The sequence below is a fragment of the Eleutherodactylus coqui genome, chromosome 4 (genome assembly GCF_035609145.1).
Source record: "Eleutherodactylus coqui strain aEleCoq1 chromosome 4, aEleCoq1.hap1, whole genome shotgun sequence".
Lineage (NCBI taxonomy): Eukaryota > Metazoa > Chordata > Amphibia > Anura > Eleutherodactylidae > Eleutherodactylus > Eleutherodactylus coqui.
In genome coordinates, this window is record NC_089840.1 from 300,578,536 (window position 1) to 300,722,714 (window position 144,179).

The following is a 144,179-nucleotide window of genomic DNA, read 5'->3' on the forward strand; positions in this document are numbered from 1 at the left end:
GTAATTTCACCACGTATGACATTCGTGATGCTCGTACGTATAAAACGCGATGAATGGAGTCAGTTTAAGTACATTGATTTTCATTGATCCATTCACATTATATTGCGCATAATCTGCATGTGAAAAAGAACGCAGCATGTTCCATTTCACTGTGCATTATACATGCACTGGCCTAATGCATCTGAGCCTTCTGTGGTGCAGAGTGTAAGCTCTTGCCTATGACCTGAAGGTTGCAAGTTCAATCCCCACATGGTTCAGGTAACCGGCTCAAGGTTGACTCAGTTTTCCATTCTTCTGAGGTCGGTAAAATGAGATCCCAGCTTGGTGGGGGGTAATAAATAATATTCTGAAAGCGCTGTGGAATAAGTTGGGGCTGTGCATTATACATGCACTGGCCTATTGTTTACTGTGGCATTGAATACTCACCATTGCTATGAGACAAAGAAATTAGATGCTGTCATTCGCGGTGCACCATATGCAGAGATAGCCGGCTCACACGGCAGTAAGTTGCTGCGGGATTCATGCAGCGTTTTACGCATACGGCCGTGGGAATGAGCCGCCACATATATGAATAATCCTTGGATTATTGGATGTCTTTATGTAACAATTGCAGCTTCTCTTGTGAATTGATACAATGTAATCTGTATTGAGTCTTCAGTGCTTTATTGGGCAGTTTGTTGCTTTCCAGGTTCTAATGTAGCTGTTGCTAGGCTACCGTTACGTCACAATAGGCTACATTGTAATGTGATGGGCAATGCTGTCATTACATCCGGAGGACATACGTCACAGCTTTGGGTTCCGCTGCTGGAGGGGCACCAGTGTTATGTTCTAGTCAGTCCTGACCCCCTTCTTTCCCCAGAATGTATGCAGTTCACACTCCAATGTGTGCTTCATGCAAAGTCTATGGGGCCGACGGAAACAACTGGTCATAATAAGCAAGAATGGAGAATACAAGTCCTCTGTTTGACAGATTGGTGAGAGTGACAGTAGTAAGACCCCCATGGATAGCATGATTAACACCAATAGGAAAGCTCCTTTAAAACCTCCTGATTGGAGAGTCCTTATGTCTGCAAACACCCCATAGCAGGGACTCTGAAAAAAAGAGAACAGTACCCCCTAACCTTTACTTCCAACAGCCCCCTTTTCAACATCTGGATGCAGAATAGAATGGGCGGCAGACATTGGTGAGTGACGATGCCACCTGTGCCCACCGACTCCATTGCTGTAGACGATGTTGATGTCTGTTACTGGTATCCACAGTTTTAGACTGCTGCTTCCCCTCAATAGTTAACGTAACCAATAATGATATACGAACTACGGCAAAAACTAATTGATGACTTCATTCTGTGGATCCCTTGTAGGGAAGCTCTAGTAACCTGTTGTACCACCTCTAGATTGGATACAAGATGTGATACAGGCTGGCATGGAGGCTCTAGTACCCTGTTGTACTGCCTCTAGTTTGGATACAAGATGTGATACGGATGGGCATGGAGGCTCTAGTACCCTGTTGTACTGCCTCTAGCTTGGATACAAGATGTGATACGGTAGGCATAGAGGCTCTAGTACCCTGTTGTACTGCCTCTAGCTTGGATACAAGATGTGATACGGGCAGGCATGGAGGCTCTAGCACCCTGTTGTACTGCCTCTAGTTTGGATGCAAGATGTGATACGGGGGGAATGGAGGCTCTAGTACCCTGTTGTACCGCCTCTAGCTTGGATACAAGATGTGATACGGAAGGGCATGGAGGATCTAGTACCATGTTTTACCACCCCTAGCTTGGATACAAGATGTGATACAGGGGGCATGGAGGCTCTAGCACTCTATTTTACCGCCTCTAGCTTGAATACAAGATGTGATATAGGCATGAATGGAGGCTCTAGTACCCTGTTTCTCTGACTCTAGCTTGGATACAAGATGTGATACTGGGGCATGGAGGCTCTAGCACCCTGTTGAACTGCCTCTAGCTTGGATACAAGATGTGATACTGGGGCATGGAGGCTCTAGTACCCTGTTGTACCACCTGTAGCTTGGATACACGATGTGATACGGCTCAGCATGGAGACTCTAGTACCCTGTTGTACCGCCTCTAGCTTAGTTACAAGATGTGATATGGATGGGCATGAAGGATCTAGTACCCTGTTGTACCACCTCTAGCTTGGATAAAAGATGTGATACGGGGGGGGGGGGCATAGAGGCTCTAGTACCCTGTTGTACCACCTCTAAATTGGATACAAGATGTGATACAGGAGGGCATGGAGGCTCTAGTACCCTGTTGTACCGCGTCTACCTTGGATACAAGATGTGATATAGTTGGGCATGAAGGATCTAGTACCCTGTTGTACCACCTCTAGCTTGGATACAAGATGTGATACAGGTGGGCATGGAGGCTCTAGCACCCTGTTGTACTACCTCTAGTTTGGATACAAGATGTGATATGGGCAAGCATGGAGGCTCTAGTAGCCAGCTGTACCCCCTCTAGCTTGGATACAAGATGTGATACAGATGGGCATGGAGGCTCTAGTACCCTGTTGTACTACCTCTAGTTTGGATACAAGATGTGATACGGTCGTGAATGAAGGTTCTACTACCCTGTTGTACCACCTCTAGGCTGGATACAAGATGTGATAAGTGCGAACATGGAGGCTCTAGTACCCTGTTGTTCCACCTCTAGCTTGGATACAAGATGCGATACGAGCAGGAATCAAAGCTCTAGTACCCAGTTGTACTGCCTCTAGCTTGGATACAAGATGTGATACAGGCAGGCATGGATGCCCTAGAATCTTGTTATAACATGTCTAGTTTGGATACAAGATATGATATGGGCATGGATGGAGGCTCTACTATGCTTTTGTACAAGCAACTCTAGCTTGGATACAAGATGTGATACGGCCGGGCATGGTGGCTCAAGTACCATGTTGTACTGCCTTTAACTTGGATACAAATGTGATACAAGCATGAATTTAGGCTCCATGATAGTGTCAATGCCCCTACATTCCAGTGGTTGTGGGGGGTCTCGGCACTCTCACTCCCACCAATCAAAGCCGCTGACACATCACCATGGCCCATCAGACGTCTTATGAAAGTTTAGTTACTCTCTCACATATTTAGTCACACCTCACCTTAGATGGACGCACCTTCCTGCTGGTCGGGGAGGAGCAGCCAGATCCTATTTACCTCAATTTATAATGATGGATATTTGCTCTACTACATATAAGAAATCATTGGGGAGAGTAAGCGGGACAGAAGCACCCGGAGATATCTTACTTGGTTTCTATCGATTGCTGCCAAACTGCATATTAATCAGAAATGATGGCGCTCCAATAATTGGGGGAGGGGTGAAGGGGGGGCGTATGTTAGAAGCGTACTCCTCAGCGTATTCCTCAATATCCCGATAGCCGAGCGTCTGACTTAGTCTGTAGTTGGCAGCGTGGTAACTCTTCGTAGGTCTCCAGCTGCCTGAATGACAATGTGTCCTAAGAACGTCGGTTTCTGGGAATTTCTGAATCACCTTTCATTCCAGCCCGGATGTGTAACTTGTAAGGAGGGATTATTTTCTTATGAGGAAAATGCAGTGAAGATTAGAGATTACCAAGTCTTCATCAGGTTTAGACACGCTGTCTCAAGTTATTGGTTTTTGTGCTTCTTTTATTAAGGGGTCTTCCCACCATTAGAAGAGATGCCATATCAGATATTAGTAGGGGTTTAGTCACAAATTGGAGACCCTGCAGCTAGTTGGGCACTCCACACAGGAACGCTCCCCTCATCTATGGTGCAGGAAAAGGCAACACAACCTGTGGGTGAATGATGGGTAGGTGAGGCCCAGAGGTGCGACTCTGGCTGATCGTGAAGTGATAGCATATCCCAGCAGCAGCAATGTCCATAGAACAAAGGATCCCAAAGAGGGAAACAGAATGACCCTCCATTATAATGCTAGTTTTTGCCATCCAGGACAGACAAGTCTGGTGTTCCCCGCTGCGCCATCTCCACCATCTTTGGGTAATTTCTAGAGATGAGCAAACGTACTCGTCGGAGCTTGATATTCGTGCGAATATTAGGGTGTTCGGGATGCTCGTTACTCGTAACGAGTACCACGCGGTGTTCTGGTTACTTTCAGTTTCCTCTCTGAGACGTTAGCGCGCTTTTCTGGCCAATTGAAAGACAGGGAAGGCATTACAACTTCCCCCTGCGACGTTCAAGCCCTATACCACCCCCCTGCTGTGAGTGGCTGGGAAGATCAGATGTCACCCGAGTATAAAAGTCGGCCCCTCCAGCGGCTCGCCTCACATGCCTTGTGAGTTAGCTGAGGGAAAGTACTATCGTGCTGGTGCTGCTGTAGGGAGAGCGTTAGGAGTCAGTGTAGGCTTCAAGAACCCTAAAGGTCCTTCTTAGGGCCACATCTACCTGTGTGCAGGCTGCTGCTAGCAGTGTTTTTTTTTTTTTCTCAAAATCGGCAGTGCAGAGCATTGCACCCGGCATTAGGGACAGAAGTGGTGCATAGGCAGGGAGAGTGTTAGGAGTGAGTGTAGCCTTCAAGAACCTCAACGGTCCTTTCTAGGGCCAAATTGAAGCGTGTGCAGTACTGTGCTGGCTGCTGTTAGCAGTGTTGCATTTTTTTTTTTTTCTAAAAATCGTCTGTGCAGACCATTGCACCCTGCATTGATACTACAGGGACAGAATTGTGTAGGCAGGGCCACAACAGAGTTATTGTTCATTGAATATACGCAGTGGGGCCCTCCCTTTGCAAAAAAGGAAAAGAAATTATATTTGGCCAGCCTGTGTCAGTCCTAAGGTCTCCGTGTACGTGTGTGCTGCGTGGACAACGTACAAAAATCAGACGCAACCAGCTACGGTTTACTGCAGGCTTGCGCCATTGTCTTTCCTGACTGGCAAATACCTGCTCTGCTAGAGTTAATAACTCTGCTACACTAAAGTTGTGTGACACTTTTTCAGGGCCACACTACAGTTCTAAAAGTTATTGTTCATTGAATATACGCAGTGGGGCCTTTCCTTTGCAAAAAAGCGAAAACATTATATTTGGCCTGCAGGCTTGCGCCAATTTATTTCCTGCCTGGGAAATCAAATCACTGGTAATACAGCATGCTGAGGGGTAGGGGTAAGCCTAGAGGACGTGGACGTGGACGTGGCCGAGGACGCGTAGGCCCAAGTGAGGGTGTGGGCACAGGCCAAGCTCCTGATCCAGGTGTGTCGCAGCCGACTGCTGCGCGATTAGGAGAGAGGCACGTTTCTGGCGTCCCCACATTCATCGCCCAATTAATGGGTCCACGCAGGAGACCTTTATTAGAAAATGAGCAGTGTGAGCAGGTCCTGTCGTGGATGGCAGAAAGTGCTTCGAGCAACCTATCGTCCAGCCACAGTTCTGCGCCGTCCACTGCTGCAAATCCGAATCCTCTGTCTGCTGCTCCTCCTTCCTCCCAGCCTCCTCACTCCACTACAATGACACCTGCTCAGGAGCGGGAACACTCCCAGGAACTGTTCTCGGGCCCCTGCTCAGATTGGGCAGCAGTGGTTCCTCTCCCACCAGAGGAGTTTATCGTCACTGATGCCCAACCATTCGAAAGTTCCCGGGGTCCGGGGGAAGAGGCTGGGGACTTCCGCCAACTGTCTCAACAACTTTCTGTGGGTGAGGAGGACGATGACGATGAGACACAGTTGTCTTGCAGTGAGGTAGTAGTAAGGGCAGTAAGTCCGAGGGAGCAGCGCACAGAGGATTCGGAGGAAGAGCAGCAGGACGATGAGGGGACTGACCCCACCTGGTGTGCAACGCCTACTCAGGACAGATCTTCAGAGGGGGAGGCAAGGGCATCAGCAGGGCAGGTTGCAAGAGGCAGTGCGGTGGCCAGGGGTAGAGGCAGGGCCAGACCGAATAATCCACCAAGTGTTTCCCAAAGCACACCCTCGCGCCATGCCACCCTGCAGAGGCCGAGGTGCTCTAAGGTCTGGCAGTTTTTCACAGAGACGCCTGACGACCGACGAACAGTGGTGTGCAACCTTTGTCGCGCCAAGATCAGCCGGGGAGCCACCACCAACAGCCTCACCACCACCAGCATGCGCAGACATATGATGGCCAAGCACCCCACAAGGTGGGACGATGCCCGTTCACCGCCTCCGGTTTGCACCGCTGCCTCTCCCCCTGTGCCCCAACCTGCCACTGAGATCCAACCTCCCTCTCAGGACACAGGCACAACCGTCTCATGGCCTGCACCCACACCCTCACCTCCGCTGTCCTCGGCCCCATCCAGCAATGTCTCGCACCACACAGTCCAGCCGTCGCTAGCGCAAGTGTTGGAGCGCAAGCGCAAGTACGCCACCATGCACCCGCGCGCTCAATCATTAACCGTCCACATAGCCAAATTTATCAGCCTTGAGATGCTGCCGTATAGGGTTGTGGAAACGGAGTCCTTCAAAGCTATGATGGCGGCGGCGGCCCCGCGCTACTCAGTTCCCAGTCGCCACTACTTTTCCCGATGTGCCGTCCCAGCCCTGCACGGCCACGTCTCCCGCAACATTGTACGCGCCCTCACCAATGCGATTAGTGGCAAGGTCCACTTAACTACGGACACGTGGACAAGCACAGGCGGGCAGGGCCACTACATCTCCCTGACGGCACATTGGGTGAATTTAGTGGAGGCTGGGACCGAGTCAGAGCCTGGGACCGCTCACGTCCTACCCACCCCCAGAATTGCGGGCCCCAGCTCGGTGGTGGTATCTGCGGCGGTGTATGCTTCTTCCACTAAAGCACCCTCCTCCTCCTCCTCCTCAACCTCTGTCTCGCAATCTAGATGTGTCAGCAGCAGCAGGACGTCGCCAGCAGTCGGTGTCACGCGGCGTGGCAGCACAGCGGTGGGCAAGCGTCAGCAGGCCGTGCTGAAACTACTCAGCTTAGGAGATAGGAGGCACACGGCCCACGAACTGCTGCAGGGTCTGACAGAGCAGACGGACCGTTGGCTTGCGCCGCTGAGCCTCCAACCGGGCATGGTCGTGTGTGACAACGGCCGTAACCTGGTGGCGGCTCTGCAGCTCGGCAGCCTCACGCACGTGCCATGCCTGGCCCACGTCTTTAATTTGGTGGTTCAGCGCTTTCTGAAAAGCTACCCACGCTTTTCAGACCTGCTCGTAAAGGTGCGCCGGCTCTGCGCACATTTACGCAAGTCCCACACGGACGCTGCCACCCTGCGCACCCTGCAACATCGCTTTAATCTGCCAGTGCACCGACTGCTGTGCGACGTGCCCACACGGTGGAACTCTACGCTCCACATGTTGGCTAGGCTCTATGAGCATCGTAGAGCTATAGTGGAATACCAACTCCAACATGGGCGGCGCAGTGGGAGTCAGCCTCCTTAATTCTTTTCAGAAGAGTGGGCCTGGTTGGCAGACATCTGCCAGGTCCTTCGAAACTTTGATCAGTCTACCCAGGTGGTGAGCGGCGATGCTGCAATCATTAGCGTCACCATTCCTCTGCTATGCATCTTGAGAACTTCCCTGCAAACCATTAAGGCAGCCGCTTTGCGCTCGGAAACAGAGCCGGGGGAAGACAGTATGTCGCTGGATAGTCAGAGCACCCTCCTGTCTATATCTCAGCGCGTTCAGGAGGAGGAGGAGGAGGATGAGGAGGAGGGGGAAGAGACAGCTTGGCCCACTGCTGACGGTACCCATGCTGCTTGCCTGTCATCATTTCAGCGTGTATGGCCTGAGGAGGAGGAGGAGGAGGAGGAGGAGGAGGAGGAGGATCCTGAAAGTGATCTTCCTAGTGCGGACAGCCATGTGTTGCGTACAGGTACCCTGGCACACATGGCTGACTTCATGTTAGGATGCCTTTCTCGTGACCCTCGCATTCAACGCATTCTGGCCACTACGGATTACTGGGTGTACACACTGCTCGACCCACGCTATAAGGAGAACCTTCCCAGTCTCATTCCCAAAGAGGAAAGGGGTTCGAGAGCGTTGCTATACCACAGGACCCTGGCGGACAAGCTGATGGTAAAATTCCCATCCGACAGCGCTAGTGGCAGAAGGCGCAGTTCCGAGGGCCAGGTAGCAGGGGAGGTGCGTAGATCGAGCAGCATGTACAGCCCAGACAGTGCAACAGTCTTTAAAGGCCTGGCCAGCTTTATGGCTCCCCAGCAAGACTGTGTCACCGCTCCCCAGTCAAGGCTGAGTCGGCGGGAGCACTGTAAAAGGATGGTGAGGGAGTACGTAGCGGATCGCATGACCATCCTCGGTGACGCCTCTGCCCCTACAACTACTGGGTGTCGAAGCTGGACACGTGGCCTGAACTAGCGCTGTATGCCCTGGAGGTGCTTGCTTGTCCTGCGGCTAGCGTCTTGTCGGAGAGGGTGTTTAGTGCGGCTGGGGGAATCATCACAGATAAGCATACCCGCCTGTCAACCGACAGTGCCGACAGGCTTACACTCATCAAGATGAACAAAGCCTGGATTTCCCCAGACTTCTCTTCTCCACCAGCGGACAGCAGCGATACGTAAGCAATACGTAGGCTGCACCCGCGGATGAAAGCTACGTTCTCTCTCACCATCCAAAACGGGGACATTTCTGCTTCATCAATCTGTGTCTAATATTCCTCCTCCTCCTCCTGCTCCTCCTCCTGAAACCTCACGTAATCACGCTGAACGGGCAATTTTTCTTAGGGCCACAAGGCTCACTCATCTAATTTTTCGAAACAATTTTTATATGTTTCAATGCTCTTAAAAGCGTTGAAACTTTAACTTGAACCAATTTTTCGTTAAACTGGGCTGCCTCCAGGCCTAGTTACCACTTAAGCCACATTAACCAAAGCGATTAATGGGTTTCACCTGCCATCTTGGTTGGGCATGGCCAATTTTTACTGAGGTACATTAGTACTGTTGGTACACCAATTTTTTTGGGCCCTCACCTACAGTGTAATCATAGCAATTTGTATGTTCTTCACCTGCACTCATGGTACAGAAGTGTGTGTGGGGTTGGCCTACACTTTAGCTACATAAATGTAACTTGGGCCTTGGCTATACTGCAGCTACTGAAATGGAACTAAGACTGCGCTCCCACTATACTGCTGCTTCGGAATTGTTACTGGGGCCTGTCTTGAGTGCTACTATTGCTGACATGGAACGAAGACTGCGCTCCCGCTATAATGCTGCTAGAGATATGTTAGTGAGGCCTGTCCTAATGCTACAGCTGAAATGTTACGAATTCTGGGCTCTGCCTATACCGCTGCTAATGGTATGTCTCTGGGGTGTGGAAACAGAGGCTTCCCAAAGACATGATGGCGGCGAGGCCATTTTCCACCAACGCGGTTACTGTTAAGGTGCATATAACCACGGACACGTGTAGAGGACACGTAGTGCCTCAAAAACATCCCCCTCCTCCTCCAACAGGGAAAACAAACATTCTTGGCAAATGCCTTTGCATTGGTTCGTCTGGTGGCAGTCCAAGAATTTCACCTTTACCGACACTACAAGAGAGCCCCCCCACCATCCCCCCGCCACGGCCCACTTAATCCTGGCCACATTCCGAAAACCAACAAAATAAAACCGCGCTACTAGGTCCGCAGTCACCACCACATTACCACCAACGCGGTTACTGTTACAGTACATATTACCAGTCTGACTGGGGCATGCAGAGACACCTTGACAGAATGAATAGTGTGTGGCACATAGGTTCCCCATTGCTATGCCCACGTGTGCAGCTCCTGATGGCGGTGGCACAGGATTCTATTTCTCATTGCTTCTGTACAGCATTGTGGGCTATCGCCCCACCACTTTTAAAGAGGGTCGCTGCCTAGCCGTGCCAACCCCTCTGCAGTGTGTGCCTGCTGTTCCTCCTCATGGCAGACGCACTTCTAAATAGACATGAGGGTGGTGTGGCATGAGGGCAGCTGAAGGCTGCGCAGGGACACTTTGGTGTGCGCTGTGGGGGGGGAGGGGGGGCGGTTGGTCAGCATGTAACCCAGGAGAAGTGGCAGCGGAGTGTCATGCAGGCAGTGATTGTGCTTTGTTGGAGGTAGTGTGGTGCTTAGCTAAGGTATGCATTGCTAATGAGGGCTTTTCAGAAGTAAAAGTTGTTGGGAGGGGGGGGCCCACTCTTGCCGCTATTGTGGCTTAATAGTGGGACCTGTGAACTTGAGATGCAGCCCAACATGTAGCCCCTCGCCTGCCCTATCCGTTGCTGTGTCGTTCCCATCACTTTCTTGAATTGCCCAGATTTTCACACATGAAAACCTTAGCGAGCATTGGCGAAATACAAAATTGCTCGGGTCGCCCATTGACTTCAATGGGGTTCGTTACTCGAAACGAACCCTCGAGCATCGCGAAAAGTTCGTTCCGAGTAATGAGCACCCGAACATTTTGGTGCTCGCTCATCTCTAGTAATTTCCTATTCTGTTGCTTGGTAATAAATCAAATCCACTTATGGCCTTCAGAGGTTCTGCCACACTGCAGCAAAGCAGGCATCTACTAACCATGGTGAGACCCCTTCTCTACAAGGCACCCACAGCTACTGCCTCTATGGTATGTCCCCCTCCCCCCCCCCCCCCGACTTGTCATATGTCATTACTTCTTCACTGCGAATACAATTTAGGATTCATTTATACATATAAGATTTGAAGTAGGAAACTTACACAGCAAATCTGGAGAAAGACGAAACCTGCAGCAGAAACTTTCCACAAAATCGTGTGGATTTTGGACCACATTTGCTTGTGAATTTACAGCTATGGAACAGCTGAAATGAAAAATTTGTTTGTGCCACGTCCGAGGAGCGGGCCCCCAGCCGAGAAGATGGCAGGGTAGATGAGGAGTATTGTCACGGTGGCTCTGCCATCTCCTCTCCTGGGGGTAGCCCAAACCCATCCACGTTACTGCTGGGGGAGGTCACAGGGAGAAGTAACTAGCGGTTACCTTACAGTCTATTGTCACTCATGACGCCACAGTTCCATCCTCTACAGTGAATCCTGAGGTGAAAGTAAAGTAGTCCACACACAGGGATAACTTTCTAAGTAAACTGGGAACAGTCGGTAATGTCCATTTACCTAATTCCAACAAAGTTCCAACAATAACAGTAACACTCTCAGAAGGGGGTGTGACAGGGAGGACTCTTGGGGTAATCCAGACAATCCACAGTCCCAGTTATCTGTGAGATCCTGCTTCCGGCAAACTCTCTTTTTCTCTCTTACTCTCTACCGATCATCACTCTTCAGGTGTCCTTCTCCATTTCTCTCGGCGGGGATAGTGGCACTGGCATATCTCGGGTAGCTTAGGCCCAGGCTAAACTGATGGATATCTTTCAGCTTCTTCCATTCTGGACACCACAGACCAGACAGTGTCTGTGTGGCTCCCTTGCAAACCTCACTCCAACAACCTTTTGCAAGAAGACTCCAAGAACTCGCTCTTTCTCTGGCTTCCTTACCAACATCAAATGCATACAACACATAAGACACTGACAATAAGATTGCACAAGACAAACATTTAACATTATGGAGGGGCACCCACTAACTCTGGGCCACTACATATGCTCCCCTGATCTCCTGCTACCCCCTCTCCAGTGTAGAGTAGTGGAGGAAGTGCTATCTGCTTCCTCCAAAGAACAAGCGGCTCTGATGTCCACCAAGTTTAAGCTCCACCTCCTACCAGTGACATGGCAGGGGAAGCGCTTGACAGGCGCTGTGAGTTCTGGAAGAAAGAGCCCCTCCCCAGGTGCACCAAAGAAGGCAAATCGAAAATGTTCTGGGTGCAGGACTGGCATCATGCTTATAGGAAAATGAGGTGTGTTGCAGCAAAGAAAGACCAGTCAATTAAACTGTTGTAGGCCGTCTTAAAGGTGAGCAGCTACAGCGGCTGTATCCCTAAGCTGGCAGACAAGGCAACTGAGCCCAGACGACCAAGGTGAAGACGACGTGTACATGTCAGGGAAGAGAGAGAAACTTTATCCCTGCGTTTCCTGACCTGGAGACAAAGGGGGTGCTACAGAATTAATGCTGTAAAGACGAAGAGAAAGAAAAGTACAAGTCAGTCACAGTGCGCTAAGAAATAGTGACTCCATCTATGTGTTCCAGCGAGAGTCATGACACCCATGGTTGGTGTGTGCATGCTGATGTAGACACTGGGGAGAGGAAGGAAGGAAGGAAGAGGAAAGGAGGGGAGGGAGTAGGGCAAGAAAGAAGGAAGGAAGGAATTGAATAAGGCAGGAAAGAAGGAAGGGAGAAAAAAAGGAAGCGAGGAAGGAAGGTATGGAGAAAGGCAAGAAGGAAGGAAGGAAGGGAGAAAGTCAGGAAAGAAAGAAGGAACGCAGGAGGGAGGGAAGGAATGAAGGAAGAGAGAGAGGAGAGGAAGAATGGATCCTCCTTCTCTCTGTGAAGTTCTCACAATACACATGATTGGCGTCTTCTCTTGCTGCTGGCTTAGATCAGTATGGAGCACAAATGTGCAATGAAGCTTCTTCCTGTTTTATTACTGGAATTCTGAACAATTAATCACAAATCTGAACCAAATTCATCTTGTGGGTCAGAGCCAAAAGTAGGGAGTTCAGAGCCGTTTATCCATAGAAAGTTTGTTATTGGATGCGGGGCTCCCGCTGCGCCCAGTGGGTGTAGATCTTATTTTAAACTGAAGCCAAGCTTCTTAGAGAAATTCTTCCACCTAATTAAACCATCAGTGGAGCAATCTTCTACTGTACTAAACTTTCTCTTCTGCAGCCCCGAGTACTGAGCACACATATACAATTGTAGCTCTGCCATCTCCAGGGGGCACACAGCTCTGGATTCCTTTGGACTTGAACCAATATTAATCTACGATTTTTCCACTACTGATACAGAAATCAAAAACAGAGTAAATGTGTTTCGGAATTTCTGAGCCAAGCAAACTACAATGTAGAAGGATCCTATGAGAGGCGCCGTTTCATAGCATTTCATGCCCTCTTATACAGGGCGAGCCCAGTGCAACAATATCAGCAGTGTCTCCACATTTTCATACCCTGCAGCTAGTTGTATGCAGGACTGTGCAGTTGCCAAGCAAAGCTTCTGACTCCAATGCAGCGACCCGACTGAGCGGACTATTGAAAGGGAGAACCAACAGGGATAAGGTGATTGTCAACGGTATTGGTGCTCCGCGTCTGCACACATTTCCGCAAGTCCACCACGGATGATGCCACCCTGAGGACCCTGCAACGTCGATTTCAGCTGCCAGAGCACTGACTGCTGTACGACGTGCCCACATGTTGGCCAGGCTGTACGAGCAGCGTAGAGCAATAGTGGAATACCAGCTGCAACATGGGCGGCGGAATGGTAGTCAGCCTCCACAATTCTTTACTGAGGAGTGGGCATGGATAGTAGATATCTGCCAGGTCCTCGGAAACCTTGAGGAGTCTACCCAGATGGTGAGCAGCGATGCAGCCATCATTAGCGTTACCATCCCGCTGCTTTGCCTGCTGAGAAGTTCGCTGCAAAGCATAACGGCCGATGCTTTGCGGTTGGAACAGGAGATGGGGGATGACAGTATGCCTATATCTCAGTGCATTTGGAGGAGGAGGAGGAGGGGGAAGAGCAGGAGCAGGAGCAGGTGGAGGGGCAAGCTGGCCACACTGCAGAGGGTACTCATGCTGCTTGCCTCTCATCTGTTCAGTGTGTATGGGCTGAAGAGGAGGAGGAGGATCCTGAAAGTTATCTTCGTAGTCAGGACAGCGATGTTTTGCGTACTGGGACCCTAGCACACATGGCTGACTATATGTTAGGCTGCCTTTCCCGTGACCCTCGCGTTAGATGGATTCTGGCCAACACAAAATACTGGGTGTACACCCTTCTAGACCCACGGTATAAGGAGAACCTTTCCACTCTCATTCCTAAAGAGGAAAGGGGTACAAGAGTAATGCAATACCACAGGGCCCTGGTGGAAAAAGTCATGCTAAAGTTCCCATCTGACAGCGTTAGTGGTAGAAGACGCAGTTCCAAGGGCCAAATAGCAGGGGAGGTGTGAGGATCAGGCAGCATGTTCAGTACAGGCAGAGAAACACTCTCCAAGGCCTTTGCCAGCTTTATGGCTCCCTAGCAAGACTGTCAGCACTCCCCAGTCAACGCTGAGTCAGAGGGAGCACTGTAAAAAGATGGTGAGGGAGTACGTAGGCAATCATACCACCGTCTGTGGCGCCTCTGCTCCATACAACTATTGGGTGTCAAAGCTGGACATGTGGCACGAACTTTCACTGTACGCCCTGGAGGTGCTGGCCTGCCCTGCCGCTAGCGTTTTGTCAGATAGGGTGTTTAGTGCAGCTGGGGGAATCATCACGGATAAGTGTATCCGCCAGTCAACTGACAGCACCGACAGGCTTACACTCATTAAGATGAACAAAGGCTGGATTTCCCCAGACTTCTCTTCTCCAGCGGCGGAAAGCAGCGGAACCTAATGATTCTTTTCGCTGTAACAGGAGAATAATGCATCCTCTATCACCACAAAAAAGGGGGAATTAGCTTTGTCAATCACTCTCTGATATTATTACTCCTCCTCCTAAAACAGCATGTCATCACGCTGAACTGCCAATTTTTCTGCAGCCCAAAAGGCTCTGTTTAAAAGTTTTTTACAATTTTTCAAAGTTTCAAAAGTATTGATACTTTACAAGAAACCAATTTTTTTTTTCACAGGGCTGCCTCAGGCTCTGTTACAAATTAAGGAACAGCGAGCTGTATCTTTAAAAAATGTTTATGGGTTCCACCTGCCCTCACGGTTAAGCAATTTTTCAGGGGTGCACTTCTACTCTTGGTACACCAATTTTTCTGGCCCTTGCCTATACTGTTATCTAACTAATTTTTCCGGCCTTCGCCTACATTCTTGGTAACAAAATTTTTTCAGGTGTTCGCCTGCACTCTTGCTACAGAAATGTTACAGGGCTCTGCCTATACACTTGGTACAGAAATTTTACAGGGGTCCGCCTATACTCTTACTACAGAAATGTTACTGGGGCCCGCCTACACTCTTGCTACATACATGTTACTGGGGTCCGCATACACTCTTGCTACAGAAATGTTATTGGGGTCCGCCTATACTCTTGCTACATAAATGTTACTGGGGTCCATCTATACACTTGGTACTGAAAGGTTTGAGGGGTTCACCTATACTCTTGCTACAGAAATGTTACTGGGGTCCACCTATACGCTTACTACTGAAAGGTTTGAGGGGTTCGCCTATACTCTTACTACAGAAATGTTACTGGGGTCCGCCTATACTGTGGTTGCACAAACGTTTCCCATTGCGGTGTTCAGCTACCTGACACCTACTCAGAATGAAGTGTGTGGGGACACATGGATTTTCCATAGCTGTGTAACTCACGGCACCTTGGATCACACAAGGTGGAGACTAGGACTGAGCCTGACCCAGGGCCCGCTCACATACTTCCTACACAGAGTATTGCAGGTCCTACCTCGGTCATGGTGTCTCGGCCTTATTATGCCACCTCCTCCTCTTGCTTGGGGTCTGGGGATCAGCGGTGTGCAACATGTATTTTCTCTCGTTGGATATCCGTTATCTGAGACAGTGGTTTGGGCCAAACAAAAGGAATGTTACTGCATTAATGAGACGTTCACAGCTGCACTAGCATCCGAGTCCCCTTGAGGCCCATGATTACTGAGGGTGTGGGCAGAGGCCAAGGTCCCGGGGGAAAAGAATCAACTGCGCCAGGTATGGCCTGTGGAACTTCTTTGTGGTTCATCCAGTCTTTGAAGCGATGAAAGCAACCGTTACCGATTTAAAGAGACATTCACAGCTGTACTAGCATCCGAGTCCACTTTATGCCTACGATTACTGAGGGTGTGAGCCGAGGCCGAGGTCCTTGGCAGGGTGAAACTGCCTTGTTTGGGAGCTCAGATTTCTTTATGTGTAATACCGTCTTTGAGTTTTATGGGCTCGCCTATGCTGTGGCTGCACAAAGATTTTCCATTGCGTTGTTTTACCTGTTTGGCAAAAATACACTGACTGACTTGGGTAGGGTGCAGACGGCTTTCCCATTGCGGTGTTTTACCTATCTGGCACAAATACACTGAATGACTAGGGCAGAAGTGTGGGCCGAGGTCCTGGGCGGGGTGAAACTCTGCCATGTTTGGGCACTCTTTTTTCTTCCTGTTTAATTTTGTCCCTGGGTTCCAGGGGCTCACCTATACTGTGGGTGCACAAAGGCTTCCCCATTGCATTGTTCAGCTATCTCACACATGCAAAGAATGAATTTTGAAGAAATGTGGCCCGAGGCAGAGGTACTTGGCAGGGTGAAACTCTGCCATGTTTGGGTGCTCTGATTTCTTTATGTTTAATACTTTCCTTGGGTTCCAGGGGCTCGCCTATGCTGTGGGTGCACAAAGACTTCCCATTGCGGTGTTTTATCTATCTGGCACAAATACACTGACTGACTAGGGTAGAAATGTGGGCCGAGGGCCTTGGCAGGGCGAAACTCTGTCATGTTTGGGCGCTCTGATTTCCTCATGTGTAACACCATGTTTGAGTTCCTTGGGCTCGCCTATACTGTGGGTGCACAAAGACTTCCCATCACGGTGTTTTATCTATCTGGCACAAATACACAACTGACTATGGCAGAAATGTGGGCCGAGGCCGAGGTCCTTGGCGGGGTGAAACTCTGCCATTTTTGGGCACTCTGATTTCTTCCTGTGTAATACCATCTTTGTGCACTGACAGCATAGGCGAGCCCAAGGAACTCAAATTCATAAATTTTCTAAACACATAGTTCGCTCTCTATAGAACTCCTGCATCACATGGACGCGCCGGAAGTCGGCGTCACTGATGGGGGCTGGAAGACGCTGCAATCCGGTGCCTGCACGTGAGAAAGGTAAACCCTCCTTCCTCATAAGATGTATGTATGCATAAATACCATTTCCTCAGTTTATACAATACGCCTTCCGGGATTAGGGGTGCCATTGGATTGGGCACCCCTGGCAAGTAAGTTCTAATTTATTTTGGAACTACAAATCTCTTCTTCCAACAGAGCACTGAGAATTTTTCTGATACTTTACACATATTTATTCCCTCTGACATATAATATGCTTAGAGTTTTCTCATGACGCCCTCCTGATTGGACCACATCTTACATATTTTGATTTAATGATTGACCGGTACCTACTATTCCAGTAGACCGGCCGCGTCGGGGTGAGTTCATTCATCTTTCTCTAATATAAAGATATATATACTTTCCAGCCAATATACTGTTCCACTGGAGCGCCACTTCTGACTCTTATTTTGTATCCAAGCTAGAGACAGCCCAAAAGGGTACTAGAACCTCCATGCCTACCTGTATCATATCTTGTATCCAAGCTAGAGGGGTACAGCAGGGTAAAAGAACTTCCATGCCCCCCATATCACATGTTGCATGCAACGTAGAGGTGGCCCAACAGGGTACTAGAGTCCCCATGCCAATTTGTATTACATTTTGTATCTAAACTAGATTCGGCCCAATAGGGTAGTAGAGCCTCCATGCCCGTTTGTATCACATCTTGTATCCAAGTTAGAGGTGGCCCAAAGGGTACTAGAGCCTCCATGCCTGCCTGTATCACATCTTATATCCAAGTTAGATGCAGTAGAACAGGGTACTTGAGTCTCCATGCCTGCCTGTATCACATCTTGTATCCAAGCTAGAGGTGGCAAAACAGGGTACTAGAGCCTCCATGCCCACCTCTATCACATGTTGTATCCACGCTAGAGGCACTACATCAGGGTACCAGCGCCTCCATGACCACCCGTATCACATCTTGTATCCAAGCTAGAGGTTGTTTATCAGGGTACTAGAGCATCCATGTTCACCCATATCACGTCTTGTATCTAACTAGAGGTGGTAGAACAGGGTATTAGAGCCTCCGTGCCTGTCAGTATCACATCTTGTATCCAAGCTAGAAGCAGTCCAACGGGGTACTTCTAGAAGATCCTATGCCAATCTCTTCATAGCTTTCTGGGAGAGGGAAATCCTTGGGGGGGGGGGGGGGGCGCTGCTGATCGGGCCATCCTCTTCCTTAGGTATATTGATGATTTATTCTTAATTTGGCAGGAGACGAAGGGAAGTTTGTTGGATTTCATTGAGTGTCTTAACCAAGAGGATTACAACCTCAGACTAACAAGTCGGTATGGTTATTCATACATCGACTTTCTTGATAAAAGTAGTGGAGAGAAATTTGTCAAATGTTATACAGATGGATGTTTATCGCAAGCCGTCCTGCTTCATCCTCACATATTCCATCTACTATCAGGCCGTCCCAGCGGGACATGCCTGAGGATCAGGCATATTTGCTCAAGCGACTCGAAATTTGCGTCCCGATCAAGAGACCTGGCAAATAGATTTAAACAAAGGGGATGCAGTCACAAAAAATATACATAGGGGTTACTGGAGAGCAAAACTCCCCCAGATCAGAGCTGCTGCACCCTAATAAGGAACCAAAACCTTTCTTGCACAGGTCTTACCGATGGGCCAACAATGACTGATAACATGGTAGAAATCTGCGTGACATCTTGGTTCATAACCGCTACATCTCAAAACCGAGAAACGTTTTTACTTCAAGACCCCTCGGGTGGGCTGCCTCGCATGTGGGAGTTGTGTCACATGTAGGAATGAGAAAGTATGTGTAATAAAATAAAGAATCTGTCTCAAAATGGACGCTAGATACAAAATGGAGCATTATAAGATGTGAATAGGCTTGTGTGTACTAGAACAAATAATTCAAAGCAGAGATAAGCTTAGGGCAGGAGGTACGGTACAGTGTCTCATGATCTGTTTCTATTTTTCTGAGAAACCAAGTCTGGGTGCCTGATGGGCTGTTATCAGACCCCCACGCCTCCAGGTTTGGACAAAGGAACTGACTGTGCTAACAAGACACTACGACCATCTAAATCACAAGGGAAGAACCAGACACGCCGGATAAACTGATATTTTGAAGGACATTTCATAGACTCTCATGCTATGCGATTGCCGAACAATGCATAATTCATAATCTCTGCCTAATCCAATGAGATGTTTGCTGTGACTGTCGAGACATTCCTTTCCTGTATTCTTAAAAGCTATAAAAAGGGTAATAAATGTTCAGTACGGCTCGCCTTATGCCAGGAGAGAACCAGTATACTTGCTGTGGTTCATCTCCGCGTATCTGAGGAAACTGACAACTGTCTCAGTGTCTAGTTCTTGGTTTCTGGGATGCATCCAGATATGGTTCTAATTTGGACCTCTTGACCTGAAAAGTTATGTGACCGGGAGCGGTCCTTAACAGGAACATATTACGAACCTCACAGTTTCAGTCGGCTGATGGTACAAGACCGTTTGAAATACGCCAATAGATTTCCTGCCATACTGCCAATGCCATCTATCAGGCGACTGTCCGTGCAATATAATGTACACAGGTCTCACTGCGAGAGAACTAAAAACAAGAACGAGGAGCCATGAGCGTGATCTAGTCTTGGCCAAACACTGCCATGATGTGCATTCATTAAAAACGACACCGCGGCACGTTAGGGAATTCCATGGATGTGATCCGATTGGACCTAAGACACGGGGAACTGAGATGGTTAGTTGCGGCATCGGGGGGCATCAGAAGATTGTTGGCACAGAGGGGGTGTTTCCGCATAGTCTGCTCCCTGAGGGACTGAACTAGTGCCTGTCCTTCCCATCGGTCCTGCAGCCCCACCATGCTTAGCTTGGAGTTATTCATGTTATTTTCTCCTTTCTAGCGTCCTGCTTCTGTTCAGAGAAGAATGTCGATTCCCACATCGCTCTACATTTACGGACGGGAGGACTGCAGACTTATTCTAGAAGAATCTTTTTCTATATCTGGTAATGTTTTTATGCACAAAAATCACAAAGCACCAACTTGTGATGTGTTTTTAACATTAGAAAGTCGCATTGACAAAAAAAACGCAGCGATATCGCAGCATTAAAGAACCACGTGTGCGTTCACTGTTCGCCGTTCGCCATCACGTATATTTATTTATTCAATAACCTTCTTCACTCGTCACATTTGAACGTTTTTTCCCCCTTCTTTCTCTTGCAGAGATCGCTGTCAAGGGCACTTGTTTTGCGAACTTTTTTATTATTGCTTGTAGTCCATTTTTCCTGTCCGTCTGTCAGTGTGACGGTGCGCATGGCGGCGGTTGCGGCGCTGCTGGTGGCGTTCCAGCTGCCTCTTTATGGATATGATGTCTTTTTCCCTTTGATGAAGCATCGCTCCGTGAAAGCTGTACATTGCCCTCGGCTCTCCTGCGTCTTCCACATGTGCGCCATTATGTCCCCATTGCGAGACAGACTGCCGGACAGTTTGATCAATAGTATTCTTATTCTGTGACCCAACTGCATTTGTGCATGAACCTGACTGGGCGCCATATTGGTGCACCCTCACATATGATGCACTGCTCTCAATGAGGGAGGATGTTGTGAGAAGGTGTCGGGTGTTTCCACGGGGGCGAGGATTACTGGCAGGTGAGCTCAATTACACGGACACCATTTAAGGGGTAGAGCTTGTGCCTCATGGGTCCAGTCCCCACATTCCGGGGTCCCTGGGGGGCTTTGTCCTCTTTCTAGGTGTGTACACCTCTCTGCACTATCTGTGAGCCGCGCTTCTCCCTCCCGGATGGGTTATACTGGGGATGCAGTGATGACTGTTACACTGGATACACCTCATATACATCTCTGTGTTCGGCTCTCAGGGACTCCTAGCATTATGGGGGGGCTGATCTGATGTGTTCTTACGCTTCTGGGTGTTGCTATTTCTTTTCTTTTTGCATGTATGACTTGTATATGTAATAAATGTAGTCCTGCGCTCCAGTCTGCTTTCTTCTGTTTAACACTGAGTGTATACTTACTCCTTCTGGGGGAGCGATGTTACTGATGATGAGTGACAATGAGTGTGTATATATATATATATATATATATATATATATATATATATATATATATATATATATATATTGTGAGACGGTGACCGGCAAGGTGCTGGAGGGCAGGTATATTTCGCCTAGGATGCTCTCCTATGCTGCTTTGGGGAGCGCTTGGGCAGATACGTGCCACCGAGCAGCCTGGGCTCGGTGGAGGAAGCCGGCAGTATAGTGTTAGTAGCATTAAGCTACTAACACGTTGTAGTGTGTAAGTGGCTCCAAGCCACATAATCCGGGCCGGCTTTTCCTGGAGTGGTCAAAGCGAAGGGTGGGATGGTCACTCCCACGTACCAGATGGGGCTGGTACCAGGCCTTATAAAGCCTGGGCCTACAGGGCCAGGGGGAGAGCTGAGACCTCTGCAGGTCTGAGAGTCCTGGCTGGCCGTGTGCAGGAGCCATTTGTGTTACCAGTGTGTAGACAGGGACGCTGCATGTATAGTAAGTGCTCAGACGAGCAGGATTTACGTTATGTTTGCCTGATGTTAAGGCCTGTATTTTGCTTTTGTTTGCTTGGAAATAAACCCAGGCCACGCCTGGACTAAAGACTTTATCGTAAGTGTCACTGTCTCTGACTGCTTATGCCCAGGTTGCTATCGATCCTAAACGCTAATCCCTCACAATATATATATATATATATATATATATATATATATATATATATATATATATATATATATATATATATATACCCCGATGAGTGGGGGGGTTTGAGGACGGCTGCGTCATCTGAGCTACGGATAAAGCTTGATATCATAGATGGCAATACCTGGATATGAGATAATAGATGGACTTTGTGTAAGGGTCCCGCATAGTGCACAGTGCTATGTGTATATAATATCTGATGGCTGACATGTGCTGAGCATATCTGTGGGAGGTGCATTATATACAGCGGATATAAAAATTCTACACGGCCGGTAACACAATCTGACAAAGATGAACCCTCTCAGATTTCTCCCCTCCGGTCCCCCGTTATCTGGACAACCGGGGGGAACTAACTGACAGCTTCTGGGGGGGGGGGGGGGGGAAATAACAGAACTAAAGTCATGTGGTTGCAGAAGTGTTCACACCCCTTATATCTGGGAATCAGCCAATCACATGTAGCCTCCTGATAGACAGTAGTCAGCACTCCGCTGCCATCATTTACTGGGCAGCACCGGTCCTCTGGAACGCACTACCAAAGGCTACCCGGGCAATCCAGGACTCGCAGAACTTCAGGCGTGCTCTAAAAACGCGCCTCTTCAGGGAGGCACACCGCATTCCCTAAACAAACCCCTCTGTACTCCGCCTGATAACATGCTCCCTGACCTACTGACTGCAATCCCTGCCAGCCATCATAAACCGCTCCTGCAGTCATACCGATTCTGCCGTCACACGGCTAAATGTCTGACCATTGTCTGTGTATAGCATCCCTCACTCTCCACCCCGCCATACCGTGCACATCTCCACCCCGCCATACCGTGCACATCTTCCCAATACCGTGCACATCTCCACCATATCGTGCTCATCTCCACCCCGCCATACCGTGCACATCTCCAACCCGCCATACTGTGCACATCTCCACCCCGCCATACCGTGCACATCTCCACCCGCCATACCGTGCACATCTCCGCCATACCGTGCATATCTCCGCCATACTGTGCACATCTCCAGCCCCTTTACCTTCTGTTTCACCCCATTACTTGTAGTATTTTTTGTCTTTCTGTATGCCCCGTCTATGTAAGCGCTGCGGGATATGTTGGCGCTATACAAATACAGGTTATTGTTATTATTACTGGGGTTCTGGGTCCACATATAAAGTTCGGCTCTACTAGGAGGATTTTCTTGACATTTTCTTAGTTGGTCGGTAAAGATCTTACAAATATCAAAGGGGTCTGTTTGTTGGAAGGTGTCAGTCAGGAGAAGGGGAGCAAAACTTGTCTGAGATACTACATGTACTATAGGGCACAGGGGAGACCGTCAGCAAGAAGGAGGCCAAAACATCTCCAAGGCGTTACACATACCATAGGACACAGGGGAGGCTGTCAGCAAGAATGGGATTCATGGCCGAACAGTGTCATCACCAAGAACTGAACATCTCTCAGAAACTGATCAACATACCAGAATACAATTGGGATCTACAGCAACATTAAAGGAGCTGCAGGCGTTTCTGACAAGTCCTGGTTGTGTAATCATGTGACAACCATCTCTGTGTTCTTCATACGTCTGGGCTGTGGGGAAGGGGCAAGACAAGATGGAAGCCTTTTCTAACAAGAACATCCAAGCCCAGCCATGTTCTACCAGAACCTCCATCCCGCCTTCCAGAAGTCTGTGAGGTTCGTGTTCTGTCTGTGGTGGACGTGTTCTGTGTGAGGGGGTACGTGTTCTGTCTGTGGAGGAAGTGTTCTGTCTGTGGGGGACGTGTTCTGTGTGGGGGGGACGTGTTCTGTCTGTGGGGGACGTGTTCTGTCTGTGGAGGACGTGTTCTGTCTGTGGGGGATGTGCTAGCCCGATTGAAGAAAGATGGAGAATGCCGGGGACTCCTGCCACAGCTGTAACAGCTGTGGCAGGAGTTTCCTTCATCCCCGTGGGGACCGTGGCTGAGCGCTCAGCCAATCACACATAGCTCTTAGCTATTCATTCATGAGTAGCTAAGATATAGCTATTCATGAATGAATAGCTAAGAGCTATGTGCGATTGGCTGAGCGCTCAGCCAATAGCTAAGCAGTAGCTGCTATTGGCTGAGCCCTCAGCCAATCTGCACAGCCCTTTCAGGAGGCGGGGATTTTTAATCCCCGACTGCTGAAAGAGCTTCATAGCAGTACCGCGGAGCCAGTGGGAGGACGCGGCTAAGAGCAGGAGAGGTGAGTATAATTTTTTTTAATTTTTTTTCTCACACTTATTGATGATTATCGGGGAAGAGCTTATATTTCAAGCCCTTCCACGATAATCATTCCGCAGGGCTGGCTGAAACCATTGATTTCAATGGGATCGGTAGCAGTGCCGATCCCATTGAAAGCAATAGAATAGAATGGCGCGGACTTCTGCCACAGCTATGACAGCTGTGACAGCTGTGGCAGAAGTCCCCGCCATTCTCCCTATGCTTTCAATGGCGCTAGCGCTGCTGTCACTGGCCCCATTGAAACCACTTGCGATATGCCGGTTCTATACTGGCCTCTTTCTTGCGCTGTGATGCGAGATTTTTCTCGTGCTCTCGCAGCCCAAGAAAGAAAATATCGCCAGTGGGTGGGAGCCCTTAGAGCCTCTACAAGGAAGAGCAGGCAGAGATTGCCAAGTCAGGATGTGCCGTGCTGGTGCACACCGACCGGAAAAGACTGAGTGCCGCCATAAAGTCAGAGGGCGCAGCGACAAAGTGTTCGTTTTTGGGTGTGAACATTTATGCAATCACAATATTTTAGTTTTTTTTTCTAATTTTCGCACCCTAAATGATTCCGGATTGTTCTCCTGATAACGGGTCCCATGGAGCAAATCTCGAATCATTCATCCATGTTGGATTTCTGGTACTGTTAGGGGGGGGGGGTAGACTTCTATCATCTGTCAGTGCGGGATACATATATACTATGTGCAGGGCTGGCGGTGAGCTCGCCCCACAGCCCTTGCTCTTCACACTTCGCTTACTTTCCACCAGGGGTCACTGTGTCAATATCTCCCGTCCGCAGGACATAAAACGCTGCCGCTTCAGCTTCTTCCATCACCCCGTATTGTTTACAGACTGCAGAGAAAGTGAATTACATAGTGCAGGGCGGCAAATTAGCATTTATTGAAGGTAGGACTAATAAAGCTTCATATTTAAGCTGTCAACAGGAAAATCACTTACTTCTCAATCAATCAGCTCTCAGTAAAGCACACAATGATCTCCATCTCCGGGCGGCTCTGCCGCGGATATTAATGCTTATTACACCGCAGATTAACAATCAGAGCAAGGAAAAGAAGCCGAGTCCCAAAACCCAGAGGGCTCGTTGCAGGATCATTTAGGGGCGATGTTATTCTCATTCTGCAACACTTAACTGTGGCTGTAATAAAGCCAAATAAAAGTTGGCTTAGTTACTGTTAATGCTGCGAGAGTCTGTAGCAGAACGCTGCATGCAGCTCCGGAGCGCCCTGCTGTATGGGCAGTACCCAGTGTGAGCGTCCACTACCGACGGATGGCATTCTTCGGTCTTACAGGTTGTTACTCTTTGCTAGCAGTGATTGCAGACAGAATTGTATCACATGGAGGGGCGGCTGACGCATCTGTCTGTACAGCTGTAGGGCTGAAGTGCTCGAAACGCGTCGGACCTCACTCCACATGGGAGCGTAGTAGCGCATGAACCTGGGTTTTCTTTTTTGGACTATTCAACCTGCGCTATTGTGTGCCATTTTGAAAAAAACGTCGGGAAGAGAGGCCCCGCCCCATCCGCCTCACATGTCGTATTAACGCTCGAGAATCCCGCTGGTGAAAGCGAAGCCATTGGAATGGTTGAGTTTTGTTCGGTTTTGCTGCCGTGATGATCAGTATCCCTCCAATATGTTTAAACCTTCAGTCAGATGCTTCAATAAGAGGGCGCTATATAGATCTATAATGAGCCGATCCCCCAGCAGGAGAATCCCGAGGGGAACGGATCACATATATCATTTACCATTACAACCACAGAGTTAAACATTCTCCAATCCGTTTTTGTAAAGGGATCCCGTCAGCCGATTCCCGTAATGGACTCCAAGCGCATATGAAAGATACGATACTAGAAGGCATCTTCAGATCTCAACGTCACAGAAGAATTTGGGAGTACAAGTTTATAACCATCTTTGACTCTCAAGACCGGAATTAATATCTGAAGTGGCTTCATGCATCATTGGAGAATACGAGAAGTCTACAGCAGAGATAACACGCTGGCCTGGTGACCCCCCAACACCAATGTAGAGACCAGAAAACTGTCACATCACTTATCAGTGAACTGATTAAGTATTTACTCCTCTGCTCATCCTGTTCTGGTATTAAGTACAAATCAATCCCGCCATGTATGTGCCTTGTCATATGTGTGTGTATGTGTGTGTGTATGTATGTGTGTGTATGTATGTGCCTTGTCATATGTGTGTGTATGTGTGTGTGTGTTTGTGTGTATGTATGTGCCTTGGCATATGTGTGTATGTGTGTGTATGTACTGTATGTATGTGTGTATGTATGTATGTATGTGTGTATGTATGTGCCTTGTCATATGTGTGTATGTGTGTATGTATGTGCCTTGCCATATGTGTGTATGTGTGTATGTATGTGTGTGTGTATGTATGTGCCTTGTCATATGTGTGTGTATGTGTGTGTGTTTGTGTGTATGTATGTGCCTTGTCATATGTGTGTGTATGTGTGTGTATGTATGTATGTATGTATGTGTGTATGTATGTGCCTTGTCATATGTGTGTATGTGTGTATGTATGTGCCTTGTCATATGTGTGTATGTGTGTGTATGTATGTGCCTTGTCATATGTGTGTATGTGTGTATGTATGTGCCTTGTCATATGTGTGTGTATGTGTGTGTTTTTTGCGTTTGTGTGTATGTATGTGCCTTGTCATATGTGTGTGCATGTGTGTGTATGTATGTGTGTGTGTATGTATGTGCCTTGTCATATGTGTGTATGTGTGTGTATGTATGTGCCTTGTCATATGTGTGTATGTATGTATGTATGTATGTGCCTTGTCATATGTGTGTGTATGTGTGTGTATGTATGTATGTATGTGTATGCATGTGCCTTGTCATATGTGTGTGTATGTGCCTTGTCATATGTGTGCATGTATGTATGTATGTATGCATGTATGTATGTGTGTGTGTGTTTTCTATCTATGCCATTATGCCTGAGGAAGAGCCCTGAGTAGGTTGGAGAGCTCGCTGTAATATCATGTATTTTTGTTAGCCACTAAAAGCTATCATATCTACCAGATTACCTGGTCTCTCTTACTGAGACACTCACATTATACTCAGTACTAATATCCCGTAGACTTGTATTGTGCCGCTCACATGGTTTACATGAACTATGTGCACAACCCCCCGCTGCGTGTCCTTTCTTGGCACGTGTTACCGGCTATGGAAATTGAATGTACTTGCTGCGTTGCAAACAATGCTGGTAATGCAGACTCGCACGCTCAGGAGGCCTGGGTTTTGTTCTGAAGTGCTGCGGTGTTGCAGAATAACATACTAGAAGACCCAGTCTGATCGGGCTGCAGAGATTGTGCTAAGACAACCACATTAGTAATCCCCAATGACCGCGACCATGTACCAGAGCCGATTAGTCCCGATCCAGTATATATCACATGAGAGCGGCTTGTAATATGCAATCCCACAGCCCCGTCATGACCCCTCTGCCGTTCCCATTGATTTCTATACCAGTTTAATAGCACAGCCATAGACTTTGCCTGTGGCCCTATTGATTTGATCTCTCCCTCAGGGCAGGAGGTCTTATAATTAGATCAAAGTAGCAAACTACTGAAAACATGTAGAGACATTAATGGAATTAGGTGCTCCTTATGCGAAATAATCTTTATTTGCTTTAGATAGAGAAGCGTAGGATTGTAATGACGCCAACTGGATGCTTTAGCGGTGGCTATCCTGGGTAGTATCTGTGTCTCCCAGAACTCCCCGGACAAATCCACTCTTTGTAAAAAAAATATGCAGCCATTAGTTAATGTTTTGCTGCAGAATCCGTCTTGCAGTTGCATCTCAGGCAGATCTGTAGTTGATGAGAGTTATGGTGATTAGATGGACGGTCTTCTTACCAGAGGCCCTAAATTTATGGTGGTTCCCCCCTTAGCTCTCAGAGGCTCCTTGTGTGTAGTGACCTCTTCTTCCACTTGCAGAGCTTGTTGACCACTAGATGCCTCAATGATGCAGAAAAGAGAAACCCCTAAACCAGAGTCTGAGAGGGGTGCGTTGGGATGTGAGAAGCTGGATGGTCGTAGCGATGAATTGTCCCCCACCGGTTGTTCTGTCCAAACTGTTAGGAGGTGTTGGGAGCAGTGGATGGGGGCACACAAGGTGAACGGGCTCAGGACGCCCCCTACAGACCACCAGTGGAGAGGAGCATTTGACAAGACTGTTAGGAGGTGTTGGGACCAATGTATGGGAGAACAAGGGTGACCGGGTTTAGGATGCCCCCGACAGACCACCAGTAGAGAGGAGCATCTGACCAGACTGTTAGGAGGTGTTGGGACCAGTGGATGTGTGGGGACACACAAGGTGACTGGGCTCAGGACCCCCTTACAGACAACCAGTAGTGAGGACCATCTGACCAGACTGTTAGAGAGTGTTGGGACCAGTGGATGGGGGCACACAAGATGACCGGGCTCAGGACGCCCCGACAGAGCACCAGCAGAGAGAAGCATCTGACCAGACTGTTACGAGGTGTTGGGACCAGTGAATGTGTGAGGGCACACAAGGTGACCGCACTCAGGATGCTCCCTGCAGACCACCAGTAGAGAGGACCACCGGACCAGACTATTAGGAGGTGTTGGGACGAGTGGATGGGGGCACACAAGGTGACCAGGCTCAGGACGCCCCCTACAGACCACCAGTAGAGAGGACCGTCTGATCGTCCGACAATCATCCTCAGCTTCAATTGTTTCATTGTCTGCAATCCAGAGATAGGAAATTTGGTTTTGTGGCTCCCATTACATGGACAGCCACTGACACTCACCATTGTCTCAGTTTGCACTGATGTTGTGAACAATGAAACTGGACGCTACAGAGAGGAACCGGGTTGTCTTCAGCGATGAATCCAGGCTTAGTTTGGGCACTGACAATGGCCGTATTCATGTCTGTAAACCTCGGGGTGAGCACCTCAATCCTGTCCCCTGCTGATGTGATCGTCTGGGGGGCCATTGCATATGACAGTCAGTCGCTCCTAGTAGTGGTACAAGGGACAATGACAGCTCAGCGATATGTTCAGGACATCCTGCAGCCACATGTGTTCCTCTCATGGCGGCTTCCAAAAGTCAGCAGGATAATGCCCGGCTACACACACAAGGGAGTCACAGGAAGCCCTCACAACATTGTCATACTGCCATGGCCACCCGGTTGACAGATATAGAACCGATAGAACATATACGTGGCCATCTGGATGCCAACTTCGACAGCCTATGAGTTTGCACGATCTAGAGGCTCTGTTACAGCAAATATGTTGTGATATGTTGCAGGATACCACATAAAGAATGTATACTCCCATGCCCGCCTGTATCTGATTTTGTATACAAGCTAAAGGGGCTGAACAGGGTACTTGAGTCTCCATGTCCACCCATATCACATCTTGTATCCAAGCTAGAGGTGGTACAACAGGGTACTAGAACCTCCATGCCTGCCCGTATCACATCTTGTATCCAAGCTAGAGGTGGTACAACAGGGTACTAGAGCCTACCTATAAGGGGTCGGTTCTCCACAATGAATGGTCCTTTTGCTCAGATGTTGTAATCACTTATATCAACGTTACAATCACACAGAGATATTAATCCAATTCTGACAACTTCTAGTTGCTTGATATTTTTTACAATGAGTGTAGTGGAGCAGAACCAAACCATCTTGGATGACACAGTGGGCTCCTCAGCCTCTGAGTCCATGCTAAAGCCGGTCAGCGAAGCATTGCTGCTCCATGACCGTATTCCGGTAGATGAGCATAATGACAGACTAGCGCGCATAAACACTCTCACCTCTTGGTGACTGTCCTCCTCTTGAATGGGCACAAAGCAGTCACTTTCTGATCGCCGCCAGGCTTGTGGCAAGCCCTCCAAACAGGGAGACGATTCTGGACACACTGGTGGTAATGAGACACCGCTCAGCAGTTGCCACAGACTCACCTGAGGTCCTCTGGGGCGGCCATCCACTAATTAAAATCCAAAGTTTGCATCCCCGTATTTCCGGATAAACGAGTACATTGAAGGTTGCAGTGCAGGCCTTACTTCTTGGTTTAGGCAATGGACAAGAATCCATGGCGGTTACCGCCTCTCCACAAATCCTCCTGGGACTTAGTAGTGTTGCAGCCTCCTAGGCCTCTCCATGGCGGGAGGAAGGAGAAAATACAGCCTTGGTAGGAACAAGGTCACAGTCCTGTGTTTCCCTTGATCTCTCCTCAGCTGGTGGTGAAATAGGAGAAACACTCTCTATCAGCTCCTGAAGCTCTGGTTCATCACCCCAGTAGAACCTGGGTTGATGTTGAGGGTATCCCACAGGGACACAGTGAAGAGCTGTAGAGGCCATACCATCCACAGGGGTGCCCAAGCTAATCTGCTGGGACATGTCCAGAGGCTCACTCACCAGCATTGGCGTCTCCTATCCTGGGGCAGTCCTCAGCTTGCTGCTCTTGTACTTGCTCTGTGGTGGGGCTGGCCCACCCCTACTTTTCCCACAGCCATGGTGGGAACTGAGTGGTGGAAAAGTTTTGCAGGTTCTGTAGTGGTGAAGGAAGAAGAGGCCTGGACATCATTTTGGGCCTCTCTTTTGACTTTCCTACCTTCTGTAAAAAGGTGTAAATTAGGTAGTTCTACCTTATCCATCAACACCACCCGAATTTCTTCAGGGAATAATGCATCCTGGCCACATAGGGAGGAAGTTTAAAGTCTCCTTTACTCTGCATTTCCTTGTAGGTGACGCAGCTTTGATTCTGTAACTTTCTCAGATGGCTGGAACCAGACGTAATCGAACAATGCGTAGGAAATCACGGGCACAGACTTCCGTGTTTGCAGAAATGTCGTAGGCAGTTTTTCTCCATCTCTTTAATGAAGGCGCGGAGGAATCATCCTGTTTGTGACTCCATAACTCCACCCTGCAGTGTCTGAGATAGTGAGGTAGATACAGGCATTGTCACGGTGCTCTACCATCTCCTTCCCTGGGGGTAGTTCGGGATCCGACTAAGTAACTGCTGAGGGAGGTCACAGGGGAATAGTAACCAAGAATTACCTTAATGTCCTTTGTCCTTTGTCACTGGTGACGCCACCATTCTGTCATCTGCTATGAAGCTTGTCATTGGAAATAACTTAGTCCGCATACAAGGATAACTTTCTGAACAAAATCTGGAATGGTCGGTAATGTCCGTTTACTGTAACTTTTGATAACAGTTCAACAGTAGAATGGCACAGATACAGCGAGAAGGTGGTGTGACAGGGAGGATACTTGGACAATTCGGATAATCCACAGTCGAGTTATCTGTGTGATCCCGCTAACGGCAACTCTCTTTCTCTCTCTCCAACTCTCTACCGGTACACACTCACACTTCCTGTGCCTGAATATGCCAAGCAGCGATCCCTCTCCTCACCAGCTACTTAGTGGTAGCACCGGGACATCCCAGACGTGGTAATGCCAGGCCACACGACAGGGAATCACTTGGCCTCTTCCATTCCACCACACACTGACAGATAAGGCAGTCTCTGCGTGTGGGTAAACTCCTCACTCACTGGCTAGCTTGCAGGCTCTTGCAGGACTCACACCAAATCTCCGAACACCTGCATTCCCCTTCCAAACACATATATACTAATGCTTTACTAAGGTCAAGTTTATCTTGACCTTAGTTAAGCATTTGACAAAGTATCTCATACCATACGTATTGTAAAAATGACCAAATATGGGATTTACAAGGCAACTTTTAGGTGGATTCACAACTGGTTGAGTGATCGTACTCAAAGAGTGGTCATAAATGGCCGCACATCCAAGTGGAAGAATGTATCAAGTGGGGACCACAAGGCTCTGTCCTAGGCCCAGTGTTGGTCAACATTTTTTATAAATGATCTGGAGGAGGAAATTGAGAGGAAGCTGATCAAGTTTGCCAACGACACAAAGCTGGGAGAAATAGCTAACACTAGGGAAGAGAGAGAGGATTCAAAAAGATCTAGAAAAGCTTGGACAGTGGGCGGCGACTAACAGAATGGTATTTAACAAGGAGAAATGCAAAGTCCTACATCTGGGCAAGAAAAATAAAGAAAGCACATACAGAATGGAAGGAATTGGGCTAAGCAGCAGCACATGTGAAAAAGACTTTGGTATACTAATAGATCATAGACTGAACATGAGTCAACAGTGTGATGAGGCAGCCAAAAAGGCAAACACAATTCTGGGATGTATTAAGAGAAGCACAGAGTCTAGATCATGTGAGGTCATTATCCCCTCTACTCTTCCTTAGTCAGACCTCATCTGGAATACTGGGTCCAGTTCTGGGCAACGAACTTTAAAAAAGACATAGACAAACTGGAGCAAGTTCAGAGAAGAGTTACCAAGATGGTGAGCGGTCTGCAAATCATGTCCTATGGGGAACGGTTAAAGGATCTGGGAATGTTTAGCAGACGAGAAGGCTGAGAGGAGACTTAATAGCCGTCTACAAATATCTGAAGGGCTCTCACAGTGCAGAGGGATCAGCCCTATTCTCATCTGCACAAGGAAAGACTAGAAGCAGTGGGATGAAACTGAAAGGGAGGAGACACAGATTAGATATTAGATAGTGAGGGGGATCAATGAGTGAAACAGGTTGCCACGAGAGGTGAGGAGTTCTCCTTCAATGGAAGACTTCAGAGGCTGGACAGATATCTGTCTGGGATGATTTAGCAATTTTGGACTGAGCAGGGGGTTGGACCTGATGACCCTGGAGGTGCCTTTCAACTCTACCATTATATGATTCTATGATATCACACAAGGTCACATGACACTCAACATGACACATTTCTCAGACATAACCCAGACATTAACCCATTCAATGCTTCAAAGGTGCAATGCACATCAAATGCATACACATAGAAGATGCTGACAATACCATCGCACAGGACAAACACTTAACATTACGGAGGGGCCCCATTAACTCTGGGCCACTACACTAATACCAGACATCACTGTTCCTTAGTAGATCTTAGTTATTATTACTGGTAACCCTGTCTGAAATACTGTCTCTGAGAACAAGAGGACACTAAGACCCTCACAAGAAGCCAAACAAGCAAGCAAAATAATGAACCAAGGCAAAATGATACAGAGGATTAGCAGATAAAACCAAGGAAGAAGACTGCATTGACAAGAACACACTAGACTAGAACAAGGTACTAGAACTAAACGCACATTATTACTGCTATCACCAGCAACAACAGTGCAGAAGACAGGGATGCTGAAAGGGAACCTGTCAGTGCTTTCAACTGTACAAAACCGCTTACAGCAGCATACAACTGAATTATAGCTATTTCCAAAACAAAGTTTCTTATCTTTCCAATAGAAAACATACCAGCAGAAAACCGCTTTTAAAATTCCCCACTGGCATTCCATCCTTTGTTTTCTTATGGCCTTCACCATACGGGTTAAATGTTGTGATATTTTAAAAGATTGGACTTTTACGTACACACTAGAGATGAGCGAGCACCAAAATGCTTGGGTGCTCATTACTCAAGTCGAACTTTCAGTGATGCTCGAGAGTTCGTTTCGAGTAACGAACCCCATTGAAGTCAATGGGCGACTGAAGCATTTTTGTATATGACTGGTGCTCCGCTAAGGTTTTCATTTGTGAAAATCTTAGCAAATCACCAAAGTCATGTAAAAAAACACAGAAATGGATAGGGCAGGCGAGGAGCAACATGCAGGGCTGCATTTTGGGCTCCGAGGTCTCACTATTCAGCCACAATAGTGGCAAGAGTGAGACCCCCCCCCCCCCACTGTCAGCATAACGATTGTTCTCCTCTGCCACAGGTGTAACAGCTGTGGCAGAGCAGAACGATGTTAGCCCATTGAATTCAATGGAGCCGGCAATGCAGCCGGCTCCATTGAAAGCAATGGGCTGCCGGCGAGCGTGGAATGAATTTTCGGGAAGGGCTTAAAAATATAAGCCCTTACCTGAAAAAGAAAGATTTTAGTGTAAAAAAGAATAAAAATGCAGGCATTCTCTTCAATGGAGCCGCTGCTGCTGCCGGTGACTCCATTGAAGACAATGGTCCGCTGGCACACCTGAATTCTTTTTCAGGGAAGGGCTTTACATATAAGCCATTCCCTGGAAATGAATTAAAAGTGATTTAAAAAACAAAAAAAATAGATACTCACCTCCCTTCAGCTGCTGGGCACAGCCGCATCTTCTCCTGCTGTCCCCTGCACTGTGGTGCTGAACTGCTGTTATTCAGCTGAGAGCTGCGCTGAGCCAATCAGAGGCAGCATTCACTCACCCATTCATAAATTCATGAATGGGTGTGAGTGAGATCTGCATCTGATTGGCTCAGCGCTGGGCCAATCAGGGGCATGTCTGATTCACACCCCCTTCACACCCACTGCAGGCCGGCGCGCATATTAGCACTAACTGCTTAGGTTAAGCAGCGCTGCTGATTAGAGCCACCTGATTGGCTCTTCGGCACCACGTGACTACACAGCATGCATGCGTATTGCCTTCAGCAGCCGTGCACTACACACTACAGTTAAGCAGACGTGCACTACACACTACACTTAAGCAGCACGGGGTTAGGTTTAGGGTTACGGTTTAGGGTTAGGTTTCGGGTTTAGGGTTAGGTGTAGGGTTAGTTTGAGGGTTTAGGGTTAGGTGTAGGGTTAGTTTGAGGGTTTAGGGTTAGGTTTAGGGTTAGTGTTTAGGATTAGGTTTAGGGTTAGGTTTAGGGTGGGGTTTAGGGTTAGGTTTAGCTAACCCTAACCCTAAACCTAAACCTAACCCTAAACCTAACCCCGTGTTGCTTAAGTGTAGTGTGTAGTGCACGTCTGCTTAACTGTAGTGTGTAGTGCACGGCTGCTGAAGGCAATGCGCGTGCATGCTGTGTAGTCACGTGGTGCCGAAGGGCCAATCAGGTGGCTCTAATCAGCAGCGCTGGTTAACCTAAGCAGTTAGTGCTAATATGCGGTCGGCGCGCTGAACTCCGTCTGCCGGGACAAGGTGAGTATATACAGTATATATTTTTTATTTTTACACATTTCTGGATGAATTGCAGGGAAGGGCTTATATATTTAAGCCCTTCCCGACAATTCATCCCGTGTACGCCGGCAGCCCATTGCTTTCAATAGAGCCGGCTGTATTGCCGCTCCATTGAATTCAATGGTCAGTGCTCGTTTAATCGAGATGAGTACCGCGTGGTGCTCGTCTCGAGTAACGAGCATCTCGAGCACCCTAATACTCGAACGAGCATCAAGCTCGGACGAGTATGCTCGCTCATCTCTAGTACACACTGATACCAAATATCTGAGGTTTTAAATCATTTCTTTTTTTAAAAAAATGGGAAAACGGGTGGAATCGAAAATGCAACATTTTTAACTGTTAAAAAAAACTTCATAAAATAATTTTTTGCACTTTTATTTAGCCCCCATCGGGGACTTGAATTTGTGATCATTTGATTGTTCATTCTAGATACTGTAATAATTCATATATAGCAATTTTTGATATTGCCCTGGGCCAAACTTGGTAGGCATCTATATGTGTGGCTCCAGACTGCCATGGTAGCCCACCAGCACCCTCCGATCATACTGCATGTGCTGCCGATGGAGTGCCGAATGGCTCCCACCGTCTTACTGACTGTTTAAATGTGCGGTCAGCTTTAATTGCAGCACTAAAACAGTTAACTCTCATTGTGGCAGTTACTGTGAGCTGTCAAAAACAGCTGGTAGCAGCCATGGAGCCGCTCCATGCACCCTTCAGGACCGCAGGACGTTTATAGTCGTTCAATGGTCTTGAAGTGGTTGAACACAGTACAAGGCGAGGAACACCAATAGTATATTATGGAACCGTTGATCAGATACTTCCACTGGGTGGCGGAAGGGCATCTCGTGGCCAATCATCAGAAAGTAATGGACTTTCAGAGCCATGACGATTTGTTGACCAGGCATCCACATCAAGGCTACCGAGAAGACAAAGAGCCAAGAGGAATCTGCTTGCCCATAAACTGAGAAAGAAAATGAGTTATCTTCATTCAAAAGGAATAAATAGTGGCGTACGTATCATAGAGGTAGACCATGCGACTGCTATGGGACCCATGGAGAGAGGGGGTCCCGACACTGATTGTACCATCCCTTTTGCTACTGGTTAGCGAGGACATACATAGGACCCTAACCTTAATCAAAGGTAGGAGTGAATTGTTAGCAAACAAGGAGGTGGAGAATTGATCCAAGCATCATTTTAAAGGACATGGAATGGGAAACATGGCAAAGATGGACATCATAATGGGGGACCGATTTAAGTTTTTACTATGGGGCCCCATCTCTTCTAGGTGTGTCACTGGGAATAAATATAGATGCAGTGCCATTTCAGATTATTAAAATCACAATTTTCAAAGGGGGCGTCTATTACACTGAGAGGTTCACAATCTCCCCATATCGTGCAAAATTATTGGAGTACGCTAATATTGATAAATCATATAGAGTTGTATAAATGTACTAGTAATTATTAGGAAATTATAGTAGCAGTGCTTCTGGTGGCGCAGTGCACCACTTACTGATGTAAGATAGTGAAAGGGATTAGAGTTGTAAGCACATGGCTGTTTTAGGACCTGCTGGTTTAGGAACTGTGATGACGTGATCTCTATGCTGTTTGAAAGATAATAGATAGCTCTGTTACATGCATATTACAAATAGCTCTGCTACATGCACGTCACATGCACACAGCTCTGCTACATGGTTGTCACACACAGCTCTGCTACATGCGTGTAAAACAAAGCTCTGCTAAATGCACGTCATATACAGCTATGCTAGATTGGTGCACGCCCACCGCTGCTACATGTATGTCACACACAGCTCTGCTACATACACATCACACACAGTTCTGCTATATGCTTGTCACAAACAGCTCTGCTATATGTACTTTACACACAGCTCTGCAACATGTGCACACACAGCTCTGCTACATGCACGTAATACCTACCTCTGCTACATGCACATCACATGCCCACAGAGCTCTGCTACATCTGCATCACACACACAACTCTGCTACATGTGCATCACACAAAGCTCTACTAAATGCATGTCACACAATGCTTTGCTACATGTGCATCACACAAAGCTCTGCTACATGCGCTTCAAACACAGCTGTGCTACATGGGTGTACACACTACCTTCCTATATGTGTGTCACACACAGTTCTGATACATGCATGTAACACCCACCTCTACTATGTGCACATCACACACAGCTCTGCTACATGCACGTAACACCTAGCTCTGCTACATGTGTGTCATACACAGCTCTGCTATTTGCATGTCCCACACAGCTCTGCTACATGTGTGTCACACATAGCTCTGCTACATGTGCATCACACAAAGCTATGCTACATGCGTGTCACACACAGCTCTGCTTTATACACATCACACACAGCTCTGCTATATGCTTGTTACAAACAGCTCTGCTACATGCACATCACACACAGCTCTGCTACATACACTTTACACACAGCTCTGCAACATGGTCATACACAGCTCTGCTACATGCACATAAAACCCACCTCTGCTACATGAACATCACATGCACACATAGCTCTGCTACATGTGCATCACACACACAACTGTGCTACATGTGCATCACACAAAGCTCTGCTAAATGGGCATCACACAAAGCTCTGCTATATGCGCTTCACACACAGCTGTGCTACATGAGTGTACACACATCTCTGCTACATGCATGTAACACACACCTTTACTATGTGCACATCACACACAGCTCTGCTATATTCATGGTCAAAGGGGAGCGTCTTCATCAGGTGTGGAACACCTGAATCCTGTCCAAACATAATTACAGACAAGGGCAGCATTCTGCAGGCAATGTGCCATTCTCCTGGGAAATGGAAGTATATTGGCTGTTCCTTGCTGTGGCATAAAATATGAATCCTTGAGAATATCCCTGCTTCGTTGGAATTTCCCTGTTCCTTTGGATATTGGGGTGCCAGGAGTCCAGGCACCCCTCAACAAGTAAGATTTCCTTACCTTTATACAATTTGACGGAGCGCATTAAGTGAGTTTTTTTCCTATCTTGAATACACAGCTCTGCTACTTGCATGTCACACATAGCTCTGCCTAATGTGTGTCACACACAGCTTTGCTACATGCAAATGACAGACAGCTGTGCTACATGGGCGCAAACCCACCTCTGCTACAAGCTCATCACACGCAGCTCTTCTACACATGCATCACACACAGCTCGGCTAAATGCATGTCAAACACAGTTCTACTACATGCACTTCACACACAGCTTTGATACATGCACTTTACATACAACTCTGCTACATGCACCTTACACACAACTCAGCTACATGCACGGAACACCCACCTCTGCTACATGCACGTCACATGCACACACAGCACTGCTACATGTGCATCACACAGCTCTGCTACATGTGCATCAGACACAGGTTTGCTACATGCACTGTGCACACAGCTCTACTACCTGCATGTGACATGAAGCTCTACTACATGCGCATCACACATCCAGCTCTGCTACATGCACGAAACACCCACCTCTACTACATGCATGTTACACACAGCTCTGCTACATGTACGTTACACATAGCTCTACTACGTGCACATCACACACAACTCTACCACATGCCTGTCACATGCACACTTAGCTCTGCTACATGTGCATCACACACACACATCTCTACTACATGCACATCACACACAGCTCTGCTACATGCAAGTAACACCCACCTCTGCTACATGCACATCACATGCACACAAAGCTCTGCTACATGTGCATCACACACACACACCACTGCTACATGCAAGTTGCACACAGCTCTGCTACATGCGCATCGCATACAGCTCTGTCACATGCATGTCACACACAGCTCTTCTACATGTACGTCACACATAGCTCTACTACAAGCACGTCACACACAGCTCTACTACATGCCCATAACATGCACACCTGGTTCTGCTACATCTCACAGAGCTGTGCTACATGGGCGCACACACCGCTCTGCTACATGCAAGTAACACCTACATCTCCTACATGCACATCACATGCAAACAAAGCTCTGCTACATCTGTATCACACACAGCTCTGCTACATGCACTTTACACACACCTCTGCTACATGCAAGTTCCATAAACACATATCTCTGCTATATGTGTGTGGCACACATACACAGCTCTTCTACTTGCACACCTCATACACACAGATCTTTTACATGCGCACATCACACATATACACACAGCTCAACTACATGTGTGTGGGACACACACAGAGCTCTGCTACATGCATCATACATACACACAGAGCTCTACTACATGCGCTTGTGACATGCACGCACACTCACACAGCTCTGCTACATGTTCGCATCATACATACAGCTCTACTACATGCATGTGTCACACACACAGCTCTGCTACATGCATGTGTCACACACAGCTCTGTTTTGCTACATGTGCATGTCATACACACAGTTCTGCTGCGTGCATGCATCACACACAGCTCTGCTACATTCATTGTTAATCCCATACAAAAGGGATAAGAAGCAGCACAGCACTGGAGATGAAGGATCTGTGATGACCTCATCTTCATGCTCGGCTCCTGAGCACATGATGGTGACGTCATCAAAGTCCCTGCATCCTTTTGCAGATTACAGGTGAACTACTAACCCCCTGCAGCCCCAGTTGCTATGGAATACTAATGAACACCTAGCCAGACAGTAACCATGTGCATACAGGACCTGTAATAATGTCACTGTTATGTGATCAGAGGCGGAGCATGTAAGTCACTCCCAAACCCACTCACTCACATACGGACGAATAGGATTATTTACCAACAGGGAAACCTGTTAGTGAGATCCCATCGCCACTCGCCAAAGTTCAACATCTAACTCTCCTTCCTCTTAAAGAATGCAGCAAGCCCAACTTTCCGTAGATTGCCTAGATTGTGTACAATCTTAACATTAACCCATCAGGGGCCCTGGGACCTACAGATACCTATAAGAGGGTATGTAGATAAGGAAAATGGGGCCTGTGGAAACTTGGATATTAGTGAATACCTTAACCGAAAACAATGAAAAAAAAATCTGCTAAGGGACTTGATGTCTGTCACTAAGGTCAGCTATAGAAGGGACAGATCTGTCAGGATGATGTGCTAGCGAAGTCTTTTGAACATCCAACTCAATTCAGAACTAAGCATCATCCTGCTTGAATAACTGTTGAGGAGTCTCACTAATGGCACCAGCACCATCTGAAAGTCCCCGAGGCTGAAGTACCAGCCATAGAGTGGATACATTTAAAACAAGCTAAATTATGTCTGAATTTGGTAGTAAACAATCAGAGATCCAACTAGAGAGGTACCGCAGCTGTCCCACCAATAAGGACCTGCCAGTCCTACTCTAGCTACATCCTGGGGTAAGTAAGACCAGATCTATAAGGGTTTCAACCCGTGACTGGAAACAAGAATGATCCGATTCAGTAATGGCAAGCAGAAATTCTGGCAATGGTAACAAGTTGAGCCCCTGGAGATTGTCAGGTCCACTATTCCAGTACGTGACCCAAGAACCTGTTTAGCGCTTGGTGGACACATCTCTTATTGAGCCTGCTCTTTGCGCAGCTGTTACGTCTTGTAGATTGCTCAACAAGTAGAGTTACCGCTGCCGAATGTTTTCCCTTAGTTGTCTCTGACTTAAGCTGACTTTTTATTTAGACACAAAAAGGTAATGTAAAGTAAAACTATCAGTCACTCGTACTACACCGCCATTACATAATAGAGGTTCAGTGATTCCGGAACACTTTGATGTGCAGTTTGATGAGATGATTGCAAATTGTCAAAAAGAGGAAAAGGATCCTCGTCTTTACAGGAAAGCCTCCATAACAGAATGTTCTCCTATCATGTACAGTCGGATAAACAAAGAAGACATTAGATACACGTCATGCTGCGTCTTCTGAAATTCCCAAAAATTACTTGAGTCTCTATGTACGACTATGTGGCAGAGAAGTCTTTGAGCCTCATTGTGCGTCTACAGCCACAGAGGCGACCCTATCATGAGGCCACTTCAGGCAGTAGTCTGCAGAACCTCAGAGGAGTGGTGGGGTGCTGCCCAGACGGTATTTATTTTGTCTTTCGCTATATTGAAGGCCAGTAAAAAATAAATGATATCTGTAAGCCGGGCGGGCAGCAATCCAACAAGCATTCAACTTACTTGCTCCATAGTTCCGGTCCGGCGATATTGTGATCAGAGCATGACCCCTGACCTTTCTGCCCAAGGTCTAGAGTCAGGAGTCACACTGTCATCACAGCAGCTGTAAAACGGAACTACAGAGCAAGAGAGATAAATGCTGGTCGGCTGGGGGTAACAATTCCTACTGGAACTACTGAGGGAGGGGACGATTACTATTAAGGCTACTAATGGGGACACTATTACTACTGGGGCCGCGATGGGGGACAATATTACTATTGAGGCCACTAATGAGGACACTGTTACTACTGGGGCCACTAATGGTGTCTCTATAACTACTGTGTCCACTAGCGGGGTCACTATTACTACTGGGGCCATTAAAGTGCTCACTATTTCTACTAGGGACACAAATGGGGTTAAAATACCTACTAGGACCACTATAAGAGACTGTGATAAGATTGGAGCCACTATGAGGGTTACTATTACTGCTGGGCGATAATATGGGGGACACTATTACTATTGAGGCTACTAACGGGGACACTATTACTACTGGGGCCACTAATGGTGACAATATTACTACTAGAGCCACTAATGGTGACAATATTACTACTGGGGCCACTAATGGTGACAATATTACTACTGGGGCCACTATGAAAGCCAGTGTTTCTACTGGTGCCACTGTAAGAGACACTGATACTATTGGGGCCACTATCGAGGCACTATTACTACTTGGACCACTAATGGGGTGACTATTACTACTGGGGCCTGTGATAAAATGATATTGGTATTGGTATAAGTGTCACCCAGCTTTCTGTGTCAACTTGCCATCGTTCTGAGCTATGGGAAACCTGTGCTGAACTCCTTGATATTCATTCCCCTCTCCCTCACATCTGCAGGGACCTTTGATGCACATTTGTCTCAGAAAGTCCCTGATGGTCGTAAAGTTATCCAGTGACAGTCGAATGTTAGTTACCAACTCTTCACCAAGCCTTTGTCAACTCTTATATTTCAGAGAGACATTTTGTCACCGAGGTTCCATCCAGATCATCCATACATCTCCTCAACCTGCCCTTGATGACGTCAGAAAAAGTTTGTCGGGGGTGTGGTTCTGCGGAGGCTTTAAAACCAAGAGAGTTCCTGAATCCTTACCCAAGAGGTCAGACACCAAGGGTGGCATCAAATGTTGACTGATCATCTTTTGATGGTGGCTCCCCGCATCAGGACTATTGGAGACAACATAGACTGGTATTTTCTCTTATTTTGCCCCTTTTGTTTTATGCTGCTTGTATCTACTTATAGCTCCTTATCCTTTCTGTAAATCATCTCTTGCATAGTTTCATCTTGTGTAGAATAAAGGGTTAAACTTTACTAGTCTCCCTTGAACACTTAAAGGGATCCCTAAGTGCGGTGATTGTGTGTGTGGTGGCAGACCTACCTGTAGGAAACAGTCAGTGGTGGCAGTGAGGTGTGTTGGGCCTTACAGGGTGCGCTTTGGGCTCTGTCTTGCACAAGTGCAGGATCCGAGGAGCTTGAACTAAATCGACCTTACAGGTCTGCCCTGGATGTTAACATCACGGGCCATTGACAATTAGTCATAGAGGAAGTGTGTGTTTCCATGACAGGGCCACTAACGGGGTCACTATCATTACTGGGTCCAATAGTGGAGTAAATATTACTACTGGGGCTATTAAAGGGGTCACTGTTACTACTGGGACCACTATTGGGGTCACTATTACTACTGGGGGCCACTAAAGGGGGTCACTATTACTATTATATTATTACCGGGGCAATTAAAGGGGTCCCTACAACTATTGGGCCATTAAGATGGTCACTGTTTCTATTGGGGCCATTTAGGGAGTCATTTAATATTGGTGCCACTGCTGGGGTTACTAATGAGCCACTATTGGGGCCACTATTACTCTGTCACGTCAAACAAGTCTCAATGGTTTAAATAGCTAAGTGTGACAGAAGAAGCACTGCAACTAAATCGGGCCACAAAGAAGCCTCTATAGCTGAGTGGGCCACATAAGAAACACTATAAGCTGGGGCATAGAAGAGACGTTCTATAGCTACGTGGACTGCGCGTCAGGAGGTCTAATAGTCATTATGAATACTGGAGCTTTGTGCCCTAATTCATTGTGAGAGAAGTCAGTAAGTGAACCGTCTGTAACAACTCTGCCTTCCCATTAGTAAGAGGTAAAACACGCTAACATCGCCTGCACTGCAGACGCCACAATAAGCAGGTTTCTGCCGTCAGCGCCATCATCAACTATTAAATGCAAGATGGCTTCCATATTTGACATCTTTGTGGCGGTCGCGCTCGTTGAACGTCTGCCTGCAGTAGTTGTTCTAACATATATTTATCATTGTCTCGCCCATAGAACGTCATGTCAGCTGCACTTATTACCATTCAGATGTGTGGCATTTGGCAGTGGGATGCCAACAGGTGTATGCTAATTTGCCTTGGCAGGGGTCCTCATTAAAGGGTCGTCCAGCTCTTTAAAAGAGACGTTTTAGTGCTGGGGAAACGTCATCTCGTCTATCCATCTTCATTCTTCACTGCTTGGCAAATGTGACTTGGATGACAGTGGCGCTTGTGTGGGCACGGTGCCACGCTGACAGATGTGTTGATATATATGTGTATGGGCAAAGGATAGGCTGTGTTAGTAACAAATGTGTTGGCAGCAGCAGAATCCCAGCCTGCGAGTGTTGGGTCCTCCTTGGAAAAAAAGTATTAATGCTGCAGAAAGCCTGCAGATTGGATGAACGAATCCTCCGACATAAAAACGCCAAATACCAGAGTGTTAGAAAACCCCGGTGATTAATGGCAGCGCGAGACGGCGGCCTTAGTGCTGCTTAACATATTAAGTCAACGTATTGTAATGCAGAACTATAAAGGAGCTACCAGGTAGACGTTGTGCCACATTGTGTATCAGTATCTGACAATTATCAACATCTCTGCCTTCTCCTAAGTATATATACACAGAGGGGAGGTAGATTCCCCTCAGTATATACACACAGAGGGGAGGTAGATTCTCCTCAGTATATACATATAGCGGTGAGGTAGATTCCCCTCAGTATCTACACATAGAGGTGAGGTAGATTCTCCTCAGTATATACACAGAGGGAAGGTAGATTCTCCTCAGTATATACACATAGAGGTGAGGTAGATTCTCCTCAGTATATACACATAGAGGTGAGGTAGATTCTCCTCAGTATATACACAGAGGTGAGGTACATTCTCCTCAGTATATATACATAGTGGTGAGGTAGATTCTCCTCAGTATATACACATAGAGGTGAGGTAGATTCTCCTCAGTATATACACATAGAGGTGAGGTAGATTCCCCTCAGTATATACACATAGAGGTGAGGTAGATTCTCCTCAGTATATACACATAGAGGTGAGGTAGATTCCCCTCAGTATATACACATAGAGGTGAGGTAGATTCTCCTCAGTATATACACATAGAGGTGAGGTAGATTCTCCTCAGTATATACACAAAGAGGTGAGGTAGATTCTCCTCAGTATATACACATAGAGGGGAGGTAGATTCTCCTCAGTATATACACATAGAGGTGAGGTAGTTTCTCCTCAGTATATACACATAGAGGTGAGGTAGATTCTCCTCAGTATATACACATAGAGGGAGGTAGATTCTCCTCAGTATATACACACAGAGGTGAGGTAGATTCTCCTCAGTATATACACATAGAGGTGAGGTAGATTCTCCCCATTATATACACACAGAGGTGAGGTAGATTCTCCTCAGTATATACACACAGAGGTGAGGTAGATTCTCCTCAGTATATACACATAGAGGTGAGGTACATTCTCCTCAGTATATACTCATATAAGGGTGATGTAGATTCTCCTCAGTATATACACACAGAGGAGAGGTAGATTCTCCTCAGTATATACACACAGAGGTGAGGTAGATTCTCCTCAGTATATACACACAGAGGTGAGGTAGATTCTCCTCAGTATATACACAGAGGTGAGGTAGATTCTCCTCAGTATGTACACATAGAGGTGAGGTAGATTCTCCTCAGTATATACACACAGAGGTGAGGTAGATTCTCCTCAGTATATACACATAGAGGGGAGGTAGATTCTCCTCAGTATATACACATAGAGGTGAGGTAGATTCTCCTCAGTATATACACATAGAGGTGAGGTAGGTGCTCCTCAGTATATACACATAGAGGGGAGGTAGATTCTCCTCAGTATATACACAGAGGTGAGGGAGATTCTCCTCAGTATATACACATAGAGGGGAGGTAGATTCTCCTCAGTATATACACATACAGGTGAGGTAGATTCTCCTCAGTGTATACACATAGAGGTGAGGTAGATTCTCCTCAGTATATACACACAGAGGTGAGGTAGATTCTCCTCAGTATATACACATAGAGGTGAGGTAGATTCTCCTCAGTATATACACATAGAGGTGAGGTAGATTCTCCTCAGTATATACACATAGAGGTGAGGTAGATTCTCCTCAGTATATACATATAGAGGTGAGGTAGATTCTCCTCAGTATATACACATAGAGGTGAGGTAGATTCTCCTCAGTATATACAAACAGAGGGGAGGTAGATTCTCCTCAGTATATACACATAGAGGTGAGGGAGATTCTCCTCAGTATATACACAGAGAGGTGAGGTAGATTCTCCTCAGTATATACACATAGAGGTGAGGTAGATTCTCCTCAGTATATACACACAGAGGTGAGGTAGATTCTCCTCAGTATATACACAGAGAGGTGAGGTAGATTCTCCTCAGTATATACACATACAGGTGAGGTAGATTCTCCTCAGTATATACACATAGAGGGGAGGTGGAATCTCTCAGTATATACACAGAGAGGTGAGGTAGGTTCTCCTCAGTATATACACACAGAGGTGAGGTAGATTCTCCTTAGTATATACACATAGAGGTGGGGTAGATTCTCCTCAGTATATACACACAGAGGTGAGGTAGATTATCCTCAGTATATACACATAGAGGTGAGGTAGATTCTCCTCAGTATATACACACAGAGGTGAGGTACATTCTCCTCAGTATATACACATAGAGGTGAAGTAGATTCTCCTCAGTATATACACACAGAGGTGAGGTAGATTCTCATCAGTATATACACATAGAGGTGAGGTAGATTCTCCTCAGTATATACACATAGAGGGGAGGTAGATTCTCCTCAGTATATACACATAGAGGTGAGGTAGATTCTCCTCAGTATATACACATAGAGGTGAGGTAGGTGCTCCTCAGTATATACACATAGAGGGGAGGTAGATTCTCCTCAGTATATACACAGAGGTGAGGGAGATTCTCCTCAGTATATACACATAGAGGGGAGGTAGATTCTCCTCAGTATATACACATACAGGTGAGGTAGATTCTCCTCAGTGTATACACATAGAGGTGAGGTAGATTCTCCTCAGTATATACACACAGAGGTGAGGTAGATTCTCCTCAGTATATACACATAGAGGTGAGGTAGATTCTCCTCAGTATATACACATAGAGGTGAGGTAGATTCTCCTCAGTATATACACATAGAGGTGAGGTAGATTCTCCTCAGTATATACATATAGAGGTGAGGTAGATTCTCCTCAGTATATACACATAGAGGTGAGGTAGATTCTCCTCAGTATATACAAACAGAGGGGAGGTAGATTCTCCTCAGTATATACACATAGAGGTGAGGTAGATTCTCCTCAGTATATACACAGAGAGGTGAGGTAGATTCTCCTCAGTATATACACATAGAGGTGAGGTAGATTCTCCTCAGTATATACACACAGAGGTGAGGTAGATTCTCCTCAGTATATACACAGAGAGGTGAGGTAGATTCTCCTCAGTATATACACATACAGGTGAGGTAGATTCTCCTCAGTATATACACATAGAGGGGAGGTGGAATCTCTCAGTATATACACAGAGAGGTGAGGTAGGTTCTCCTCAGTATATACACACAGAGGTGAGGTAGATTCTCCTTAGTATATACACATAGAGGTGGGGTAGATTCTCCTCAGTATATACACACAGAGGTGAGGTAGATTATCCTCAGTATATACACATAGAGGTGAGGTAGATTCTCCTCAGTATATACACACAGAGGTGAGGTACATTCTCCTCAGTATATACACATAGAGGTGAGGTAGATTCTCCTCAGTATATACACACAGAGGTGAGGTAGATTCTCATCAGTATATACACATAGAGGTGAGGTAGATTCTCCTCAGTATATACACATAGAGGTGAGGTAGATTCTCCTCAGTATATGCACATAGAGGTGAGGTAGATTCTCCTCAGTATATACACATGGAGGTGATGTTGGTTCTCCTCAGTATATACACATAGAGGGGAGGTAGATTCTCCTCATTATATACACGCAGAGGTGAGGTAGATTCTCCTCAGTATATACACATAGAGGAGAGGTAGATTCTCCTCAGTATATACACATAGAGGGGAGGTAGATTCTCCTCAGTATATACACATAGAGGAGAGGTAGATTCTCCTCAGTATATACACATAGAGGTGAGGCAGATTCTCCTCAGTATATACACAGAGGGGAGGTAGATTCTCCTCAGTATATACACATAGAGGTGAGGTAGATTCTCCTCAGTATATACACATAGAGGGGAGGTAGATTCTCCCCAGTATATACACATAGAGGTGAGGTAGATTCTCCTCAGTATATACACATAGAGGGGAGGTAGATTCTCCTCAGTATATACACACAGAGGTGAGGTAGATTCTCCTCAGTATATACACAGAGGGGAGGTAGATTCTCCTTAGTATATACACATAGCGGTGAGGTAAATCCCCTCAGTATATACACATAGAGGTTAGGTAGATTCTCCTCAGTATATACACATAGAGGTGAGGTAGATTCTCCTCAGTATATACACATAATGGAGAGGTAGATTCTCCTCAGTATATACACATAGAGGTGAGGTAGATTCCCCTCAGTATATACACATAGAGGTGAGGTAGATTCTCCCCAGAATATACACATAGAGGTGAGGTAGATTCTCCTCAGTATATACACATAGAGGTGAGGTAGATTCTCCTCAGTATATACACATAGAGGTGAGGTAGATTCTCCTCAGTATATACACATAGAGGTGAGGTAGATTCTCCCCAGAATATACACATAGAGGTGAGGTAGATTCTCCTCAGTATATACATATAGAGGTGAGGTAGATTCTCCTCAGTATATACACATAGAGGTGAGGCAGATTCTCCTCAGTATATACACATAGAGGTGAGGTAGATTCTCCTCAGTATATACACATAGAGGTGAGGTAGATTCTCCTCAGTATATACACATAGAGGAGAGGTAGATTCTCCTCAGTATATACACATAGAGGTGAGGTAGATTCTCCTCAGTATATACACATAGAGGTGAGGTAGATTCTCCTCAGTATATACACAGCTATTAACTCTTTGCTACAATATATTAGTGTAGGTAAACTGTATTAGAGTAGGGCTGCACAGCGTCTTTTGTCGCATGAAATGATGATCATAATGTTGCATTGGGATCAATGGAGTCTCATTGTCACCAGTAGAGAAGTGCAATCAAGACATGTCACAAAATGACTAACATCTAAAATGTATCTCTAAATCAGTCATGTGACCACAAACTGCAGACAAATCGCACAAATTTTTTGGTATCATGAATTTTTTGAAATGATGTTGTGAAATCAAAGTCGCTCAGTAGCGCCATAGTGGAGTCCGTAATCAGTGATGAGCGAAAGAAATCAGTAGAACCTTTTTCGGATCAAACTGTGCTAAACGTTTGCCATGAACCTCAACCAAGGCTTTAGGGTTCACTCAACACTAGTACTGATTACTGCTGTCTAAAGATGAGCGAGCACCAAAATGCTCGGGTGCTCGTTACTCGAGTCGAAATTTCGGTGATGCTCGAGGGTTCGTTTCGAGTAACGAACCCCATTGAAGTCAATGGGCGACCCGAGCATTTTTGTATTTCGCCGATGCTCGCTAAGGTTTTCATTTGTGAAAACCTGGGAAATTCAAAAAAGTGATGGGAACGACACAGAAACGGATAGGGCAGGCGAGGGGCTACATGTTGGGCTGCATCTCAAGTTCCCAGGTCCCACTATTAAGCCACAATAGCGGCAAGAGTGAGACACACCCCCCCCCCGCACTGTCAGCATAAAGATCGTTCTCCTCTGCCACCGCTGTAACAGCTGTGGCAGAGAAGAACGATGTTAGCCCATTGAATTCAATGGAGCCGGAAATACAGCCGGCTCCATTGAAAGCAATGGGCTGCCGGCGATCGCGGGATGAATTGTCGGGAAGGGCTTAAATATATAAGCCATTGAATTCAATGGGCTAACATTGTTCTGCCGGGACAAGGTGAGTATATATATATTTTTTTTTTATTTTTTTTTTTTACACATTTCTGGATGAATTGCAGGGAAGGGCTTATATATTTAAGCCCTTCCCGACAATTCATCCCGCGCTCGCCAGCAGTCAATTGCTTTCAATGGAGCCAGCTGTATTGCCGGCTCCATTGAATTCAATGGTCAGTGCTCGTTTAATCGAGACGAGTACCGCGTGGTGCTCGTCTCGAGTAATGAACATCTCGAGCACCCTAATACTCGAACGAGCATCAAGCTCGGACGAGTATGCTCGCTCATCTCTACTGCTGTCCAATACTGCCTAAGAACCAGAATTAGGTCCTGAATACTCTGTTTAAAGAGTCTCAGAGTATTATACAGTGTTATACACCAATTTGAGGTGTTTTAGTGAACTTCTGGTTAAGTTTGAACTAATTTGGACCAAAACAAACTTTTGCAAAGTTCAGTGAGGTTAGGAGCAGAGAGAAAAGAGAGAAAGCAAGAAAGGGAAAATGGAAGAGGGAGAGTAGAAACAAAGAAACTGTAAGGAAGGAAAGGCAGGAGGAGAGCTGAAAAGTGAAGGTAAGCAAAAGAGAGGAAATGGAAGAAAGGCCAAAGAGAGATGGGAAACAGGAGGTGGGGATTATAAATGGATGGAAGTGGGAAGTGGGAAGGGAAAAAGGCACAAAGGAAAAAAGGATAAGTAAGGAAAGGGAAGGAGGGCAGAAGAGGGAAAGGAAGAAGATACAAAGGGAAAAAGGACAAGCAAAAAGAGGGAAGGGAAACAAAGGGGAGGATAGGGGCAGAGAAAAGGGAAGGGGAAAGAAGGGAAGAAATGGAAAGGAAGGAGGGGGAAGGAAAGGCAGAGGAGACTAATGGCTATAGAGGGAAAAAAGAAGGCCGAGGAGAATGGAAGCAAGAGTAAGAAAGTAATGGGAAGGAAGAAGGCGAAGAGGGAAGGGAAGCAAATGGGAGGGCATAGAAGAAAGAAGAAGAGGACGGGAGTGGGAAAAGAAAATGGCAGACGGCAAGAAAGGATAACGAAGAAGATGGAAAGAGGGCACAAAAGGGAAATGAAACAAAGGGAAGGTGGAGGATTAGAAAAGGCTGAAAGTGGGAAGAGAAAAAGGCACAAGGAAAAAGGTAAGTAGGGAAGTGGAAGAAAAACAAAAGGGAGGTGAGTGAAGCAAAAGGGAAAAGGAGAAAAAGGAAGGAAAGGCAAGGGAGGAAAAAGAAGAGAAACTAGGGAGAGGGGAAAAAAAGAGCAAAGGGGAGGAATGACACTGAGAAGGCAGGGCAGAGAGGAAGAATTGGAGGATGTCAACGAGAATAAAAGTGTATGCTGATTGACAATATGATAGAGCTTTGAAATATGCAATGTACAGTAATAGTAACAGGAAAGACCTACACAAATGTGTCTCGTTAACATTCTCTTCCAGCTTTATAAATGACCTTTACCATCTGCGTCCTTAAGGGTTTGTAACATGTGAAAATCAAACAAGATGATGTTTGTAGGTTAATAACCTTTAAGAGATGCAGGCGCGCTGATCAAACATCACTGTGATAACTGCAGGGCAGAATCCATCCTGAGTGCTGGGTCCCTGCACATCTACATAGAAGCATCAATCAAATCAAACCTGACTGTGTAAACGTGAAAGTCAAATCAATCACTCACACAAGCCCGATATAATTACCTGAAAGATATAGCAGGAAGGGACCAACATGGACTGCGGAGAGGAACAGAGGCCAGGAGATAATGCATTCAATTAGGTGTCTATCTGCAGGGAAATAGTTAAATGAAATGGTTGAAGGAAAAACGGAATTCAGATTATATATTCTACTACTGACATGGAATTTAATCAAGTAGACAATGAAAAGAAATGAGCAGTTAGCAGAAAAAAGAAAATCATTACCGGAACTAAACACTGTATTATAGAACTGAAAATAAAAACATAGAAATACGGCCCACCATGTACACTAATAAAGCTAAAATAATACTGCCCCCTATGTACAAGTATAGAACTACTGTAATACTACCCCGTATGTACAAGAATATAACTATTATAATACTGCCTCCTATGTACAAGTATAGAACTACTATAATACTGTCCCCTATTTACAAGAATATAACTACTATAATACTGCCCCCGATGTACAAGAATATAACTACTATAATACTGCCCCTATGTACAAGAATATAACTACTATAATACTGCCCCCTATGTACAAGAATATAACTACTATAATACTGCCCGCTATGTACTAGAATATAACTACTATAAGACTGCCCTCCTATGTACAAGAATATAACTACTATAATACTGCGCTCTATGTACAAGAATATAACTACTATAATACTGCTCTCTATGTACAAGAATATATCTACTATAATACTATTCCTATGTACAAGAATATAACTACTATAATACTGCCCCCTATGTACAAGAATATAACTACTATGATACTGCCTCCTATGTACAAGAATATAACTGCTATAATACTGCCCCCTATGTACAAGAATATAACTACTATAATACTGCCCCCTATGTACAAGAATATAACTACTATAATACTGCCCCCTATGTACAAGAATATAACTACTATAATACTGCCTCCTATATACAAGAATATAGCTACTATTATACTGCCCCCTATGTAAAAGAATACAACTACTATAATACTGTCCCCTATGTACAAGAATATAACTACTATAATTCTGCCCCATATGTACAAGAATATAACTACTATAATACTGCCCACTATGTACAAGAATATAACTACTATAATACTGCCCCCTATGTACAAGAATATAACTACTATAATACTGCTCCCTATGTACAAGAATATAACTACTATAATACTGCCTCCTATATACAAGAATATAGCTACTATTATACTGCCCCCTATGTAAAAGAATACAACTACTATAATACTGTCCCCTATGTACAAGAATATAACTACTATAATACTACTCCTATGTACATGAGTATAACTACTCTATTACTGCCCTCCTATGTACAAAAATATAACTTCTATAATACTTCTCCCTATGTACAAGAATATAACTAATTTAATACTACCCATCTATGTGTAAGAATATAACTACTATAATACTGCCCCCTATGTACAAGAATATAACTACTATAATACTGCCCCCTATGTACAAGAATATATCTACTATAATACTATTCCTATGTACAAGAATATAACTACTATAATACTTCCTTCTATGTACAAGAATAAAACTATTATAATACTGCCCCCTATGTACAAGGATATAACTACTATAATACTAGCCCATATGTACAAGAATATAACTACTATAATGCTGCCCTCCTATGTACAAGAATAAAACTACTATAATACTGCCTCCTATGTACAAGAATATAACTACTATAATACTGCTCCCTATGTACAGGAATATAACTACTATAATACTGCCCTTATGTACAAGAATATAACTACTATAATACTGCCCTTATGTACAAGAATATAACTACTATAATACTGCCCCCTATGTACAAGAATATAACTACTATAATACTGCCCCCTGTGTACAAGAATATAACTACTATAATACTGCCCCCTATGTGCAAGAATATAACTACTATAATACTGCTCCCTATGTACAAGAATATAACTACTATAATACTGCTCCTATGTACAAAAATATAACTACTATAATACTGCTCCTATGTACAAGAATATAACTACTATAATACTGCCTCCTTTGTACAAGAATATAACTACTATAATACTGCCTCCTATTTACAAGAATATAACTACTATAATACTACACGTTATGTACAAGAATATAACTACTATAATACTGCCTCCTATGTACAAGAAAAAACTGCTATAATACTGCTCATATGTACAAGAATATAACTACTATAATACTGCCTCCTATGAAAAGAATATAACTACTATAATACTGCCCCCTATGTACAAGAATATAACTACTATAATACTGCCCCCTATGTACAAGAATATAACTATTATAATACTGCTCCTATATACAAGAATATAACTACTATAATACTGCTCCTATGAACAAGAATATAGCTACTATATAACTGCCCCCTATGTACAAGACTAAAACTACTATAATACTGCCCCCTATGTACAAGAATATAACTACTATAATACTGCCCCCCTGTGTACAAGAATATAACTACTATAATACTGCCTCCTATGTACAAGAATATAACTACTATAATACTGCCACCTATGTACAAGAATATAACTACTATAATACTGTCCCCTATGTACAAGAATATAGCTACTATAATACTGTCCCTATGTACAAGAATAAAGCTAAAATAATACTGTCCCCTATGTAGAAAAATATAACTGCTATAATATTGCTCATATTTCTGAAAATATAACTACTATAATACTGCATCTTTTGTACAAGAATATAACTACTATAATACTACACCTTATGTACAAGAATATAAAAATTATAATACTGCCGCCTATGTACAAGAATATAACTACTATAATACTGTCTCCTTTGTACAAGGATATAACTACTATAATACTGTCTCCTATATACAAGAATATAACTACTATAATACTGCCTCCTATATACAAGAATATAACTACAATAATACTGCCCCCTGTGTACAAGAATATAACTACTATAATACAGCTCCTATATACAAGAAAATAACTACTATAATACTGCCCCCTATGTACAAGAATGTAACTACTATAATACTGCCTCCTATGTACAAGAATATAACTACTATAATACTGCCCCCTATGTACAAGAATATAACTACCATAATACTGACCCCTATGTACAAGAATATAACTACAATAATACTGCCCCCTGTGTACAAGAATATAACTACTATAATACAGCTCCTATATACAAGAAAATAACTACTATAATACTGCCCCCTATGTACAAGAATGTAACTACTATAATACTGCCTCCTATGTACAAGAATATAACTTCTATAATACTGCCCCCTATGTACAAGAATATAACTACTATAATACTGCCTCCTATGTACAAGATTATATTTGCTATTATACTGCCCCCTATGTACAAGAATATAACTACTAAAATACTGCTCCTATGTAGAAGAATATAACTACTATAATACCGCCTCGTATGTACAAGAATATAACTACTATAATACTGCTCCCTGTATACAAGAATATGACTACTATAATACTGCCTCCTATGTACAAGAATATAACTGCTATAATACTGCCTCCTATGTACAAGAATATAACTACTATAATTCCGCCCCCTATCTACAAGAATATGACTACTTTAATACTGCCTTAGATGTACAAGAATATAACTGCTATAATACAGCCTCCTATGTACAAGAATATAACTACTATAATACTGTCCCCTATTTACAAGAATATAACTACTATAATACTGCCTCCTATGTACAAGAAAAAAACTGCTATAATATTGCTCATATGTACAAGAATATAACTGCTATAATAGTGCCCCTATGTCAAAAAATATAACTACTATAATACTGCTGCTATGTACAATAATATAACTACTATAATGCTGCCCTCCTATGTACAAGAAAATAACTACTATAATACTTTTGCTATGTACAGTAATATAACTACTATAATACTGCTCCGTATGTACAATAATATAACTACTATAATACTGCCCCCTATGTACAAGAATATAACTACTATAATACTGCCCCCTATGTACAAGAATATAACTACTATAATACTGCTCCAATGTACAAGAATATAACTACTATAATACTGCCTCCTATATACAAGAAAATAACTACTATAATACTCCCCCCTATGTACAAGAATATAACTACTATAATACTGCCTCCTATGTACAAGAAAAAAAACTGCTATAATACTGCTCATATGTACAAGAATATAACTACTATAATAGTGCCCCTATGTACAAGAATATAACTACTATAATACTACACCCTATGTACCAGAATATAACTACTATAATACTGCTCCTATGTACAAGAATATAACTACTATAATACTGCTCCCTATGTGCAAGAACATTACTATTATAATACTGCTCCTATGTACAAGAATATAACTACTATAATACTGCCCCCTATGTCCAAGAATATAACTACTATAATACTGCTCCCTATGTACAAGAATATAACTACTATAATACTGCTCCCTATGTACAAGAATATAACTACTATAATACTGCTCCTGTGTACAAGAATATAAAAATTATAATACTGCCGCATATGTACAAGAATATAACTACTATAATACTGTCTCCTATGTACAAGGATATAACTACTATAATAATGTATCCTATGTCCAAGAATATAACTACTATAATACTGCTCCCTATGTACAAGAATATAACTACTATAATACTGCTCCCTATGTACAAGAATATAACTACTATAATACTGCTCCTGTGTACAAGAATATAAAAATTATAATACTGCCCCCTATGTACAAGAATGTAACTACTATAATACTGCCTCCTATGTACAAGAATATAACTACTATAATACTGCCCCCTATGTACAAGAATATAACTACCATAATACTGACCCCTATGTACAAGAATATAACTACTATAATACTGTCTCCTATGTACAAGGATATAACTACTATAATAATGTATCCTATATACAATAATATAACTACTATAATATTGCCTCCTATGTACAAGAATATTACTACTATAATACTGCCCCCGATGTACAAGAATATAACTACTATAATACTGCCCCCTATGTCTAAAAATATAACTACTATAATACTGCTGCTATGTACAAGAATATAACTACTATAATGCTGCCCTCCTATGTACAAGAATATAACTACTATAATACTTCTGCTATGTACAATAATATAACTACTATAATACTGCTCCGTATGTACAAGAATATAACTACTATAATACTGCCTCGTATGTACAAGAATATAACTGCAATAATAGTGCCCCTATGTACAAGGATATAACTACTATAATACTACACTCTATGTACAAGAATATAACTACTATAATACTACACCCTATGTACAAGAATATAACTACTATAATACTGCTCCTATGTACAAGAATATAACTACTATAATACTACACATTATGTACAAGAATATAACTACTATAATACTGCCCCCTATGTACAAGAATATAACTACTATAATACTGCTCCTATGTACAAAAATATAACTACTGTAATACTGCTCCTATGTACAAGAATATAACTACTGTAATACTGCTCCTATGTACAAGAATATAAAAATTATAATACTGCCGCCTATGTACAAGAATATAACTACTATAATACTGTCTCCTATGTACAAGGATATAACTACTATAATATTGTCTCCTATATACATGAATATAACTACTATAATACTGCCCCCTATGTCTAAAAATATAACTACTATAATACTGCTGCTATGTACAATAATATAACTACTATAATGCTGCCCTCCTATGTGCAAGAATATAACTATTATAATACTTCTGCTATGTACAATAATATAACTACTATAATACAGCTCCGTATGTACAATAATATAACTACTATAATACTGCTCCCTATATACAAGAATATAACTAATATAATACTGCCTCCTATGTACAAGAATATAACTGCTATAATACTGCCTCATATGTACAAGAATATAACTAGTATAATACTACACCTTATGTACAAGAATATAGCTACTATAATACTGCCCCTATGTACAATAATATAACTACTATAATACTGCCCCCCATGTACAAGAATATAACTACTATAATACTGCCCCCTATGTACAAGAATATAACTACTATAATACTGCCCACTATGTACAAGAATATAACTACTATAATACTGCCCCCTAGGTACAAGAATATAACTACTATAATACTGTCCCCTATGTACAAGAATAGAACTACTATAATACTGCCCCCTATGTACAAGAATATAACTACTATACTACTCCTATGTACAATAATATAACTACTATAATGCTACACTCTATGTACAAGAATATAACTACTATAATACTACACTCTATGTACAAGAATATAACTACTATAATACTACACCCTATGCACAAGAATATAACTACTATAATACTGCTCCTATGTACAAGAATATAACTACTATAATACTACACGTTATGTACAAGAATATAACTACTACAATACTGCCCCCTATGTACAAGAATATAACTACTATAATACTGCTCCTATGTACAAGAATATAACTACTGTAATACTGCTCCTATGTACAAGAATATAACTACTATAATACTTCTGCTATGTACAATAATATAACTACTATAATACTGCTCCCTATATACAAGAATATAACTACTATAATACTGCTCCTATGTACAAGAATATAACTACTGTAATACTGCTCCTATGTACAAGAATATAACTACTGTAATACTGCTCCTATGTACAAGAATATACCTACTGTAATACTGCTCCTATGTACAAGAATATAAAAATTATAATACTGCAGCCTATGTACAAGAATATAACTACTATAATACTGCTCCCTATATACAAGAATATAACTACTATAATACTGCTCCTATGTACAAGAATATAACTACTATAATACTGTCTCCTATGTACAAGAATATAACTACTATAATACTGCCTCCTATGTACAAGAATATAACTACTATAATACTGCCCCCTATGTACAAGAATATAACTACTATAATACTGCTCCTATGTACAAGAATATAACTACTATAATACTGCTCCTATATAGAAGAATATAACTACTATAATACTGCCTCCTATATACAAGAATATAACTACTATAATACTGCCCCCTATGTACAATAATATAACTACTATAATACTGCCCCCTCTGTACAAGAATATAACTACTACAATAGTGCCCCTATGCACAAGAATATAACTACTATAATACTACACCCTATGTACAAGAATATAACTACTATAATATTGCCCCCTATGTACAAGAATATATCTACTATAATATTGACTCCTATGTACAATAATATAACTACTGTAATACTGCCCTCCTATGTACAAGAATATAACTACTATAATACTGCCCCCTATGTATAAGAATATAACTACTATAATACTGCCCCCTATGTACAAGAATATAACTACTATAATACTGCCCCCTATGTACAAGAATATAACTACTATAATACTACACATTATGTACAAGAATATAACTACTATAATACTGCCCCCTATGTACAAGAATATAACTACTATAATACTGCTCCTATGTACAAAAATATAACTACTGTAATACTGCTCCTATGTACAAGAATATAACTACTGTAATACTGCTCCTATGTACAAGAATATAAAAATTATAATACTGCCACCTATGTACAAGAATATAACTACTATAATACTGTCTCCTATGTACAAGGATATAACTACTATAATATTGTCTCCTATATACATGAATATAACTACTATAATACTGCCCCCTATGTCTAAAAATATAACTACTATAATACTGCTGCTATGTACAATAATATAACTACTACAATGCTGCCCTCCTATGTGCAAGAATATAACTATTATAATACTTCTGCTATGTACAATAATATAACTACTATAATACAGCTCCGTATGTACAATAATATAACTACTATAATACTGCTCCCTATATACAAGAATATAACTAATATAATACTGCCTCCTATGTACAAGAATATAACTGCTATAATACTGCCTCATATGTACAAGAATATAACTAGTATAATACTACACCTTATGTACACGAATATAACTACTATAATACTGCCCCTATGTACAATAATATAACTACTATAATACTGCCCCCCATGTACAAGAATATAACTACTATAATACTGCCCCCTATGTACAAGAATATAACTACTATAATACTGCCCACTATGTACAAGAATATAACTACTATAATACTGCAACCTAGGTACAAGAATATAACTACTATAATACTGTCCCCTATGTACAAGAATAGAACTACTATAATACTGCCCCCTATGTACAAGAATATAACTACTATACTACTCCTATGTACAATAATATAACTACTATAATGCTACACTCTATGTACAAGAATATAACTACTATAATACTACACTCTATGTACAAGAATATAACTACTATAATACTACACCCTATGTACAAGAATATAACTACTATAATACTGCTCCTATGTACAAGAATATAACTACTATAATACTACACGTTATGTACAAGAATATAACTACTACAATACTGCCCCCTATGTACAAGAATATAACTACTATAATACTGCTCCTATGTACAAGAATATAACTACTGTAATACTGCTCCTATGTACAAGAATATAACTACTATAATACTTCTGCTATGTACAATAATATAACTACTATAATACTGCTCCCTATATACAAGAATATAACTACTATAATACTGCTCCTATGTACAAGAATATAACTACTGTAATACTGCTCCTATGTACAAGAATATAACTACTGTAATACTGCTCCTATGTACAAGAATATAAAAATTATAATACTGCAGCCTATGTACAAGAATATAACTACTATAATACTGCTCCCTATATACAAGAATATAACTACTATAATACTGCTCCTATGTACAAGAATATAACTACTATAATACTGTCTCCTATGTACAAGAATATAACTACTATAATACTGCTCCTATGTACAAGAATATAACTACTATAATACTGTCTCCTATGTACAAGAATATAACTACTATAATACTGCCTCCTATGTACAAGAATATAACTACTATAATACTGCCTCCTATATACAAGAATATAACTACTATAATACTGCCCCCTATGTACAATAATATAACTACTATAATACTGCCCCCTCTGTACAAGAATATAACTACTACAATAGTGCCCCTATGCACAAGAATATAACTACTATAATACTACACCCTATGTACAAGAATATAACTACTACAATAGTGCCCCTATGCACAAGAATATAACTACTATAATACTACACCCTATGTACAAGAATATAACTACTATAATATTGCCCCCTATGTACAAGAATATATCTACTATAATATTGCCTCCTATGTACAATAATATAACTACTGTAATACTGCCCTCCTATGTACAAGAATATAACTACTATAATACTGCCCCCTATGTATAAGAATATAACTACTATAATACTGCCCCCTATGTACAAGAATATAACTACTATAATACTGCCCCCTATGTACAAGAATATAACTACTATAATACTGCCCCCTATGTACAAGAGTATAACTACTATAATACTGCCCTCTATGTACAAGAATATAACTACTATAATACTGCCCCCAATGTGCAAGAATATAACTACTATAATACTGCTCCCTATATACAAGAATATAACTACTATAATACTGTCTCCTATGTACTAGAATATAACTACTATAATACTGCCCCCTATGTACAAGAATATAACTACTATATTACTGCTCCTATGTACAAGAATATAACTACTATAATACTGCTCCTATGTACAAGAATATAACTACTATAATACTGCCCCCTATGTACAAGAATATAACTACTATAATACTGCTCCTATGTACAAGAATATAACTACTATAATACTGCTCCTATGTACAAGAATATAACTACTATAATACTGCTCCTATATAGAAGAATATAACTACTATAATACTGCCTCCTATATACAAGAATATAACTACTAAAATACTGCCCCCTATGTACAATAATATAACTACTATAATACTACACCCTATGTACAAGAATATAACTACTATAATATTGCCCCCTATGTACAAGAATATATCTACTATAATATTGCCTCCTATGTACAATAACATAACTACTGTAATACTGCCCTCCTATGTACAAGAATATAACTACTATAATACTGCCCCCTATGTATAAGAATATAACTACTATAATACTGCCCCCTATGTACAAGAATATAACTACTATAATTCTGCCCCATATGTACAAGAATATAACTACTATAATACTGCCCCCTACGTACAAGAATATAACTACTATAATACTGCCCTCTATGTACAAGAATATAACTACTATAATACTGCCCCCAATGTGCAAGAATATAACTACTATAATACTGCTCCCTATATACAAGAATATAACTACTATAATACTGCTCCTATGTACAAGAATATAACTACTATAATACTGTCTCCTATGTACAAGAATATAACTACTATAATACTGCTCCTATGTACAAGAATATAACTACTGTAATACTGCTCCTATGTACAAGAATATAACTACTATAATACTTCTGCTATGTACAATAATATAACTACTATAATACTGCTCCCTATATACAAGAATATAACTACTATAATACTGCTCCTATGTACAAGAATATAACTACTGTAATACTGCTCCTATGTACAAGAATATAACTACTGTAATACTGCTCCTATGTACAAGCATATAAAAATTATAATACTGCAGCCTATGTACAAGAATATAACTACTATAATACTGCTCCCTATATACAAGAATATAACTACTATAATACTGCTCCTATGTACAAGAATATAACTACTATAATACTGTCTCCTATGTACAAGAATATAACTACTATAATACTGCCTCCTATGTACAAGAATATAACTACTATAATACTGCCCCCTATGTACAAGAATATAACTACTATAATACTGCTCCTATGTACAAGAATATAACTACTATAATACTGCTCCTATATAGAAGAATATAACTACTATAATACTGCCTCCTATATACAAGAATATAACTACTATAATACTGCCCCCTATGTACAATAATATAACTACTATAATACTGCCCCCTCTGTACAAGAATATAACTACTACAATAGTGCCCCTATGCACAAGAATATAACTACTATAATACTACACCCTATGTACAAGAATATAACTACTATAATATTGCCCCCTATGTACAAGAATATATCTACTATAATATTGCCTCCTATGTACAATAATATAACTACTGTAATACTGCCCCCTATGTATAAGAATATAACTACTATAATACTGCCCCCTATGTACAAGAATATAACTACTATAATACTGCCCCCTATGTACAAGAATATAACTACTATAATACTGCCCCCAATGTGCAAGAATATAACTACTATAATACTGCTCCCTATATACAAGAATATAACTTCTATAATACTGCTCCTATGTACCAGAATATAACTACTATAATACTGTCTCCTATGTACAAGAATATAACTACTATAATACTGCCTCCTATGTACAAGAATATAACTACTATAATACTGCCCCCTATGTACAAGAATATAACTACTATAATACTGCTCCTATGTACAAGAATATAACTACTATAATACTTCTCCTATGTACAAGAATATAACTACTATAATACTGCTCCTATATAGAAGAATATAACTACTATAATACTGCCTCCTATATACAAGAATATAACTACTATAATACTGCCCCCTATGTACAATAATATAACTACTATAATACTACACCCTATGTACAAGAATATAACTACTATAATACTGCCCCCTATGTATAAGAATATAACTACTATAATACTGCCCCCTATGTACAATAATATAACTACTATAATTCTGCCCCATATGTACAAGAATATAACTACTATAATACTGCCCCCTATGTACAAGAATATAACTACTATAATACTGCCTCGTATGTACAAGAATATAACTACTATAATACTGCCCCCTATGTACAAGAATATAACTACTATAATACTGCCTCGTATGTACAAGAATATAACTACTATAATACTGCTCCTATGTACAAGAATATAACTACTTTAATACTGCTCCCTATATACAAGAATATAACTACTATAATACTGCCCCCTATGTACAAGAATATAACTACTATAATACTGCCTCCTATGTACAAGAATATAACTACTATAATACTGCCTCCTATAAAACAAGAATATAACTACTATAATACTGCCGTCTATGTACAAGAATATAACAACTATAATACTGTCCCCTATGTACAAGAATATAACTACTATAATACTGCCCCCTATGTACAAGAATATAACTACTATAATACTGCCCCTATGTACAAGAATATAACTACTATAATACTGCCCCCTATGTACAAGAATATAACTACTATAATACTGCCCCCTATGTACAAGAATATAACTACTATAATACTGCCCCCTATGTACAAGAATATAACTACTATAATACTGCCCCCTATGTACAAGAATATAACTACTATAATACTGCCCCCTATGTACAAGAATATAACTATTATAATACTGCCGTCTATGTACAAGAATATAACTACTATAATACTGCTCCTATGTACAAGAATATAACTACTATAATACTGCCCCCTATGTACAAGAATATAACTACTATAATTCTGCCCCATATGTACAAGAATATAACTACTATAATACTGCCCCCTATGTACAAGAATATAACTACTATAATAATGCCCCCTATGTACAAGAATATAACTACTATATTACTGCTCCTATGTACAAGAATATAACTACTATAATACTGCCCCCTATGTACAAGAATATAACTACTATAATATTGCCCTCTTTGCACGGGAATTTAACTGCCCCCTATTGATGACAGTCTACCATTGCCACCGGTTCTGAGTTAACCAAAATAGTGGAACCCTCTTTCATGATGCACTGTGCTAACAGTTTTGTTTGCAGTGAACTCACACCTCATGTGGCTCATTCTCTTCATGCCTTTTCAGTAGGTTGTTGTGCGGTTTAGCGTTTAGCATTGTTGCTTTGCAGTATTGTTGCTCTAGGTGCACATCTGACCAAACACAACGTGTGGATGCATTTCGTATGTTCTCACTATATTTCATAATAACTGCCTTTCTTGTATGGCACATTGTTGTATATCCCAAATTCCTAAAAAATTTGGGCCACTGAGTAAAATTTAAATTAAAAGAAAATAAATTCAATGATTTTGAAATCTCATCTAGTTATATTTTACTCACAGTAAAACCTGCAAGCATTCGGGGGGGGGGGGGGTTACTTCTCATTTTTAAAAAATTACCTCTTTTAGAAATTGATGGCAGCAACACATCTCACAGCATTTGAGTCAGATGTAACAAACGCTTGGAAACCTTAAAGGGGTTGTCTCGCGAAACCAAGTGGGGTTATACACTTCCGTATGGCCATATTAATGCACTTTGTAATGTACATCGTGCATTAAATATGAGCCATACAGAAGTTATTCCACTTACCTGCTCCGTTGCTAGCGTCCTCGTCTCCATGGTTCCGTCTAAAATCGCTGGCGGCTTGCTTTTTTAGACGCGCTTGCGCAGTCCGGTCTTCTGCTCAGCACGAGCCGCTTCAGTGTGTTAGCCGCTACAGCTCTTCTGCGCATGCGCAGAAGAGCTGTAACCTCTCGGGAGCGCGCTGGAGCGGCCATTCTGCTACCATCCTCTGTTAGAGGAAGGTGCAGAGCCGCCCAGCCCAGCCGCCCAGCGCCGAGAAGCCCAGCCGCGCGGAGCCGAGAAGCCCTGCCTAGAAGCCGCCCAGCCGAGAAGCCCTGCCTAGAAGCCGCCCATGTAAGTGAGGGGTCGGGGGTGATGTGTTAGCCTACCGCCCTGCCCCGTAGCCTACCGCCCTGCCCCGTAGCCTGCCGCCCTGCCCCGTAGCCTGCCGCCCTGCCCCGTAGCCTGCCGCCCTGCCCCCGAGCCTGCCGCCGTGCGCCCGAGCCTGCCGCCGTGCGCCCGAGCCTGCCGCCGCGCTGCCCCCCGAGCCTGCCGCCGCGCTGCCCCCCGAGCCTGCCGCCGCGCTGCCCCCCGAGCCTGCCGCCGCGCTGCCCCCCGAGCCTGCCGCCGTGCGCCCGAGCCTGCCGCCCTGCCCCCGAGCCTGCCGCTGTGCGCCCGAGCCTGCAGCCGTGCGCCCGATGCTGCGCCGCGCTGCCCCCCGAGCCTGCCGCCGCGCTGCCCCCCGAGCCTGCCGCCGCGCTGCCCCCCGAGCCTGCCGCAGTGCCCCCGCCGCGCTGCCCCCCGAGCCTGCCGCCGCGCTGCCCCCCGAGCCTGCCGCAGTGCACCCGCCGCGCTGCCCCCCGAGCCTGCCGCCGCGCTGCCCCCCGAGCCTGCCGCCGCGCTGCCCCCCGAGCCTGCCGCCGCCATGCCCCCGGAGCCTGCCGCCGCCATGCCCCCGGAGCCTGCCGCAGTGCCCCCGGAGCCTGCCGCCGGGGCCTGCACACACACACACACACACACATGCATACACACACACATGCATACACACACACACACATGCATACACACACACACATGCATACACACACACATGCATACACACACACATACACACACACACATACATGCATACACACACACATGCATACACACACACATGCATACACACACACATACACACACACACATACATGCATACACACACACATACATGCATACACACACACATACATGCATACACACACATGCATACATACACACACATACATACATACACACATACATACATACACACATACATACACACACACATACACACACACACACAAGCGCGCGCATGCATGCATACACACATACATACACACACATGCATGCATACACACACATGCATGCATGCATACACACATGCATACATACACACATGCATACATACACACACATACATGCATACATACACACATACACACATACACACATACATACACACACATACATGCATACACACACACACATGCATACACACACACATACATGCATACACACACATACATACATACACACATACATACATACACACATACATACATACACACATACATACACACACACATACACACACACAAGCGCGCGCATGCATGCATACACACATACATACATACACACATGCATACATACACACACATACATGCATACATACACACATACATACACACATGCATACATACACACACACGCATACATACACACGCATACATGCATACATACACACACATACACGCATACATACACACATACACACACACACATGCATACATACACACATACACACACATATATATATATACACACATACACACACATATATACACACACACATATATACAAACACGTGTGGGTATATATATATATAATGTGTGTGTGTATATATACACTCACGAATACGCGTATGCGTATACTCATACACATGTATACTATATATATCTATCTATATATATATAGATATATATATATAAAATGTGTACACGCATATATACACACACATATATATTTAGGTGAAAAAACTATTTCATCTAAAACAGTGGAAAGTGAATTGCAGGGAGGCATTACAGTACCTTCTGCTGAGAATTCAGCACTGGACAGCTCCCTGCTATACTGAAGCCTGGGTTACTTGTGCAGGGGGAAAGGATCAGCACTGGACAGCTCCCTGCTAATACGAAGCGTGACCGGCGTCTCGGGAGCGAGCACGTCGGGCTGAAGCAAGCGCAGGGAGAAGAAGCGGCGGCCATCTTTGGGAAACTTTTTATAAGTTCATGAAACGCCAGAACTGTAAGTAGGAACCGGCTTTAAAAGCCATTTACATTGGTACTTAGTAATGTATGCTGAAGAAGGGGGACTGGGCAAAAAAAATATTTCACTGCTGCCTCGAGACATCTCCTTTAATGGTTCTAATGAATGACTGCTGGTGGGGCAATTTTCTTCTAAATTGAAAACTTTGAATATCCACTGTCTACAGTACATAATATTATCAAGAGATTCAGAGAAGATGGAGGAGTTCATGTGCACAAGGAACAAGGACAACAGTCAATATTGGATGCTGGAGGTCTACACGCCCTCAGGTGTCACTTCATTATATACAGGCATGATTCTGTAATGCCAATCACTGCAGGGCTCAGGAAGACTTCCAGAAATCACTGTCTGTGAACACAGTCCTCCGGGAATCCACAAATGCAAGTTACAGCTGTATTATGAAGAGAATCCATATACCAACACAACCCAGAAGCGCAAGCATCTTCTCTGGGCCAAAGCTAATTTATAATGGACCAAGGCAGAATGGAAAACTGTTCTGTGGTCAGAGGAATCAAAATTTCAAAATCTTTTTGGAACCAACGGATGCCACGTTTCCTGCAGACTCCAGAGGAGAAGAACAAACCAGCTTGCTATCAGCACATAGCCCTGCATCTCTGATGATATGGGCTTCCATTAGTGCCCTTGACATGGGCGGCTTACACATCCTGACAGGCACCATCAATGCTGACAGTTTATTGAGGTTGTAGGACAACATCTGCTCCATCCAGATGTCTCTTTCAGGGAAGGCCTTGCATAGTACACCAGTACAATGCTAAACCCAATACTACATCCATCACAACAGCATGGCTTTACAGGAGGAGAGTCCAGGGTAAACCGGCCGCCTGCAGTCCAGACCTTCCACCACATACTACATCCATCACAACAGCATGGCTTCACAGAAAAATAGTCATGGGTAAACCGGCCGCCTGGAATCCAGACCTTCCACCATATACTACATCCATCACAACAGCTTCACCGGAGAAGAGTCCGGGGTGAACCAGCCGCCTGCAGTCCAGACCTTCCACCATATACTACATCCATCACAACAGCATGGCTTCACAGGAGAACAGTCCGGGGTGAATCGGCCGCCTGCAGTCCAGACCTTCCACCATATACTACATCCATCACAACAGCATGGCTTCACAGGAGAACAGTCCGGGGTGAATCGGCCGCCTGCAGTCCAGACCTTCCACCACATACTACATCCATCACAACAGTATGGCTTCACAGGAGAAGAGTCCGGGGTGAACCGGCCGCCTGCAGTCCAGACCTTCCATCATATACTACATCCATCACAACGGCATGGCTTCACAGAAGAATAGTCCAGGGTGAACCGGCTGCCTGCAGTCCAGACCTTCCACCACATACTGCATCCATCACAACAGCCTCACAGGAGAAGAGTCCAGGGTGAACCGGCCGCCTGGAATCCAGACCTTCCACCACATACTGCATCCATCACAACAGAATGGCTTCACAGGAGAAGAGCCCAGGGTAAACTGGTCGCCTGCAGTCTAGACCTTCCACCACATACTACATCCATCACAACAGCCTCACAGGAGAAGAGTCTGGGGTGAACCGGCCACCTGCAATTCGGCCCTTCCACCATATACAGCATCCATCACAACAGCATGGCTTCACAGGAGAAGAGTGTGGGGTGCACCTGTCATCTGCAGTTCAGACTTTCCACCACATACTGCATCCATCACAACAGCTTCGCAAGAGAAGGGTCCGGGGTGAACCGACCACCTGCAGTCCAGACCTTCCACCATATACTGCATCCATCACCACAGCTTCACAGGAGAAGAGTCCAAGTGAACCGGCCGCCTGCAGTCTGGACCTTCCACCATATACTGCATCCATCACAACAGCATGGCTTCACAGGAGAAGAGTCCAGGGTGAACCGGCTGCCTGCAGTCCGGACATTACACCATATACTACATCCATTACAACGGCATGGCTTCCAGAAGAAAAGTCCGGGGTGAACCGGCCGCCTGCAGTCCGGACCTTTCAGCAATAGGAAACATTTTACACATTATCAAACGAAAAATCCTGCAAAGATGCCCCGGGGGCTGTGAAGCAGCTGGAATCCTCCATCAGACAAGAAGGGGACAACATTCCTCACCAAAACTCCAGCCACTGGTCTCCACACGTTCCAGTAGAGGGGATGCTACACAATGGTAGACACAGCCCAACCCAACTTTTGTGAGATGTGTTGCTGCCATGAATTTCTAACATGTCTCCCTTCCCCCTCTGATATTTTTTGTGTTCTATTGTGAATAAAATATAATTAGATGAGATGTCCAAATCATTGCTTTCTTTTTTACTTTACAATTAGTTACATTCTACACAACATAGTAACATCGTATGTAAGGCCGAATGAAAACAATGCCCATCTAGTTCAGCCTGTTTATCCTCCTATGTTGTTGGTCCAGAGGATCTTGCCATGACCACGTCCTCAGGCAGAGAGTTCCACAGTCTCACTGCTCTTACAGTAAAGAACCCCCTTTCATGTTGGTGATGAAACCTGCTTTCCTCTAGACGTAGCGGATGCCCTCTTGTTACCGTCACCGTCCTGGGTATAAACAGATCATAGAAGAGATTCTTGTATTGTCCCCTCATGTACTTATACATAGTTATTTGATCGCCCCTTAGCAACATTTTTTCCAGGGTGAATAATCCCAGTTTTGGTGCCTCTCTGGGTATTCCAGTCCCGTCATTCCATGTATTAGTTTAGTCGCCCTTCTTTATACCCCTCCAGCACTGTAACATCTTTCCTGAGCCCCGGTGACCAGAACTTATACCTCTTTTAATGCACCCCAAGACTTTATTAGCTTTTGCAGAAGCTGACTGGCATTGGTTACTCCAGTTTAGTCTACAGCCCACTAGTACCCCCAGGTCTTTTCCCTAGTAGCACCCCATTTAGTGTATATTGGTGACATCCGTTTCTCCTGCCCATGTGCAGAACCTTACATTTATCAACATTGAACTTCATTTCCCATTCCCCCCCCCCCCCCCCCCGATCCCCCGGCTTATCTCGGTCCGTTTGTAGCCGCACATTGTCCTCTGTTGTATTGATTATATTGTATAATTTTGTATCATCTGCACATATTGATATTTTGCTGTGCAGCCCCTCTATCAGGTCGTTGATAAATATATTGAACAGAATGGGGCCTAATACTGAGCCCTGTGGCCCCCCACTAGCAACGGTGGCCCAATCAGAGTACAAACCATTTATTACCCCCCTCTGCTTTCTATCTCTGAGCCAGTTCTTTACCCAGATACACACGTTTTCACCCAATCCGAGCTTCTCATTTTATATATCAGTCTCTTATGCAGCACAGCGTCAAATGTTTTAGAGAAGTCCAGATATACGAGATCAATAGACTCTCCCAGGTCCAGCCTAGAGCTTATTTCATCATAGAAGCTGATCAGATTGGTCTGACATGATAGACCCTTCATGAATCCATGCTGGTGAGGAGTTATTCCCTTGTTCTCCTTGAGGTACTCATCGATGGCGTCTCTCAGAAACCCCTCAAATATTTTTCCAGTTACTGAAGTGAGACTTACTGGTCTGTAGCTACCAGGCTCACTTTTGGACCCCTTTTTGTAAATTGGAACCACGTTGGCAATGCGCTAATCCAATGGTACAACGCCGGTCTTAATAGTATCCACAAATATTAGATATAGCGGCCTAGCTATCACATCACTTAGTTCCTTTAGTACCCTTGGGTGTATTCCATCTGGGCCTGGCGATTTATCGATTTTAATCTTCTTTAACCTGTTCCGCACCTCCTCCTGTGTTAGGTATGACAGATTTTGTGAGGGGTTCATTTTATTCCCCTGTATCTCGTGTGGCATTTCCTTTTCGTTTGTGAATACGCTTGAAAAGAAACTATTTAATAGGTTTGCCGTCCCTCCATCATCTTCTATGATTTCTCCTGCATTATTTGTTAAAGGGCCAGCGCTCTCGGTGCAAATCTTTTTGCTGTTAATGTAGTTAAAAAATAGCTTCGGGTTGTTTTTGCTCTCTTTGGTGATCAGTCTTTCTGCCTCCTCCTTATCTATTTTGATCCTATCTTTGCATATTTTGTTTTTTTCTCTGTACGATTTTAGTGCTTCTTCGCTGCCTTGTTGCTTTAGTAGTTTGAACGCTTTCTTTTTTTTGTTTATTGCCCCCCTTATCGTCTTGTCGAGCCACATTGGTTTCCTCCTACTTGTTGTTCTTTTATTTTTTAAAGGGAATGAACTGCTCACATGAGGTGATTAGGATCCTTTTAAACTCCTCCCATTTGTCCTCTGTACTGATATTTATGAGGATGTTGTCCCAATTAATGTTACCGATAGAAGTTCTAAGCTGATCAAATTTAGCCTTTAGTTTAGTTTATTTGTCGCTCCCTGATAAGGCTTCTTATTGAATGACAGCTGGAGGTTGATTATAATGTGGTCATTATTTCCCAAGTGCCCCTCAACCTGCACCCCCATTATTTGGTCTGGTTTGTTAGTTAGTACTAAGTCCAGAGTGGCCCTCCCTCTAGTTGGCTCTCGCACAAGTTGGGTAAGGTAATTATTTTAAATTGTTCTCAAGAACTTATCACCCTTGTGAGATTTGCAGGTTTCATTTTCCCATATTATATCCGGATAATTAAAGTCCCCCATGATAATTACTTCGTTTCGCTTTGACACCTCTTCTATCTGCCTTAGTAGTAAGGTTTTAGTTTCTTCTGTTGCTTTTGGTGGTCTATAGAAGACCCCTATCAGGATTTTGTTATTTCTTCCTCCCCGTATTTCTACCCACAGAGATTCCACGTGTTCATCTCCTACTCCCATATCCTCCCGTAGCCTCGGCATTAAGTAGGACTTAATGTACAGACATGTCCCTCCCCCTTTCTGGTTTCCACGGTCTCTTCTGAAGAGGTTGTAACTAGAGATGAGCGAACACGTTCGGCCCCGCCCCTTTTTCGCCCGAACACCGAACTTTGCGAACACCTCGGTGTTCGGGCGAAAAAGTTCGGGGGCCGCCGTGGCAGCGCGGGGGGGGGTGCGGCGGGGAGTGGGGGGGAGAGGGAGAGAGAGAGGGCTCCCCCCTGTTCCCCGCTACTGCCGCCCGCGCCGCCGCGCATCTCCCCGCCCCCCGGCGGCACCCGGACACTTACGCGCGAACACTCCAGTGTTCGCTAAAGCCGGTGTCCGGGTGCGGATGTGTCCGTTACGGACACGTTCGCTCATCTCTAGTTGTAACCTTGTAAATTCGCCGCCCAATCGCACTTATCATCCAGCCATGTTTCCATTATTCCGACTATATCATAGTTTTCATCGGCCATTCTCGCTTCAAGCTCACCCACTTTACCGATCAGACTTCTTACATTCGTGGTCATACAATTTCTACGGTTGTTTTTGTTCTTTAAATTCATTTTGTTACTAATGGTACTATTAGCTGATCTGTCAGTTCTAACTGTACTAACCCCACCCCCTGCTCGACCCCCATTCCCCCTGTTCAACCCCCATTCCCAACCTTTTTTGTAATTGAGATTATACATTACTTGATAATCTATATTCACCTATGATAATGTTTTTGGAGTGTAAGAGGAAACTCACACAAACACCAGGAACACATACAAGCCACATACAGATATTGCCCCGAACCTAGGGCCCCAGAGCTAACTGCTGAACCACGGGACCACAATTTACACCAAATTTAGGGCTATTGGTGAGGTTTTTTAGTTTGAACTAACTCAGACCAAACTTTTTGGGGAAGTTTAGCAATCTGTCCGAACCGAAGTTTCTAAAAGTTCACTCATCAGTAATTATGACTAATAAGATTACTGTATGCATGTGGGGGTTCTCAGCATGGAGAACCTTTGTTATTGTATATAACGAGATTCTCTTTCTGTTCTAGCTGTCCGTTACCCTCTGGAGTGCGCTGTAATAATGTCAGTGCTCTGTGTCTGCTTTTGGGGGTCCAACCTACATACAGTTATGACCAGATGTTTACAATTTTGATGCATTTTATCTCTTTAAATTGTTTTCTCTTTGTGTTTGAGAACTTGATACACTCTTCCTCATTCTTCTATGACTCAGTAGGAGAACGATGTGACAACTCCTTCTTTTGTCTTTGAGTGGTATTTTTGGACCTGGCGAAACGCAGAGATAAGTAAAACTGCACTTACCCCCTCCTCGTCTGGAACATAAGTGACTTCTGTCCCCTATTGGTCCCTGTTATTGAAGCATAAAATGCACATTTTAGTTTCTCCTCCGCTTTCCTGAATACACTCAATGGGTTCCTCCTGTGTTTGGAAAATAGCAGATAAGTCTGGCAGGGAGAGAGCGCACATTGAATGGCGAGCACTTGATGAAACAATCTGTATCCTACCAGGCCGATATAAGCTGTGCCCTACAGAATGGAGCAAGACAAAGGTGACGCTGTAGAGCTGCACACATACATATTCCTAGGCAGGATTACACAACACACGTCCGACTTTGAGTTTAGTTCCAATATATGAAATTGGAATTTCATAAAATGTGTTTTATTTACAAATTTTTGCTACAATAAATCAGGTGGGGACAGTAAACATAATAGATTTGATACTAATAGAACAATCGTGCGACTCGACTGGCCCTTTAAATTGCTCATTCATCTCCGTCCTATAACTAACTCAATCCTCTTGAGAGCACCAACTTGCCTTCCAGCAACTCAAGGCGAAACTCAATGCACCACTCATAGTGGGCTACCCTGACTACAGGAAGCCTTTCCGTCTCTGCAGATACCTAAACCTGAAGGGACTAAGAGCAGTTATAAGCCGAGTGCAAGAAGGGAAACAACAGGTAATCACCTTGGGAAGCCAATCTCTCAAGAGGGACAACGCGCAATGATTGAACCTACAGTTCCTTTAAGCTTCAGTTTCTCGCTCTTGTATGGGCTGTAATAGAGAACTTTAAGGACAGTTTGGCTACCACCTCATAGGAACCAGCTGAAGCACTGTCTTGCAGAACACATTCTTCCTGACTAGGAAGCTAAAGTCGAATCACCTGAGCTTGTGCAACCCTCTGAGCATAAGAGAGTACAAAGGCCAAGCTTTCCAGAAATGCTATCCTGGTGTTTTCGGCCGTGGATGGCCATTCACCTCCAGAGGCCTGCATCAAATGATCATGAAGTTCTGGATAAGGATTGCTACCCCGCAGCCTTATACAGCATTCCAGAAGTATCCTGACCTTCAGAGAAAGAAATCCTTGTCAGGTACTCTGAAAAGAGCACTGAAGACCGGCTGCCCATCAGGTACTCACACCAAACTGACTTTATTAGTTTCCCTGTTTATCCAAGTTGAAGTGACACCCCAGATCACTATGTTACCTCTACGCCCCAGATCACTATGTTACCTCTACACCTCAGATCACCATGTTACCTCTACGCCCCAGTTCACTATGTTACCTCTACATCTCAGATCACCATGTTACCTCTATGCCCCAGATCACTATCTTGCCTCTATGCCCCAGATCACTATCTTACCTCTACACCCCAAATCACTATGTTACCTCTATGCCCCAGATCACAATGTTACCCCTACGCCCCAGATCACTATGTTACCTCTACACCTCAGATCACCATGTTACCTGTACGCCCCAGATCACTATCTTACCTCTACACCCCAGATCACTATCTTACCTCTACACCCCAGATCACAATGTTACCCCTACGCCCCAGATCACTATGTTACCTCTACACCTCAGATCACCATGTTACCTGTACGCCCCAGATCACTATGTTACCTCTACGCCCCAGATCACTATGTTACCTCTATGCCCCAGATCACTATGTTACCTCTACACCTCAGATCACCATGTTACCTGTACGCCCCAGATCACTATGTTACCTCTATGCCCCAGATCACTATGTTACCTCTATGCCCTTGATCACTATGTTACCTTTACACCCCAGATCACTATGTTACCTCTATGCCCCAGATCACTATGTTACCTCTACGCCCCAGTTCACTATGTTACCACTACACCTCAGATCACCATGTTACCTCTACGCCACAGATCACCATGTTACCTCTACACCCCAGATCACTATGTTACCTCTATGCCCCACATCACTATGTTACCTCTACGCCCCAGATCACTGTTACCTATACATCTCAGATCACCATGTTACCTCTACGCCCCAGATCACTATCTTACCTCTACACCCCAGATCACTATGTTACCTCTATGCCCCAGATCTCTATGTTACCTCTACGCCCCAGATCACTATGTTACCTCTACACCTCAGATCACTATGTTACCTCTACGCCCCAGATCACTATGTTACCTCTACGCCCCAGTTCACTATGTTACCTCTTAGCCCCAGTTCACTATGTTACCTCTACACCTCAGATCACCGTGTTACCTCTACGCCCCAGATCACTATGTTACCTCTATGCCCCAGATCACTATGTTACCCCTACGCCCTTGATCACTATGTTACCTCTACGTCCTTGATCACTATGTTACCTTTACACCCCAGATCACTATGTTACCTCTATGCCCCAGATGACTATGTTACCTCTACGCCCCAGTTCACTATGTTACCATTACACCTCAGATCACCATGTTACCTCTACGCCCCAGATCACCATGTTACCTCTACGCCCCAGATCACCATGTTACCTCTACGCCCCAGATCACTATGTTTCCTCTATGCCCCAGATCGCTATGTTACCTCTACGCCCTTGATCACTATGTTACCTTTACACCCCAGATCACTATGTTACCTCTATGCCCCAGATGACTATGTTACCTCTATGCCCCAGTTCACTATGTTACCTCTACATCTCAGATCACCATGTTACCTCTAAGCCCCAGATCACTATCTTACCTCTACACCCCAGATCACTATGTTACCTCTACACCTCAGATCACCATGTTACCTGTACGCCCCAGATCACTATGTTACCTCTATGCCCCAGATCACTATGTTACCTCTATCCCCCAGTTCACTATGTTACCTCTACACCTCAGATCACCATGTTACCTCTACGCCGCAGATCACTATGTTACCTCTATGCCCCAGATCACTATGTTACCCCTACGCCCCAGATCACTATGTTACCTCTACACCCCAGATCACTATGTTACCTCTTTGCCCCAGATCACTATGTTACCTCTACGCCCGAGATCACTATGTTACCTCTACGCCCTTGATCACTATGTTACCTCTACGCCCAGATCACTATGTTACCTCTATGCCCCAGATCACAATATTACTTTTACGCCCCAGAACACTATATTGCCTCTATGCCCCAGATCACTATGTTACCTCTACGCTTTAGATCATTATGTTACCTCTACGCCCCAGATCACTATGTTACCTCTATGCCCCAGATCACTATGTTACCTCTACAACCAAGATCACTATTTTATCTCTATGCCCCAGATCACTATTTAGCTTTACGCCCCAGATCACTCTGTTACCTCTACACCTCAGATCTCTGTTACCTCTATGCCTTAGATCACTATGTTACCTCTACACCACAGATCACTGTTACCTCTATGCCTTAGATCACTATGTTACCTCTACGCCTCAGATCACTATGTTACCTCTATGCCCCAGATTACTTTGTTACCTATACACCCCAGATCACTATGTTGGTTCTACGCCCCAGATCACTATGTTACCTGTACGCCCCAGATCACTATGTTACCTTTATGCTTCAGATCACTATGTTACCTCTATGCCCCAGATTACTTTGTTACCTATACACCCCAGATCACTATGTTGCTTCTACGCCCCAGATCACTATATGTCTGAAAGTAAAGACTATGCACAAGAACTAGCTGTGTATAATTTTTCAAGTGAACTAAACTACTTTCCTGTTTGTTTTCCCAGTTCAGTAACTTTGATTCTCAGAGACTCGTTTAAGCTTGTGTTAATATATTACAGTCTGGTGCAGAACACTTACAATGGACTGTGTACCCTGAACTGAACACAAGGACCAAAAGAAAGACACTACTTTTCATTGCATGCCCCATTTGTGTTCTAAAGTTTTTTTCCTAAACTTCGCTTTTTGCTGAAAACAAAATATTGTGTATTGTTGGGCCTTAGTGCCATTTTAATTGCATTATTTCTAATTGTTCATTATTATTGCAAAATTTGCACTGTTTAACTGTGTTTTGTTTTTTATTAATTTTCCAGCGAAAGTGCCATCCTGCCAGACCAGATCTCGCGTCTCCCATCCTCAGGTCTACTGATCTTCAATTTGTGTAAAACTGGCTCATAAGAGAGTATTCTGAGATTTGTCTGTGGAGATAAGTATGGAACAGGCCCCATAGCCTTGCTTGAGAGTTATCACCCCGTTACAACTTACATATTGCTTTGTAATCAGTCTACACTCCGCAGATGGGAATTGTGACTAGATAGGAGTGGAATACCCACCAGCACAACATGGTCGATGGACATACAAATTGTTGCATAACCAAATTGGCATCTGACCTGAGGAACCTTTGCTGCAGTTCTTAAGGAAGTCAAACACTGAAGATGGACCGTGTTAAAAAGGGCGAGAATTGTAGTGATCCTGAACTGGCAGTACTGAGTAAGATGTAGGGAAGACTATGTCACCACATGCATATATTAAGGTGACCCAATTTTCCCAGGATCAAAGCGGGACAAAGGGGTGTGGCCTGGGGTGGGGCTTATCACAACCTATGATTTTACCTCCGTTGTTATAAAATGTAGAAGGCCATTTCAAAAAAGACAGGGAGCAATTTCCACATCCAAAAACAGTCAAAATCTGTACCATTGGTGAGGAAATCACCCAATTATCCGCAGCTGATTTCATACTATGCAGCGCTCCTCCTCACCTCCCGCTATTAGTGCTCCTTGGCTTCTGGTTACAGTGGCCTGTAGTGGCCTCACCTGACCAGCATCACCTGACCAGCGGTGCCACATCTGATCAGGCCACTGGGTACCAGATGCAGGGGAGCTCTGACAGCAGGGAGACTTCAGAGGAGGGGGAGCACCACATTGTATGACATCAGCTGCGGATACTCGGCTGCTTTCCAGTCAAAATCTGTACCAATTATATGGATTTTGACTGTTCTTGGATGTGGAAATGCTACGTAATTTGTGGTGGAAATCTTTGATGTGGACATTCTGCCGTATTTTTGCCACCTGTAAACATGCTATAAGTCAGCTTGAGGTATGCTGCCACATGCAAAGTGGCCCCAGTAGCAAAAGTGTCCCCCACATAAGCCACAGTAGTAATAGAGACCCAACAGAAGCCCCAGTAGTAATAGTGTCCCTCACAGTGACCCTAGTAGTAATAGTGACCCCCACAGTGGCCTTAGTAGTAATAGTGTCCCTTATATCAGCTCCAATATTAATAGTGACCCCCACAGTGGCCCAATAGTAATAGTAGCTCCAGCCTCCACAGTCGCCCCAGCAGTAATAGTGACCCCCACAGTGGTATCAGTAGTAATAGTGCCCCATATATCAGCCCAAGTAGTAATAGTGACCCGCATAGTGGGCCCAGTAGTAATAGTGTCTCTTATATTAGCCCCAATAGTAATAATGACCCCAACAGTGGCCCCAATAGTAATAGTGACCTCACCCCCACAGTGGCCCCAGCAGTAACAGTGACCCCCACAGTGGTATCATTAGTAATAATGTCCGATATATTGACCCCAGTAGTAATAGGAATCCTTATATCAACCCAAGTAGTAATAGTGACCCCCAGAGTGGCCTCAGTAGTAATAGTGACTCATATATTAGCCTCAGTAGAAATAATGACCCCTAAATTAGCCCCAGTAGAAATAGTGATCCCCAGAGTGGCCTTAGCAGTAATTGTGACCCTTAGAGTGGTCTCAGTAGTAATAGTGACCCCGAGAGTGGCCTCCGTTGTAATGGGGACCCCCACAGGGGCCTCAGTAGTAAAAGTGACCTCCACAGTAACCCAAGTAGTAATAGTGACCCCCACAATGGCCTCAGTAGTAATAGTGTCGGCTATATCAACCCCAGTAGTAATAGTGACCACTACAGTGGCCTTAGTAGCAAAGCTATTACTACTGGGGCTGATATAAGGGACACTCTTAGTGATTGTGTCCCCTATATTGGCCCCAGTAGTAATAGTGACCCCACAGTAGCTACATTACTAATAGAGCACTGCCTAAGACAAATTTACTTACTTCCTCCTGCTCCTCTTCTCGGTGCTGATACGGGCAGAAGTGTGTGCACCTGGACACCTCCTCCCTTCTCCTCTACTCTTGTGGAACCAAAGAGGAGAGGTCAGGGGATGAGGGGAGGAAGATCCCGGGTGCACACACTGCTGTCAGTGTGTGCATCTGGCAGCAGTGTGCAGAGTGATTACCAGCCAAGGAGCTATGGCACCCCAGCTGGTAATCACTTCCTGAAAGCAGGACAAAAGTGGGACAGATGTCCCAAAAGCAAGACAAATGGCTGTCCCACCTGGTAACCTGGGGAAAGTGGGACTGCTCTGCCTAAATTGGCATGCCTGGTCACCTTACGTATATTGTACTGTATTTGATTATATGGCTGTATCTCCTGTATCACTTTCTGGCCTTAGCAACTGGGAAATCCCCTGCTGTAGTCAGCCCCACTGTGTTACCTTAGCCCTGATTGGCAGAAGAGTGTTTAAGCCAGAGATGCTAGAAGCGTCCTGTTTGGGGCAGTATTTTGGTAAGCTCAGTCAGTGTAGTGTGGAGTAGGAGCAGAGCAGAGTGTGAAATGGTTAATCTGTTCCAAATCTGCTAATGCAGTGTACAGCACCCAACACCGCAGGATTGTTACCAGCCCCTGTGGAGACCAGCAGGAGTAAAGCCCACCTGGACTGAACACAAAGTGGACCCTGAGGTTTGCATAAGGTACATGATACAGACTAGTGAAAGTACAGCAGATAAGCTAAAGTCACCAAAAGTAAGTCATGCTGATTAAGATGCTGTCAAAGATACAGAAAATCTCCCTGGCTTGGGAGAGATACACATTGGAGATACTGTGGATTGTACCAGTGCTGTGATTGCTGTGGCTGAGATTCTGCTGGGATTTGCTGCTAGTATAGAGGGGGAAAATGCACAGTCTGTGCTGAGAGTTGTTCATTCGGATGCCGTATGGAGCACATGATGTAAAATATGTTATAAAAGATATTTACCTACTGCTAAGCTGTCTACGGTGGTGTAACTGGGAAAACTGGGAGACAGTCAGGGATATGAAGAGGCTACCAACTCTGAGATCTGCAGCAAATATTACTTTGGGGAAAAAGGACAAATTAAAAAAGGAAAAAAAGAAAAGGAAAAAAATAAATAAATATATATATATATATATATATATATATATATATATATATATATATATATATATATATATATATATATCATCCTGCCCTCCATAGCAAATAGCTTGACCTAAAGTTTTCCACCTCCGCACTGGCTCACATAAAGATATAACCGGTTCTTAGAAACTATTAACCCACAAGAGAAACAGGTCTTTGACACTAATATTCAGTTCAGTTCTTCCCAATTGCTCATCGAGTGTCAAAATGAACTCAGGCATAAAATAGGACTTAGTCTCCTGAGAAGGCGCCTCCTGACCTCCTTAGCGTCGGCATCTTTAACCATCAATGTATCTCTCTCCTTCCTCCGTAAGCCATAAGTGAAGGCAGCCGGTCCAGACACATCCACAAGATAATTCTTTCCCATTCCCTAGACTCGAGGTAAAACTGCTGTGAGGCTGCAAGGCAGAACATTTTAAGTTGCGGACTCCTGACGAGAAACTAGAGCATGTGAAAATGAAGGTATTATCCTGTGACTGTGCGGTAAATTGTTCAACTCCCAAGATGTACTGCAAATCCTTGACACCATCCTTCATAGCAAAACATCTCTACCTTCCAACAGAAATATAAAGCCAAACTAAAGATTATTTTAGAATCTAAATCCCTTAAAGGGACACATCATGTGAAATGAATACACTAAGTGATGCTAAGGTCTGCTCCTTTGGGATGGGCAAGGCACAGGGATTCTCATTGCCCAGATCTCCTTGCAGGGTTGACTAAGTATTTACCTCTTCTTTTAACTTATTTTGTTGAACGCAATATATACACTCATTGTAAAAAACCCTCCTGCACCCCCAGAAGAAGTTGTTGTTTTGCTGTAAACCCGTCCTGCGGCTCCATCTCAGGCAGATCTGTAATGATGAGAGTTGTGGTGATTAGATGAACGGTCACCGGAGGCCCTAACAGTGGTTCCCCCCTTGGCCTATAAGAGGCTCTCGGAGGCTCCTTGTATGTAGTGACCTCTTCTTCCGCTTGTGTAGAGCTTGTGGACCACAAGACGTCTCTACGACGCAGAGAAGAGATTTTACCCCATTACCAGAGTCTGAGAGGGAAGCATTATTGTGAGAAGCTGGATGGCCATATCGATGAATTGTCCCCCACCGGGCCATTGTTACCAGACTGTTAGGAGATGTTGGGACCAGTGGATGTGTGAGGGCACACAAGGTGACCGGGCTCTGGATGTCACCTACAGATCACCAGTAGAGAGGAGCGTCTAACCAGATTGTTAGGAGGTGTTGGGACCAGTTGATGTGTGAGGGCACACAAGGTGACCGGGCTCTGGATGCCCCCCACAGACCACTAGTAGAGAGGAGTGTCTGATCGTCCGACAAGCACCGGCAGCTCAAACTGTTTCATTGTCTGTCACTCAGAGACAGGGGGCGCCATCATTATACCCCTGTGTCTATCGGAACCATTTCCAGGCTGAAGGACATTTGGTCTTGTGGTCCCCATAACATGTACGGCCTCTGACACCCACCATCACCTCCATTTGCAGTGGTGTCTTGAACAATGAAACTGGATGATACAGACGGGAACCGGGTTGTCTTCCATGATGAATTCAGGTTTAGTTTGACGACGGCCGTATTCGTGTCTAGATACCTCGGGGTGAGCGCCTCAAACCTGCCTTTGCTGTGGAACAGCACACTGCCCCCTGCTGGTGTGATGGTCTGGGGGGCCATCACAAAGGACAGTCGGTTCCCCCTAGAAGTGGTACGAGGGACAATGACAGCTCAGTGATATGTTCAGGACATCCTGCAGCCACATGTGTTCCTCTCATGGCAGCTTCCAAGAAGCAACGGGATAATGCTCGGCCGCATGCACAAGGGGGTCATGGGAAGCCCCCACAACATTGTCACACTTCCATGGCTGCTCGGTTGCCAAATTTTTCGTCAATTGAACATATATGAGATCATCTGGGATGGCAACTTCGACAGCTTACACGATCTAGAGGCTCAGTTACAGCAATTGTGGAAATATTTGTGCAGGATACCATATTGAATCTGTAAGTCTCCATGCCCGCCTGTATCACATCCTGTATGGTATGTATTAAGAGAAGCATAGAGTCTAGATCACATGAGGTCATTATCCCCTCTACTCTTCCTTAGTCAGACCTCATCTGGAATACTGGGTCCAGTTCTGGGCACCCCACTTTATAATAGACATAGACAAACTGGAGCAAGTTCAGAGAAGAGTTACCAAGATGGTGAGTGGTCTGCAAATCATGTCCTATGAGGAACGGTTAAAGGATCTGGGGATGTTTAGCAGAAGAGAAGGCTGAGAGGAGACTTAATAGCGGTCTACAAATATCTGAAGGGCTGTCACAGTGCAGATGGATCAGCCCTATTCTCATCTGTACAAGGAAAGACTAGAAGCAATGGGATGAAACTGAAAGGGAGGAGACACAGATTAGATATTAGATAGTGAAGGGGATCAATGAGTGGAACAGGTTGCCATGGGAGGTGGGGAGTTCTCCTTGAATGGAAGTCTTCAGAGGCCGGACAGATATCTGTCTGGGATGACTTAGTGATCCTGCACGGAGCAGGGGGTTGGAGCCGATGACCCCGGAGGACCTGATGACCCCGGAGGAGCTGAGGACCTGATAACCCTGGAGGTCCCTTCCAACTCGGTGATTCTATGTGTTAGCAGGTCATTGTGTGGCAGGGTTTAAATTTAGTGGAAATGTTGTTTTTTTTGTGATTAAGTTATTTTTCATGGCAAGGAATGAGTTCACAGTTTATTGCAGTTCATCTGATGGCTCTTCATAACAATCTGGAGATAATGGAAATCGCCACTATAAAAAAATTTAGCAGAAAACTTTGTGAAAACCACAATCTGTGTTCTGTCTCCAAACTATCCACAATTGTCCAATATCATGCCTAATACGCCAGTGGCTCCACAGAGAGGGCACACAGCAGTGGAGGCAGAAGACACCCCGCTGCGCTCCTCTGCCCAAGCCAACACTGGAGGAACATTGTCTGCTAGGGCCTACTAGAGCAATGTGACGATCCTGATCCGGGTTTACCCTCTAATTAGTTCTGACTCAGGACTTTCTAATCTAGACGAGCATAAAATGAGCATGAAGAATAAAATGAAGATTACCGTAATAGCCATTTAATCCGCTAATTCAGAAGGCAAAGTATATGATTTCAGTAAAAGCAAATCAGCAGGAAGGAAAAAAACAGACGGCATGAAATGTGGGACAACACAATATCTAATTAATTAGAGTTACATTAAGAGGATCCAATAATCAGAAGGTTTATTGTAATGTCATTAATATCGGTTTTATGTGTAAAATCATTACAATATTTCAGCTCGTTAATTATCATAAAAGTGGAAATAAAACCAAACTTTAATTACCTTCAGGAAAGGCATAATGAAGGAGATTACTTGAGTCACACCTCACTGACGGGCCAGTAATGCAGGGTGTGCGGACCCCCACTGCCACCGACTGATCTGACTTTGGGCCACTCCTGGGGGGCTTCCAGCCTTTATCCCCTTTTAGCAGGATCTGGCCTAGAATGGAGCGGAGAAGCGACTTCAGGAAAAAGGAAAACGCTGCAGAACTTCTGAAGACTGTCTATTAGCCAGTTCAACATCACCCGCTGGCTGTATGGGTTATATATAAGGTGACCACCCCTTTAAGATAAGGCAATACGGCTGTGAGCCTCACCGGGGACTTAAAGGAGTCTCCTAGATGTCTGTACAGCGATGTGGAACAAGTGGCATTGTATGAATACAATGTGCACAGATGTAGCGACTGTGTAGAGCACAACCCAACCTTTAGCCATAAACCTCCTCACGTGCCCCCATTCCCCAAAATAAAGACACAGCGATCTTCTGGGTGGGCGGAGGTCACCACAGTTTTACCAATTACCTTAAAATCACATGTAAAATAACTTATAACTCTGAACCTCATAACATGCAGAAAACTGAAGCAGGTCCACCTGGCATCGTCCTCCGTCCACCTTAAAGTCATCTCCTGCCATCGTCCTCCGTCCGCCTTAAAGTCATCTCCTGGCATCGTCCTCCGTCTGCCTTAAAGTCATCTCCTGGCATCGTCCTCCGTCCGTCTTAAAGTCATCTCCTGGCATCGTCCTCCGTCCGCCTTAAAGTCATCTCCTGGCATCGTCCTCCGTCCGTCTTAAAGTCATCTCCTGGCATCGTCCTCCGTCCGCCTTAAAGTCATCGCCTGGCATCGTCCTCCGTCCGCCTTAAAGTCATCTCCTGACATCGTCCTCCGTCCACCTTAAAGTCATCTCCTGGCATCGTCCTCCGTCTGCCTTAAAGTCATCTCCTGGCATCGTCCTCCGTCCGCCTTAAAGCCATCTCCTGGCATCCTCCTCCGTCCACCTTAAAGTCATCTCCTGGCATCATCCTCCATCCACCAGCTGGGACTAATAATCACCATTGTTATTCTATTCATTTCAGAATGCCAAGTAAATGTATCTAATAATCAACTCCAACAGGTTTTTTGGGGCCTTTTTTGTTGTATATATAATGTTCAGCATCTCTTTCTTTACCTTTTTTTGAAATATAGATTATCTGTCCTGTGGTTGGTCATCATCATCATCATATGGGTGAGACTCCACCGCCAGGAGACTGCCGATCAGATTTCGGAAGAGGTCATGGCGCCTTGGTGAGCTTCAGAGCTTCTTAGGCCATTCAGGTGAATGAGACTGAGCATGGCCATTATGAAATGCATGGCATTGTGTCTTGTGTCCAGTGACGGTGCAGTGCATGACTTCTTCAATCAACTGACAGCAGGGATCATGGGCGGTCTCTTCAAACAACTCACTGCTAGTTGTCTCAGGCAGAGGAGCCCCACCCATCTGATATTGATGACCTGAGGATCCACAGGATAGGAGATCAATGTCTGATTGCTGCCTGATCCCTGGGACTCCCAAAGATCCTGATGTAGTGGCTCAGTACACGCTTTCCTGGCCCCCTCCACAATGTCATACATATAATGTCTTGTCTTGATGCTCTGTGCAAAACTGTCTTGTCATTCTGTTATGTGTATTGCACAGCTGCAGCGTGTGTCTGTCCTGTTACATGGTATGTGTAAGGTCATAAATGTGAGTGTTTGAGAGCGGAAAGGAGCTGAGTTCCATGTCTTCTGGAGTGATAGTTGGGAGGTCCAGCTACATGGGGGCACCTTTAGCTCTCATGCAATGAAGCATGGAGGAGGAGAGATTTCCCATTGTGGATTTATTTGTGAGGAGAAAGGAGTGAGCCCCACCTGAGAAGAGCGAGAGCAAGAGCAGTCGTGAGCGAGTGTATCAAGGCCCAGTGCAGAGGTACTCTTTATGCCTTATATTTTCCTATGTGGCTGTCTGAAGTCTGGATGACCGCATAGAGGTAAACCCATTCTGTCTGTCATGCATGGGGGATCTGAAGTCTGGGTCACCATGTGGAGGTACTACTGTCAAGTTTATTTAATTGCCTGCACTGTCATTACTTCAATGTGTGCTGTGGCAGCTGTTCTGAGGCCTGCACCTGGCTGACAGGCCAGACCAGCTTTTGGGTGTGCCCTTGCTTCTCCGGGAGCTGAGAGGTGTGGTAGCTGCAGGAGTAATGTCAGTCAGCACTTGGTGCTGAGTAGCCTAGCTCCTACTTAAACAGTGCCAGCATTATCTCCTGTGCTGGTCAATTTCTTCAGTTGCCTTTGGACAGTGACGGAGGAACACACCTTGGCTGAAGCTCTCCATGCTAGCTAAGTGCTTTTCTGTTTTGGGTTTTCTGTTTCCCCTTTCTTTTGTCCTAGGGCTCCCTGACAGGGACTAGTCAGTGGCCTAGGCACGCGTGCGGGCTCGCACTTGTCAGAGCGATCGGTCCGCTGAGTAGGCAGGGCCCCCTCCCGGGTTAGGGGACTATAGGGAGAGTATCCCCCCTAGTTTTATGTTTCCTTTGCACAGTTGTGCCTTTTGTTTATGTTATTGAGGTTGCATGTCCGGAGGACGCAACATGTGCCTTGTATCCTGCTAAAATTATGTTGAGTGAAAGTTGTTCCAGGCCCTGGCCGTTTCCGGGCAAGTTTTTAGTGTCTTATTAACATGGGGCTCTTCAATGTCCTCTTCTCGTTGGATTGGGTTTAACACCATTGTTAGGCCCGCTGACACTAGTAAACTAAGGGACTAAGAGTAAGCGAGGAGCTAATAACACCATGCAGATGGTTCTGACCCGCTGCTCTGTCACTGGGGGTCAATATCCGAAGGACCAAGGCTACATGACTGCACCCGTCTCGTCCCGTGCTCTCTCACACCCATCTCGTACCGCACTCTCTCACAGCCGCCTCGTACCGCACTGTCTCATACCCACCTTGTACTGCGCTCCCTCACACCCGTTTCGTACCACGCTCTCTCACTCTTATGGTCCTTTTTACGGGCAAGCTGTCGGGTGAATGATGCCCTGTGATGCCTGTTGGCATTGCTCTCAGCGCTGCCGGGACGGAGGCGGAGCAGTCATGACACGTGGCTGGTCGTTCAGTCTTTCAGTGGGAGCGAGCAAACCTGAACGATTCTGACTGACAATCGTCCCGTGTAGAAGGGCCGTTGCTTTCGTCTCACTTTCCCGATTCTCTCAGCTCCTTTGTTTCCGCCCCTCTTAAAGGCACATTTCAAGGAGAAAACATTGGCTTCAACCGATGGGCGCATTGCGCTGATACGTTTGTCACTACAGACTGTATTAGCGCACAAACCAGGCTTTTTTCAACTATTAAAACTTCTGCTCTCGAGTTTGAAAAAAAAATCTGGAAGATTGTCTTGCCCTATAGAAAAAGTGAGCAAGACGGGGCGGGGCCTACAGAGCAATAACACGCATGAATCAGTGGTTTCATTTTGTCCCGTTTTGCGGTCATGATTTTCACGGCTGCATAATGGGAGAAAATCCGACTCATCTAAGGAAGCCCCTAAAAGGTAACAGATTTCACCCCTCTTCCACACTTGGGGTCTGCGGATGGTGGGATCACTGGTGGTCCCAGGGGCCCAACCTCCATCAGTAATCCTGTGGATGAGGGATAAATATCATTACGGAATAACGCACTGTATGTCAAGTTAACGTCTGCTGCATGTGTACCTGTGTTTGGCCGGAGGACGGGGACCCTTTCATCATGTTTGCTTTTATTATACCAACCATTAAACATACGAACATTTAAGGGGATGATATTTTAGTTTCATGAACATCAATTTTCTTTCTTTCTTCCTGAACCTGAAGACTAATGAGAGTAATAATTGTAGAGACAACATAAAAGAGCCGGAACTGAATGAGAAGTAGAGCGGAGTGCGAATAATAATTAATGAAGAATATTACCGTCCGGCCTGAGCGCTCTCACATCATTTCCAGGCTAATAGATGAGAGACAATTCAGATGGTGTAAAAACTGGGTAATGATACGTAAGAAAACCGCCACAGAATCGAAACAACACAATTTACTTCAATTTGTGGCTAATTGTAGCAAAAGGATATAATGTATACAGTTTGTTCTGGATGTTCCTTTGCTGTTTAGCTTGTTTCTTGGTTCTGCTTTACTTTGTTGTCTTTTTTGTCTCTGGGTCTTAGTGCCGTCTTCTTGTTTGTCAGTGTTTCAGATAGGGTTACCATTAGGAATATCTTTAGGGTTATTCTTACTCAGGGACAGTAGTGTCTGGTGTTAGGGTCAGTGTTCGGAGCAGATTAGGAGAAGACTTAAGGAAAGCTCAAATTATTCCTGTTTCCATCACCTTCTCCATTATTATGATGTTGTCATATCCGACCATTGGGCAGTTCGTCTTGGCTGAAGCCACTGAAACTGTGTTTCTCCTCCTTTCCCCTTCCTTTTCCTTTCTTCTTCTTCCTTCTTTTGTTTTTCACCAGTTTATTGGTAACATTCCAGTTTGTTTAAACTAATTTGTTATGAACCAAACTTTTTGCTGAAATTTGAGGAACCAGCCAAACCAAACTTCTCCAACGCTCGCTCATGAGTAGTCGTCATCATCTGACCATCCCCACTCTGGTGCTGCCATGTGCTGGTGACTTCCTAGTCCTGCCAGCTTGATGTGTACTTCAGTCACTTATTCCTTTGACCGTCCCGTTGTTACGCAGTTGGTCTGCACTGTTAGCTCTGGAGTATCTGAGTACCGGGAAGCACCATAAGTATCCTGGGGAGGCGGCTGCTGTTGGGGAGCTTCACTTCTGCTGTTTTATGTCCATCCAGCATTGCTGCAGACAATCAGAAGGCGTGTAAATGAGTCGTCTCACAGAGGCAGATCCATTTCCACTTTGCCCTTTGAATTATGTGCATCCAAGATTCTACAGCATGCATCGTAGGGTGCGCCCTTGTGCTCTGGTGAGTCTGGTGTATTAAGGCTCCTCCACTCTTACCGCTCCCCTTCACCCTGGTTGGCAGCCCCTACAGGTCCTGCGTTCACCTAAAATCCTGCACCTCATCTGTGAAAAATGGCGCAGGAGTAGCTGACGCTCCTGGCTGGCTTCACTGGTCAATCGCACATGCGCCAAAGGAGGAGGAAGCATTGTCAGCACCAGATACGTGCCGGCAATTATATGGTGGACAAAAAAGATAGTCCTGGAACTACCTGTTGACCGCGGTACGGGGGCGGCTGCCACTGCTGATCGGGGGGTTTCCCGGGATGTGACATATTTTTTCACTAAAAATGACGCTCACAGTTGTGTGAATGGATGAGAAAACGCTAATTATCTCTGGTAGTGATCGCGGAAAATCGTTCATTCATGCGAATTTACAGCGCAGATGAGAAAACGTAAAAATGCATACGGTTTTGTAAGAAAGAGCCCAAAGTCAGCAGTGAACAAGCGTGTTTGAGGAGCCATGAGGCCCTCCGTATGACGCCATCCTGCTCATTACATTGGTCAATGCAAAGGTAAAAAGGACAAGAAGCCTCATTCTCCATATGCCCCTCCCACATATAATACTGCAGTAATCATGGCGGTCTGGGTGCCTAAATCCTGGTGACACGCTCCCTTTAAGATAATCACAATGTATTCATTAACATCAGCAATTACCTATTCTGGGTATTTCACCCTGACTTTTCGGACGGCCCATTACTTCGGAGGTTCTGTCCTTCACTTCCGCCACGCGGCGTCTACGGTGCCTTTTGTCGCCGTTGTTTATCCCCCATCACCTTGAGATTACATTTATTTTTTACCTAATTGCAGTTATAAATATCCGCGGAGTTCTGAGCGTTCAGTCGTCTGCGCCGGATTTGACTTTTTTAATTATTAGTGAGATAACGAAGTTGAACCCTTCAGGTGACGGCGATTAATTTACCCCCCGACTCCATCGGAGCTTCTGTAATCATGCAGAACAAGAGAGATTGTCGTCGCGCCGTCCAACGTTTCCATCATGATTAGAAATAAATTAATTCAATGTGATGGCAGCAATTATCGAACAGAATGTTTCCCCTCCCGTGATTCGGATGGAGCGCCATCCTCTGATCGGCTGAGCGCTGCCGGAGAACACGGAAACTGGAAGTTTATTACAGAAAGGCTTTTTTCTCCTTCCGAAAACCCAATGAGATATTTTTGGGCTTTTTGAGCCAGCGGGTAAACAGGCTGGGAATTTACTGGTTCTTAGCCTCTGGATGTAAACTGAAGGCTCCAACATATTGAAAGCAAGCAGAGATCTTGAAAATGTTGAGTAATTGGAATACAAAATATATTAAGATGTTGCTGACTGTCTTTTAGTTTAATCAATGACTGCAGAGGTCGGGACGTGTCGGCCTTCTGGTCTGCGTCACGCTTGACAAGGACTACGGAGGTCGTGACGTCGCTGCCTGTTCCTTGTTAGGGGAGGATAAATAGAAGTCCAGCCGTTTGCCCCTCCATGTGCGGCCGAGTCTCTGCATTGTCCGGATTGCCTCGGGGGATGACGGTTCGGGTCCCATTTTGGCTGATGCATTTTTTTCCAGTCCAACCTGAGTAGATTATTTGATGGCGTTGCGGGTACAATTTTGCTTTCTGGTCTGACTACAGAGGTCGTGTGATGAGGCTTGTGGATGTCAGAGGGGTCTGTCACTCAGGACCCTTCTGTGAGCCACAATGAAGACTTGTTCTGGCAGACCTGAGTCCCTCATGTATTACATTGAACGATGCCTTTATTACCCCCATCTAGTAGCGCTGGACTCCTTTGGTCTTCAGACCTGTAGTAATTCATTGCGCTGTAGATCCAACTCGGTGATGAAATGGTTCTGCAGGAATATCGGCCCCTGTGGACAGGAAGCTGCTTGTAGTTGCTGCAGATTAGATGGCGGTGCTGACATGTTCTGACCGGCTGACAGGAAGGGGTCAGCGATTCATGCTGCTTGCGCCAAATTCTGACCTCCCATCAGCAACATAAATCTGTCTCCATCTGACCAGGAGATGTTTTCCCGCTGCTCAGTGATACAAGTTTTGCGCTCTTTTGCCCGCTGGAGTCTTCCTGTTTCTCTTAGACACAATGGCGCTGGAACTGGTCGCCCGCTGTTATACCATCCGTGCGGAGGAACGGCGAGTTGTGCGTTCGGACACGTTAGTTGGAGCTCCAGCGTTGTATTCAGCTGACTGTGCAGCCTGTTGGTCAGAACTAGAGATGAGCGAGCGTACTCGCTAAGGCAAACTCCTCGAGCGAGTAGTGCCTTATGATAGTACCTGCCCGCTCATCTCAAAAGATTCGGGTGCCGGCGGGGGAGAGCAGTGAGTTGCGGGAGTGAGCAGGGGGGAGTGGAGGGAGAGAGTGAGAGAGAGATCTCCCCCCCCCCCCCTCGTTCCTCTCCGCTCTCCCCCGCCGACACCCAAATCTTTTGAGACGAGCGGGCAGGTACTCGCATAAGGCACTACTCGCTCAAGTAGTTTGGCCTAGCGAGTACGCTCGCTCATCTCTAGTCAGAACGATTCCTGACATCCTCCTCCGACCCCTTACAGTGATGAGTTGTTTCCGTCCGCAGGATCCCCTTTAACTGGATGTTTTCCTCGATCGCGCCATTCTCTGTATACTCTCCACACAGTTACATGAGACCCCCGGCGGTTGGCGGTGAGACCCCGACTAGTCTTGCACCGATGACCGGCCTCGTTGGAAGTCACTCAGTCGCCTTTATAAAGAAGCTCATTACAAATAATTGGCTGTCTTTTGATGCGTTTAGCGTGTTTCACAGCGCAGGACTCTTCAGCTTCTGACACCCGTCGGCCCTCGCTCCCTGACGACCCTGATAAACTATGGAATAACACCGGTCAGACATATAATAGAGAGGAGGAGGTGATGCCGGATTGTGGTGATCGTAACGTTAGACATATCCCTCCAACTCCTGGGGATGTTTTCCTGGCAGTCGCTCGGAGGAGCAGATTTCGGAGAGTTATTTTGGTCTCTCACTCCTGAGCATATGACTATTTTATATTAATGCACTCTGCTTTCCCTGCTGTCTCAGCGACTTGGCGAGCGCGCCGGGCAGCTTGTGTATGAACAACATTTTCTGGGCCGAGGCCAAACCGAGCCGCCAGTTATTAATCTGTGTTTGTTACAAGAGGGAAAAAAATAAACCGTGTAAGTCTATTTACTGGCGGTACTTTACGGGGATGTGGATGTAGCAAAACTTCACCCAACGCTCATGACTTGCTGCAATAAGTTCCATCACAAGGGTCATGGGGCGCGGCGGTAGCCGGCTGGCCTCCATCTGCAACAGCGGCATTGGTGAGAACACCGATCCCCACTGTTAACCTTTTACATGTGCAGCATGCAAGAGGTTCACAGAGGAAGGGCACTCCATCTGTAACATCATTTGTTCTTCTGTGACATCATCTGTCCTTCTGTGACATCATTCGTCCATCTGTAACATCATTTGTTCTTCTGTGACATCATCTGTCCTTCTGTGACATCATTCGTCCTTCTGTAACATCATTCGTTCTTCTGTGACATCATCTGTCCTTCTGTGACATCATTCGTCCATCTGTAACATCATTTGTTCTTCTGTGACATCATCTGTCCTTCTGTGACATCATTCGTCCTTCTGTAACATCATTCGTTCTTCTGTGACATCATCTGTCCTTCTGTGACATCATCGGCTCTTTGCCATGTAATAGTGTAGGGCCTAGGGGTTACCGTGGCATCCAGTGCCATGACCTATGATCATTACGAATAGCAATAATAAATTGCAGTGCTCAGAAATACTGCATTGTATTATTATCTTGATCATAGGGTCACAGGTTCAAGTCCCATACATGGACATAATAAAAAGGTAAAAGAAATGGTAAAAATGCGCACTTTCACCTCTTTGTTTAAAAAGAAAATAATTAAAGAACCCCATGCTTTTTATCACAGCATCCATAAGCATGATAAACTGAACACAGCTTTATCTTGCACGGCAAATGCTATTATAAAAGAAGAAATGGGGATAAAAGGTTTGTTTTTTTTGTTAATTTCGCCTCCCCCAAAAAACACAATAAAAGTGATTGAGAAAGCCGAATGGACCCCAAAATGGTACCAAAATAAATGACAGCTCGTCATGCAAAAAGCATGCAGCCCTCAGAGAGCTCCGTCCCTGGAGACATAGAAAAGATGTGGGAGTCGCAAAGATCCAAATAAGAGGTGTTTATTGTGCAGAAGTGTAAGTTTATATGTAATGTTGGGATTATTGTAATCACACCAAACCGCAGAAAAGATGCATCACGGCATTAATGCAGCAGAAGTAATGCTGCAAGGAAAGGCGAAACACGAAACAATGCAGGATTAGACATTAGGTACCCCAGAAATGGGACCATAGAAACCACAGCTCACTACAAAAGCATCCGGCCGCGGGAAATAAAAACACTATGACTTTTGGAAAGTGGAGATGAAAATCCCCCCCAAATTGTTGGGCCCTTAGGACCAAGACAGGGCACTTCACTAAGGGGTTAAAGGAGATCACTACGTGTAAAGTAATGGCCCTTTTACACGGGACAAACGTTGGCTGGAGGCCTGCAGAGCGCTGATGTCACCGCTGCGGTCATCAGCACTCGTGCAGAGCATGTAGACGGACAGACTTCACCGCTGGACCGCCGGCTTCACGCTCAGCGCCTGACCCCTATGTGAAGCGCTGAGCGAGGAGCGTTTACACGCAATTCAGCCATAGTTTGTATGCTGAGTGAATTCACTGATATTAACGAATAGCGAGCGATTTGAATGAATCTTAAGATATAATCGTTGCGTGTAAATGGGCCATAAATTCCTTTATCAGCATGTCATCCCAGCCGCATTCAGACAGCTGTCTGCATCCAAGGACGCTAGGAGCAGCTCGCACCCGTCCGAGATACACGGACCGCCCTTGTACATGATAACACGAGTATCTTCACACAGACCACGGGGTCCTTATCCGTGAGGCGATGAGGAGCACGTTGGGGTCCTGGCTGCAAATCTGACCAAACAGGAGCTGCACAACCCGAATGATTCCTTCCGGCATTCCTAATATACACAGGTGAGTAAATACAACATTCTGCTCACTTGGCTTAAATTGATTCCCTTTCATTATTTTAGCGCTGGACCAAGCCGCTCGAATGCCCCCCTCGCCCCCTGCAATGCTGGGAAGGCCTCTTTGGCACCAGGAGGGGTATTTCTGTGGGTGAAACATTGTTGCAATCTACTATTAACCCTTTGTAATACACAGCAGATGATTCTTCTACATTGTTTCCAGGCAGAAAGCGCAGACAAATAGGAAAGCTCCTCCAACTTAGCGTAAAGGTTGCCTGTCGGCAGACGCGGGGCGTTCAGCGGCCGCCCGAGGCTCATCCATACCCGCGTCCGAGGCTTCTGTGAGCATCAATGGGTTCCTGCAGTCAATGGATCCGTTTTATGACTGAGCCACACGCTGCCACTCGGACCCCATTGAATGCGGTGGGTTTATCCAGCTTCCATCCTGCCCTCCGGAATGTTCTGGCATTTCATCCTGGCCTGCTGGGCAGATCTGTGCCGCCGATGTAGATACGGGACAAAGTTAGGTCGGCTTCACATAAGAAATTCACACAAGAGTTGTGTGTTGTGAGACGCACGAATACGAACCCCACTCTGTTGAATGGCGTCGCTTACAAGAGCTGCATGTCCTATCTTTTCTTTTAACCCTTGGAACGCATCGCCTATTGCTTTCAGTGGGACAGTAAGACACATCGCACGGCGTACGAGGTGCACGGAAGTGCGATGCAAGGTTTTCAATTCAAAGCAATGGGAAACACTTGCTGACCCTCAAACGCAGCGGAAAGTCGCACCGCAGGATTACTGCTACCCGGATATTGAAGAGAAAATGCAAAAAAAAACATTTCATTTTACAGACTGTAGTACACGCTTTGCCCTGCAGGTGTCACTATTGTTACTACTTTATAAAGTGCAAGAGTATAGTGTATGGAGTTCAATCTCCAACGGGTCCCAGCTCAACTATTCTGAGTGGAATTAATGATTTCCCGATGAATGACACAGTAACATTCCAGTTCTGCACTGTTTTGCTCCTCTTTTTAGGGTTGATATTACCCAGAATGCCCAGGGAGAGCCGCTTTCAACTCTCTTACCCCCAGAAATGTCTTTAGTATTCAGTGTGCCCCATTTGGGATAATGATTTTCTTCTGAGAACACAGAATTGCCGTCCCAATTTCCAATCACGAAATAAGATTACATGTCTAAGTGGGAGAATAATATAGGCGAGATTTCGGATAAGCAGGCTTGAAGTGTCATTTTCTCAGAAAACGGAGTATCTTTTATTGTTATTCAGCAATGGAAACCAATATTAATATTCTGCGGAGAGCGAACATCGCGCCGGCACAGCATTAACCTCGACTATATTCAGCACCTCTGTGAACACTCCCAGCCTCCCGGGAAATACAGACTGTATGCGAAGAAGGATTTACAGGCTTTCATTATTATGCATCTGGCAGGACGATTCAAGGAAAGTTGTGAGAAGCTGTCCGTAATGCAGCCAATCAGCGGGCTAGGAGGAGGTGATGTCATATTAGCTTTACCTTCTAGAAAATGTATGTGATGTAAATGGCTGGATGACTTTACATAGCAACAGTCCGAGTGACTGCAGGGTGACCACCAGCTCCACGCGCAGATCTGGGTGTGCGGGTCACCTTGAGAACATGGAATACATTGACTGCAATAGGCACATATAGTAAAGCCTCACTGTCTCCCCATGCAAGCAATGTCGGCATGACATGTGTTTGCTTTCCATCTCTCCCTGTAAATGATGTAGATACAGATAGTACTGCCTCCCTGTCTCTCCCTGTATGTGATGTAGGTACAGATAGTACTGCCTCCCTGTCTCTCCCTGTATGTGATGTAGGTACAGATAGTACTGCCTCCCTGTCTCTCCCTGTAAATGATGTAGATACAAATAGTATTGCCTCCCTGTCTCTCCCTATATATGATGTAGGTACAGATAACACTGCCTCCCTGTCTCTCCCTGTATGTGATGTAGGTACAGATAGTACTGCCTCCCTGTCTCTCTCTATAAATGATGCAGGTACAGATAGTGCTGCCTCCCTGTCTCTCCCTGTATATGATGTAGATACAAATAGTATTGCCTCCCTGTCACTCCCTGTAAATGATGTAGATACAGATAGTACTGCCTCCCTGTCTCTTCCTGTATATGATGTAGGTACAGATAGTACTGCCTCCCTGTCTCTCTCTGTATATGATGTAGGTACAGATAGTACTGCCTCCCTGTCTCTCTCTATAAATGATGTAGGTACAGATAGTACTGCCTCCCTGTCTCTCTCTATAAATGATGTAGGTACAGATAGTACTGCCTCCCTGTCTCTCTCTATAAATGATGTAGGTACAGATAGTACTGCCTCCCTGTCTCTCTCTATAAATGATGTAGGTACAGATAGTACTGCCTCCCTGTCTCTCTCTATAAATGATGTAGGTACAGATAGTACTGCCTCCCTGTCTCTCTCTATAAATGATGTAGGTACAGATAGTACTGCCTCCCTGTCTCTCTCTATAAATGATGTAGGTACAGATAGTACTGCCTCCCTGTCTCTCTCTATAAATGATGTAGGTACAGATAGTACTGCCTCCCTGTCTCTCTCTATAAATGATGTAGGTACAGATAGTACTGCCTCCCTGTCTCTCTCTATAAATGATGTAGGTACAGATAGTACTGCCTCCCTGTCTCTCCCTCTATATGATGCAGGTACATATGATATTACCTCTCTGTCTCTCCTGTATATGTATTTTAGCCTCGTGCCTCTTAACCTTATGGCCCTTTGTCATCAGAAGTATAACTCATTGTCATGCAGTATCAAAACCAAAAATGAATAATTGAGGCTATGTCTGACTGTAATGAGGCGGGCGCACAGGTAGAGCTCACACCTGTCCGTGAGTTGGCCTATTTACACAGGCGCAGTGCGTAGAGATGCATTAGCATGTCCTACTACTCGTCAATTATACGGACAGAAATAGGACATGTGATTAATTTTTTCACGGGGGCCGTTGGTCCTTGTGAAAAAAAACTTCAATTTGCATAGTTCCCTGGCTGTAATGTGTTTTATCTGAGAATTAACATCAACAGAAAATGCCCCCAAATGGCCCGTGTGCCGAGGTCTGAGATACACAAGTATACATGTAAACCTTCTGTATGTCCGTTTACACCGGTAGATTCCCTGCGCCAATTGTTGACATGACCCAATACCAGGCCAAGAATGAAGAGTTAAAAGAATGCGCAATATTTCTAATGACTTGTATGATCGGTCGCTTTGTATAAAGAAAAAATAGAGTGAAGATGTGGCGCTCCGTAAAGCTCCTCTCTTCACATAGCTCGGCAGATTTTAATGTGTCTCTTATGAAGTGTGAAAAACAGTTTTAATTAGACAATTACTTAACAAAACAGTAAAACAGCGACTATCTCAATAAAACATCTGTCATGCTGATATAACCCTAAATTCAAAGCTGAAAAAAGCTTCTAGTTAAGCACAAAATGTGACGGCCGTATAGTTATTAATGCTTTACTTCTAGCTAGAGGCACATTCGCTGCCTAAGTGAGTTTAACTCCTCCAGGGCTGCACCGGTTTATGACGGCATGACTCCGCCATGACTCCCCTGATATCACTTAGAGGGGGTGTCCACCGTGAACGGGCTCTTTCCAGTCTATTGACTGCAGCCCATTGACATCAACATGCAGGAACACATGCTACTGCTAACAATGGCTCATCATTCAAGCTGAGAAGTCATCCCGGGTATAGCACTCCCTCTTACCTACTATATACAGGATAGTCTCCTGCCTGTCATCATCACTTCTATGTTGTTGTTGGGGCAGTTGCTATGTAACTGTCCCACACCCGATCCATCTGACCGCACTGCTGCAGCTCAGGCTCATTTGGAGAAGAGTTCCTAATTTGTCAGCCTCACTTTAAATTTTCCTGGTTTCTGAAGTGTGATGCTGGTTATAGCGTAAGCTATGTACATTTACATCCAGTATTTCTTGTTTGCTTTTAATGTCTAGTTCCTTAACTGGCTTTATGATTCCTTGTATTCATCTAGACTTTTTTGCTGGCTCTTGGTTGGTATCTTGTCAGCACAGTTTGCGTCTATGTTTTTTTAGGTCAGACCTTGTGTCTAGCCTTGTAATTTGTTTGCTTTTCCTGTCTGTACTACTTTGTTTTGCTTCTAGATCATTTTACTTTTCTTGTCTCTGGGTCTTACTGCTCTCACTGTTTCTCAGGATCAGTGTTTTAGATAGGGTTTCCATTAGGGATATTTTTAGGGATTCTCAGGAACAGTGGTGTCTGATGTTAGGGCCAGCATCAGGGATAGATTAGCGGAGGACTTTGGTAGAGCTAGTGTTAAGATTATGAAATGAGGTTTTTAGTTCTGCTTCCATCCCCCCTCTTCTTCATTATCTGACTAGCACCATCGTCATCTATTTGTGCCATCAGTTGATGACCATCACCATTCCGCTCCTGCATCCAGCTGGTATCATTACTTATATGCCCTAATAAGGTACTGTATGGCCGGTCCCTAAGGAACCACCTCTTTTTACTGAGCTGCTCTCATAAGACCATGGATTAGGTGGCCAATTCGTTCACCATAGTTGGGTTAGGCGTGCGATTTATATGATAAAGGTTCCCTATTAGTGCATTGGTGAATATATGGTGCCGTTCCCTGTATTTTAGGCTCCCACTGTAAGTAAATCTGTACTTTTAGATGCAAGCAGCAGATTACAGAGCACGCTGCCTGCCTGCCTCTGCTGAGACTGGACTCACACCATCTCCTTCCTGGCAGCATCCTTGTGTGCGATCCAGGACAGGATGACTGTATGCTGAATGGAGAAGAGCAGTTAGCGTCAGACTCTCAATCACAGCATATTATGCCCAGGCTCATACATATATGCAAAATGCCACTCGGGAGTCAGAACTAGAAACTCCCAATCCAGTCACCAATATCTCCAAAGAAAAAGTGGCAGCATAAGTGGCAGCAGAGACCTATGCGGTCTCTGTAATGATTGACCAGATACCAAGACTGACAAAGACCGCATAGGTCGAAACGTTGTGTATGTTGGAGGAATAAAAAGGACTTTTAATCTTTTTGCATCACTTATGCTGCCACTTTTTCTTTGGCGATATTGGTGTAGATTGAATGGAGTGAACAGTTCTTGGTTGCACCGCCAAGGAGATGCTGAAGGACGAATAACTAGTGGGCTTTGTCTCAATTTCAGGCCTGAATTAATTTAGGGGTCTGAGTCTGGGGTCCCAATTCACTTTGGCATCTTGGGTCTGAGGAAAGCACCAAATTTTGCTATGGGCTGACAACCAATATCACTGCCATTACAGAAGCAGGGCTGTCACTACTAGACATTTATAGAATATGCACAGGATACATACTATGAGGTCCCGCTCTAATGACAAATTTCACCATGGAGTGGACGAGGTATTCTCATGGAATTTTCACTAATGTCATATGGATTTCAAATCAAATCGGCAGAAAAATCTTCATCCAGAGGTGTCCTGTTACTGGAAAGAAAGGAAGTGATCCGACTCGCTGGAAGGGGTTTCAGTGGGGAATCTTCACAAAGTCAGCGTTAGGGTTTATGCCCTCGGATCACCCCTTTGGATAAGGCCAGTCTGTGAAGGGATTTGGGGCTGCTAAAAATGTAAATCCGCACCAGAAATCCATGCTGAAAATACTCTAAAATCCATTTTCAAAAAAATGCCAATGAGGATGACCATGTGGGCCACAATACTGGATAGGCATAAGGCTCATTTCTGGATCCCCCATCTTTTGGAACAAGGAACTTTGCTCAACACGTTTGTCAACTTCCATAAACTTTGCTAGCATGGCCATATCTCCATTCAGTCTCAGCCAGGATGTGGAGGTGGGTGGTCACCTTCAGAAGCGGCTCCAGGCTTATGCAAGCCCTTGGGCGACAGCTTCTCAGCTGGTCCTTTTGCAGTGTGTCATGACACATGTGGCAGTAAATCTGTAGCAGCGCACATTGTGGCCATATAACTGTAGATACCAGCTGTACGCAGGTGTTTTACAGACCATATAAGTGATTACAGTACCATTCTATCCTGTCATCACAGGTGACATCCTCTTTGACTGGGCTCGTTCATTTCCCCTTTTCTTCTGAATCTGGCCCAGACCACCATGATGACCTCTCCCAGCCACAACTTGTCTCTGCAGAATTTGATACATAGACATCTTTGGCTCTTTGCTTTTCCATGTTATCTAGGTGAGAGGACATCACCCGTGATCACTGGCTATAGCAGTACTGTAATCACATTTGTAGTCTGCAGAGCTCCTGGGTCGAGCTGGTATCTAGCACTATATCGTCACTGTATGCACTGTTGCACACTTACTGCTACATGTGTCATGACACGTTGCAAAGGGGTCCACTGAGACTCTGTTGCCCAAGAGCCTGAATAAACCTGGACCCGGCCCTGATTGAGGGTCATGTAACCCCGTTTCTGGAGCTGACAGTCCTACGTATGGATCTTTCTTTATGGTTGATTCTGAGAAAGCTGGGCGACCATCCTGATGGACTCTGAATTGACGGCCATAGTGGCTGCTGCGCACCCTTCACAGAGGCGGAGGTCATTTTCTTAGTTACATGTTTTTAGTATCAGAGAGTTTGGACAGTGCATTAGAATCTGCATCATTCCCGGGAGCGGCACTGCTGATTATACCAGGATTATTCGCCTCTGTCTGCTTTGTCCTCAGAATCCTCTCCTTTACACTCAAGATTTTCAGACATTTAAATCTCCCAAATCCGGCAGTAACATGAAGAATCCGGCTCAGCCGCTGTCACTCTCTGCCCGTACAATATAAAACTTTTAAATCCTGCGAGCTGCGGGCGCACAAAAGGCGACGGCTGAATATCCATTTTCTAACCTAGAAACCTGGATATCCGGCCACTCTTAAATTATTTACACTGTCATTGTATTCGTTTGCATGATACATTTACCTGTCATTCCCCCAAGAAGCAGCACCGCAGCCGCGAACAGGCAGAATGGTGACATGAATTCTCTGTCGCGTTCGCACATTTATTGGGCCGTTCTGCATTAGGGAAATGACATTATAAATGCAGCGAACATGATATCATTAGGGGCAATTATTAGTCATTTCATGGCTGTATAAATCTTCATATTAACCACTTTATAGGCGGATATATCCTGATGGAGAGGAGAGAAGGACAGAAGCGAGGAGAAGAGAGAGGGGGCAAGATGAAGAGAGAAATAGAGAGGATGGAGAAGAGAGAAAGTAACAGAGGAAGAGAGAGAGAGAGAGAAGTAGAGAGGGAGAAAGAAATAGAGAGCTGAGGCAGAAGGAAAAACAGAAGAGAGAGGGGGGAGACAGAGGGCAGAGAAGAGAGAGAAGAAGAGGGGGAAGGAGAGAAAGAAGAGAGAGGAGCAGAAGAGAGAGAAAGAAAGAAAACTAGAGAGGATAGAGAAGAGAGAAAGAAACAGAGGAACAGAAAGAGAGAAGTGGAGGGGGGAAAGAAATAGAGAGCTGAGGCAGAAAGAAAAACAGAAGAGAGAGGAAAGAGACAGAGGGCAGAGAAGAGAGAGAAAAAGAGGGTTAAGGAGAGAAAGAAGAGAGAGGAGCAGAAGAGAGAGAAAGAAAGAAAACTACAGAGGATAGAGAAGAGAGAAAGAAACAGGAACATAAAGAGAGAAGTGGAGGGGAGGGAGGGAGAAGAAAGAAATAGAGAGAGAGAGGAGGGGGGAGGAAAGAAAGAAGAGAGAGATGGGAGCAGAGGGCGGAGAACAGAGAGAGAAGAGGGGGAAGGAGAGAGAGGTCAGAGACAGAGTGGAGAAGACAGAGAAGCAGAGGAGAGGAAGAGTACAAAGAAAAGAGAAACAAATAGAGAGGGGAGGAGATGGGAGATAAAGAGAGAAAGCAAGAAAATCATGGGGAAGCCAAGGGGGAAGGTGTGTGAGAAAGAGAGGGGGGGAGGGGAGAAGGGAGAGAGGAATAGAGTGAGAAAGGGGAGAGAGGGGTTAAGAGGGGAAGGGGAAAGAACGAGGGACGTTGCTAGAGGAGGGAGAGGGGAGAGAAAGGTTTTGGCTCATAAGATGCCCAGTTTGACCATGATTGAAAAGCTGTGGCTCATTGACATTGGCCTACAGCGTGATGAAAGGGTTGATGAGAAACAATGACAGAAAAGATCTGTAGGTGTCTGGCACAAGCCGGCAGCGCTGGGCCCAGTAGCAAGTGGCACACTGGGCGCCGCGCCTGAAGACCCTGACTGACACTTGGAACAACACAATATTGAGAAAATTAACATCTGTCAGTTACAAAAGGCGACCCCGCTGGCTCTGCCGCATCTTACACCAATACAACTTCATCTTAGGCTCCTGGTGTTTCCTGATGGACTAAGAAGATGAACTACCTGTTACATTCGCTCTGCGCACCTCGTCGCCGGGTGGATGCAGGAGTGGTATTGAGTTCAAACCGGACACGCTGGCTGGAACACCAAAGGGACAGTGAACTGCATATGGGACTCACGGACAGGCATAACATAAGGACTGACAAATGACCAAAACACTCACCTTGCATACCTGCACAGATAAGAGATGGAATAGCTGTAGAATGTATGGGGCATTAGTTTGTGAATTGGCCAAGTCACTTAAGCCTGCAAGCCACTTCAAGGGTCCTCGTTGTCTCTTGGGTCCCTACTCTAATGAAACAACATCCACCAAAAACTTGCCTGCAAGCAGGGCGATCGCCACAATAAGGGCGGCCCCGTACTGGAACCTAAGGGCAACACTATCCCAGAGATGATAAATGATCCAGCAGGACAGGACACAGTTCACACCAACACATTAAGGGTAGCATGCAAGACAGAAAACACACAGAACAGGACTGTCCACACCTAATGTCCGACCTCCTGCACAGACACTGGACTAGACACTGTTCACACACATAACACATACACAGGAATGCAGGAAAACCAAACCCTAGAGTTAAGGGATACCAGTGTCCTCTTGCAGAGGGACTGGCGTGTATGTATGTATGTGTATATATATATATATATATATATATATATATATATATAGCAGACCCATGGGGATTGGCTGGCGGGAGGAACTCCACACCCAGTCAGCTCAATTATCCCTCGCCTGTGAAGCTGTGTTCATGAAAACCTGTAGAACCACAGGTCCCAAACTACTGAGCTGTGACTTCATGCTCGTGTTATACCGCTGCCATGTAAAATAATAATAGTACAGGGTTATTGCAGATGAGCCCTGGTGTGACTCCTCATAACTCCATTTAATGAACCTCAGATACAGATATTTGATATCAATGGAAACAGAAACTCAAACGTTTTCACTTATCAGAACGGTCAACCAATAAGGTGTTCTTGTTGTCCTGAGCAACTAATCACAGCGCAGCGTTCATGTCTCAAGCTGTTGAGGTAAGATGAAAGCTGTGCTGTGATTGGTTGTGTAACCAGGATGTCTTACACATGAGATGACTTTGGGGCCACATAGGTGGTGACGATAGTGAACTTCTTCCTTGGCCTCCACATCCTCCGGACCTTACACCTTGTGTTTAGAGTCTGCCATCCGTCATGATCTGCGGCATCTCAGAAGCCATCACATCGATCAGTCATGATCCTCTACTTGACTACAGGCTCCATGTCCATCTGGTAACAAAGGGGGCCACATTGACACCGCTGAGGGAGGAACATTTCTGATGTTGTGCAACAAAACCTTTTCAGTTTCTGTTTCCATTGATATCAGATTTCTGTATCTAAGTGTCATTAAACGGAGTTTTGGGGTCTCATATTGGGGGATCACGTGGAATAACCCTGAAAGACTAATAACATCTCACATAGTAAATGAGGTAAAGCAGTGAAGGGTCCCGAGTCCTCAGGAGGTCTCTAGGCGGAAGAAGAACCCCCATAGTAAATGGCTTAGTAGTAAAGCAGTGGGGGTTCACAAGCCTCTCGCAGGTTGCTCTAGAGTTTCCAGCCCTCAGGAGGCCCCTGGGCAATTACCAAATATTCAACACCCTGAACTTGCCCTGGGGAAAAGAGAGGAAATAAAAAGAGGGCAATAGAGGCAGAGACCTGGTGTGAGCTCTGGAACCGAAAGGAGTCCGACTTGTACTAGACGGTATGGTTAGTAATATGAGGGTTGTGTGAATCCTGGGCAGGCAGCAGATGGTATGACTGCCTGAGGCCCCCACATAACGCTGTACAAGTACTTGTGTAGTAGAGGTATGTAGGGTTATTCGGGTACTCGGGACTGTGTCATGATTCGTCTCCTCTGCTGGGACCCTGCAGGAGAACTGAACACTCGCTTCTAGATTCCCTGACTGATTACAGATGGTCCCTGGGGGATCCCAGCGGCCTCTCAACATGTGATTAGTCAGAGGACCCTTCTCACAAAATGATATTGTCAAGTGGAGGATCCCTTTAACTAAATCACCTCTATAACAATGGCCATAAATAATGCATGTGTCTTTGGCTTTGCTGCTCTGCTTAAACACCAACAACATCGAGTCATTTATCATGGTCACAGATCCCCTGGGCTTCACATGACCGTGACCGATGTCATAATGAGTTTTGTCATTAGGAATACAATGAGTTGCTATTGACAGTATTGTCATCCTGATCAGTGGAATTACCAATCACATTAGTTACCCCCCACCCCTCCCCCGTCCCTTGAACTCAGCAGATTTGTATGATAAGAGGTGAAAAAGTGGAGGGACAAAAGGTTTGTGATGAATGCTGGAGTATCGGGGCTCCTTACTGAATGCATTTGGGTATTTTTGACTATTTTGTGTTAATTAAAAGAACTTATTGAGAATATTTTGCTACATTTCACAATCTGTTGCAGCGTAATTTGAGTTTTTCTTTGTGTTATTTATGTAAAACATTATCGCTGCATAATAAAAAGTTCAGCAACTTTCCAAAATACTTTTCTTCAAGAACTCGGATTTTTAACATAAAATATGTCTTAAAGGAGCACTCCAAGAAACTGCTACAATGTGTTATGCTTTGTGTAGGTTCTGCAGGGGCGGAGCATGACACGAGGGTTCAAAGAGCACTAAATACAGAATCTCTTCAGTATGCCCCGCCCCTGCAGAGCCTGCAGTAAGTCTATCACAGTGCATCCGTTCTATCTTCAGTTTTCCTTTTACAGGCATTGTTTTAAGACGCACGCCCAACACGCCCATCATTACTATCTGAAGCTCTCCTCCAGGAAGGGAGGCAAATCCAAAGCAGTCTAGGAGGGTTACTGCACTCATTGAGGCCAAAGGCGGCTCAACACTGGATTGAAAGATGGGAATAAAATCTAATTTCCCCCCCTTTAATGAGCCCCATAACATAGTGTGATAGATTCTGTTAGCCTTCTGTCCAGATAGCCTTCTTTTTGATGGAAATAATAGTATTGTGTGCATGCGTATGAGTGTGTCAGGCTAGGTAGATGTCCGGCGAGTGCGGCAGGCAGCTATCTGTGTATGGGCAGCTTTAGTTTAGCAGGTCCTTATTCCAGTATTGACTAGAGGATGGACGGGCAACCATAACCACCAATGTAGCAGGAAGAGCTGTCCAACAGTTCAACTGCACCACTGCTGGTAATCCTCCATAGCCGTGATGTCGCTGCTGCTCTTGGACTCACTGAAGGAGATGATTTTGAGAATCTACTTCCCATCTGTATCGGACGTACCATTATCCATATCTTTTCACAATACCCCTTTCTATAATAGGAATAATGCCACCTGGGGTATTTCACACAGTAGTACTGCCCCCATGTTTGAATCCTCTGCAGGTCCCACACAGTAAGTACTACTTATATTGACCCTCACACAGTAAAAAGGGTCCGCATTGAGCAATACCACCTTCTTTATGTCCATACTCAATAATAATACCCCATTTTGCCTTCGCTCAGTAATACTGCCCCTTTGTCCCCATCCACTAATACTACCCGCTGTTAGAAATTACGCCTCATTATGCCCTGTTTCAGAAATAATGCCCTCCCTGCCTCCTTGTCCCCATATGCCTCCCTTGAAAAATAATATCTCCAACATCCCCTTGTATATAATAGCATAAACACTGTCTATACTCACCTTTCTGTCGCTCCCCGGCCGCTAGTTGTCGGCACATTGTCCCCCGCTGACTTCTGCTTTGTGCAAACACATTATTGCTGCGGACATTTCCAGCCTCACTAATACTGAGGTCAGCAATCATGTGTCTGTCATATGATCACACAATGTAGAAGTCAGCGGGGGACAACGTAACGACTACCAGCAGCCAGTAGGAGACATCAGGGAGCCTGACTGTCATGCATTACCCAGCACCTCGGGCACCCTGTGACCTATCTCTGGTCAGTTTTGCCAGGTGCCAATGCCAGGCCTGCTGTTGGGTCCCTCCGATCTGCTTGTATCATGATGCGTTGATGCACCGTCCCTTTAGCCTTACGTACCTGCACAGCCCAGTGCATCCAAAAATGCACTGGTAGTTGGCGTCCCCCTCCTACTATCGCTGCATTACTCCGTTGTGTGTGATCGTAGCTTAACTACATGCGACGGGTGGTTGGAGTTGGTGCAGCTGTCCGCACGGGCGTTCATTGTCTTCTCTTCTCACGTGACCCCTGAGAAATGCGTCAGTCACATCCCGATGACATAAATTAAGGCCTGAAATCAGTGAAATTGCAGACAGATTCTCATCTGCGTCCTATTTGGTGGCAAAATGCAGGCGCAGCAGAATCTTTTGAGGGGCGATCAGCCGTGAGAGGAACGCACTGTTCTAAATTTACATACAAATACAGACAGCGGAAGATCATTTGTCGTACATTACTCCAATCCTGCGGTGATTAAAATATGAATTAAATTGTGAAGTGTCAGCTGCAGCCTTTTTGTTAATTCCCTCGGCTTATGGCAGATCCCCGCTCAAAGATGCATTCGGAGAATCATTTTAGAAGGCAATTTATTCTGCTGCTCTGTGAAGGCAAAAGAAAAAAATCTTCATTAAATGTTTTTAACACACGGAACTTCTAATCTGATGCAAAGGTCTACGGCGCCGGCCGCCATGTTCTCATATCTGCTAGACACAGATTAGCGGGAGTTCAATGTGTTTTCACACGGTTACTTTGCAGAAGTTCTCACGCCATGTTACAGGGTGCGTGCGCCTCCAAATATCTTCTGCAACACGAAATAATGAGACAAGCGGGAGCAAAGTTTAACCCAAAGCCAATAAGTTGTTGCAAAAAGTTATCTTAGTGCAACAAAAGCCATTGAAGAGGCAAGAAAAAAAAGTTCTGCGCTGCCGCTAATTAACACATTAAATGTCATGTTAAACTTTGCTGCATCTGCACCTGGAGAATGACTCCCAAATATGGCACTAGAACATTAGTGGACGGCTTCATATCACTTCTACTCGCATAAGATGAGATGTTAAAACTGAATACGACAAATGTGGCTGTCTGGTGTCACCACTAGGGGGAGCTGAGAAGCTTAGTGCAGCCTGTTGGAATTTAAACAGGTGTCTTTAAAGAGAGCGCTGCCATATGTGATCTGCCCAATCACTAATTGCCACTAGAGATGAGCGAGTACACTCGTCCGAGCTTGATACTCGTTCGACTATTAGGCTAGTCGAGATGCTTGGTACTCGAGTCAAGCAACACTCGGTGCTAGAGTCACTTTCAATACCCTTCCATGCGGGGAAGGCATTACTACTTCCTGCTGTGACATGCCAGCCCTCTCCCCCCCACAGCAGTGAGTGGATGGGCCGATCAGGTGACCACCGAGTACTTAAACTGGTCCCGCCGCAGCTCGCCTCAGAGGTGAGCTGGCACAGGTTAGGGAAAAGCTGCAGCTGAGATAGGGAAAGTATTAGAGTAGGGATCCTCTCTTCAAGAACCCTAACAGTCCTTCTTAGGGCTACTCCTCATTGTGAGCATTATTTTTGTGGCAGGCTGGGAGCAGTAGTGCACCTTTTTTTTTAAAGCATCTAGGCCTGTGCATTTTACAGCTACCATTCTATGTGTGCAATGCATTAGGCAGAGTTCTCATTGCTAAACAGTACGCTAATATTTCCTGGGCCCCTGCACAGCATTTTACCTATACCATTCTCTGTGTTGGGTGAAGTAGCCGCAGTTAGCAGCACTATCCACTGGCTTTATAGTTTTCGGCCCCTGTGCAGAGCGTCAGACAATACCCTTTCCTTGGGTGCGGTGAAGTTGCCGCAGTTACCAGCACTATCCACTGGCTTTATAGCTTTCTGTCACTCCATACAGTCTCTCTTATCTACAAGTCTCTGTGAGCCGTAAATTACCCCTAGCTATCAGCGGTTTAATTTTTTCCGGTCCCAGCATAGAGCCTCCGGTATCTACAAGTCTCTGTGTGCGGTGAATTAGCCCCAGTTCTAAGCGCTATACTGTGGGGTAATTTATTTGGGCCCTGTTCTATTCCTAATCCGACATGATGAGGAGTAGAGGTAAGGGCCGAGGACGTGGACGTGGATGTGGACCCAGGCGTCCAAGTGAGGGTGTGGGCACAGGCTGAGGTCCTGGGCGGGGTCAATCACAGCCGGCTGATGAGTGATTAGGAGAGCGCTAAGTCTCTACGCTTCCCAGCTTCATATCACAATTTGTGGGTCCGCGTGGTAGACCTTTATTGCAAGCAGAGCAGTGTGAGCAGGTCCTGTCGTGGATGGCAGATAACGAGTCTAGCAATGTATCCACCACCCAGTCTTCTACGCAGTCCACTACTCCCAGACTAGGGACTGCAACTCTGAATCCTCCGGCTGCTGCTCTTCCTTCCTCCCAGCCTCCTCACTCCATGAAAATGACAGATTCTGAGCAGGCAGACTCCCAGGAACTGTTCTCGGATCCCTGCACTGAGTGCGAAAAAACGGTTCCTCTCTCACCCGAGGAGTTTGTCGTGACCGATGCCCAACATTTGGAAAGTTCCCGGGGTCCGGGTGATGAGGCTGGGGACTTCCGGCAACTGTCTCAAGAGCTTTTTGTGGATGCAGATGATGAGACACAGTTGTCTGTCAGTGAGGTAGTAGTAAGGGCAGTAAGTCCGAGGGAGGAGCGCACAGAGGCTTCGGAGGAAGAGCTGCTGAAGGATGAGGTGACTGACCCCACCTGGTTTGCGAAGCCTACTGAGGACAGGGCTTCAGAGGGGGAGGCAAATGCAGCAGCAGGACAGGTTGGAAGAAGCAGTGGGGTGGCCAGGGGGAGTGGTAGGGCCAGAACAAAAAATCCCCCTACTGTTTCCCACTCACCCCCTCACGGCAAGCCTCCTTGCAGAGGGCTAGGTGTTCAAAGGTGTGGATGTTTTTTAATGAGAGCGCGGACGACCGATGAACAGTGGTGTGCAACCTGTGCTGCAACAAGATCAGCCGGGGAGCCACCACTACCAGCCTCACCACCACCAGCATGCGCAGGCATATGATGGCCAAGCACCCCACGACGTGAAACGAAGGTCAATAACCACCTCAGGGTCACACCACTGCCTCTTCCCCTGTGCCCCAGCCTGCCACAAAGATCCAATCCCCCTCCCAGGATGCAGGCACGAGCGCCTCCCGGCCTGCACCCACACCCTCACCTCCACGGTTCTCCACTCCCTCCAGCAGTGTCTCTCAGCACAGCGTTGAGCTGTCGCTAACACAAGCGTTGGAGTGAAAGCGAAAATACGCCGCCACCCACCCGCATGCACAAGCTTTAAACGTGCACATTGCCAAATTAATCAGCCTGTAGATGCTGCTGTACAGGCTTGTGGAAATGGAGGCTTTCAAAAACATGATGGCGGCGGCGGCGGTCCCACACTACTTGGTCCCCAGTCACCACTATTTTTCCCGGTGTGCCGTCCCCGCCCTACACCAGCTAGTGTCCCGCAACATAAACCGTGCCCTCACCAATGTCGTAACTGGGAAGGTCGACTTAACGATAGACACGCGGACAAGTGCTGATGGGCAGGGACACTATATCTCCCTAACGGCACATTAGGTGAACTTGGTGGAGGCTGGGACCGAGTCAGAGCCTGGGACCGCTAACCCGCTACCCACACCGAGGATAGCGGGTCCTACCTCGGTGATGGTTGCTCCGGCGTATTATGCCACCTCCTCCACCCCCCCCCCACCCCACCCCCTCCACAGACACACACACACACACTCCTACCCCTCCTCGGCCACCTCCACCTCTCAATTAAGAAGTGTGAGCACGTCACCAGCAGTCGGTAGCGCGTGGCGCGACAGCACAGTGGTGGGGAAGCGTCAGCAAGCCATTCTGAAACTAATCAGCTTAAGTGACAAGAGGCACATCTCTTCAGAGCTGTTACAGGGTTTGATGGAGCAGGCCGACCTCTGGCTTTCGCCGCTGAGCCTCCAACCAGGCATGGTCGTGTGTGACAATGGCCGTAACCTGGTAGCAGCTCTGCAGCTTGGCAGCCTCACACACATGCCATGCCTGGCCCACGTCTTCAATCCGGTGGTTCAGCGGTTTCTGAAAAACTATCCCCACTTGTCTGACCAGCTTGGCAAGGTGCAGCGTGTCTGTGCACACTTCTGCAAGTCCACCAGGGATGCTGCCACCCTCAGGACACTGCAACGTCGGTTTCAGCTGCCAGAGCACCGACTGCTGTGCGACGTGCCCATACGCTGGAATTCTATGCTGCACATGTTGGCCAGGCTTTATGAGCAGCGTAGAGCAATTGTAGAATACCAGCTGCAACATGGCTGGCGGAGTAGTAGTCAGCCTCTGCAGTTCTTCACAGAGAAGTGGGCATGGATGGCAGACATCTGCCAGGTCCTCGGAAACTTTCAGGAGTCTACCCAAATGGTGAGTGGCGATGCGGCCATCATTAGCATTACCATCCCACTGCTTTGCCTGCTGAGAAGTTCGCTGCTAAGCATAAAGGCCGAAGCTTTGCGGTTAGAACAGGAGACAGGGGATGACAGTATGTCACTTGATAGCCAGGCCACCCTCATGTCTGTATCTCAGCGCATTTTGGAGGAGGAGGAGGGTGAGGGGGAGTAGGAGGAGGGGGGGGGGGACTACTGCCCACACTGCAGAGGGTACCCATGCTGCTTCCCTCTTGTCTGTTCAGCATGTATGGGCTGAAGACGAGGAGGAGGACCATGAAAGTTATCCTCATAGTGAGGACAGCGATGTGTTGCGTACTGGGACTCTGGCACACATGGCTGACTTCATGATTGGCTGCCTTTCCCATGACCCTCGCATTCTGGACAACACGGAATACTGAGTGTACACCCTTCTTGACCCACAGTATAAGGAGAACGTTTCCACTCTCATTCCCGAAGAGGAAAGGGGTACAAGAGTGATGCAATACCACAGGGCCCTGGTGGAAGAACTGATGCAAAAGTTCCCATCTGACAGCGCTTGTGGTAGAAGACGTAGTTCAGAGGGCCAAGTAGCAGGGGAGTTGCGGGGATCAGGCAGCATGCCCAGCGCAGGCAGGGGAACACTGTCCAAGGCCTTTGCCAGTTTTATGGCTCCCCAGCCTGCCTGTGCCAACACTCCCCAGTCAAGGCTGAGTCGGAGGGAGTACTGTAAAAAGATGGTGAGGGAGTACATAGCCGATCGTACCACCATCCTCCGTGATGCCTCTGCTCCATATAACTTTTGGGTGTCAAAGCTGGACATGTGGTACGAACTTTCGCTGTACGCCCTGGAGGTGCTGGCCTGCCCTACCTCTAGCGTCTTGTCAGAGAGGTTGTTTAGTGCAGCTGGGGGAATCATAACGGATAAGCGCATCCGCCTGTCAACTGACAGCACTGACAGGCTTACACTCATTAAGATAAACAAAGGCTTGATTTCCCCAGACTTCTCTTCTCCACCGGTGGAAAGCAGCGGAACCTAAAGATTATTTTAGCTGCAAGAGGAGAAATAAGCATCCTCTATCGCCACAAAAAAAGGGGAGAAGTAGCTTGGTCTATCCCTTTCGGATATTATTACTCCTCCTCCTCCTAAAACAGCATGTCATCACGCTGAAACGCCAATTTTTCTGTGGGCCAAAAGGCTCTGTTAAAATCAATTTTCTCGGAGGGCTGCCTCCAGGCTCTGTTACAAATTAAGCAACAACGAGCTCTATCTTTAAAAAAATGTTTAAGGGGTTCAACTGTCCTTGGGGTAAACCAATTTATTAGGGGTACACTTGTACTCTTGGTACACCAATTTTTCAGGCATTCGCCTATACTCATAGCAAAGTAATTTTTCCTGCCTTTGCCTATACTCTTGGTAAACACATTTTTTCAGGGGGTCACCTATACTCTTGCTACAGAATGGTTCTTCCAGTGTTCGCCTATCATCTTGCTACAGAAATGTTACAGGGGTCCGCCTATACGCTTGCTACAGAAATGTTTCAGGGGCTCACCTATACTATTGCTACAGAAAGGTTTGAGGGGTTCGCTTATACTCTTGCTACAGAAGGGTTTGAGGGGTTCACCTATACTATTACTACAGAAAGGTTTGAGGGGCTCGCCAACACACTTGCCACAGAAATGTTCTTCCTGTGTTCGTAATACTCTTGCTACAGAAATGTTTCAGGGGATTGCCTATACTATTGCTACAGAAAGGTTTGAAGGGTTTGCCTATACTGTGGGGAACAAAGGCTTTCCCATTGCGTTGTTCAGCTATCTGTCACATGCACATAATGAATTGGGCCGAAGTGTGGGCAGAGGCCGAGGTCCTGGGTGGGGTGAAACTCTGCCATGTTTGGGCACACTTATTTCTTCAAACTGTCAATGTGTCTCATGGGTTCGCCTATACTGTGGGTGCACAACAGTTTCCCATTGCGGTGTTTAGCTATCTGATGCATACAAAGAATGAATTGAGCAGAAGTGTGGGCAGAGGCCGAGGTCCTGGGTGGGGTGAAACTCTGCCATGTTTGGGCACGCTAATTTCTTCATACTATCAATGGGTTTCATGGGTTCGCCTATACTGTGGGTGCACAACGGTTTCCCATTGCGGTGTTCAGCTATCTGACGCATACAAAAAATGAATTGAGCAGAAGTGAGGACCGAGGCCGAGGTCCTTGGTGGGATGAAACTCTGCCATGTTTGGGCACTGTGATTTCTTTATGTGTAATACCGTCTGAGTTTTATGGGCTCGCCTATGCTGTGGATGCACAAAGACTTCCTATTGCGGTGTTTTACCTTTCTGGCACAAATACACTGACTGACTTTGGTAGGGTGCAGACGGCTTTCCCATTGCAGTGTTTTACCTATCTGGCACAAATACAGTGAATGACTAGGGCAGAAGTGTGGGCCGAGGTCCTTGGCGGGGTGAAACTTTCCCATGTGTGGGCACTTTCTTTTCTCCCTGTTTAGTACTGTCCCTGGGTTGCAGGGGCTCGCCTATGCTGTGGGTGCACAAAGATTTCCCATTGCGGTGTTTTCGCTATCTGGCACAAATACACTAAATGACTAGGGCAGAAGTGTGGGCCAAGATCCTGGGCGGGGTGAAACTCTGCCATGTTTGGGCATTCTCTTTTCTTCCGTTTTAATACTGTCCTTGGGTTGCAGGGGCTCGCCTGTGCTGTGGGTGCACAAAGATTTCCCATTGCGGTGTTTTAGCTATCTGCCACAAATACACTGAATTACTTGGGTAGGGTGCAGAATGCAGAAGGCTTTCCCATTGCGTTGTTCAGCTATCTGACACATACACAGAATGAAGTGTGTGGGTACACACGGATTTCCCATAGCTATGTAACTCACGGCACCTTGGGTCACACAAGGTGGAGGCGGGGACCAAGCCTGACCCAGGGCCTGCTCACATGCTTCTCACACAGAGTATTGCGGGTCCTACCTCGGTCACGGTTTCTCTGGCTTATTATGCCACTTCCCCCTCCTGCTTGGGGTCTGGGGATCAGAACTGGTCGACATGTATTTGCTCTCGTGTTACCACAGTTATCTGAAACCCTGGTTTGGACCAATAAAAAGAAGCGTAATTGAATTAAGGAGACGTTCACAGCTGTACTAGCATGCACTTTATGCCCACGATTGCTGAGCGTGTGGGCAGAAGCCGAGGTCCTGGGGGGAGGGGAGTTAACTGTGCCAGGTTTGGCCTGTGGAACTTCTTTGTGATTCATCCAGCCTTTGGAGCGATGAAAGCAACCTTAACTGATTTAATTAGACGTTCACAGCAGTACTAGCATCTGAGTCCACTTTATGCCCACGATTGCTGAGGGTGTGGGCAGAGGCAGAGGTCCTGGGCGGGGTGAAGCTCAGCCATGTTTGGACACTGTAATTTCTTCATGTTTAATACTTTCCTTGGGTTTCATGGGCTCGCCTATGCTGTGGATGCACAAAGGTTTCCCAGAGCTGTGTCCAGCTATCTGGCACAAATATACTGTTACCATGAGGTGGTTGTTGGTCCTCCTGGGGCGGCGGTGTGTGGGGTCCCATGGTCGGGGCGCATCCCACTGGCTTGTTATCTGGCTGCCGGGGGCGTGGATGCCGTGTGCGCGCGCGCACTTGTGAGTGCAGCTGCCGTGCACGAACGCCCTTTTATTATGTTCTGTTGGGAGCTGGCCGTCTCCCTCTCTCTGCCCCTGGGCAGAGGTTTTTGTTTAAAGGTCGGGCACAGACTTGCAATCACTGCCAGTTATTGGTTTCTCTCAGTGTGCTAGCTAGTCTGCCTCTGTTGGTTTCCTGCTTCTCTCTTCTTTGTCTGCTATACTTTGCTATTATCCATCAGGTTTTTCCATCTGCCTCAGGTCTGCTTAGTATTATTCGTGTTGGTTATTTGCATCCCCCTTTTCTGTCAGTATTCTACCCTTTTCATTCAGGTAACCAGCGTTCGTTTTTCGGTCCCTAGTGAGAGTAGGGATTGCCGCCCAGTTACCCACCTGGGATTAGCCAGGAGTGGAGGCAAGCAGGCAGGGACAGGGGTTGCGGGTGAGATCTAGGGCACCCGGGCTGGCGTATCAAGGGTAGTATACCGTAACATAATAACTGTCCCTTAAAATTGCTCTCCAATGGAGGCCATGAGTACCCTCGCAAGTCAGTTGCAGGATTTAGTGGTTGTGATCCAAGACCTGTCCGGTCGTATGGTGGCCCAGGAGCAGCAGGAGTTAGTTCATGTTTTTACCGCCCCTTCTATTCCTGTGCCCAAGTGTCCGCTTCTTGAGGTATTATCAGGGGAGAGGACAAGTTTTTTTGTTTTCAGCAGGCATGTAGATAGTATTTTCAGATGCGGCCTCGCTCCTCCAGCTCAGACGCCCAGAAAGTGGGATTGCTTATATCCTTACTTCGGGGTCCCCCCAGAAATGGGCCTACTCCTTACCCAAGAGCTAGGCTTGCCTGCAGTCAGTTGATTTGTTTTTTCGACAACTTGGAGGTATTTTTGATGAGACGGACCGTGCAGAGTTGGCAGTATCCCATCTCATATCTCTAAGTCAGGGGCAGCAGTGGGTAGAGGACTATTGCTCTAAATTTAGACTGTATGCATGTGAAACCCTTTTTGAATGATGGCGCACTTAAAAATGTGTTTTTGTTGGGTCTTTCTGACGCGGTCAAGGATCTACTCATTTCTCATCCTGCTCCCGTGACACTCAACGATGCAATGAAATTGGCAGTCAAAGCTGACATCACCGAAGGGACAGCAGGTTTCAACAAAGACTTATGGAACCCCCTGCGACCCCTCCTTTTGCGATTTCCAGAGGACCGGTACCCCTTCTGTCCCACCCTGTACGGCTCAGATACCGACAGACTCTCCCCACTACGCAACTGCATACGAGACCCCACCACTTTCTTGCATCCCCCCTGCAGTGCATCGGTGGCGACATCAGCCGCAGGACAGGCGGACGGGGTGTGAAGGGAAGCGAGACCTCGGGGACTGAGTGCAGTATCGACTGAGCAGGGAGGAAGGGGAGCAGGATGGCTATGGCAGGACGGCCCCCACTGGGTTAGCTCCCCAGTGGTCCAATCGAATTGGGGGTTGTGCAACGCCAGCCACGGCATCCCTAGTACCATGTCTACCGACATTTTCTCCATCACCAGGAATGATAGACCTTCCGAGTGGCAACCCCCCACCGTGAGTTGTAACACTGGGGTCCTCCATCGTACCAAGCCCGAAGCAAGAGGGGTAGCATCAATGCTAGCAAAACGAATTGGCGTCTTCAGCGCCACAAATTCAGCCCTCAGGGGCTCAACAAGACGCATGCTTATCAGGTTAGCGGCTGCTCTGGAATCAATAAACGCCTCCCCTGGGCGGGAGAAGTTCCGGAATCTAACCTGGCAGGATACCAGAAGTCTAGGACGTACCTGTGGTCCTAGGCGATCCTCCCTGCAATCGCCTAGGACTTGGAGTCTTTCTGCCGATTCAGACTGTGGACGTTGAGACCTCAGTGGGCAGGTTATCACCCGATGTCAGGCTTTCCCGCAGTAGAGGCAGAGACGATGCAATAACCGAACTTGGTGTCGCTCCTTGGGGTCCAGCGGGTCCAGTTCCATAGGTTCAGGAACAGAGACTGGTACAGAAGAGGAGGGAACAGGACAAACGACCTCCCTGACTCTACTGGTCTGCCTGTCCTGCTTCCCAGCCCTGAGCCTCCTATCTGCCTTCACCGCTAGCTCCATAGCCTCCTTTAAGGACCCAGGAACGGGATGGGAGATCAACAGTTCTTTGACCGCGTCCGAGAGACCTTGCAGAAAAACGTCCTTCAGGGCACTATCGTTCCATGCAGTGTCACCCGCATAGCGTCTGAAATTGGAGCAATAATCCTCCACACAAAGCAACCCCTGATGCAGCGCCAACAGCCGAGAAACCGCCAACCCCACTCGGTCCGGTTCATCGAAGATACCCCCGAGTTCCTGAAAAAAGGAGTCCACCGACTGCAGGGAGGGGAACCCTCGGGAATGGAAAAGGCCCAAGTCTGGGCAGAGCCCCGCAGCAGGGACATTATAAGCCCGACCCTCTGGGCCTCCGAGCCGGAAGAACGGGGACGCATCCGAAAAAACAGGCGACACGCCTGTTGAAAAACGAAAAACTTGTTCCTCTCCCCAGAGAACACCTCGGGAAGAGGGCACTTGGGTTCGGGACTGGTAAAGGCGTTCTGCCCCTGCGACAACGCCCACTGCTCCTGGGCCACCATGCGAGCTGACAAATCCCTGATCACCGGCACCAGGTCTTGCAGCTGGTTTGCAAGGGCGCTGATCGCCGCCATGAAAAGAAAAACAGTATTTTAAGGGCCAGTTATTATGTTACGGCACTCTGCCCCCCGAGCGCCAGATGGGGTGCCCTGATCTTCCCGCACCCCACTGTCCCTGCCTACTTGCCTCGGCCCTGGCTAACCCCAGGCGGACAACTGGACGGCGGTCCCTGCCCTGGCTAGGGACCTGGCGACTGACCAGAAGCAAGCTACCTATTGGGGGGAACAGAGTGCTGACAGGGGAGGCAGATGGAACCGACCAACAAAACTACAAAGCTAGAGATGGAGCTCACAGGCAAACAGGAATGATACTGGATAGCAACTAGTGCTGACTGGGCAAGACTAAACTAGAGGCTAACAGAACCGACAAGAGCAGACAGAACAATAGGGAACCAGAAGGAGCTGACCGGCAACTAGGGACTGGCTGAGGAAACCGCAGACAGACTGGCTAGGTGCAAGCAGAACCAATAACTGGCAGTGAGCTCAATTCACTGCCAGTCTTTTAACCACAAGGTTCCGCCCAGGGGCGGAGAGTGGGAGGAGGCAACTCCACCCACTGCTGTATAAGAAGAACGGAGGAGTGCGGGCGGCACCCTACGGACGGACACGCCCACGTCGCCGCCCACCGGCCGCCCCAAGCCGCTGGGATAACCCCGACACAGGGCTCCAGGCCGCCGGAGCCAACGCCGGAGCGACGCGCACCGACCGCGGGACCCCGTGCCGCGCTGCTTGGTAACAAGTTTACTGTGGGTGTTCTCCATTCTGAGAATCTGTCGTTCCTAGTGATGGAAAGGATGTCTGTTGATGTAGTGTTTGGTATGCCCTGGTTGGCACTGCACAATCCCCGATTTGATTGGTCCACCTGGGAATTGACACATTGGGGGTTGTCCTGTCATAGTCACTTAGCTATTATACCCTTGTGTTCAGCAGATAACATTCTTATTCCTGAGTAGTTGTCCGATTTCCATGACGTATTTTCCAAGAAACTGTCTGAGACTTTACAATTTAATTTGCATCCGAAAGGGAGATCAGTGGAAGACCGTGTTCACCACCTCGTTTGGACATTTTGAATGTTTAGACATGCCCTTTGGACTATGTAATGCCCCCACAGTGTTCCAGGGATTTATGAAAGCGGTCTTCCACGACTTCCTGGGGGTATTTTGGGTCATATATCTCGATGACATTCTGGTGTACTCCCCAGACTGGGACTCACGTGTGCGGCACCTGAGGCTGGTTCTGACCCGTTTGCGTGAGTAGCAACTTTTTGTCAAGTTGGAGAAATGCATTTTTGGTACTAAACAAGTGTATTTCCTTGGTTATGTGATTTCAACCACGGAGATTCAGATGGAGTCTGATAAAGTGGCAGCAATCTCCCAATGGGTCAGACCAGATAACCTGAAAGCTCTCCAGCAGTTTTTAGGTTTCACAAATATCTACTGTAAATACATTAAGAATTATTCTGTTATTGCTCAACTCCTGACCGATCTTACCAAGAAGGTGGCCGACTTGGTAAGATGGTCGCCAGAGGCCCTAGAGGCTTTTAGTCATCCTAAAACCGTGTTTACTGCTGCCCCAGTGCTAGTACAGCCTGATGCGCGGCGCTCGTTCTTCATTGAGGTCGATGCATCTGAGGTGGGGGCTGTATTGTCTCAGGAAGTCAGCGGGAGACCTGGGTATAGTCCATGTGCGTTCTTCTCGTGTAAGTTCAGTTCGGCGGAACATAACTACGACGTGGGTAATTGTGAGTTACTGACGATTAAGTGGTCTCTAGAAGAGTGGCATCACCATCTTGAGGGAGCAAGCCATCCCATTACCATGTATACTGATCATAAAAACTTGGTATATCTCGCCAATGCTAAGAGACTCACGGCTCATCAGGCCAGGTGGGCGTTGTTTTTTGCTAGGTTTAACCTCGTCGTTACATTATTCCAGGGGAGAAGAACGTGAAGGCAGACGCCCTCTCACGGAGTTTTGGTTCGCCAGAAAGTGAGAAAGTGGCTCCCGAGAATATCTTGGCACCTGGGGTGGGCAGATGGTTTGTGCCAGAGATATTGCGTCTCAGAGACACTGAAGAGTCTCACTCATCTGTTCTCGCGGGCCAGGGGTTCAGTGGACTCTGGATCTTTGTTCTAGACACTACTGATGGCCAGGCATGCCTCGGGAGATCCGCGACTTTGTTAAGGGATGCTCTGTCTGTGCACGCAGTAAAAGTCAGTGGCGGCAGCGTCCGGGGGGGCCTCTGAGACTGTTACTCGTGCCTTCTCGTCCGTGGTCGCAGTTATCGGTAGAGGTTATCACCGATCTACAGGAGTCTCAGAAGTTCACCACTATCCTGGTTGTTGTAGACCATTTCTTAAAGATGGCACATTTCATGGCATTAAAGAAGCTTCCTTCTGCTATAGAATTTTCAAAGATTTTTGTAAAGAAATAATTCGCCTACATGGGGTTCCTGAGAACATTGTATATGATCGCAGGGTTCAGTTTGTTGCGCAATTCTGGCGAGCCTTCTGTAGAAACCTGGGAACGTGGCTTTCCTTCTCATCAGCATTCCACCCGCAAACTAATGGTCAGACTGAGCGGAAGAACCAGGATTTAGTGCAATATCTAGGGTTGTTTGCTAGCGAGAAGGCTCATCAGTGGGCGGAGTTCCTGCCGTTGGCAGAGTTTGCGCTAAACAACCGTACTTGTTCTTCTACTGGGGTATCTCTATTCCTTTGCGTATATGGTCAGCATCCTCGCTTCCTTACATCAATGGGGTTCATTACTCGAAACGAGCTCTTGGGCATTACGAAAAGTTTGACTCGAGCAATGAGCACCCGAGCTTTTTCTCATAGCTCATCTCTGATTACCACCTATTGTGAGACGAGTTATAATGAGCCCAGACTCTGCGATGCTGCAGATGATAGATGCCCCAGTTAACCCCTTAAAGGCAAAGCCTGTTTGCACCCTAATGACCAACTAATTTATCATTTTTTTCTTTATGGTCGCATTCCAGGAGCCGTGACTAATTTTTCCACCAACAGCCGTATGAAAGCTTGTTTCCAACAGGACTAGATGTATTTTTAATGGCATCATTTTGGGGTACATACAATGTATTGTATAACTTTTATATATTTGTTTTAGGGCCCAGTCAGACCAGCATTTTTTTCACACATAAATAGGTGCGTTTAAAAAACATCTCTATGAGAACCAAAGCTTTCCAATGAAAGTGGTCACATGTCCGATTTTTCCAAACGCTAAAAATTCACACCTGCAAAAGATAACGCAATTTTGATGCAATGTGATGCAACTTTGACAGTAGGAAATCCTCACATGTGAAATAGACACAATCTTCTGCTTCTATGTACTTGCAAATATGGGCGTCGGCTCATTCTCTCTGTTCCCTGAGCTAATTTTCACTCTCTTCCAGCACTCCTAGGGTTAATGGCTTCTGATCTCCCCTTTTTAGCTGTTGCTCCTTTTCCAATCACCATCCTATGTAGCTGCTTTGGGCTTTTTAGACCTTGCTGCAGTGTTGTTGAGAGTTTGTTCCCTTCACTTTATGTCCAGCCGCTGCTTCAGCAGGTACCTTGCATTCTGCTTGTGTTCTGTGTTCTTTGTTTGTGTTCTCTGTGGGCTGTTATTCCCGTTGTCCGCTTCTCTGTTTATCCTTGTCCACTTGTTCCTTCTTTGTTTCTGTACTTCCTGTTGTTCTATCTTTGTCTTATAGGTGTTCTTGCCCATCAAGGTAAGTCAGCGTCAAGAGGAAGACCATGAGGTCATTTTTATCGGAACGAGTGCTCCACTTATAGGAGGGGGTTTCCTTCTCCTGGTTATCAGTTCAGGACAAGATACATTCCCTAGCTTCCATCCATATTCGGGGCTGTTCATCTGGTATCTTGCCTCCCACGCTGGGGTTGGCTGTCAGCCGTGCTGGATCGGATCTTCATGTACCCGGTAGGTTGACACAGTGGTTCCACATCCACAGTCCTTACATTTGGTATACTAACTGATCATAGACTGAACATGAGTCATCAAGCAGCCAAAAAGGCAAACACAATTCTGGGATGTATTAAGAGAAGCACAGAGTCTAGATCCCGTGAGGTCATTATCCTCCTCTACTCTTCCTTAGTCAGACCTCATCTGGAATACTGGGTCCAGTTCTGTGCACCCCACTTTACAAAAGACATAGACAAACTGGAGCAAGTTCAGAGAAGAGTTACCAAGATGGTGAGCGCTCTGCAAATCATGTCCTAGGAGGAACGGGTAAAGGATCTGGGAATGTTTAGCAGAAGAGAAGGCTGAGAGGAGACTTAATAGCAGTCTACAAATATCTGAAGGGCTGTCACAGTGCAGAGGGATCAGCCCTATTCTCATCTGTACAAGGAAAGACTAGAAGCAATGGGATGAAACTGAAAGGAAGGAGACAGAGATTAGATATTAGACAGTGAGGGGGATCAATGAGTGGAACAGGTTGCCACAGGAGGTGGGGAGTTCTCCTTCAATAGAAGTCTTCAGAGGCTGGACAAATATCTGTGTGGAATGATTTAGTGATCCTACACTGAGCAGGGGCTGGACCCAATGACCACGTTGGTCCTGGTGACCCCGGAGGACCCGATGACCCCGGAGGACCCATGTGCAACAACAACAAAAATTGCAAGTGCAGATGAAAATTGCTGTAAAATTTGAACCAGCGTACAAGGTATGAGCGTGCAAACGCCTGTATGAACAATAACACAGGTCTGTGATGAAAAAATTGTAGCATATTTAATTAGTGGGTTTAACAGTATTTTTTGTGCTGATTACGGTAAAAATAGTGAAAAAATTCCATCACCCCTAGATAAGTCACAAATTTCACCTGAAATTTTCTTATTTTCAGGGTTTTTCAGGTTCTGTACGCGTACGACAACGAATCTAAACTGTCTGCTAGGCGTGACCTTGACTGCAGTCAGTGACTCCGTGTGGAGCCAGCCACTGTGGTGGACACATCAAACAGTTTGGTGATACGGTATTTAGAAGAAATGGCTACTAGAAGATGTGCCAACTCTCCTAACTGTTATATTTGTGGGTCTTATACCGTCAAGAAGCAACAAAGGAACGTTTCTAATTTTGTTCAGAAGGTGTATTTTGCATACTTTGGTATGAAATTAGGGGACCAAGATAAATCTTGGGCTCCCCATATAGTGTGTTCTGTGTGTGTTGAAGAACTGAGACAATGGTTTCAAGGTAAGAAGAAATCATGTGGTTTTGGAGTACCCATGGTTTGGAGAGAGCCTAAAGATCACAGTGATGACTGTTATTTTTCTTCTTGTTCAGTGCAAGGTTTCAATGTAAAAACCAGGAAGGACATTTCATACCCAACCAACATACATTCGGCTATTCGCCCTTTTCCTCATGGACCTGACTGGCCTATTCCTTCACCTCCGGATACCCTGGACAATATTTTAGACGATTTAGACCAAATGTCACATAGTAGCAGCGATAATGATGACAGCTATGATCCAGGTACCAATGACCCTAAACTTTTCTCTCAATCAGACTTGAACGATTTAGTACGAGATCTGGGCCTACCAAAGGATTCAGCGGAAGTGTTAGGGTCTAGACCTAAAGAAAGACATGTGTTAGCCTCCGGTGTTTCATTTTCATGGTACCGACTTAGAGAAAAGGAATTTGTCCCTTTTTTACACAAGAGGGTGAACTAGTTTTCTGCAACAATGTACCTGGAATCATGGAAATGTTCAACATAACGTATGACCAAGAGGAACGGAGACTTTTCATAGATTCGTCAAAAAGGAGTTTGAAAGCCGTACTTCTTCCCAATGGTAACCAATATGCTTCTGTGCCTGTTGGACACTCAGTCCATTTGAAAGAATGCTATGAAAATCTTGGGTTTGTTCTTAATAAGCTCAGCTACTCTGACCATAAATGGACCATTTGTGGGGATTTGAAAGTTATTTCCATGTTACTAGGTCAACAAAGTGGTTACACAAAGTTTCCATGTTTCCTCTGTGAATGGGATAGCCGTGACAGGAAACAACACTATGTCAAGCAGACCTGGCCAATCAGAAAGGCTCTTATTCCTGGAGTTAAAAATGTTGAAGGACAAAGTTTAGTGGATCCTAAAAAGATCTTACTTCCACCACTTCATATCAAATTGGGACTAATGAAACAGTTTGTGAAAGCATTACACAAAGAAGGAGAGTGCTTCAAGTATCTTTGTGAACAGTTTACTGGTCTATCAGATGCTAAGCTGGAAGAGGGAGTCTTTGTTGGGCCTGACATAAGAAAACGTTTAAAAGATGAAATCTGTCACTAAAATGGAAATGGAAGAAAAAAATGCCCGGAATTCATTTAAACTTGTTGTAACAGGCTTTCTTGGAAATAAAAAAGACCCAAACTACAAAACTTTGGCTGCTGAATTGTTACAAAACTACAAAATCTGGGGCTGCAACATGAGTGTCAAAGTCCATTTCCTTCACTCACATCTGGACTACTTTCCAGAAAATCTTGGGGCTGTAAGTGAGGAACAAGGAGAACGTTTCCATCAAGACCTAAAAGAAATGGAGCGCAGATACCAAGGTCGATGGAATGTCACCATGATGGCAGACTACTGTTGGATGTTAAAAAGGGAAAATTCACAAGAACACAACCGAAAAAGTACCAAAAGAAGCTGTGATGGAAAAAGAAAACGTTTTTACAAAGACTTATAATAACTTTGCAACACGTGTGTGTCACTATTATGCTTATTTTAGCTCGGTACTGTTGGGTTTTTTTTTGCTTTTACTTCATGTCAAAATAATAAAAACAAATAAAAAATTTTCAGTTTTTTGTATTTTTCCAAATACTTCAACTTTATTTTGTAGGCAAGCCTTACGTGATAGAAAAAAAACCATGTCATTTTTGAAATCTGTGCAAAAAAACTACATAAAGATGATTTAAGAAAATCAAAACAATTTTTAAAAAACTTTTTTTTGCAGACCTGTGTAATTGGTGTTGCGGTGGTTGCAGGTTTCTGGGCTTGCTAGTAAGCCAATGATATATCTGCATGCGCGCCATTACAGTCTCCATGAGTCTCCAACGCGGGTGCAGCTAGAAGTGCTACATTGTATCTAGAGGAAGCAATGGAGGCCGCCTGATGCCGGAGTGCGGAGGACGCTGCCGCCGCAGACAGCAATACAATATTTCTTAATGTAGGGAGAAAATAAGCTGTCAGAAAGCTCTTAGTGCGGATCCTGGCAGCGAGGAGTCGGAGCGCTCAGCTTGTGACACGTGGGATCAGCGGCGATTATCTATTGATAACGATTCCACCCTTAAGTGATGTTTGTTTCTTCTGTGAATCATATCAGCTGGAATGCAGTTTGACACCATTTTAGGCGTCCGCTGCTCCCTGTCCGAGCTCATTTCTTCAAGGAGGAGGCGAAGAACGTCTGGGAGCTGATGGGGGTAGCTTTGCTCACAGCGTTCAGTGCTCCATGTATACCAGCAGGGTGTCCGCAGCCCCAATATCCGCCGCGCTCCTTTACATCTCTCCAAAAGGACTGTTTGCACAATTAAATCTAGTAATAAGTGGGATACTGAAAGCCTTTCCTGGCAGCGAGCGCCCGGTGGGGGTTGTAGTCTCCCATAAGAATCATAAGGTGAAGGAATCTGCGCCTCATGCGTCAGTGAAGGCGAAACGGAAGGGATTCTGCCCGCAAGAACCTCCTTACAGACTGGTTGAGTGTTTCTGACCCGTTGATGACAGATATGAGACATACAGGGGATCTACAGAGTCTACGCGCCCCGTAGCCAATCCACAAGGATCTCCCCTCCGTGTGATCCCCTAACTGAAGTCTTTTAGGGAAGAGACACACGGGGGTAATGCAAAATACGCTCGCTCCTGCGCAATTGTTTTTGAACAAGCGTACTTTGCGTGTGTGCCTACATAAATACTGTACGTATTTGCGCCAGCACCGCCAGTTCACATGGGCGGGGTGGGTATTTACCCGCCCTGAGTTAAATGGCTATTAAGTCAAACAAGGTGCTGGTGTTCGCGGGTTTGTGCAGCGTTTTGCGCATACCCACACATACATCTGTGCGCACCTCCCAGGGAGCTCTGCGAGGCTCTTTGGTGCTGAAATGCGAACAAACTAAAGCGGGTCCTATTTTTTAGCACCCGAAAAATCAGTGGCTTTTATCCTGCAGGTTTTGTATGTGGAAAAATCTCGCTCACAAAACACGGAAAAATATGCTGGACTGAAGGAACCCTTAGGGCGCATTCATATGAACATATATCGGCCGGGTTTTCACGCCCAGCTGATATACGGCGTCTCTCTCTGCAGGGGGAGGAGGCTGGAAGAGTCGGGAGCAGGAACTGTGCTCCCGCCCCTCTCTGCCTCCTCTCCGCCCCTCTGCACTATTTTCAATTAGGGGAGGCGGGATGGGGCGGAGCTAATTCGTGAAACTTAACCTCGCCCCCGTTCTGCCTCCTCTCATTGCAAATAGTGCAGATGGGCGGATAGGGGGTAGAGAGGAGGCAGAGAAGGGGCGGGAGCTCAGAGCACTACTCCCGGCTCTTCCAGCCTCCTCCCCCTGCAGAGAGAGACACCGTACATCGGCCGAGGTGAATAGATAGATATGAGAGAGATAGATAGATGGATAGATAGAACGATCGATATGAGTTAGATAGATAGATAGATAGATAGATAGATATTAGATAGATAGATGGATAGATAGATAGATAGATAGATAGATAGATAGATATGAGATAGATAGTTAGATGGATAGATAGAAAGATCGATATGAGATAGATAGATATGAGTTAGATAGATGATAGATAGATAGATGGATAGATATGGGATAGATATGGGATAGATAGATAGATAGATAGATAGATAGATATTAGATAGATGGATAGATAGATAGATAGATAGATAGGGGATAGATAGATAGATAGATATGAGATAGATAGATAGATATGAGATAGCTAGATAGATAGATATTAGATAGATAGATAGATATGAGATAGATAGATAGATATGAGATAGATAGATAGCTAGATAGATAGATAGGAGATAGATAGATGGATAGATAGAAAGATCGATATGAGATAGATAGATATGAGTTAAATAGATAGATGGATAGATAGATGGATAGATATAGGATAGATAGATAGATTAGATAGATATTAGATAGATGGATAGATATGGGATAGATAGATAGATAGATAGATATGAGATAGATGGATAGATATGGGATAGATAGATAGATAGGAGATAGATAGATATGGGATAGATAGATAGATAGATAGATATGAGATAGATAGATAGATAGATAGATAGGAGATAGATAGATAGATAGATAGATAGATAGATAGATAGATAGATAGATAGATAGATAGATATGAGATAGATAGGAGATAGGAGATAGATAGATAGACAGATAGATAGATAGATAGATAGATAGATAGATAGATAGATAGATAGATAGATAGATAGATAGATAGATAGATAGATAGATAGGAGATAGATAGATAGATAGATAGATAGATAGATAGATAGATAGATAGATAGATAGATAGATAGATAGATAGATAGGAGATAGATAGATAGGAGATAGATAGATAGATAGATAGATAGATAGATAGATAGATAGGAGATAGATAGATAGATAGATAGATAGGAGATAGATAGATAGGAGATAGATAGATAGGAGATAGATAGATAGGAGATAGATAGATAGGAGATAGATAGGAGATAGATAGATAGATAGATAGGAGATAGATAGATAGATAGATAGATAGATAGATAGATAGATAGATAGATAGATATGGGATAGATAGATAGATAGATAGATAGATAGATAGATAGATAGATAGATAGATAGATAGATAGATAGGAGATAGATAGGAGATAGATAGATAGGAGATAGATAGATAGATAGATAGATATGGGATAGAAAGGAGATAGATAGATAGATAGATAGATAGGAGATAGATAGATAGATAGATAGATAGATAGATAGATAGATAGATAGATAGATAGATAGATAGATAGATAGATAGATAGATAGGAGATAGATAGATAGGAGATAGATAGATAGGAGATAGATAGATAGATAGATAGATAGATAGACAGATAGATAGATAGATAGGAGATAGATAGATAGATAGATAGAGAGATAGATAGGAGATAGATAGATAGGCAATAGATAGAGTTAGCTAATGCGGTGACATCAGTTATGTTCTGACTTCCTGGTAATGTTTTCTGTGATCTGAAGTTGATATAGTAGTGATTGATCGAGACCTTGAATTTTAACACTTTTTAGCAAAACAACGTCAAGAAGGATAATGCCTTGTATGAATAGGATGAGCAAACATGAAAGGTAAGGATTTACGGAATCCAGACGATGCAGATTGTGTTGTGTGATAAGTGTCCTCTAAACAGGTGAAGAGCAGAGTTATACCGCAGCAATACAATAAAAGCAAAAGGAAGCGCACAGAGAATGTACACGAGTGTTAGAGCACAATGCTCGCTGCTAATTAGAAGGCTTTTACTTTGTTCTGCAGTCGCTCGTTGCCCTTCAACTTCTTGTCAGGCTAATTAATACAGCAGCGATCACATATATACTGTCTATATATTGTGGGAGTGCAGTGAACAGAATAGCCTGCAGAGGGCTACAGACAGGCATTCTGGACTGCAGAGAGGGTTAACACCTGCTGGGCATGGCAGCAACTGGATAAAAGGAGCAGATCCTGCCACACTCAAGGAGCAGCAGAGTTGAAGTGCTGCTAGCTGGAGGCTCGGCACGGACACCCCAGGCGGGGTAATGACGCTGGCCCTGTGGGTTTGTGAACCCTAAATTATGGACTTTATGCTGTCAGCAAAGAAAGTTGGTGAACATGTTGTAAAATCTATTTGTTTTTGTGAGATTGACTTTGCTGTGGAGGACTGAACTATGGAGGAGCTCCTCGGGCAGATGGGGTGGTTGACTGCTCAAATAAAAGAGAAAAATGAGTCCATGTAAAAAGACTATGGGAGCTGTGCAGGATGGCCCGCTGAAAACTGCACCGTGTGAATGGACCTTTAATGCGGAGATGTCTGAGGACTATATTGATGGTGATATGGTGCAGAAAAATGTTTCCATTAACCCTGTAATATGCGAAGGGGATTGTGAAATGTTTTCTGCATATACTGTACCTAGAATGTGTAGAGATGTTCCCCAAATGAAGGCAGTGTCTGAAAAGGGTGCTATAAAGAGTTCAGCAAACACACATATGTGAGGCAGTACTATAAGTGCAAGAAAGACTCCTAATAAGACAAAAGATGTAGCCAGTGTGGATCCTGTGCTCCAGAATGGAGAAGAAAGTGGAAGGTTGCTCAGGCCGGCTGATGCAGATAGACTCCAGGGAGAAAGAGATAACACTCTCACAGAAGTCTCTTAGGTGAAAGCAGAAAGTGCAGCTGTCTTAAAGGAGAATGAGCGCCTTAAAACAGTAGCTAAAACTGAAACTGATCAAAGGTTGTTGCTGGGAAAGAAAACCGTTCAGTGTGAACTAGGCTTAGAGGAATTTCATAGTGGGAAAAGAAATATTCAAAAACCCATGAAGAGTTACAAAACCTCAGAAATGTAAAAATCCGCACCAAGGGGAGCTGGCAACTTGTGAAGAACATCGTGCCTTTATTAATAACGTGCCACACAAAACAGGATAAAACTAATAAGCATGCGTTTCGATTCTATGCAGAATCTTGATCACCTCATCAGTACTGATCAGAAATGTAGCAATGAAGCCTCAGAGATGAGGCTGATCGCAGAGTATGTCTGGAGGCAAAAGCTGTGCATTGCGAACAGGACTGTAGGAAACGGCAGATGAAAACCCAAGAGTAAAGGCCCATTTAAACGCAATGATTATCGCTCAAAATTTGCTCAAAAGCCATCTTTTGAGCGATAATCATTGCGTGTAAATGTGCCCATCTTAAAGTTTTCTGGTGAACAATGGATGTGAGTTTGGCTTGAAATCCGTTGTTCTGCAGAACAGCTGATAAGACGGACCGCACGCTGTGTTCTCCCCGGGGTCCGCTGATTACAGCTGATTGCAGTGTCTCAGCTGTAATCACAGTGGCAGAACAAAGAGAATTTAGTCAGAGAACAGCAGGTCATCCTCTGAATAAGTTTAGTTCCTGGTAGCTCACATGCTACTAATTGGTACTAATAGGCATTATTACCAATTTTTAGATTATACAAAATGATCACTCAAAAGCCGTCATCTTTGTGTCTAAATGCACCTTTAGGGTGAAGTCACACGAACGTATATCGGCTCAGTTTTTACGCCGAGCCGATATACGTTGTCCTCGTGTGCAGGGGGGGGGGGGGAGGATGGAAGAGCCAGGAGCAGGAACTGAGCTCCCGGCCCCCTCCCCGCCTCCTCTCCGCTCCTCTGCACTATTTGTAATGGGAAGAGGTGGGGCAGGGGCGGGGCTAAGTTCCGGGAATTAGCCCCACCCCGTCCCGCCTTTCCCCATTGCAAATAGTGCAGAGGGGTGGAGAGGAGGCAGAGAGGGGGGCGGGAGCTCAGTTCCTGCACTTGGCTCTTCCATCCTCCCCCCCTGCACACGAGGACAGCGTATATCGGCTCGGCGTGAAAACCGAGCCGATATACGTTCATGTGACTTCACCCTTAGAGATGACATGTTGGAAGTTAGTAAAGGCTTCTACAGATGCAAATAATCAAACTACAGGTTGCAGAGTTTGAAAGGCAGTTAGTAAAGAGTAATGGAGAACTAAAGTTGCAGATAAGTGAGCTCAGAGAAAAACTGGAAATGGAGAAAGCTGCTTGTAGTCAGGCAGAGAAGCAAGCAAAGGTCTTGAAAGACATCCTGGTCTTCAAGGAAGCCCAGGAAGCCCTGCATGAGAGACTGGTGACCCAGGTACAGATGAACTTGGATGAGGAAGCTGAAGTATATGAAGCCCAGATCCAGAAGCTTGAACGGAGTCATGCGCTAGTTGTAGGGGAACTGTCCAAGCAGTTGGAGCAAGCTCAAAATGTGAAAGAAATGTTGGAAAGTAAGTGCACTGAGCTGACCCATGAGGTGAAGGTGTTATTGGAAGACAAGCATGAGTCTGAATGCAAGAGAAATGCAGTAGAGATGTAGCTTCAAGAACTACAAATAAAAATCACTGTGAGTGACAGAGTCCAGAAAGAGCTGTCTGAAAATAAGAACAAACTGCAGGTGGAACTGGAAGCCCAGATTAAAGAGTCTCAGAAGCTGGTGCAAGAAAAGACGCGCCAGAGGCTTGGTGCCTTAGTGCACACCTGAAGACAATGCAAGAAGGAAGAAATGTGTTCCTCAAGCAGTTAGAGGAAGATGCAAAAACTAAGAGAAACCTGTAAAGCAGATTTCAACACTTCAGGCTCAGGTGTCAGATATGAAAAAGACAATGTAGAAGAACACTGCGTGCTTGGATTATGTTGAAGAGCAGAAGAGAGAAATTCAAAGAGAATTAGAATCTACAAAGCAGCGTTATGAAGAAAAAGCAGCTGCCTGTGATAAACTTGAGAAGTTCACAATGAGCCTTCAGCAGGAGGTAGAAGATGTTACTGTGGAGCTCAGACACCAACAGCAGCTTCTGTTCAAACTGGAGAAGAAATACAAGCTGTGTGAACAGGGGGTTACTGAGGAGAAAGTCAGATCTACGAGATATGCCACTGAATGTGAGCAGTCTGAAGAAAGGGCGGTGTTTCAAGAAATCGCTAAGAAGTTGCGTGCATAGATGAAACCCTGGGAACCAAACTGTCATGTTGCTGAGAGGAGCATTTGGAGACTAGAGAGGTCTAGGACCCAGTTTAGGCAGAAAAGAAATGAAGATCTTGTTAAAAAAAATCTTAAAGTAATCCTGATGGCAAAAGTGGTGAAGCATGCCAATTTATTTGTAAAAGGTGACCTGGGCACTACAGGTGAACAGGTTGTGAAGACTGGCAAAGTCTTGAGGGAAGAAATCACCCCTGTAAATGAGAATAAAGGCACTGAGCAAGAGTTGGAGGCCGCTAAAGTGAGGAAGCCACTGAAGCAGAGACTGGAAAAGACACCTCAGAGGTTACAAAGTGTAGCAGAGCAGAGGCAGTAGAGGCAAACTCCATATAAGGACTTAACGAGAGGCCAGTTCATGAGGAAGGGCCAGTTAAGCCACAGACAGAGGGAGATGAGGTGGCAGCCAGGACAGTGCCAGTTAGAGAACATAAAGAAATTGATCCTAAAGACAGGTGCAATGATAACCTGACACATGGAGATTCCCAAGCCTGAAGTTTTGACCCTGTAGGGGAAAAAGCGATGATAAGACCTAAGTCCTTCACGAAGTAGGGAGGGGATATGTGGGAATGCAGTCAGCAGAATGTCCTACAGAGGGCTACAGACAGGCATTCTGGACTGACAAGAGGGCTAACACGTGGTAGGCATGGCAGGAACTGGAAAAAAGGAGCAGATCCTGCTACACTCAAGGAGAGAGAGTACAAGCACAGCAGAACTGAAGTGCTGCTAGGAGGTGTGTCGTGGACCAGTTGTGGGACCGTCACGCATCTGATGGAGGACACCCTAGGCGGGGTAGTGACGGTGGGTTAGTGAACTCTAAATTATTAACTTTTTGCTGTGTATGCTGTACAAAGTTCGTTGTATGACATGAAAATAAATGCTGGCAGGCACCAGTTTTTAAACAGTCCAAGTCTCCTGGAGCCATTTCCCCACGGGCCGTGTCCATTCCTGATGTTGAGGTGAGTGATCCGCAAGTGAGAGCTCGCAGGCAATTACACCCCATTGCCACAATATATATGGGGCCACTTTAATAGAAAGAGATACTTCCAATGTTCTATAGAGAGCAGAGTGATATTGATGTGACAGAACCCGTCAGGAGTTTCAGCACATATATTAGGTTTGGATGGCTAAGTTACAAATCTTTATATATGAGCCTTTTGGCCATTTGCTTGTTCCTCGGCTGCAGGGCGTCTACCAGAATACCTCCCTCTGCATAACCAACCGGTGCTCTGAACGTTCCGGCAGGTGCTCTCACGATGCTGATGTCATGGAAAGCAGAAACTGCCATCCCAGCTCTATGCCACTACACATATTGTGTGTCCACCTGATTAACCGTGGCAGTTCCATGTATTGTTGAAAGTGTCTCTTTAATAGCAACCCACAATAATATATATATATATGTGTGTGTATTAAAGCCATATTCAAACGTCTACAGTCTGATGCTGAGGAGCTGCAGGCTGGAGATTGTGCCAATCATAATAACTATAACATGGAATGGAAGAGCTGTCACCCCAGTCATTCACACACAGTCATTCACACACAGTCATTCACACACAGTCATTCTCATGCCGTACATTTCTCCCCTGAAATTCTCACCCCATCATTCCCCCCTCTGTCAGTCTAACCTCAGTCATTCTTACCTCCTTCTCCTCATCATTCTTACCTCAGTCATTCTCCTTTTAGTAATTCTCATCCCAATCATTCTCCCCTTAATCATTCACCCCCCTGTAATTCTCACCCCAGTGATTCTGCAGTCTGATACTGCAGACTATTTTGTGAAGAGGTGGATGATCTGCAGGCTGTAGATGATGCCCACATTACAGAACAGAGTAGTGGAATAACATGCAGTGGAATAGCTGTCACCCCAGTGATTCTCACCCCAACCATTCTTCCCCCTTGTCATTCTTACCTCAGTCATGCTGCTTTCAGTCATTCTCCTCCTGTCATTCTCTTTTCATTTATTTCTCCCCTGTAATTATCATCCCAATCATTCTACCCCCAGTTATTCTCCCCCCAATCATTCTCCCCCCTTGTCATTCTCCCCCCAATCATTCTCCCCCCAATCATTCTCCCCCCAGTCATTCTCCCCCCAGTCATTCTCCCCCCAATCATTCTCCCCCCTTGTCATTCTCACCCCAGTAATTTTCCCAGCAGCCGTTCTTCCCCCAGTCAGTCTCATCTCCTTCGTTAGAAACAGTACTTCTTTACAGATGAATGGCTATGTCATTCCAGGATCGGTACTTCCTTCCGCCCAGGTTCTAGAGGGGGCGGGGCTTGTGGCCATCAGCTGCGCCATCACAGCAATACTGCTCGTGTCTTCAGCAAGGAAACAAACAAGCTCCTCGGTTCACTGAGAAGGGCACACTGGGAGTTGTAGTTCCAGAGTGACGAGGCTTCAGACTGATAGGCCGGGCAGACGTATAGCTTGTACATTAGTTTTCTCCAACCTGGAATAATTGAGCAATTTGCAGGTTTGACAATCGTACAATTAGGATCAGACAGCGTCAGCGCCGTCACACATTATTCACAACTCTTCTCTGCGCTATGTTAATATTGCCTCTTCTATTATTGATATCACACATCGGCGCCCCCGGGGCCCCCTGATTATAGCCTCGCAGCCTGTCTCCTTCTATCATATTTAGTGTCGCGCTGCCCTGTAATTACGGGATCTGCCAGGTTAAGCTGAACAAACACTTAATGTCGGACGTGTTTCTATTCAGCTGTTCCATATTACAGTGAAGTGTAAGTTATCGCTATGATGAGCGCGGTTAGTGGAGACGGGAAACCTGAAGCTCTGGGGGCCCCGTGCAAAACGTGTAATAGGGCCCAGCAGGTGGCGGAGCGGCTTTTGTGTAGCAGCGGTGGGTGGTAATGTGGCGCCAATGACTTACGGAGGCAGAGGCGGCACGTGGCAAAGAAGCAAACTTTACTAATAATAATCTTTATTTGTATGGCGCCAACTTATTCCGCAGCGCTTCAAGGCACGCGGGGAACCCAAACCATACGCAAATGACAAGAGTTACATGTGGGGTTCAATTATTTGGAAACAGCGGGGGGGGGGGGGTGATACAAAAGGGGAGGAGGCGGAGCAGATGAGAACACAGCAAGCGACAATAACGTGATATACAGTCTTCAGGACACAAACGGGGTGGGGCAGGAAGGGTACATGATAGGCAGAAGTGCACCCAACAACATCAGGGCACCACTTTCACTGCGGCGTTTTCCCACAGCCGCGGTACGTGTGAGGGGCAGTAGCGGAGCCACTGCCGAAACACCTGACCTCCCCCCACGGACCCGCCAGCTCGTGGGCACCACACAGAGTTCTTTACCCCAGTGATCCGCTCCCTTCAGCTTCTAGACCATCAGGGTCCTTATTAGTCTCCCTTGTAACCAAGATGGCCACCAGCAACGCATATGAGAGGGGTGGGGCTTAGTTTAAGCGCTAAAAGTATTCACTCAGGTGATTGAACATGGACACATAAGTATTTGCTGATGCCCCCCTTACATTTAGATCTCCTCAGAGCCAGGGCTTGGGGGCGACTGCTCTGCACCCCTCATAGCTGCGCCCCTGTGCCGCGGTAATGCCGCAGTGATAGGATAGGCTCTTACGCCTCTACTTACATGGAATGCCAGATGCCGGCCTTCCTTGATGCATTATTACGTGTTGTTTGGCGTCTCGTCTTATTGGGATATTTTTATATAATTCTATTTAATAAAATGTATAAGTTCTCCTCGCTGTTTTATGCGCCGACCTCCTTTCTGTCCATCCGGTATGCAGATGAGCGACCGCTGATGGACCTAATATATGCAACTTACATTTACTTCATCTCTCCACTTCCTGTAGTTTCCATCCAAGTCATCCAGCATTAGTGATGAGGCGCTGAGGGTTCGCGTGGGCGAATGGGCCAACAGCTGTTTCCCTCAGATTTCCAATACATGAACGTTGGTGTTAGTGGAGCTCCCATGTGTTCAGGGAGGTAAACCGCAGCCACAGAGCTCTGCCACCAGCTTATCTCCTGGGGAACAAGAGGAAGGATCGAGCATCAACATTCCCAGACCCTCTTCATCATCTCCAGGAAACGTTGAGCTACCCCATGCATATTAGAGGGTGGCCCAGCTCCACCGTTACTGGTGGATTCGGACGATTACACACTAATGTGTAACGGGGTCTGTGTATGATTCAAAAGTCAGAGTCGCCCAGAATGTCTTCCGAACATAAAAAGACACAAGTAGGAAACTATGTAGAACATTTAGATGGGTGGGGGCAAACTTTTTGGCACTGCGGTTGTGTTAGTCGGCCATCTTGGATTCAGCCCAAGAAACTTCAATAAAAAGGGGCTGATGGGATACATGATGTGTGGGTAGGATTTCATCAGTCATTTTTTTTTCAATACCTGCCGCCATTTTTGAATTTTGGCCAATGTCATGTTGAGTATTAATAAAGTTGTGTTGAACCTTGTGGCATAGAAAACACTAACCGCGTGACTTTGCCGGTACCAGAAGATGTTGCTAACAATCCGGGACATCCTGGTGGTCGGTAATTGGAGCTCTGATGGGGAGGCTGAGGATTTCAATCCAGAATACCCAGGAAGACGGCCGGTGAGGGCGCGACGCTCAGGTCACTGAGGTCAGCCTTGGTGTCAACAAGTTTTGACCAGATAGTTTGGGAATCTTTTTTTCCTGTTGAGGACGATGATAATCCCCATGGGTCAGGCGATGTGCTCACCACCGGCCCTGCGTTTATACTCGTGGGGATCCCTTTAATTGGAGCCCCAATGTAAAAACATAAAAACAAAGTAAACAGATCTTCGCACAACTTGTTCCAACTTCTGTGTATACTTTCCTTCTGGTGGCATCAATGTAACGTTATCAGAGCCTCCCGCATCTTATCTGCTCCCCGACAATCTCCTCTCCGCCGCCTCCTCCCACAGAGGACAATGTAGCGACTCTAAAGAAGGACGTTGTAACGACAGAAGTAATTAATGAGCTGCGTGGCGGGACGGACACCTGTAGTGATAATATGGAAATGTTAGGGGGGCGATAAGGATGAACGTTCTCCATCAGATCGCCGCTGATATCATCAGAGACGACTCTTCATTCTTCTGTCTGCCTAAAAGTTTCCTAACGCACATTTGCATATGAAGTTACCAACAGAGGAAGTCAGCCATGAGCACTAAGTCTATAGACTGTCCGCAATGTCCGCCCCGGGGCCACATGGGCCCTCTATGATACCTGCAGAGAGACACGATGTATCACCTGTATTATCACTTTACTGATTACAACCAGATAGGGAAACATTTTCTGATTGTGGACTCAGTTATTCTGTTGTCTGTGCACGACTACGGGGGCGGCCATCTGGGTTGAGCTGCTCTTACCGGCATGTACAGGAATTCGTTACAGCAGCCTCATGGGCAATAGACAAAATCGACAGGAGGGGACTCAGATTTCTATGGGAGGGTGTTATGGGCATGCCCTGTGCCGGGCGGGGAGGGGGGAGTTGTGTGCACCACCTATTGATTTCTATAATACAGAGTTAGCGGCATGTTATGTGACCTGTGCAGGCAGGAGGAGGAGGTGAGCTGTGACCATCACCTATAACCCTCTATTGTGAATGGTGGGTCCTGTGTTATCTATATATAGGTGTCTCCTCTCAGTGTAATCCTGTCTTTACAGGGAGGGGAGGAGGGCAGCTGTGACTATTGTGAATGGTGGCTTCTGTGTTATCTATATACAGGTGTCTCCTCTTAGTGTAATCCTGACTGTACAGGGAGGGGAGAAGGTGAGCTGTGACTATTGTGAATGGTGGGTCCTGTGTTATCTATATATAGGTGTCTCCTCTCAGTGTAATCCTGTCTGTACAGGGAGGGGAGGAGGGCAGCTGTGACTATTGTGAATGGTGGCTCTTATGTTATCTATATATAGGTGTCTCCTCTCAGTGTAATCCTGTCTGTGAGGGGAGGAGGTGAGCTGTGACTATTGTGAATGGTGGAGCTTGTGTTATGTATATATAGGTGTCTCATCTCAGTGTAATCCTGCCTGTGCAGGGAGGTGAGGAGGTGAGCTGTGACTATTGTGAATGGTGGTCCTGTGTTATCTATATATAGGTGTCTACTCTCAGTGTAATCCTGCCTGTGCAGGGAGCAGAGGAGGTGAGCTGTGACATCGCACTATGTTTAGGCTTGGTCTTCAGTGTAAAAAGAATTTTAGGAGTTTTCTATAAATAGAGATTATGAGATTGAAAATGTAAAAAATCACCTATAATATATTTTACATGCTCTCTGATGACGCATCTCTTTAACCCCTTAACACCGCAGGGTATAAATTTACCTCATGTTGATGGCACAGGATCAGAAGCTGAGCCGGCTGTTACTGATAGCCAGACGAACGCTGCAACTGCCCGGGTACCTTGGAACAGGAATCCCTGCTGTTAACCCCCTACATGCCACAATGTAATCACGGAGAGCCGATGGCTTGCCATGGCAGCAGGATGCTAGATACTGGCGTCCTGGCTTGCCATTGCCTTTAGTCGCTGTTGTAACCGATAAGGTATTGCGGAAGTCCTGCAGTGCATTATCATAGCGATCAGAGCTGTTATGGTTTAAGTCTCCTACAGGGCACTAAAATCATAGTGAAAAATAACGTTAAAAGAATAACAAAAATGCTGTTTTGCGAACTTTCCCCTATTCTATAAAAAAATGTTTCACTTAAAAAGCCCCCCCCCCCCCCCATATTTAGTATCATCGTCTCCATAACCGCCTGTGCAATAAATTCAACGCACTATTTATCCTGCAAAAGCCGTAAAATGAGGTTCAGTTCTCCTCGCCCCGATCTTCAAGGACAACACACTCAGGAAGGTCATGAAAAACAGGAGTGAAGACTTGACTCCCTTCCAGCGTCTTACATCAATCGTGCTGCGAGCGAAGATCCTCCCTGCGTGTTGGCATATGGAGGCGCCGCGTCATTAGCGTTGTATCCGGGATCTATCATGGCAGATCCCAGGGTTAGCTCATCATTCCTCCATCGCCCGCCGGTCCAGCAACATCCAAACCAGGGAAAGCGCAGGTCCTTTCTGTTCATGTATTACATGAGGCGGCCGGGGGCATATATGGGGCAGATACTGTGACCCATCATGTGTGTCCCTCATGCACAGGGGCCCGGCTGCAGTCACTATAGGCTCTGCACATCCTTGGCCGCATCCGTCTTTTTACAGCATCCCCTCATGTGTGTCCCTCATGCACAGGGGCCCGGCTGCAGTCACTATAGGCTCTGCACATCCCTGGCTGCATCCGTCTTTGCAGCGTCCCCTCATGTGTGTCCCTCATGCACAGGGGCCCGGCTGCAGTCACTATAGGCTCTGCACATCCCTGGCTGCATTAGTCTGTGCAGCGTCCCCTCATGTGTGTCCCTCATGCACAGGGGCCCGGCTGCAGTCACTATAGGCTCTGTACATCTCTGGCTGCATTAGTCTGTGCAGCGTCCCCTCATGTGTGTCCCTCATGCACAGGGGCCCGGCTGCAGTCACTATAGGCTCTGTACATCTCTGGCTGCATTAGTCTGTGCAGCGTCCCCTCATGTGTGTCCCTCATGCACAGGGGCCCGGCTGCAGTCACTATAGGCTCTGCACATCCCTGGCTGCATTAGTCTTTGCAGCGTCCCCTCATGTGGGTCCCTCATGCACAGGGGCCCGGCTGCAGTCACTATAGGCTCTGCACATCTCTGGCTGCATTAGACTGTGCAGCGTCCCCTCATGTGGGTCCCTCATGCACAGGGGCCCCGCTGCAGTCACTATAGGCTCTGCACATCCCTGGCTGCATTAGTCTTTGCAGCATCCCCTCATGTGTGTCCCTCATGCACAGGGGCCCCGCTGCAGTCACTATAGGCTCTGCACATCCCTGGCTGCATTAGTCTTTGCAGCGTCCCCTCATGTGTGTCCCTCATGCACAGGGGCCCGGCTGCAGTCACTATAGGCTCTGCACATCCCTGGCTGCATTAGTCTTTGCAGCATCCCCTCATGTGTGTCCCTCATGCACAGGGGCCCGGCTGCAGTCACTATAGGCTCTGCACATCCCTGGCTGCATTAGTCTATGCAGCGTCCCCTCATGTGTGTCCCTCATGCACAGGGGCCCGGCTGCAGTCATTATAGGCTCTGCACATCCCTGGCTGCATTAGTCTTTGCAGCATCCCCTCATGTGGGTCCTTCATGCACAGGGGCCCGGCTGCAGTCACTATAGGCTCTGCACATCCCTGGCTGCATTAGTCTATGCAGCGTCCCCTCATGTGGGCCCCTCATGCACAGGGGCCCGGCTGCAGTCACTATAGGCTCTGCACATCCCTGGCTGCATTAGTCTGTGCAGCGTCCCCTCATGTGGGTCCCTCATGCACAGGGGCCCGGCTGCAGTCACTATAGGCTCTGCACATCCGTCTTTGCTTGCTCTGTAGTTGTTATTGTATATACTTGCATTGGATGAGCTTCAGGCTGAAGCATCGGGACGCTGTTTGTGTTTATCCCATTAGTGCCCCGTCAGATGGGCGCAGCAGGAATCCGGCATGTGCTCCATGTTCCCTGCACGCTGCTCTGGACATGTCATGTTCTTGTCACATCGAAGCAGCAGATTGTGCGCACGCTGGAGAAGGAAAACCGAGAATATGAACGCGGCACCTGTAAGCTGTTAGAGAGACACCTGCCTGCTTTAAAGTAAACGCTGCCCCTTTAAGAATGGATACATTGTAGCAGAAGGGAACAACATTGGGAACAGTTTTGCAACTTCAGGAAATGTTTCCACTAAATGTATCTTATGGGAATATTCGTAGAAGGAGAAGATTGCGCTGATCTTCAGAATGTGAAGAGGGGTCCACAGCCGTGCGGAGCATTAGAGGAGGGGTATATACTGCTGTAGCATGCATGTGACAGGGGACATGTGATGGAATGAGGCCCGGAGATCGTCACCCAGCTTTCTGGGTCAGGCTGCCACCTTTCCAGTCTGGGCAAAGTTGAGTTAACCTAGACAGATGGAAGTGCTTGTTCTGGCGAGCAGAGCTCCTCTATAGCTTCACACCGGCACCAGAGGGGTCTGTGACGTCCCTTCCTGTTTCTGGGTCCGGCACCAGAGGGGTCTGTGATGTCCCTTCCTGTTTCTGGGTCCTGCACCAGAGGGGTCTGTGATGTCCCTTCCTGTTTCTGGGTCCTCCCCGCATATTAGTCTTTTACTCCCTACTTCTATGAGTAAATCCAAACAACCAATCAGGTTGCGAATGGTGCGGATTTAGGGAGTAATATAGATATATGCGTCCAGCCCCAGAGGGGTCTGTGATGTCACTTACTTTTTTTGGGACCGACAAGGAAGCCCCTTGTTGTGATGTTAACCCCTGAGTGACCACACTGTCGTGTTTTTACGTCCTGCCGTTGCAGGACGTGTATGGAGGGAGATCGCGCCACTATCTCCCTCCATATATCGCGGGTGTCAGCTGTTTATTACAGCTCACACCTGCGGGCAACAGCCCCGTTCGGCCGATCAGGACTGCTAACCCTTTAAATGATTGTGGCGCTCTGGCCCTCTCTTGCATGAGTGCAGGATCTGGGGAGCTAGAATGAGTTGCCCCTACGGACGGCCCCCGAGTGTCGGCCCCCCGTAAACCACCATCATGACCAGACTTATTGATGTGTCAGGAGGAGAGTTATATTATAGAATGGCCAGTATCCAGCGAGATGGAGGGAAGGGGGTTTATAAGTGCCAGATGGAGGCGCCACAAGCTGAGAACCAAACTCTACTGTTCACCCAGCAGGACCCTCACACTTGTGAAGCCGCACGACCCATGTGGCCAGAGGCAGGAAGTTAGGCAGATTTTGCTGAAGATTCTCATTTGCAGTAAACGGCACCATTTTTTGCTACATATGAAGGTACCCCAAGGCTGCGGCACTAGGAAGGGGCGGGGCCTAGCGAGGACCTAATCATGTCATAAAAGGGGTGGAGCTTGCAGCTGGGTCAGCTTGTCTTCACTGCCTTGTCCTTCTGGTTAACCCCTGCCTGCCCACCCATGGGATGACGCTAGTGAGGAGGGGAAGGACGGCAGATGGCAGCTACGTCTTATTACTATGGAAGTAGAGCATCTCTATTAAGCTAAACGCGGCACTTGTGGAAATACCTGCCAATTCAGCCCCGGGCGATAATGAAAGCAATTCATAAAGACTGCAGAATAAACACCGAATGGGCGCTTCGCGCGGTAAAACAAATAATTAGCATTATGCCCCCACGCGCCGTAAATCTGTAGTACAGAGTGCGGCGGAGCAGACGACGCTGCCGCAGGGCCGCGGCTCTGCATGCACAATACTCCCCAGCGACGGCTCCGCACACAAAGCCCCGTCACCCGCTCTCCACTTAGGGGAATTAATAAGAACATTGATTAAGTTCTCAAAAGAATTCATTTTTGAAGTTCAGGAAAATTTCAGTAATTAGCGGAGTTGAATTCTCTGTCTGGCGCGGCGCGGCTCGCACGCATTAATCTCCTCCATATTTCAGATCCCGCCACCTGCTGCTTCCGTTCTAACAATGTAATTAGTCTATACAATAGTGCCGCCTCCAGATAAATACCGCCTCATAGTGTCCAGGTAAGTGGGGCACGGAGCTGAAAGGGGGAATACTGCAATCCGGGGTGATTCCACGGGACCCCCAATGTGACCCCCCAGAACTCCGGTTAATGAGATGCAGAAATATGATAGAAATGGAAACAGCAACTCAAAACGTTTTATTGTGCAACATCAGAAATGATTCCTCCTTGGAGGTGTCAGCGCAGCCCCCTGGGAGGGGTCAGAGCTGCCACCTGGGAGGTGTTGGATGGCCCCCTGTGAGGTGTCGGCATAGCCCCTGAGGAGGTGTCGGAGCGGCCCCCTAGGAGGTTTTGGCTTGGATTCCTGGAGGTGTCGGAGCGGCCCCCTGGGAGGTGTTGGTGTAGCCCCTGAGGAGGTGTCGGAGCGGCCCCCTAGGAGGTTTTGGCTTGGATTCCTGGAGGTGTCGGAGTGGCCCCCTGGGAGGTGTCAGGGTGGCCCCCTGGGAGGTGTCAGAGCCCCCTGACTAATGTTACATATTTTTGCCTTCCTCCTCTGTCAGGTGGTATAATATACCTCGGCTGCTGTGTGCTACACTTTGGTTAGGTCCTATGTGTTCTTGGGTTGTGTCTTGTAAGGCTGGTGGTCGGTAAGGGACACCCCATAGTAAGTATAGCAGCAGTAGAACTAGGGTGGTTTTATAAGGTGAGGGTGGCATAATGTGCTGCACGAGAGGCTGCAGAGGTAGAACACGTGTGCCCAAGAACAGTCCCGAGCATCAGCAGTAACCGTGTTGAATTCCAGTGACTGGCCGGCGTACCAGCAGGAGACGAGGACCACGGTGTCGGAAAACCACAAAACCTCCTCTGTGCTGGTGAGATCAGCATGCCCCCTGCAGTGCCCGCTGCAGTAATAGTGCCTTAGTTAAGAAGGGTTGCCACAAGTCCAAGTTGAGTTGCAGCTACCTGTGCAGGAGAGTTGCATAAAGGTCATCATTACCACAAGAACTGTATAGTACTTCCTGATGGAGCCCATTACAGCCATGTAATAATACTGTAGCTGTTCAATAGACCCGCCTTTCCATGCTGACCAACATTGCTATTGTAGTGTCCCAGAACCCCATCCTGGACCCTCCATATCGTCAGACATGTTTGTCCTATGTGGATGCTCTGTGCTAAGCTGTCATGTCTAATTTTCTGTATGTGTTGCACAGCTCCAGCATCTGAAGGGTTAACTACATGATAATCATTGCTGTGAGCTCCGCTGCATGCTGCATGTATCTATCTTAGTGTCATGTGACGTGGAGTGCATGAGTCTATAAGTATCAGTGATTGGGGTCCTGGAGGAGAGTGGAGTCTGCCTTCAGGCTCCCGAGGAGCGCCCATCTAACACCTGAGGGTTTGCCACCACAGAGGGCATGAGGGCACCATCAGCCCTTGTGCAGCTGAAGATGGAGGAGACGGAGAGACCGCCGGAGCGTATGTGAAGCGCATGGGAGTGAGTGAGCCTAAATGTCTTCCCCATAAAGTCCCACCACAAGAGGGAGCCGTAGTGAGTAATTACCTGCCGGTAACAAGAAGTGTGTACGGTTATATAACAGTGCAGAAGTCTACGGAACCTATTGTGGCAAACAGACGGAGCTAACCAATGCTTTAAGGCAGGCTGGACAACCTCCGGCCCATTATGTATTGTCCAGGGCCCGACCTTGTATAGGGGTGAGCACGGTGTGACTGATGCTACTATGGAGGGAGCTGTAAGACCGGGTTCACACAGGGTGGATTTGGCACGGAAATTCCATGCGGAAGTTTGCTGCAAGAAATATCCACCTGCGGCCGCTAAGCCCAGGATTAGCCAGCCATGCGGCGAGATTTGTCAAAAGTCTCGTCCACACGGGATATCCAATCCGTCGCAGCAAAGCCAGCATTCGCTGGCGCTGCAGCACGGATTCTCCGGCCGCAACATGTCTATTTTTTTTTTTCCGTTGTGGCCGCACTCCTCTCTTCTCAGAAAAGCTAAGTGCCGCAGGGTTTGAAGCTCCTCTTTCCTGACGGAAATCTGGCGTTTTTTCACTGCGGCAAAACCGTGAGATTTGCGCTGGGAATACGTTCCATGGCAACCCAGCCTACGGCCGTATGACTTGCGTAATATAGTGCCCAATTTACCCACAGCGCTGCGTAAAAGGGATATAAAGTTATGAGGCATTGATAGAATATCAGCAGGCGCTCCTGTAGGGGAGAGGTGGCTGTATACATATCTATCCCTATGGGGGGCAGCCATGAAGATAGCCCAGTGCGAGGGCAGCCTCCTCAACAGCCAGGAGTCCCAGAAGTAAAACTCCCGCCAAGCAGGCATTTATGTTATATACTGTCCATATACCAGAAATGTCTTAGATGGGACGACCTCTAAGCCTTAGACCTCTAAGCCTTAGACCGTGCACACCTCTGCACTCCTGAGGTTTCTTTAATCAATGGATTTTTGGAAATGAAGACTTTTCATAATTAGTTTTCATTTACAATTTCTGGTTGTTCGGTTTCTGTGCTTGTACTTTTTTCCAAGGGACTGCAGACTGGAGGACTGATAGATTACTACAATGTGTCAGTCAGAGTAACCTGAGGGCTGCTTCTAAGCCCCTCCCCTAGCCTGCTCTCCTCTCTGTAGAGGGGGCACATTACACAGCAAGGGATTTGTGAGAAACAACCACAGGCTTTCAGCACATAGACATTTGTAAGATCATGGGAGTCTTTCACACAGGGAAGTGCAGCCTATGGAAGGCCTATATGTCATTGTTTACTGCAGGGACTCCAAGTTATGAGTGGCAAAAAGATTTTAAAAAAACTGATTTTTTGGAGGGGGTAGGGGGTGTTTGGTTGTCACAATCAATCTTATGGAAATGTGCACATATGATTCAAATGTATAATGATTGATCCGTAATTGGTTTGTGAGTTTGTTAGCTGTGATCAAGAAAGACATGCCTTTGGAAACCTCTCTGCACGCAGGCGTGGTGTTACCTAATACAATACCTAATATTTGTAATTTTATGGATTTTTTGGAATAAAAACAAATAAAAGTAGTGTTTTAAAGGAGTTGGCTTTCCTCCTACATAGTGCAATTAGGCTGTG